Genomic DNA, 144,179 nt, shown 5'->3' on the forward strand with positions numbered 1-144,179 from the left:
AAAACTAACAAAAAAAAAAATTGACGCCATTCCCGCATCCACGACCACTCAGACGCTTGCAGCTGAATGCAGTGATCATAATTGATGGACAATTATGCCTGTGAAAAGACATCAGCAATCTGGCGGCGAGAAAAAAAAAAAGTGAAAATGAAGCCTGTGCATCACTTCACAATCCTGTGAAACTTTTTTGGCTGTTGGCGATAATAACGTGTTTTAATGTCAGAAATAATTTCACCACCACCAACGCATCTAATATTCTCTCTGAGTTTCTATGTTCCCTTACAAAAATTAGCCATGGTTTTAACACGCATAAAACCAAAATTCATTGTTCTTGTAGCCATGGTAATCACAAATTAACCATGGTTTTGTTACTTCAAAAAATAATTTACAAAGAAGTATAAAGATAATAATTGTTTGGGTTATAAAAACAGGTGTGCAATTAATGACAGAATTTTCATTTTTGGCTGAACTAACAGCTTTGCCATCACAGGAATAAATGACATTTTAAAATATTTTTAAATATATGATTTAAAATTCCAGTAGTATTTCACAATATTACCGTTTTACTGTATTTGCAAATAAATGCAGCCTTGGTGAGCATAAGACACTTAATTTAAAGTACCTATAATATAACAAATAAGTTCAAAATAATGAAATTTGTTCCCCTCCAAGAACCATATAGCCAAATAATGAATGCTAGCACACAGACAAATATAAGGAATAAGAAGTGGATTCTTTGCTGAACCTAAGGCATTTCTAAGAGCCATTAAAGAAGCTTTATTTGTAGGAGTGCTGCCCTGAAATGTACTCCACTTGGTGATCTTCTCCATTTTCTCTTCTCTTCTCTTCTCTTTTTTTTAATCAGATACAGAGATGCAGAGTGAGCTGGAACGAGATGGAGAACATACCCATAATTACAAGTGAGGTTCATTTGAGTGCAGTATGCATTTACAGTATATGTATATCACTCTGTAGATGGGATTACCCTTATAGCCCTGCATCCAATTAGATAAACTGCCTTTAATAATTCAACCTAACCTACCGTTCCAGAATAATGAGTGAGATAATGCTGCAGTATCTCAGACACAGATGTAATTTATTGCTGAGAGAGCAGCATTTATGGAGAATGCGATTTTCTACAGGCATAATGAGAGTTCGGGAGTTCACCGCAAATGTTGTGGACTTGATTCCGTTGGATGTGCAAAATGTTGCCATGAGCTTCGTAAGTGCATTTAGATTAGATTGTTTTTAAAATTGGTTTATTGCAATAAGGTAATTGCTCAGATGTATCTGGATGATAAAAATAACTTTTTTTCCCCTTGCTATTATTATTCTGTTGGAGAGAACTTTTATGATCATGATTGTTATCGAAGTAAATTGCCCTGCCCATAAGGTCTTGCACAAAATATTTTGGCTTGAGAAAGGAAACAATAATGGCTAGTTTGGTAGTGATACAGTAGTGAGGGAGCATTTTGTGGTCCTTCGTATCGGTTTAATATCAGCAAAGCTTTTTTCATTCTCTTTTATTCACTCTTTTTCCCTTTCATGTCTTTTCATCTCTTCCTCTCGCTTTCCATGTCCTTGACTGTCTAGCTCCTCCTGTAAACAGCACAGGAATCACATCTTGGCATTCCTGAAACAACACTGGATTTGGTTTTACAACCCAATTAAAGTCAAGCTGTAAATCAGTGGGGCAGTAGAGCCCCCCACCCCCACCCCATCCTTTCGCTTAGCACCTTCAGCGGAATTTAGTATCCCTGAAGGCTGTGAACCAATATCAGGACAGCTTATAAAAGCAACAGGACTGAGAACAGAGGCAGAGACAGGGCGTTTACAGGGCAGCCAAGGATGCCACCCTTGAGGTTCCTAAATCACAAAGCTGTGATGGCTAGCAAGTGACTGCATGGCTCTCGTCCATGGAGACTAGAGCTCTTTCAGTCTTCAGCACTAAATCCTGGATGAGTCTGTGTGCTTTTAGCTTCATCTAGAAACTTTATAAGCAACATCAGAAGTAGAGGTCATTTTAAATATTACTGTGTGATAATTCCCTTCTGGATGAATACTATAAAAAGTATGTGGTTAAACTGCAATGAGTTCACTGCAATTACTTTTTTTCTTTTGTTTTTTATTTCTTGCAGAAATAAGCTTTCCGTAGTTTGCACGTTTTGAATTACTTGTGGCGCTGAGTCTTTTTTTAAAATCTCAGAATAATTTAATTTGCAACTTATATTTTTCTTTTTTAAGAAATTACCTGCAAAACCTGGACAGGAATCTCTATCAGTCTCGCCATGTGGGATTCGGCAGGCACGAATACTCATGTAGCTTACTCATGTACAGTTTCCTCCAGCACACATCCGCTGCTAGATTAAACCATCTCGCTGCGTGGTGGTTGTTTTTTAAACAACATCCGTTGCTAAGACAGTAATTGCCTGCTGTAATAAATCAAAGCCAATACAGGCGATTGTCATTTTTCATTAGCGCGACAACAGGTCAGTGCGGGCTCTCAACTATTAGTCAGAAATTTCCTCTAATGGCATATCAATAACTCTGTGACACCTAACACACTGACTCACTGCATGATCTAAATTCTCTTTTCATTTATGAAAGCCAGAATGAGCCTCATTTCATTTTAAGAAGAGGCGTGATGTGCATTAAAGCATTTGAAATGAAAATCTCACCCTGGCACTCACTTAATTGCTTAGTTTATATAACAGAAACAGAGGGAATTTAAAATAGCTTGAGGTCTATTTGGGCACACTGTCTTTTATACAAAAAGACAGCACATTCAACTGAAATTTGCTTATTTTCTTGTGGCCATTAATCTTTTACTTGTCATACACACACTCATATGCACAAACACTCATTATGAATACGCATCTGGCAATATGCTGTTCGTGACAAATGCGAGGAACACCTTGGATAGACAGTACGACAAAGTCAATTTGCCTCTAAGAGACATTTGAGAGAAATTAGGCCAATGCAGTCATTCTGCCCTGAGTGTTTGTCTTCAGACCCCAATGAATGAAACCTCACAGCACTTTTTGTTCTGAGTCTTTGTCATATCATTAGAAGCCTTACAGATGGAGTAATGAGGAAAGGCAGCCCTTCAGTCCAGTTCACAATGCCAAGAATCTGCTTTTAGCTTTGGCGAATGATGTGCACAGGCCTAAGATATCAAATCAGGTCTATGTTGTTGCTTAGTTAGGCGTTTTGCAGTAAATGGCGTGACTGGTAGTGATTAACATGCTATAATTATGCACTGGGAGGCTGCTAAACATCACATATGATGCCATTCGCTATAGAAAGTACTTTTGTTTTTGTGTTATACCTTCATCTTGAAATACTTTTTACGTGAGTTGCATTCTGGCATTTGCTTGTCTTAATGTAACTCTTGATTTAATGTCTTTAGCAGATTTTTGAGCCGAGTATGGCCATCAGGTCTTACACGTAAAGCTCTGAGATTGGCAAATTTGATGACTGTTATTTCTGACTTAAGTGGACACCGATTGATTGAGGTCTCTTGGGAACGGGAAGAATAACATTGTTTTTTGCACGCCATGGCTTAGGCCTCAATCAAGCAACAATTTGCTCTTGGCACACCAGGTGAGCTGATTTTACAGACAAATAATGATGACTGTGATTAGGACCGAAGTTGAATTTAAAGCAGTCTGTCTCCATGACCTCTTGGTCTGAATATGACTCCACAATCCTCAAGCTGGAGGTCTGAAGCGCTCCTCTCTGTCCGTAGCTCTGCAGCAGAGAGATCTCTACACCTGGGTGCTGCGTGCTTGTGACATGTTGACGCAGCTGTGGTTTCGGCGGAGAGTTTTAGATGGCAGGCACACCACAGTGAACTTGCACCTGTGGGATTGTGGATAGATGTACAGTCTGAGTTCAGAGCCTTTGACAGCTGGTCCATTCTCTACTATATTAGATTCCTAGTTACAATGTCAAAAGCTGTTGTTGTCAAATGCCAGGGTTTGTACTCATATAGCACTTTTGACCAATGATTACACTAAAACCAATTTATGTGCTAGATTTGAAAAAAAAGAAAGAAAAGAAAACCTTAATTATACTTTTCTCTGTTCGTACTTTGTGCACAATTAAAGTGATTTAGTTATTGAGTAACACAGAACATAGTATGGTACGGTTTTAATATAAATCAAATCTTAATCAGCTGGATTTGTTGCATAATGCTGATTACCAAAAACAAAAGTTTCTACTTGAACTAACAATGAAAAATTTGTTAATCTTAGTTAATGTTAGTTTTAACATTTACTAATGCATTATTAAAATCAAAAGTTCTTTCTGTTAATATTATTTAATGGACCTGAGCTGGCATTAACTAATGAACAAGTGCATTTTTATTAACTAATGTTAACAAAGACTAATAAATATTTGTGTATAAATAACTTGTGTATATTTTGTTTAAGTTTTTACTGTTGTTTTAGGGCTTATTAAAGTATTTGAACATTAAAGGATTGGCCTCATTCACTTCCGTTATAAGAGTCTTACTGTAACACCCCCCCCCCCCCCCCCCCTCAAAAAAAGTTAAAATTGTTGGCTTTTGTTTAAACATTAAGACAAATAAACAATATAGAACTTAAAGTCTGTGTAAAATCAATATTAAATGTGTGTTCTGAGTTTATCACACCACAAACAAATGTGTTATTAACCACTTAGCCAAATTTGAATGCTAAAAAACTCTCTATAGCTCTGTACTATGATGTCACACACCGATCGATCTGCGCAGTGCTGTTTCAAGTCAAACACACGTCTTAGTGTTAGGGGAGGGGCCATGCTCAGTGACTCCTGAGCACAAAAATGGTGAAAAACTGTTTAACTCCTAACTTAAGTACTACATAGTTCACAGTCTTTGTAACATGTTTCCGCAATGTATTTCTAACATATATAATGTGTTTAGAAACAATTCTCAGAATTGACTTTACACAGGCTTTAAAGACAACCAGAACAAAACTTAAAAACAAAACAAAATAAAACAATATAATCTTTTAAAAGACAGGAACATATGGAAACTTAATCATTAACAACACAAATGCTATATTAAAGCTCAATAAAAGCTTAGCTTGTACTGAACCCAGAATATTCCTTAAAAGAGATAGAGAGAATAAAAGTGATACAAAGGGATCGTTCAGAACTAAAAATGAGCATCAACAAGTGCTCGGTGATTCAAAGGCACATCTCCCCTGCAAAACCTATTAAATAACGTTTTTCTGATCTCAGAACAGTAAAAAATAAACGGTAGAGGACGGGAGGTCAGCCCTGAACCCAACAAGAACAACGCTGATAATGCAGGAACATAAATCACCGGAGCTTTCTGCAGGCTCTCTCATTCAACACATATGCCTCTAGTCAGTGAGGCCTCCTGGGACATCATGATTCGTTCCTCAGCTGTGGCCCCTTACCTGCTGGGTGGCGAGGCTCTTTAGTAAATCGTGTTGGGGCGATGAGTCATTAGTGGGGGCTTTTCCTCTGTTGTCAGCATTATGGGATATTAAACATAGCTACTGCCCTCGGTGGGCGGAAATGCTGGGCACAACACTTTACATTCGCCTGTCGTTATAGGCTGTAATGACCATGGAGTTTTATGGTGCGGTGATATGAGGCAGTCAAGGCAGTAATGCTGGTAGTTTGATGTGGGCAAGAATGCTGAGATATAAAGTGTTTTCCAGATATTGCGAATAAAACTGAGAAGGTTATTTTACTATAACTGGGGGAAATACATACACACACACACACACACACACAAGCATATATACTGTATATACGTGTGTGTGTGTACGTGTGTGTGTACACTCACCTAAAGGATTATTAGGAACACCATACTAATACTGTGTTTGACCCCCTTTCGCCTTCAGAACTGCCTTAATTCTACGTGGCATTGATTCAACAAGGTGCTGAAAGCATTCTTTAGAAATGTTGGCCCATATTGATAGGATAGCATCTTGCAGTTGATGGAGATTTGTGGGTTGCACATCCAGGGCACGAAGCTCCCGTTCCACCACATCCCAAAGATGCTCTATTGGGTTGAGATCTGGTGACTGTGGGGGCCATTTTAGTACAGTGAACTCATTGTCATGTTCAAGAAACCAATTTGAAATGATTCGAGCTTTGTGACATGGTGCATTATCCTGCTGGAAGTAGCCATCAGAGGATGGGTACATGGTGGTCATAAAGGGATGGTCATGGTCAGAAACAATGCTCAGGTAGGCCGTGGCATTTAAACGATGCCCAATTGGCACTAAGGGGCCTAAAGTGTGCCAAGAAAACATCCCCCACACCATTACACCACCACCACCAGCCTGCACAGTGGTAACAAGGCATGATGGATCCATGTTCTCATTCTGTTTACGCCAAATTCTGACTCTACCATCTGAATGTCTCAACAGAAATCGAGACTCATCAGACCAGGCAACATTTTTCCAGTCTTCAACCATCCAATTTTGGTGAGCTCGTGCAAATTGTAGCCTCTTTTTCCTATTTGTAGTGGAGATGAGTGGTACCCGGTGGGGTCTTCTGCTGTTGTAGCCCATCCGCCTCAAGGTTGTGCGTGTTGTGGCTTCACAAATGCTTTGCTGCATACCTCGGTTGTAACGAGTGGTTATTTCAGTCAAAGTTGCTCTTCTATCAGCTTGAATCAGTCGGCCCATTCTCCTCTGACCTCTAGCATCAACAAGGCATTTTCGCCCACAGGACTGGATGTTTTTCCCTTTTCACACCATTCTTTGTAAACCCTAGAAATGGTTGTGCGTGAAAATCCCAGTAACTGAGCAGATTGTGAAATACTCAGACCGGCCCGTCTGGCACCAACAACCATGCCACGCTCAAAATTGCTTAAATCACCTTTCTTTCCCATTCTGACATTCAGTTTGGAGTTCAGGAGATTGTCACCCCTAAATGCATTGAAGCAACTGCCATGCGATTGGTTGATTAGATAATTGCATTAATGAGAAATTGAATAGGTGTTTCTAATAATCCTTTAGGTGAGTGTATCTGCAATATATACATATATATGTGTTAATGAGTGAGTCATTCAGTCATTCATTCAACCGTTCAAATTATTTATTCAAACAGTTGATTCATTCAGAAGCAATGCATATGACTGACTTTATGAATGAGTCACTGAATCATTGGCTCACTTGATTAATTTAAAATGTGGATTCATCCAATAATGAAACACTGCTGTGTTGCTCTGTGATGCACAACAGCTCAGCTGTGGCTTTGTTTGGAACAATATTCATTGGTGAAATTGAACATGGACAGACAAAGAAAAACAGCACTCTTGCTTGTGAGATATTGCTAAATATACAACAAAAACCCATACAAGGGCATTTTTTTGCCCTCATATCTTGAATAGGCTAATAGGAGAGAGAAAGTGTCACCCTTTATTGTAAAAAATAGGGATGCCATCTGTTAGCAGGCCTCCTCTATGACATGGCATTGTGTTTACAGCAATACAGAACAAAAGCGTTTATGCACTCGTCAATAATGCAAATCTGGGGTCAAGGAGTAATTGGCCTCTAATAAACCAGATGACTATCTCTTATTCCCCTCTGAGGATTAAACAAGCATTTTGGTTTAAACCGCAGACTTTATAGCACAGCTGTGCCACGTCAATCTAGAAATGCTTCTGGTTAAATTACGTAAGTTTGAGAAGCCTTTCCGATGTTTATAAAATGTAAAAATATAAATTGTGCATGAAATATCTGCCCTGGAGTAAGAATTACATATTATGTGCTCTTTGCTCGTTTTGTTTTATTGCTGTTATTTTTGATGACATGGCAAATTCCATCCACCTCAAACTTAGTTAACTCATATTGTGACAGCCTTCCCAGGACAACAGGAGGAAATTAAACAAAACACCAGTAAAAGACTATGTGCTGTATTTTTAGGCAGTGCCATTTCTGTTTGGACAAAACAGAATTCTTTCTCTCTGAACTTTACCACAGATGCCAGTCTGAAGCACAGCAGGGAGGTCAGATACAAAACAGTGTGGTAACAATGTGCTTTTTTCTATAATATGTGTTTTGGTGTAAACAGAGACTAATTTTACTGCAAAGTAAAAGGTACGGTGACCGCACTTTAAATACTATACTCAAGTGTCTGTTTATAATAACCAACAGCTTTTTTCAACCGTTAAAGGATGGTATGAAAACAATGGTCTCTTGGTATAAACTAAATCCGTAATCCATTGCGGTATGCATATGCGAGACAGAGAGTGAATTTGTTTAACAGTAGAAAAGAACAATCACAAATGAGATTGTAGTAGATTGTATTACAGAGAGACGTTTGCTGATGTTTCCTGATTCTCAGATTTTCCTTCTGAGGAAATAAACAGTAATTTGTGCCAGTATAATTTAATATTTTTCATATATGTATGTGCTTTTGTCATTTTGTTTTTGGATTTTTTTTTATTTCTTTTTTTTAGCTACTATAAATACAATTTTTATTTCAGTTTTAGCAATTTGAGTACATTATAATTTATAAAGTAACAAATTTATAATTTATAGGGTAAAGTAACAAATGTATAACAATTTAATAGCTGTACACACAAAAAAATGGTATAGGATTTACTTTGTGAAATTTCTAGCAATTTCTGAGTGAAATAGTTTCACAGAAATGGCAACACACTGAATTAAATATTAATTTATTTGACGGAAACAGTACAAAATTGCTTAAAATGTTAAATATATTTAATAGTCTTCATGGTTTATTGACAGCTCAGATTTATAGATTTATTTATCCATCTTCAAAATTATACTCTTAGAAAATTGTATTTTAACTATATCTGAGATAAAGTTGATATTTTCAAACAGATGCTTTTTGAAATGATCATTTAGAAATCTCATACGCTATAACTGAGCAATACGATTTTCAAAAACTATATTTTTTAAGGTAAGTAGTAAGTGTGTTTTAGTGACAGGCATTAACACCGTCCAGCACTACAGTTAACTGTTCTTCTTCCTGGAGGTAAATGCAAATACCCACTGGGGACATCTTAAACCCCCCTCTGTTGCTGGGACGTTTGCCAGCACTATCACACACAAAAGCCAGAGCTGTCCTCCTTGACCATGCCAACCTCTTTAACGCATCTTCCCAAGGACACATCTTCAAAAACACAAAAACAACGTGATTTTCCCTTCCTCTCTGAATTTGTCTTTGTGCATCTCCCATTCTCTCTTTATCTCCTCTGGTATTGTGCTCCTCGAAGGCAGCGAATGAAGATTAATGTGTTTGCTTTAATTAATATGCGCTAGCTGATTAGGAACAGGGAGGTACAGTCTTGTTCGTGGGCTGGGGTTTTGAGGGAAGATGAGGGACGTGTGTGTGTGTGTTATAGAGGCAGACAGGTGGTGTTGATGGGGATGCCTGATTCAGTGTGCACCTTATTTGCATACACTTGCAGACAACCATCTGTGCTAATAGCCTCTGAGATGTCTCTATTAGGCTCTAAGCCACGTGTCAGTGCCAGGAGAAACGCACCCATGTTGTGCCAGTGTTGAACCGGCACCGGAGTCGTTGTAGGTTCCATCTGATGCCATCTATTGATTGGTGGAGCTACGAGGAAGAAAATCAGAAGTAGGGCAGTGGAACTTTAAATCAAATCTCAAACCTATGGCTGAATCCCTGTTTGCAAGTTTATACTTAGTATGCAAGGTATGATGGTAAAGTTCATTCGTCTAAGTGCTTTTAAGTTTTTGAAAAATACCAAATAGTGTGCCATCCAGGCTTTTGAATTTAAATTTTTTTCAATAAATTAGTGCCTGTTTAATTTCTGTACTATGCTGTTCACGGTACCAGAAATTGGACTCTCATTGGATTCATTTTTATTTTATACGTTTATTTTACGTGAGTTAATGTGAATGCAATTTTTATTCTTTGCCTAATATATATTTATATATATATATATATTTTTTTTTTTGCGCAATTAATCATTTTAGGAAAAAACAAAAACAAAATTATATGTAACAAAATGAAAACAAATGTGTAAAAATAGCAAATTACATATATTTGTTGTATATTAATTCATAATTTAATAATTTATACCTTTATGTATGTACAGTGTGTGTGTGTGTATATATATATATATATATATATATATATATATATAATGTAAAATTAGATATTATACTCAAAGTTAACATTTAATTAAATTACATTTATGAAAATGTTAATGATTACAAAGGGGGTTAACATATGAATATTTCTTGTATTGATATTTACTATTTCTTGTTACGCTTCTAAATCTGTACAGTATTTAACCTCGACGATTTCAGTAAAAGTAAAAAGAGGTGCTAAAGTATGATTTTGTGGTGGCTGTGCTTTGAAATTAAATTATTATAATCATAATTCAAGCTGAAGGATTTTGAAAGTCTGACAGTAATTAGTGTTACTGTAAAGTTAACCCTGCCTGCTTTAAATGTTTGAAAATGATTAACAGTTGAAAACATTTGTTGGAAAATTAGAAAAGTAATAACAAATGTATCAGTTACATTACTTTAATAAAGTAGTTTAAACATTTACTTATTACTTTTTAAAAAGGATAACTTGTAATCTGTAACCTATTACATTCCAAAGTAACCTTTCCAGCACTGTATATATACTGTATATGTAGATCAGGGAATCACTTCCACTTTATACTAACTTTGATGGATATTATGCAAATTGGAATATTTCTCATTTTAGAATTCAATTGTTTTTTTTTCATAGTTGTGTTGGACTAGACAGGAAGCCTCTGGCAGACCTCAAATAGGCCCTTATTCTTTGTTTCGGGCTAAACATGGAATAAATAGCAGTTTCACCACAAAGTCCTTTGTTTCAGTTCATCAGACAGTAATTAAATAACGTTCATCTTCAGAGCTCATAGTATGCATGTCCGTTTTGGTCAAATACATTTCACAACAACGCAGTCAGGCCAAGTGGAAATTCTCCAAGCCACACCAAACTCCAGCAAATGATTCTTATATTTTACACAAAAATATATTTTACAAGCAATTTCTCAGTCATCAACAGTGACATGCTGACGGCTTATGTGAACCCATTCAAAGGTTGCATCTGAGTGTTTGCGTTCCCAGCTGTGCACTGACAGGCATTTTTCACCTGAGTAAAATCATAGAAATTGTCCAATTAGGTCCAATTATCAACCTGTAAAAATAGAATAAACTATGAATAAACACCCAAATAAATAATGAATCCTGCTGCAGGAAATGAAGGTTATTAGCTGTAATGATGTTTTGAACACACCAGGAGTCCATCCATGAATGACACGGAGAAGTGTTGTTTTGAAAAAAAAAAAAAAAAAAAAAACTTAGTCAGATGTTCTGGGATGGAGATTAAACTCTAGAAGGACACTCAAAGACATTTGAGTTCTGTAAAAACTTTGTAGAGATTCTCTTAAAGGAACAGTTCACACAAAATAAAAAATATATAAATTCTCTAGAGCAAAGGTGATATTTTGAAAATTGTAAGTGTTTACACGCTCTCTGACACTCATCGTCTGGTCTACGGTTCACCATGCTGAACAGTCACCAGACTCACTTGCTGCTAACCTGTGTTATACTTACCTTGTTGTTTCTGCAGACACTCTCCAGCGATTCCTCTTCGACGACTCTAGTTCTCCCGTGATCCACGACTCCTGTGAAAGAGACCGTGTTCAGTTCCTAGTTCATGCACTGCATCGGGTCATTACTCAAGTCACTCACCTGCTTGGTTCACCAGTCATCTGCATCATTGTTAACAAACATTCAGAATTGCATCTAACCTGCTTCTCCTGCCTTGTTTGTGACAGCCAACAGTTGTCTCATTTGTTTGCTTTTGTTTCTCCTATTGAAATTTAGGAGAAACATCTGAACTAAAACTTGATACATTAAAGAAACGTGCGCTGTGAAAGGGCAATCTCTGAGAAATAGTATATTGCAGCAAAGATATATCAGTTTTATGACTACACTCTTAAGGTTTCCAAAAGTTTTTTTGTTTTTTTTTCTCCAGTGTTGCCATAGAGCCATTTCTGGTTCCCTAGAACCTTTCAGTCAGCAGTTCCTAAAATAATCATCTTATTAGTATGATGGGCATTTTAATAATCTGAAAAGCCTTTTTCCACAATAAAAAACCTTTTGTCTAATGGAAAGTTTTAATGGATGTTTTGGAACCATCATTGACAATAATGGACCTTTATTTTTAAGAGTGTACTTGCGACATTCAGCATATCTCGGTTCATCTAAAACAGATATGATGCATGACCTTAAGGAATGTCTCAGTGACTCTCATTTTGTCAAAACAGCACTCACATTGTTTGATATTCCTCATTCACAGTATCGTTCATGCTTATATTCCACAAGATTACATCAGGTTTTCTGCAGATGGACAATACTCCACCCATATCAGACTGATAAACATATAACCATACAGTGCACAATGAACAACATATTGCGTTGAAAACAGAAATGGGTGAGTTAAGCCATTGTATCTCATTAGCCAAAATATAGATGGGTAGAGAAATGTACATGAGGGACGTCTGCCAATTTCAGTCTTTGCGCTTGCTCTCAGATTTCCATCAGCTTTGTGAAAAACTACTTTTCTGCTGGAGCAACATTAGTGTTTTAATACTTTGGAAATCGAGAAGGAATCTGCAATTGGGCCTAATCCTGAACCCTGGGGAGCACCTTAACGATGACTCGTAACTTTTGTGAGAAGACGACTGGAGGGCCGCATAAAACTGCCAGTCCTTCTGAGATCAGCATTAAATGTGGCATTGAGAGTATCTGTGACCGTGTCCGCCAATCTAATGGGTCACGGGGAAGAAAGTTTTAAGGGACGGACACAACATGACTGACTCATTGTTTTGAAAGCGTTTCTGGGAAAGTTAAGTTGATTAAGAATTTGAAACACTCTACTTTGAACTTGGCCAGTCCTGTGATTGGTAACACTGTGTCCGAAGAGAATATGGAAGCTAGTATTTGTTATGCTAAATTTGAATCTTATCAGATCATCATATGAAATTCATTGCGAAAATATTTATTCAAATATTCAAATATTTCATTTTCATTTCTCACTGTTACATTAAGGAAACTGGGGATTTAGTGTGTTTGTGGTGAGTGATATATACCTGTGGACCACCAAATGATAATCACTAGAACAGTGTTATTGTAATATTATTTACATGCTATTATAGTTTGTATTAATATTTTGAATTAACTTTTGTTTTAATCTCTATGCTTTTCATTTTAATTCAGTTTAATTTGTCAATTTGTTATGTGCTTTTGTTTTGAAGTTACTAATGTGATATCATTCCTCTCAGTCCCATTTTATTTCAAACAACTGAAGCTTAAAGTGTCACATTTAAATGAGTGACTGTGATTAAATAAGTCTTGGGTGGTAATGCTGCTTTGTATTTGGTCATTTTGTGATTTCATGGCGTTACGGTACAATGATAGAGAATAGAGAAGCTATCAAGTGCCCAGTGGAAAGCATGGGTCATATTCACAACGGCAGAGTGTTCTGGATCGTTTATGGCTGCAAATGCAACTCTGGGATCATTATCAGTGACTGAAAAAAATGTCAAATGATCCAATCAATCTCTCTCTCTCGTTCCAGCAAAACAGTTTGAATGCAATCAGTGCTGTAACTCAAACTTCAGCACAAGATTTTTAGCCCCCTTATTTGCTTGATTTGATTTATTCAAAAGCATAGCATAATTCCTTTATAGTGAATCAAGTTTGAAAATAAATGAGAGGCCAGTGGCATTATGCAAATAAGACTGCAAGATGTTAAATATTTTTTAAAAGAACAAACAACAGTCAATTTCCCGCCAGATGATAATTAAGATTCACCAAACCTCAAAATGAGGGTTGTTTATATTATTAGGTCTTTCTTGATGATTTCTCTCCCTTTTCTCTTCCTTCTTTCCATAATTTTTGGAAGTATCCCTCTTCTTTCCTTCTCTCTTTGTCTTCCACTTTCATTTACAGAGGGGACAGAATGAAAAATGATGGTCAGACCCAGAGAGGACACAGGAGAGACAGTCAGCTAAAACCAATTTCCTGTCCAAATCTGTCTGTCAGTTACAGTCAGCTGAAGGGCAAGTCGACAATAAATCATTAACATTAAACAGACAAGTGGCACTCTGATTAATCCTTTCATCTTCTTCACTGAGAATGAAAAGCACCAACAAAGCCATTCAGTCTTCTCCAAATTGCAAAGAAGAATTTCAAGAAGATTCAGCGATATACTGTAAATGAATGCATGTTGTGTAAATATAGGAAGGTAACGTATACTACGCGCAATAAAAGTGGAATATATACTGTTGCATAACATGCTGAGATTGATTGAGTAAAGGCACCAAATGTTACAGATGTAGGACTCAGACTGCGTGACGTAGAGAAAACATGTATTTATTGGCAGACTTTGAGCAATAGGGAGTAGAACAGGCAAGTGGTGATTCTTGGGAGATCTGGAGGAACGTTAACTTAGATATCTTTTCTTTACAGGAGACAAGGAACAGGAGCTGGACACACATCTCATCCATACGGTAGACGAGGACGGAACTTGGGAGCAGACAGACTAGGGATCGCTGGAAGACACACTCGGGATGAACCAGCAGGTAAGTAGACAAGGCGGTACGTATCAGGCATAGAGATTGTGATAGCAATGGTAGTCCTCGTCACATGCCCGATTAACATAGTAAGGTAGTAACCAGACCGGACACTGGAGTGCTGTGAGGTGTGTGTATTTGTAGCCGTGTTGATGAGTGAAAGGATGACGTGCAGGTGTGCTCAATCAAAGGCTAGGTGAAACCAGGTGCGTGCGTGCTTCGTCACTGGTGGAGAACAGACAGATCCGTGACACCAAACCTACTGTATATTCTTTGAAATGAGAACTTGAAATCAGATATTTTTAATTTCTACTGAACATAAATTTAACCTAGCATAAAAAGTGGCTAGTGTTGTCTTTCTCTCACCCTTACAGTGATTTTGGCCTGTCCCACCATAAAGGTCATGAATTTATCAATAACAATGATGCACAATATGTTTTATTTTATTTTATTAATTATTTTTATTACAGTGATACAACAATATAATTTAATTTTAACAAAATAGTTATATTTGAACTTTTTTCATGACCAAAAACATGACTGTATCCCACTGTTAGTGCGCAATATACATATTTTATTTTACGATACAACAAAATAATTTTAATTATTATTTTTTTCAAGACCAAAACCATGATTGTATCCCACCTTCAGTGTGCAATATTTTATTTATTTATTTATTTATTTATTAATACAGTGATACAATATACTTTTAATTATTAACTTGTTTCATGACCAAAAACATGACTGTATCCCACCAATTTGAGATCTGTACTATTCTGTTTATGCGTGTGTTTGAATGAGAAACTTCAGAAGCACTTGAATTCCTTTGTCCATTCCCTATCCTCTGAGGTCTATAATGAGAGTGAATAAACACGGCTTTATCGCCAGGGAGGATTTAAACAGACAAGCACGGGAGGAGAGCTTAACGGTTTCAAGGACAAGAGGTGTTTAATTTTTCAGTTGATAATCATCCACCCATTTAGCATATGTCACACAGCGCGCTAATCATCAATCACCTTTTAATGAACTGCACCGCATTTCCTGCACTGTTCAATCGTCGTTTGTTTCAGAAAGCTTCCTTTATAATGGCCATCTCTTTATTGTTTTGTGAATCATTTAATTAGAGTGTGTCTGTATATGTGCATGCGTATATGTTTGTGCATTGTGATTGTTCGCATGCAAGCCCAAGGAGAACAGGCTTACCAAGTCTTGAGATTAATTAGACTTTGTGGTCTCCCGATGTCCTCCAAGAGGACATCTTCTATCTCTATAGCTCTGTTTACCAAAGAAGAATAAATAATTTGCTTTCACAAAAAAAAAGAGGGCTTATTGTTTCTCTCTCACCTAGACCACACACTAGAGCAAAAACAATTATGCATGATTTAATAATTACAAAGAGAGAGATGGGGGGGGGGGGGGATTCCTTCTTGTCTTCATTCCTTTACCCATGTGCTGACATTTTTCTCTGGCCAAAGGTCAGATAGTAATAAAAAAATGTCTGCTGACCTTCTGATGTGTCCAAAGAACCGTATGGCACCATAGTAATCGTATCCACTTTATGGCATCCAGACACAAAGAGGAGCAACAAAGGCTTTTAAAAACCGAAATGCCCCTCCTCTCCACGCCAACCCATATGGCGCTCTTCTATTTTATTTGCCTGCTCACTTCTTGATATATGAGCGGTATTAAACATGACACCTGTGCTGAATGAGTAGTCATCCATGGTGATGTTTAACCAAAGTTTAACCACTTTAATTTCTATTTAATTTCATTTTAATTTCAGTTTATTCCCTATGTTGTTGTTTATAGCAGATGTGAGGCTGAGATTATCTTGAGGTTCAAGTCCACCCAAGCAGAACAATATCTGCACATTAGCCACATCTTTCAGTCCAACCTAAACTCTGACCATCCAGCAACAATTATTAATGAAAACAAAGAAGAACAACGACCCTCGGGAGGTGCTCTTCTGAAATAGGAAGATAAAATTGTGTAATTTTATAGTGAGATGAGTGTTTTTAGGTTTTTCTAAATGTATTAATATTCTGTATTGTTTAGGAAACAATACAGAGTTTTTAAATACATATTTTTGTTCCTATGCAGGTCTTGTGAGACCCTCAACCACCTGATTCCACTTTGGTATGGACCACCCACTATACTCAAGTCGACCATCCTGCATATTTTTTTTTCCCCATTGAATATCCTGTTTTACTGGTAAATACTGAAGTAAAATTCATTGCAAATGCTGTTTCAAAATGAAGAATTGGCCAATTTGCTCAGAATGGTCTCTGTTGGTTTGGTGATCTAACTGGAGAACCAGCAAACCTATTTTGCTAAACAGCAAACTCTTTCTAGTGAAGCTGTTTGACCATGATAGTGATGCTGGTTTAGATAGTTAGATAGTAAAGCATCCTGGTGAGGAAATATCACCACTATACCAGCGTCCAAACCCACAACATATACAAGTTTTTCTTAATATATTTTTTTTTTTTTTGTAACTCTATTTTTATGTTTGGGGTCAGTAAGAGATATATATATATGTGTGTGTTTACCAAGGCTGCATTTATTTGAATTCAGTGTGTATATATTTGTATTATATGCTGATTTGGTGCTCCACAAACATTTCTTATCAATGTTGAAAACATTTTCTTAAAGGTATAGTTCACCCAAAAATGAAAATTTGATGTTTATCCAAGATGTAGGTGACTTTATTTCTTCAGTAGAACACAAACAAAGATTTTTAACTCAACCCGTTCCAGTCTCTCAGCCATATAATGGCAGTCAATGGGACCTATGGCTTTGAGAGACAAATATGTAATAATGTTTTAATCTCTGATCCACCGCAATGTCCAACTGTCCTAAGCGTGTTCACAGCATCCGGCGCGTGACGCATCAACGTGCTCTGGCATAGTAGACACATGCACTTACTGATTTTGAGCGGTTGTTTACAGTATATATATTGTTAAATCTACATTAATATTTAGCTTTTTCTATGTAAAAATAGTTCATACAGTATGTTCATCTTCAAAAAAATGACATAACATGTAGCAGAGATGGTATTGATTCTGACAGTGGTTGAGGCGCCCTCTTTGAACCAGAGACTGATGTAAGAAGCAGTGAATCTCCTGTGGAGTATCTGACAGAGGTCTTCCCTGAGGCCTCTCTTGGATTTCCATGGGAACTCTAGCTGTCAGAACCCTAAATTTGAAGTGCCTCGGTGCCACAGATGAGTTTCTCACATGCTGCTGTCAACAGAAATCCACCCTCATTCTCCACAATATCTCTACCATAGCCCTAACAAACTAGATCTTCCTCTGATATCGGCTTAATGCCTTGAAAATAAAATTCACTCTTGTCACACAAGGCACTCTTTTTTTTTGAACACCCAAAGCTCTCTGCCAGATGCTTGCAGTCTCTGGTTTCATTGTAAAGAGTCGCAACATAAGGAGAGAATCACCTCAATGTACACCTTCAGCCATGGCAATGCCACTGGGAATGACCACTCTTCCACAATGAGCTTGATAGTGCTCAAAGGAAGCTATTGTTTTCTACTCTTCAGACAAGACGTTCCATTGCATGATGCATTGTGTCAGGATGCGTTGAAATGGGGCATGCCGCTTTAGGGTTTGCTTAGGCACCGTGCCATGTTCTCAGTCTGCATTTTAAAAAGCAGTGCACGCTATCGATGTTATTCATTCATTCTCCCATCCTCTTGAAAAGCTTTTAAGGGGAAGGAAGCCAGTTTGGAAGACAGCCTGCCCGCACAATACTTGGAGGATTCCAGCTCGTCTTTGGAGGAAGGGTTCAGGGGCCGGCGTGGAGGGCTTCCTCTATGATTTGCAACCACAGCAATGTAAGGTTCTCTATTTCCTTTTCACCAGCACCACGTTAACCTTTTAATTAGCTCTGTGATTGGACCGTGGTAGATTCACTTGGATCAATGTAAAGAAGGGGCCCAATTGTGGTTATACAGACTATTAGATAGGCTTAGGTAATTAGAAGAGTAATATAAAGTATTTTGTCAATACTTGGACAATCAATCTGATTTAATCAATCTGATTTTCTAACTGCATATATTGTAAAAAATGCACACAGCATGTTTACATTTCGATCAGCAGTTGGAGGAATTGGAAAATGCAGCCTCGGGTGCGGCTTTTTCCGTCACTTTGAGTCTGTGAGTACGTCTCCAGGAATGACTGATACCATCACTCAGGATAAAAGCAAAAAATACAAACTTTGGTAGCGTGAGAACAGCATTCCTGGAGCTGGACAAATCAAACCTTGTGCAGCAGTCAGGAGCTGAATCAGAGGCATGAGACACACACAAAACTGCTCTGACTCTGTCTTGCTTGGAGTTCTGTCCCCTGGGACAAGAGAGAGAATGATTGGAGAATGATTTCCCATACACACCAGTGATGTGTGTCCATGTGGACCACACAGACAGCTAAAAGCTTGGTTGGTTCAAGGGCCCCTTGCTAATATGGTAATATTCTTATTTCAGTGTAGATCAATGACTTTGTAGCATAGGTGTAGATTTGGGGGAAACAGGTTTATAGCAATATGTTTTCAACATTTTCTGTTATTAAACGCAAAATCCATCCACAAAAAAATAGTTAAGAGTTAGCAGGATTTTTTAAATCATTGAAAGAGATCCTTGATGTTCACCAAGGCTGCATTTATTTGACCAAAAGACAGTAAAACAGCAATATTACGAAATATTATTACAATTTACAGTTTTCTATTTTAATATATTTTAAATAACAATTTATTTCTGTGATGCAAAGCTGAATTTTCAGCAGCCAGTACCCAGTGTCACATTATATTCAGAAATCACTTTAAAGGGATAGTTCACCCAGAAATGTCCCTTTGATATGCTGATTTGGTGCTCCAGAAACATTTATCATTATTATACAATAAATGCTGAAAACACTTGTGCTGCTTAATATTTTGGTGAAAACAGATTTTTTTTTCCAAGCATTTTTTGACAAATAAAAAAAAACTGCATTTATTTGATATACAATTTTTAAAATAACATTACAAATGTCTTTGCTGCCACTTTTGATCCGTTTCATGCAAGGTTTTTTCATGTTACCACCACCACTGCTTCAGAACATTTCACATTTCACCCTCACAGAGAATGATTGCATTACATTATTCAGACAATTACAATACAGCATGGCTAGGACAGGTGTCTACCGGGCCCAGCTGCCAGCCGTTTGTAATTTAAGGGTCACAGCATGTTTCCATTTCTGTTTAAATCAAATTAACCCAACATCTATTTATAGCAGCCTTTATGAACATGTTGGTGGATCCAAGAACCTAGTTGGTAGAGAAAAAGTCTCTGTCAAAAATTGTCTCATTTATTTCTATTTCTATCTCTCCTTAAGAACTTTAAGAGACGCATCTGAGATGAAGTCGATACTTAAATGAAACATAACTGGGAGCTCCATTACGTCTCCTGAGCAATGAAAGAGCTGCCTTTGAGTGATAAAATGTTCCTCTGGGAAGGTCTAAGATGGAAAATAAGAAGTATGATTGTAGATGGCATGCAGATTAAGACAGAAAAAGAATGAAAGATGCTAATGTTGACCTCAATCCTCAAGACTACTACCGATGCCAGAATGTGTTATATCACTTCAAAGACTTATGCAGAAGTGCTTTATCCAACAATTATCCCTCTCATTCAATGTCTATCTTTTGGTGTCATCATTGTTATTCCAGTGCAGTCTTGGAATGCAATGGTTTTTGTGGATTAACGATTTTACTACTGATCAGAATCTGCCAGAAACATCTGGACCAGTGTAGTAAAGCTGCCTCGATGGCAAATGGCTTTTGAGGATATGAAACAATATTTTGACTCTTCACATCATACTGTTTTATTTGACCCTGAAGTACTTAGTTTGAGCATGTAAATGCCTTCGAAATGCTCCTCCTTAACAGAAGATAATGATTATTCCAACCAGAATGAGGTAGTTTACGGCCAGGGGCCTTATAAGTAAGGGCACCTATTCATTCAAATAGCCGAGCTCTTACACCTTCTGTGTTCACACATTTTCTTCAGGCTTGTTTAATATTCTTAAGTTGTAGATAAACACTTGGCATAAGGAAGCTTTTCAATTCACTTGAGAAAGTAGCACCTAATTCCGAGCAAACAGACAGAACAGTTCTCCCCGGTTGAGTTTCAAATGTTGACCTTTGACCTCTCGCTTTCTCTAACCTACAAGTAAACGTGTAGCCACACATGGGCTGTTTGACTACTGAGAATAGCAAGTTTTCTGACAGCTTGTGTTTATTATAACAATTGCTGGAATTCAGCCTAATGAAGGTTTTTATTATCTATAAATAAGGTCAACTGGAGCCAAAGCGCAATGAGTGGAGCGTTTAAGAGAAAGGACAACCAGCAGATGATTGACAAGAGCTGCTGGCAGTTCTGACTGTTGTTCTAACGTCTTAAAGTGACGGTAAGATGACGATGTTCTTTCACAGTTTACTTGTAGATTATCACAGAGTGTGATTGTGAATAGATTTTTAACAGTTTGCTTGATTCATCAACTGTTGTCCATATGTTTGCATGACACATTGTTTGGAAATTTATGTCAACATGAATAGTGCTTTAAGCATTAGAAAATTGTCCCAATCAACCGAATACACAGACATGGAGACAGGAGTTGTGTATATATTTACAGTATATGACAAGATTAGGTCCAAAATCAGAAAATCTGACTTTTAAAGTCTATTTCAAATGTGAAAATGGACAACATTTTAGAAATTAGACAATTTTTCAACAAAGAAATAAAATCAATAAGAAATATCTGAAATTTTATACAAATATTATGTAGATATTACATAGATACACACACACATATACAGTATATATATATATATATATATATATATATATACATATATATATATATACAATTATTTATTTCAAAAATTTTAAAACTGAAAAAAGTTAATTACATCAAGTTTTTAACATCAAATAAAAATGCATGCATGCATACATATAATAATATATGTTTTACTTTGCACTCAATAAAATGTTATATTAAAACACTCACATATATATATACAGAATGAATATAAAACTATATAAACATAAATATGTTATACTTTTTTATGCTAATAAACAATATAGAAACAATATGTCTCTAAAACACAACGATACCTAAAATTAGGGATTCACAACATTTCCTACACGTTTTTATAATGTCATATTTGGGTAAACAAATCTTGCCCACCTTGTCATGCAAACATATGGGCGACAGACGTACATCACATTAGAGCTTAATATAATGGGTAGCTGTTGCCAAGTCTTTATAGAGGCATTGACTCCAGAGTCTTTTCTAGATAGATGAAATCTGGTCCACAGCATTTTCCATTCTTCAAAGAGACTGTAGCAACACCAGCTTCAGTCCTCTAGTCATGAACTCCAGGGAGTAACCATGCTGCCACACTGATGTCCATTATATTTGAAGAGAGAGATAGTTAGCACATGGGAGAAACGGAAAGGGAGAGTGAGAAGGCAACAATGAGCCATAAAGGCTGATTTCAGCCACCTGTGCTCTTGTGCTCAGCTCATTCTTTCTGTGTGACACACTGTGCGCAGATAATTTCGCTTATGCAAATGTTTTTTGTTCAAAGAAAATTATTGGGCACGCTTCAGAGAAATGAGCTGAAGAACAAAACGAAGGAGAAAAGAATGTAGAGAAGTTTAAATGAGAAAAAGTTGGATGAATTATTAAAGTCTTTTGCATATCCACCTTTTCCCCATTATGCCGAACCGATGGCCTGGTAATTAAAGTCATGCACTGATGGGATTGGTGCGTTCTGTGCCACCGTGCTCCTTTATTGCACTTTGTCATTTTGGCACATTTGAGACAGGAAGGGGGTTGTGAAAGGAGACTGGAAAACTGAGCATAGGTCTAACGGAATCGAGGGCAGTAAATAACGTAGACCACCAACACTGGTGTGTTTCTTGATAAATGAGAATTGTTCTACTCTTAGTTCATGTAGAACACACACACCTTGTCTGTGATGACAATTTAGGCATTTCAGGCAATTGTTTTTTTTTTTATCTTTGGAAAGTTGATATTACAGGATAGAGGGATGTTTGCTTTGTGGTTTGATATTGTTATAAGATATAGTGGCCCAACCAGTCTAAACGAGATTAAGCAGCATTAAAATCTTTTCCATGCAAGTTTTTGTCCAACCTGCCTCGACTGCAGTAACTAGGCTACTAGGTTTCCATTTCTGCATCTTTATTCTGTGTTGCCCCATCCCTCCCTCCATTCTCCATAAAATATATTCTGACTGGTTGTGATTTTTCATCATGCAGAATTTTCACTTTCAGACAAATTACTGTCTTGAATCTTTTCACATCACACCTGACTTATCCTAGAGTAATAACATCCGAAGCGGGTGACTTATCCATGGAGAACATGCTCCTTGATGAAGATCGTTTGTTGAACCTAGAGCAACACTATCCATAATCCTAAACAAAAAAATCTGAAAAGGTGATCAATAAAAATGTTTCAAGCCCTCAACTCTAAAATCTGATTGTTTGGACTGTTATTCTAAGTTAAACACGTACTGCATGGTTAAATCATGTTATTTCAATCTAGTGTCATTATAAAAAGTTCCAGTTAAACATGTAGGCCATAACAAGAGATGTTAGCCAGAAAGGTCTATTTAATATGCCTGCAAACCATCAGTGTAAGACACCACGTCTTTAATGTATCACAGCTGCTGGGAATCAGTCCTCACACACGACAGACAGTGACCTTGGTGTCTCATTAGTACGTTCGTTTAGTGTGTGCGATGATTAACAGTCCTGCTGGGGCCTTCCTGTCCATTGTGTTCAGCAGCCAAACTGCCTGAAGGATCTTACAAACACCAGGGACAGTGAGATGAACCGTCCCAATGTGACATTAACACACCTGCAAATATTAAAATAATTTACACAAAAAGGACAATTCTGCCATTATTCACAAAACCTTCATGCCATTCCAAACCTGTATGATTTTATTTCTTCTTTGGAACACAAAAAGTCAGATTTTGTAAAGTGAATTTCGGCCTTGTTAGTGACTTTGGAAAGACGATATTATTCACCACATGACTTGTGCTGGTTTCAATCTGGCACACAGACCTGAAACATCTGCTTGTTTTTTTATATTGAAATTCTTAAGCGAAAAAAGAATTTGCACAACATCTACACAATTGAGTTGAAGTTCACATCCCAAATCAATATAAAGTACTTCAGATGCCCGACTGTGGAAGATATACAGTTACAGAGATGAAAACAGATGTCTTCGTCAGCCAGACTGAGATAAGAATTTGTTTCTTGTCTGTTTTTATTGATAGGAAATTCGAAAATTGCCTTATGTTTTTAAAACAGCAATAAATGTCAGAGAGGTTTGGAGTTGCGTTTGAGTGCTTTTCAATGTGCTTACCATCCCTGTAACTTCATTCATGACTAGCAGCATATTTTTTTCCTGTCTACTATATGTATATGTATAATATTTTATTTCTGTTTCCATTCACATGTCTGTCACTCTATGTGTCCTAGGCTCAACAACAGGTCATTTCCCAGGACGAGGCACAGGAGGAAGTCGCTTTCTTGTAAAATAAAAATAATTATTTTAAATCAAATTTCACAGTTTTCTGAAGCAGAGCTGCAAGGAAGCGTGCTCAGTGCTTTGAAAGGCAGCTCTGCTTCAAAAGGGAGGGAGAACGAGAGCTATATTGAAAAGAGTAAGTGGGAGAAATGTACTTTTATCTCCGCACAGGAATATGATGCGGCCCATTTTGCAAATTGACTTCGAAGGCCACAGTTCTGCAGTATTTCTGCAGCCACCCGCCCCTCACTTTGAGAAATATACAGCTGAAGTCCGGTTCTGCAAGGATGCTTCGTGATTTACGATGTAGAGGGATGGGTTCCCATCTGGGACTCCAGCCACTGCCGGACAGGAGATTTACGGGTACAATGACACCACTGATTACTTTCGGACGCCGAGGAGAAATGGACACAGTTTGTTTTTCACCCCTTTCCATCTTTAAAGCCTGGACTGAGCATGGGCCTAGATCTGAGTCTGTGCCCCTGAGCAGCGGCACCGGGGTTTGCTTATGGACACACACAGGCTAACTTGGACGAGCCCAAGTCGATAAATAACATATGCAGACTGATGGGAAACCCATACTGTATCTCCATCGACGAGAAATGCAGAGACATTGTCATGACCCCAGAAACCACACTTGCTCTAGGAGCCGTTCGACTCCATCCCTCTCGTTTTGACAAATTTGTGAGTCTTCCTGTGTGTTCTGAGGAGGCCAAACCGTGGACATCCAGAGTTCAGCTAAACCCAATACAGTCTGAAAACAACTGCTAAGGTTCGACTGACCTCATGCTGGACTAAATGGCTTGATAGCTTTGTAAATATGGCTTCCGGCAACTGAATTCCCTTCTTTTTCATTTACCAACAACAAGAACCCCAAATCCATTAAGAAAGAAAATGCAAAATGAAAGACAACGCTGCCTAACACTCTAACGCAGTCAATAAATCAGACAGAAACCTTAAATGCGGACTGGATTGAAGTCATTTTTCTTCACGTTGAAATTCTCAAGACATTTTCAGTTTCATGCACGGCACAGAAACCTTACTAAAGACATTTGTGTAATATAAGCAGAGAGGAACTCTTTTGATGATCGAGACAGGTCTGTGTTCCACCCAGCCCTATGCAAACAATGTGCCTGCCTATCTGTCTGCTTGCCATGTGTCCTCAAAGGGACATGAAGTGTCTCATATACATTTGACACAAAGAACGGGTTATGTGACATAAGCCAGGTGGACTCAGTAGGACCCGACATTGTGGTTTCTCAAAGACCACACATTTGCTTGATCGCTCCACCCAGGGCCTGCTTGCTGGCAACTCAGTTTCATCGGTCTTCTCACAAGTTTGGGTGAAAAGCTTTGTAAGATTGATGATCCATGGCCAATTACTGGCTTAGCCCTTGAGTCTCACAAAGAAAGCATGAGCTCGGACGTAAACACATAGCACAAAGACGTAGGGGCTGGAAATACATGTGGCTCCACAATATGTAAGTGTTTCCCTAAAATATGACTGGAATGTTCATCACTCTTAAATAAAATCAAAGTATTATTCAAAGAACGTATAGAAAAACTTTAAATATGAACAATATTTTGATGTGAGAGTAAGTGAAGGTTTCAATATCTATACCAATCAAGCCAATTTCACTCATTTCACACAGTGTTTAAAATAAATTAATATCTTTATTCACCAAGAATGCATTAAATTGATTAAAAGTGGCTGTAAAGACGTATAATATTACAAACCATTTCTGTTTCATATACATGTAGGTATTATGATTTTCATTAAAGAATCCTTGGAAACAAAGTATCACGATTTTCACAAAAATATTAAGCAGCACAACTATTAAATGATTTGTGAAGGATCATGTGACACTGAAGACTGGAGTAATGGCTTCTGAAAACTCACGTCATTTATTATAAATTATAATAACATTTCATAATATTTCAGTTGTTACTGTATTTTTGATCAAGCAATTGTGTAGCCTTTAAAAAAACTTATGAACAGTGTGTGTCTTATTTTGGATCTTAAAAGTTTTGGGTACTTTGACATTCAAAATAAAAAATAAAATAAAAATAATCCATACAAATTTGGATTGATATGAAGGTGAGTAAATGATGGCAAATTAAATTTTTAGATGAACTATCCCTTTAACACGCCCCTGTTTTTATCCATAGATGAGACTTCAGGACTATCTCTTAAAATAATCTCATTCCACAGCCTGATCCTGGTATGAAGAAAGGAGGGGCCGGCGCATCTGACGCCTTATGGTTGACGAGCACCAGGGCGCCAGGCGAAAGCTTGTTAGACAAACTCTGACAACAAGACGCTGCCCTTGAAAATCAATTATAAACACAGGAGCTTCCCTGCATCTGTTTCTGCTCGCAATTTTGTGGGGCTGTCTGTCTTGGATTTCGGTTTTATCCTCCCTCACTTTGGTCAGCTTCCACGGCAGTTCAAACGGCCATCCCTGAAGGATTAGTGCAAGTTTTTAAACCCACAGGGACAGAGTGTGTAAATCATGAATGGGTGAGCAAGAGTGATGACAGGTCATGGGACCTGGTGCTTATTGGGATGAGCAGTTTATGGGAGCAGTTGGGATGTTTTGCATTGCATCTGCTTTGCCTGGTCTCCTGTTCCCAACAAGTAAACAATCATAAAAAATAACTTTGACTGATTAAAAAGGGGTGCAGACAAGTTTGCGCAGAGAAGTTATGGTTTCCCAATCTTTAAGGGTCCTCTAATGGCCCTTTAGGGCTCGGCTTACACTACCTGGGGCCCGGGGTTACTCACAATTGTTTTAACATGCCACCATTCCATTGCACCAACAAATGCCAAGTCCTGTGCTGATTAACAAAAAAGTTTAGTTCAAAGCTACATAATTGAAAATTTTAAGTAACCCAGGGAGGGTCTACCTAATTTCTATCTACAGTAATTGTTCACAAATCTTTCAAACCCCAATGACTATTTTTGCGAGTTATTAAGTCAGAATTTTTAGATATAAACTCGCAATGCTGACTTTTTTCTCTCATAATTGCTAGTTTATATCTCACAATTTTGACTTTATAAGATGCAATTGTGAATTAAGTCAGAATTGTGCGATGTAAACAGGCAATTCTGAGAACATATCAGTACCCCCCCCCCCCCCCTCAAAATTGGACTTTATAACTCACAATTCTGACTTTATTTCTCACAATTTTGTTTATATCCCGCAATTATGAGAAAAAAGTCACTATATATCGCAATTCTGACTTTATTTCTCAGAATTGTGAGTTAATATCTCTCAATTCTGACTTTATAACTTGCAATTGCAAGTTTATATCTCACAATTGTGAGAAAAAAGTCAGAATTGTGAGATAAAAAGTCAGTTACCTTTTTTATTTTTCTTATTGTGTAATGGGCTTCCATACATTTTAGAGTGTATTTGAACTCAGAAGAACATAGAAAATACACCTCATGCAAATCTCTCTTTCTTTCTTTCTTTCTTTCTTTCTTTCTTTCTTTCTTTCTTTCTTTCTTTCTTTCTTTCTTTCAGGGGGGTGGGGTATTGTTTTTGCCATTCTAATTGATGCTGTGCGTTAGCAAATAGTTGTAGGCAATAGGCATATATATTTGCTCCAGCATAAACACAAATTGCTTTCATAAATAAAATCTTGAACACTATTGTACATCGTATCATATATCTCTTCCATCAGTGCGTGACCCCAACAGACACCCTTCAGTATATTTCAGTCACAGTCCCTTTGTTCGTGTGTCTTCTTTTCTCTCTCCTTGGCCTGAAAGAATGCTTACAGTCTATCTCAAGATGCTACATTCTGACATGATGAAAGACCACCACAGTGGATGAGACCTCTGTCTGTGGGCTCTGAAAAGCGCCGTGTGTTAAGCAGATCCACCCAATCAGGCTGCATTGTTCTGAAGCCCTCCAGGCCATCTGCCTCTCAGGTTGGTCAAAGCTGAAGACCTTGTGCTGAGCAGGATGTGGAGGCATGTCTAGCATTATGACCTCCCTATATCTATAGTCTTTACCCTATGGAGCATCTAATTCAATTATCATACACCTCTATATGACAATAGTCATTGTAGATGTCTGTTCTGAAGGCTGAGGGAAGCACTTAGAAGTAGTCTAGAAGAACAAAGAGTGTGAGCATTCTTGATTAGCATCCTTGGTTACAAATGGCACATGAGGACACAATGAGAACCATTACCACATGTTTACCATATTGTCTTTGTGAAGGCAATTCAGTCAACTCGATTTTGATTGTATAAAGTGAATAATATCAGTTTTTACAGTCTCTTCTTATAAATGATGAATATTTCTTGCTGATAATTACAAGTGTCCAATCAGATTTGTCACTATGGACATCTATTATAATAAACAAACAATTTCCTGAGCTTATTTTCTCATCCTCATTTTTCCATTCAATGCATTGTCAACAAGCACGCAAATGATGTTATTCTTGGGGAATCAGATTACATGAATTGCTGCAAATCGTGGAGCAAAACAACAATGAATCCGACTGAATGACACTGATTTTTTTTTTGTATTTCATCAGGAAAGGTCAAACAACTTTAGCACAGAGATACTTATCTGACATTTTTTTTTAAGTTTTATTATTATTATTTCCTTTATAATAAAAAAGCCTGAAAAGCTTGTGTATAATTATTTAACTCCAATAATAATTAATCATTATTATGAACTAATATCTTACTACAGTGTGTAAGACCAGTCCTGACTTTTTTTGTGTGTTATATTTAATATATAATAAAATATAAAATATATTATTATTATTACATATTTATTTATTAAACGTTTTTATTCTAAACAACCATAAAATCAGCAGGACATTTTGTCTGTTATTTAGTTATGATTTACTTGGCAGCCAATCCATAGTGAAATCTAATTATTCCAAAATCTGCCAATAACTACAAATTAAACATCAAATTGTTTCTTGGGTATGATTATGTCATATTGTGCAACTTTTTAGGGCACTCGTTTAAGCATATTAGGTCAATATATGTATTGTATTGTATGTACACACATGCAAAACTTTATATGATTACAATTAAAACAAACAAAAACTACATGTACACACAAATCAGCTGCACTATTGTAAAGTGCTGCAGGCTCATTTATTATTTTCTTGTAGTGGGATTTCAAGTGAGACAAAACCTACCAGCACAATAGCATGCACCTCGAATCAAACCACTCTCAAAAAAGTTCACAGGGTCAAAGCTGCAATCCCTTCTTGTTGCACAACTCCTGTCTGTGGGAGCTGAATAGAGCTCATGATCTGTGGCTGTTAGAACGTACCGCTGGGCATTGCTGACATTCATCAGCGCTGCATCTGGATAGGGGGGTGAGATTAGATCATGCAATCTGCTAGGAGAGGATGGGAGGGCAGGCCAGGAAGTGCTGTAATGAATGAGATGAATCAGGGAAATGGGTTTGGATGGCGGGTTTCAACCATCAGGCCTTTAATACTGGAGGAAAATATTCAAGATCATCAAGAAATGTCTGAGTGTATTTACTGATAAAATGGAAATTGATCTTATTAGGAGATCTTTAACAGACAACAGTATTTCTGTTGCTCTTACAAACAGGCTGAATCATCATACGGGGTTATCAGATGTTGCAAACTACTGTATCGGTATTAGGAAATTACGAATCACATACAAGACATGCAATAAGATAGAAGACCATTGCAGGTCTTGGTAGCCCATCCATAATATATTATTGTATTTTTAGATTTTAATAGCCACACATTTGTACATAAAGTAATGTTTCCTTCATTTTCAAGTTATTTGAGTAGTCTTGACTAAAATAAAGTGTGCATCATAACTTAATCATAATTATAAAGGAATCTATTGAATCAGAAAAGGCCACAGCTGCAGGCAAATAACTAATAATTCTCATACTGTTGTAATTCACACGGCTAACACATATTTATATATATCTTTCATTCATTAGCTTTATTTTTTATCATTAAAAACACTTAAGATAGTTTTCTAGGATTGCCACAGTACTTGTAATTTAATGCTCACATTGTACTTTGCTTCGCGCGCGTGCACGTGCCTTCCAGCAGGACACACGTGACAGGAAACACTACTCTTCACAGCGAGGTCAAGATGGCGCGCTGCAGCATGTGAAGGAGACTCAGCGGCAGCCGGTCGTTCGCTTGAGGAACATGTACAAAACACCATGTAGTAGACTGACGGGAGTCTGGAAATGCCTTCCACGTGATGGTATTAATAACTATATCATGTTAATGAGGCATATGTGAGCTTTCGCTCGTTCCGAGGTGGTATTTTGGCATTTTGCTAACCGGTTAGCCTAGCCGCCGAAGCGCTACTGCAGCAGCATGACCTTAAAATAACATCACAGTTTACACGACATGACCATATTTTAAAAGAAATCCCCGTAACTACATGCACTGACGTAGACATAGAAGTATTTTCTGCTCTGCTTTGTGCATATTGCTTGATACAAATCATTTGAGTTACATTGCCCATTGTATAATCATGTAGTCTTATGTCTGTAAATCTATCTATCTATGAGACTGTCCTGCAAATATTGTTTATATTATAAAAACTGCTGTATTGTGTCCTCGTGAGTGTTGCAGGTGTCAGTTTTGATATGATGCTATGTGTTATTTGGCTTGACATCACTGTGAAGTTGTCAAATATCTAGTAAATTGAGTCGAGATGACATAGTGATACACTCCGACAACCACTGAGTTGATAAAGATTAAGCATTTCTTATGCAACTGGTATTTCTAATAGGAAAGTTTCACATTCATAATTTTTTTTTTCTCGCTTTAAAAAAATACTCCAAACTTTGTTTCTATACACAAATATAAAGGTAAAAATTAAGATATGAACAGGTAGGACATTTTCGTGTATAGTGGCACCCCTGCTGTATTTCTTACCTTTGAATTAATATTTCTCATTGTGTTTTTGTTGTTGTTGACAGCATTAATTAAAATGAATGTCAGTATGAATTAATGTCTTGTCTTGTTGAAGGTTTGGTTGGTGTCAGCGTGCAGCAGAAGCTCATTACAAATGTGGCTAGGAGTCATATGAGTGCCAGGAGTCTGATTCAGCTCTGCAGGAAAAATCAAGCAGAATGGATCACGTTCCAGCATCTCTGCTTTCTGAAGAGACAGGTATAGGTATAGCCTTTGTGGATGCATAACCAGTAATACACTGACCAAGGCAATCCAGCTCTAAAATGATCTATTTATAGACATTATTGATATTATGTAGCATTTTTTTGAGACAACTCTCTTATAATACTTTTGCAGGGGAATACTATTTCTATGTAATATTATTTTACTCAATTATTCGTTAAATTACTGCAAATTACATTATGCATATTCAAATTCTGTGCATCTTCCCATTTTAGCATAATTAACTGATTAAATTGAAATCCATCAAATGTCATAGCCATATTTCTTCCCTCTTCCCACAGTATGTGAAGAGCAGCAGCGGTCTCTGCCAGAGAGCGAGACCTAAGCAGGATCCTGTTGCCTCTGTGCTGGACGATCGAGATGATTCTGTGGTCAGTCAGGTTCAGCAGATCCCAGCCTTAAAGCCTGAACCAGGTACTGTGGTGCTGCCATGTGACCCGGTTGAACCAGAAGCGGTTAGGGCAGCCCGCTTGGAGGCCCGGCAATGGAAGGAGTTGAAGGTTGAATACAGTGATTTACCAGGGATTTACGCACGGCTCTCCAAACTTAAATTAACAGGTATGATATGTATTTTGTATAAATCAAAGTCATATTGCAGTATAAGATACATACTTTTAATTGAGCAATATGTAGTTACTTATGCAGTAATCAAAGCTAAACTGCTGATCATGAAGTTCATGGAAAGTTAAATGTGATGCTTAAAAAAAAAGCACTGACATAGGCTGTGCAATTTCCAAAATAATAATATTTTATGTGATAAGCATTCCACTTATTTGTTCTGCATAATTAACTTGCATAATATGCTGGAAATTATACTTCTGACAACTTTTAGTGAAATGATAGCAGAACATTTATTGATGTCTAATAACCTGATGACATCTAGCTAACATTCTTCTGACTCTTCTTAGATTGAGTCTTAAATTTAATAGCATTTTTTTATCACTTTTACTTTTGTTCATTATTTTTAATTTACTTCTGTCATTATATTTTTGCTGAAACTGCAGTTCCTGTTTTAACTAAATCAATAAGCTATTTGGTAACTTTGCTCTTTCTTTTTGTCCATAGCTCTTGTGGTTACTACGGCAGCTGCTGGCTATGCCATGGCTCCAGTGCCCTTTGACCCCGTCACTTTTTTGTTGGCTTCAGTTGGAACGGGTCTCTCTTCCTGTACAGCCAATTCCATCAATCAGGTCAGTCACCCCATGCACATTCATAAAATAACTGCACACTCAGCAGACCGTGACTGGACCAAACACATTATATGATGCCAAGTGATCTGACGTCCAGCTGGAACAAACTAGCAAGTGTTAGATCACTTCATTGCCTGCACATTTGTGCATGTGTATATTAAAAGCTGTACATGTCTGATGTTGTGTACCTCTAGATCTTTGTGTAGATGTAGTTTTCTTTTGTATTGCAGAATTAATTTTAGGATAATCGTTTCCCTGCTTCAGAATGATAAAGCACATTTACCTCCAAATTCTTATAACGTTTCTGTTACTGTCTCGCTTATTTTTTAATGATGATTAATTTCAGCATTATTTTATTTTATTTTTTCTATTACAGTAACAAAAACAATTAATTAAAACAAAAAAGTTAATAATTTTATTTATTTCAAAAATATTACTTTTATACATTGTAGTATTAATATTTTAAATAATACAATTAATTAACTTTAATTAATTAAATAAGTGAGACAGTTACTGAAACGTTATAGTAATAAGAATTTGGAGGTAAAATGTGCTTTATCATCCTGAACATTTGCTGCTGCTTATAGTCTAATTCTGAAAATAGTCTAATTCAGTCTAATACTGAATTTTATGGAACTGGAGTGAGTACTGTGTACAATTATTATTTTTTGGTTGTTGTCTAGATATTTCACTAGCAATGGCCTTTATTTTCACACTAATACAAATGTACTTGCATTGTAGCTTTTACCGTGGTTTGATTGCAAAAGTAGACATCTGACATCTAAAAAATGTGATGACCAGAGTTTGGCTAGATGTGTTGATGCAAGCCCAGGGCAGACCACACAAATCCAGTTGTAGATGGTTAGAAATGTATTACCCGCTAGTTTTGGTACTTAACCTCGACTCTGCACAAGCATTCCAGTCAGAGTAATTGCCTACTTGGCGGTCTGTTGATTTTTCCTATTGTTTTGCTTGTGTACAGCTAAATGGATGAAGTCTCATTGCAGCGTTGGCTTGACTTCAGTGAGTCCTGCAATGCCCAGCAGAGTTTCATTGTGTTACACAAACACGGGACACAAGCACTCGATATGGGCTCTCACAGTGCACTTTGTCGTTAGTTTAGAGAGAAAGAAAAGAAATCAGCGCTTAAGTGAGCCAATTGTAGAATCTTTTACATTCCACTCCTGCTGTGTGTCTAAAAAATACAATAGGCCAGATTAGCTGTGCCGCTCTGATGTTTTTCAGATTAAAGAATTTGCCAGGCTAGAATGAGAAGAAACAGAGAGCGGTTGCATACGCTGTGTTTTGCTCCATCCGTAATGAGCTTTCTGCTCCAAACAGAGTATGTTCTGTACAGTAATGCTCTTCGTGACTCATTAGCCAGATTGAAGACTGTTTCATCAACTCATTTTAACGCCTGTGGCTTCTTGACCAATACCCAGGCGTGGCCTGGAATTTGTTGAAGGTCACAGTGACACCACTGGGCCGAGCCCAACCCTGGCTGAGTTCACCCGATTACCTGTTTTTAGCAGGAAGGTTTGTACACTTGGACCTTTTTCTTTTTTAGTGACGTCTCTGTAGTGCACTTACTCGTTGCATTGTTCTCTTTTCCCGACCTTGTGTCACATGCTGGTGGACTTTCTTACCTGAAGCTTAGATGGTGCAGAAACGTACAAGCAAATATTTGCTTCTCAGATTGGGCATAAATGCCTTCAACGATTCAGGTTATCTCATAGGCCACTTCATGATTGATTGCTAACCTTTTTCTGTGATATTCCTACATGGCATAGGTGTGTGTTTGGCTTACATGTTTGACTAGATTTTATCCACTGCTACCTGATTTATTTGATCATAAGTACAATAAAGTATTGAACTATTATAACAGTTTAAAATAACTATTTTCTGTTTTAATGTTAAAATGTAATTTGTACCTGCGATGGAAAAAAAAAAGTTTATTTTTTTGTTTTGTTTTTTTAGCATTTTAATTTTGAGTGTCACATGATCCTTCAGATATTGTTTTAATATACTGATTTGGTGCTCAAGAAACATTTATTATTATACATTTGGAAACATGTACTGTTTAGTATTTTTGTGGAAACTTTTTTTTCAGGATACTTTGAATAGAAAGTTCAAAAGAATAGCATTTATTTGAAAAAAAAAAATATATATATATCTAATATATATGCATAAAATGAAATATATAAAACAATATATTTTGATGATTAAAAGGTGTCAGAATGCTGTTGAATGACAGACTGTGCACCTTTGAATTGATACTAAATTAGTAATTCATCCAGTAGATGAGTTAAAAACTTGGGGGAAAAACTTGGATAGGCATGAAAGGTTTAAAGAAATCTTACTGCGAAGAAGCCAACTCATTCTCCAAGTCATTTTTGAAGTTATAGAAATGTAGAAAAGGTTGATTAGCTGTAATTGACATCTTTGCGCAAGTTAAAATCAGGGCTCACCTGGTCTTTAAGTGTGTTTAACACTGAAATGGATACAAGGTCTAAGAGTCTGAGGTAGCGGTCAAACGCGGCGCGAGTGAAGGCGGACAGATGGATGCTCTGTAAATTTGTTGTGTTTGATGTGCCGTCTTTGAAGTTCTAATTGAGCAGGAACTGTGAGGAGGGATGGAGTTCTTCAAACAGGTTCATCAATCACGTGTGCTTTTATATGCCCAAAAAGCATGTTGAAACACAGATATCAGATGGTAGTTTTATTATTTAAGTGGAACTTGGATATTTCTAATGCATACTTAGGTTTACTTTGCTCTGTATTGTCTAGAAGGCCTTGTGACTTCTGCAAGTGTTTCTGAAGGTTCAGTCTGAGACTAATAGGCTTTCTGTGGCTTCAGAGGACATTTAATCCATAGACTGTGGAGCTGGCTTTCTTGTGGCAAGTGATTGGCATTTGCACGGAGTCTTCACTCCACACGTTACAGAGCCTGTGTCTGGCCTCTCTGTCTTGCCTCCTACTCAGAGTTGTAGCTTGGCTTCGCGTGGCGGATGTGAACACATTTAACTGCAGCCTTAGTAGTGTGTCATAGTAGCCAGAAGGGGTGTGTGGTATGACCAAAATCATATGTAATATGATTGTAACACATATACACTCACCTAAAGGATTATTAGGAACACCATACTAATACTGTGTTTGACCCCCTTTCGCCTTCAGAACTGCCTTAATTCTACGTGGCATTGATTCAACAAGGTGCTGAGAGCATTCTTTAGAAATGTTGGCCCATATTGATAGGATAGCATCTTTCAGTTGATGGAGATTTGTGGGATGCACATCCAGGGCACGAAGCTCCCGTTCCACCACATCCCAAAGATGCTCTATTTGGTTGAGATCTGGTGACTGTGGGGGGCATTTTAGTACAAGGAACTCATTGTCATGTTCAAGAAACCAATTTGAAATGATTTGACCTTTGTGACATGGTGCATTATCCTGCTGGAAGTAGCCATCAGAGGATGGGTACATGGTGGTCATAAAGGGATGGACATGGTCAGAAACAATGCGCAGGTAGGCCGTGGCATTTAAACGATGCCCAATTGGCACTAAGGGGCCTAAAGTGTGCCAAGAAAACATCCCCCACACCATTACACCACCACCACCAGCCTGCACAGTGGTAACAAGGCATGATGGATCCATGTTCTCATTCTGTTTACGCCAAATTCTGACTCTACCATCTGAATGTCTCAACAGAAATCGAGACTCATCAGACCAGGCAACATTTTTCCAGTCTTCAACCGTCCAATTTTGGTGAGCTCGTGCAAATTGTAGCCTCTTTTTCCTATTTGTAGTGGAGATGAGTGGTACCCGGTGGGGTTTTCTGCTGTTGTAGCCCATCCGCCTCAAGGTTGTGCGTGTTGTGGCTTCACAAATGCTTTGCTGCATACCTCGGTTGTAACGAGTGGTTATTTCAGTCAAATTTGCACTTCTATCAGCTTGAATCAGTCGGCCCATTCTCCTCTGACCTCTAGCATCAACAAGGCATTTTCGCCCACAGGACTGCCGCATACTGGATGTTTTTGCCTTTTCACACCATTCTTTGTAAACCCTAGAAATGGTTGTGCGTGAAAATCCCAGTAACTGAGCAGATTGTGAAATACTCAGACCGGCCCGTCTGGCACCAACAACCATGCCACGCTCAAAATTGCTTAAATCACCTTTCTTTCCCATTCTGACATTCAGTTTGGAGTTCAGGAGATTGTCTTGACCAGGACCACACCCCTAAATGCATTGAAGCAACTGCCATGTGATTGGTTGATTAGATAATTGCATTAATGAGAAATTGAACAGGTGTTCCTAATAATCCTTTAGGTGAGTGTATATATATGTATATATATATATGTATATGTATGTGTATATGTATATATATGTGTATATATATGTATATATATGTGTATATATGTGTATATATATGTATATATATGTGTATATATATATATATATATGTGTATATTTATATATATATGTATATATATATATATATATATATATATATATATATATATATATATGTGTTTTTTTGCTGGATTTTCAAAGCATTGTTGCTAAAAATAGACACACAAGGTAATTTTGGATTATTAGGTGAATTTAATTAGAATTATTTTCTCTTTTTTGGAACACGGACATATTATATTATATTATAACAGAACAAAGTTAAAAGCATTTGATCATTTTATCTATTATATATTATTATTTTGTATGTGTATATTGTTACATTAACACAAAGTTAAAAATGAGAGACACTATACTGTAAAAAATCATTAAATTTTCTTTCTTGTCTTGTTTGTGATTAATCCCACTTTGTATTTTCTTAAAATTTACTCAACATTATTATATTTTACTTAATGTTTTATTGTTAATCTTTGGTTTAAAGATATTTAAAGTTGTCTGGTCTACGTGTTATGGGTCAAATATATTGATGGTTTAGCAACGCTTTTACCAACTGACACATTTATACAGTCATACTTACGGTGGCCGAGAAGTGCAAAACAAATCACAATTCAGAAAACACAATGACAAATCCGAAAACCATACATACTGGCCAAAAATCATATGCAAAAAATCCTGTAAATCAGATCGACACCAAAATCATGAGTTTTAATCTAAAAGGCAACATTGCTTTGACAGGGCTGCGCACACGCGAGCAGGACAGATACTAGGCTATTCATTCATACAACTTGTTAATTCGTTTCTCCGACATATTAATTTGTGGCCACTGTCCAGGTTTCAATAATTTGTTCCCTAGAAAACCCATGAATTTAAATGCGGGAGCAATTTAAGACATAGTAACGGATTCTTAATTCATGGCCACAAAATTTTTCATTTCCCCCCACGTTTACCACAGTAAGAGATGCGATTAAAACAACAATAAAATAAACCTGCAAATCTAGAGGGTGAGACAGTGAGGATTTGGGAAAATAAACAATAAATAAATTACATTCATGACCATCCGGCAAAACAGAACACAAAGCTGCGTATGGCTTGGTTTAAATGTATGCGCTCGAGCGGCATGAATCCAAAAGCATGGTCGCGATGTAACATTTGCCTGCTAACCAATTATTTCTCTTATTAACAAAGTTTTGTACCTCACTTGTGTCATAATACTCGCATTAAAATTGCAACGCCGGTGGTTTTGGAAACGGATCACTGACCGCACGTCACAGCCCCGTGCGCCGTACTTGCGTTTGGGATCGTTTTATTTTAAATCCCGATAATGTCAATTGCAAACATTGCAACGATATTTTAAAATAAAACCACGAGCACCATGAAACCATTTAAAAAGGCGCATTCAGCGGTCTCCGTGACAGAATATGAAACAGCCCACAAAGTATAATGATCCCGTGCGCAACTACGGTGCTCTCTCTTCATTTTATCAAATGATCATAATCACATCCATTCATTTTACGATCCTGCTACTAGCCTTTTACTCAGACAAAAAACCCTTTCATTCGGGTGAGGAAGCTGGCGTTTTGACTGGCATTTGCACATCCTCAAGGGCACATATGCTACTGCAATAGATGCATTTTGCAGTATTAAGGTTAACGATTAATCGATTAATTGACGATCGATTGTGGAAAATTGACATCCCTAATTGGATGTAAATTACGCTGGGTACCTGATGGCAGATTTGTTTACGCTGTGCAAATACAGTGCGTCAGAATAACAGAGATATTGTATACAGTCTGTCTTTTTGTACCTGAAGCCTCAAGCGCTTTTTGAAGTCTAAGAGCTCTGTATGCATGCAGAAACTGTGACGTGATTGTCATCGTATCCGCTAGCAGCTTGTACAAAGACAAATTCCTGGTGCGTATACCCTTCTGACACAGTTCTGCGTTACACATGGCTAATGAAAGCCGTTCTGATTGTATTGCGTTTATTCTAAGTGCCATCTATGTGATGAACGCTGTTCGTTCTTCGTGAAGAGCAGCTTTGTTTTTGTTGTTTTCTTAGTAAAACCGAGCAGCTGGTAGAACTGCGCCACAAATCAAGTGCCATGTGGTCATTGTAGAAACTCTCTGATCTCATTCTTCTTGTCCTGACTCATCTTGTGTAATGTGACAGGTCTTGGGCACACCCATACCTGGCGGTAACTGATCTCCGCTCTTAACTCATCCTTTGGGTTTTTATAACTCCAGAGAGGAAAATAAAAGAAGAATGACGTCCTTAGATGTGGTGCCAGTTTTTTTTTCTCCCGTTATAAAACATCCCTGCCACCCCCGTGCGGTTTGCCATGATCAAAGATGATCCTTTTTAAACTTGTAGAGTCCACTAAACATACAACAAACAAATCAAAGTAAAGGTGGATCCCTTTAAGCTCTGCTGCCTGCGGATTGAACAACAGACACCAAGCAGTTGATTTTTGGCATCTCAGGAGCCAGTCTAGTTCGTCTCCGTTTGTGTTTCCTTGTGACTGTGATGAGATTTACTTTGAGATGAGAATGATAGGCCTGGGATTCAGTGGCTGTAGCTTTTAGCCTTTGGTTCCTTGGAGTATTTCCTGAAGTCACATTGCAATTTTGTGGTTTCTTATTTCAGTGTAACCTTGTTTGGAAACTGTCAGGAATGCTGTAAAAACCCAGAATCCCCTAACAATGGCCAGCCAAAGTTGATACTGCATTCCGCCAAGGGACAACATGTTCAGTTGTATCTCTATATGTCACATACAGTTACGTCTTTTGTGATTTTGGGTTTGGATCTTTCAACGCATTTACATTTTTAAAGTTACAGTGATTTCTGCACCACTAGTGGCACTAAACAGAATTGCAGTAATAATTGGGTTTTATATGTTTCCTGAAGAAAATGTAGAAGTGTTTCTCCAGTGGATGGACAGACAGGTAGACAGTTCCTTATAATTACCTTAATTCTACCGTTCTAAATTTTGGGGTTGGTAAATACATTTTTAAAAGAAGTCTTTTATATACTCACCAAGGCTGCATTTATTTAATAAAAAAATATAGTAAAATAGTAATATTGTGAAATACCACATTTTTTTTAAATAACGGTTTTCTATTTGTTTATATCGATTTTTTTTTTTTTGTCACATTATCCTTCAGAAATAATTCTAAAATGCTAATTTACTGGTCAGGAAGCATTTCTTATTGTTATCAATGTTGAAAACTATGATATTTTTTTGTTTATTTTCAGGGCCATCTTTGATGAGTAGAATTTTTTTAATCTTTTGTAAATGGAAATCTTTTGTGAAGTTTGGATGTCTTGTAAAATTATGTCTGAACTGTCACTTTTGATAAATTTAATGCTTATTTGCTGAATAAAAATAAAGTATTAATTACTTAAGAAATAAAAAACTTACTAATCCCAAACATGTGAACAGTTGTGTATGACAAACTTTCATTTGAAATGCAGTCTAGGTGTTTTAATCCGGCAATTGAACATATGAATTTATTGTTGCTAGCACCAGTTTTGTACTGTTTGATATACTGAAATGCAGTCATGCCTTCCCCACACGGCATTGGCTGTTTCAGTGTCGCTGTATTGACTGATCAAACTGGTGTTCCAGAAGTTTCATACTTCACCTTTTAAACAATGCTGCTTCACGCAATCCACATTTTATAATGAATACATTAATGTCTTAATCTGCCGATGTGATGATGTAGCTTTGAGGTCAGCCTAGATAGAGCTTCATGGGCGTTCTGTTGATTGCTATGAAAACTTTACTCTGAATTCCGCTTAATTTGATAATTGAGTCCAAAGTGGCTTTTTTTTCAAGTTAAAGGTTAGAAATCAGCAGTCGGGTGAAGGGGCCACAGCAAAGAAAATACTTCTTGTGCAGCCTCTTGACAACAAGGACATTTTTCCCACTGCCTTTTTTGTGAGGTGTCAACTCAGTGTTGTTTTTGTAAATCCTGTCCTGGTATTTCAGGGGTGGTTTTGTGTCATATCTCCTGTTGGGATAGACGGGTGTGAGTGTGCGGTGGGTCGTCAGAGGATGGCAAGCGTCTGACAAGCCGAAGCAAAACACACCTAGTTCCTTGACCCCGTCTCTATGCCTCACCTCACTTTTGTTGCCTGTCTTTTTTATTACATGTTTTTGTCAACTAGTGGGTGGGTTGTCTGAGAGACTAGTCAACTAGACAGTGTTAAGAAACCTTTTATTAAAGACTATCACTTTTCTTAAAGACTATTTATGTGACATTCTAATTATGTTATTATTGCCATTTTTATATCATTTTTTTATATTACTATTATTTTTAGGGTGCATGTTTATTAGTTGAGATTTAATTCTTACCCAAAATATCTAAGTATATACGGAGACCAAAAGAAGAAAGATGAAACGTGTCAGGATGGTTAAGAATCATTCTCACACTGTACATTTAATGATTGTTAATGATCTCATCTCTTTCTTGAACAAGTTTAAGATCTAAGAAGAATAAAACCTGAGTATAATTATACTTGATTATTTAATCTTCTTAATAGCCCTATCCCATCTCCGTAGATTATATGTTGCTTTGGACCTTTTTGCAGTGACGTTAATTATCTCTAAAACATTTAAACATGTTCATCGTTAATTCTGGAGTTTCCATGTTGAAATGATCTCGGAAATTCATATAACATGATCTAAACCTTCAGGAGGTTCTGCACCTTCTTCATATGAGGAGCTCTCGAGAGATATTCAGATGCAAATTTAAAAGCGTGACTTCGAGAAGCAGCATATCAAATCACCCTTTGAAGTAATTTATGGCTCTGGAAAACATTAATTCCTGTTTTATTCTGCGTTTGATCAGGGTTGTACAAGTGCTCAGCGTCTTTGTTTCTGCTTCCAGTAATAATGTTAATTGTAATAGTTCTCTGATTGTGTTTTTGTACCTATTCAGACCGATTCGCTGTTCTCTAATGAGGCATGCTATGACATTTTAATGCCTAATCTATAAAGAAAAACGTCCTAATGTCGTCAGATCAACAAGAACAGGACTCATCACATGGAAGCCAAGTAATCCCATCTCCATATCTGACAGCACAGAATGTTTTTCCACATAGGGTTTCCTGTAGATACGGGAACTGAAGGCCTCCGCTATCCCACGAGGCTTCTTGTTCTGACTGCAGGCAGCTTGCTCTTAATCTTGTGTGACATAGACAGAAGAGTGATTGTCGCCTGCTTGTAGTTTCCATGCATTTTTAAAATCCATATTTGCATGCATAGGGTGGCTGCTTCAGAAGCAATGTACTGTAACCGAGTGAGAGCGAGAGAGAAAATTGGAGGGAAATATTGGAACATAAAACTTGAGAGGAATGAGCAGCTTTGTTTATGTTTTGATGACTATCATTAAAATCTTACATTGATGTAGTCTCAAAATTGTTTTGCATATTGCAATTACCCTCTCAGAAACACATCTTATATATCAGTGTGGATTTTGGTTGCCAGTGAACTCTTGCATATATATGTGTGTGTGTGTGCGTGCGTATATGCATTTTATTTCTGTGAAGGCAAAGCTGAATTTTCAGCTGCCATTTCTCCAGTCTTCAGAAATCATTCTGAGATGTTAATTTAGTGCTCAAGTAACATTTCTTCTTATCAATGTTGAAAACAGTTGTTTAATATTTGCTGCTTAATATTTTTGTGAGAATCGTAGCACACTATTTCAGGATTCTTGGATGAATAGAAAGCTCAGAAGAACAGCATTGTTTTGAAATAGCGAACTTTTGCAGTTTTATAAATGTATTTACTGTCACTTTTGATCAATGTAATGCACCCTTGCTTAAAAAATTAAATAAAATACTGACCGACCGTAAACTTTTGGATCATAGTGTATATATTTGTTATACATAAATGTCTGTAGTTATATTATATTTATTTAATACCAACTACAGTTCACTTCTAGTTGAAGTCTAATCTCATATTAGCTGACAGCATCTTTTGAATCTTAATTTGGGCCACATATCTAAAGTTTTGAGTTGTAATTCCTCCCTCTCTGGACCCATCGGTTAAAGCTCTGGCATTCTTGACAGCTCTTTCTGTCCCTCAGGACCTGTGTTACCATCGTTCTTCACATTAGGGGTCCCACGCTGCTGTGTACAACCTCTGGAGGAGCCTTAAGTTGTAACCAGATGCCCCTAAGACATCGCTCCAGCCCGTCTCGTTTTGAAGCACCCCATCTTGCAGTTTTATCTGTTGCCCCATGATATGCAGTGACAGATGATACATTTTCAAACGGGTTGCAAATTCCACCAGCATGACGACATTGTGGTCTGTAGTTTTACTGCTATTGCATCCTCAAAGCAAGACCGGCTGGCACTTGAGCAGCTCTTTAAAGACGTCCCGTTCAGTTCCTTTTAATGTTTTTGACATTTTGGAGTCAATGCTGTTAAGTTTGCCCAAAAAGTGCCCGTGGTGTTCTCTTAAGGGTTCATGCTGTACTTCTATATCAGTTATTTATGAATCTTTTATTCCTGTCAGTAATCACATTAGTTCCACTGTACAATGTGACCAGCTCCTTGAAAGTGCATTCTTGCCATCACGACGAATGAACGCTCGAAGCGAGGCCACCTTTTTCGGAGGTGAAAACGTGTCTGAGGAAGGAATTAACTCCAAGGTGATCCCTCCATTTAATAGATGCTTAAATTGAGAGCCTGTTTAACACTCCTTCCTTAACAATAGGGATGAATCGCCTCCGCTTTCATTTCTGCCGTAAGCTTTGAATCCGTTGGGGAGGGTGGTGTGAAAAGACAGACTCTTAATCAGTGGGCGATCTCTGATCAGATGGCACGGTGGCACACAGGCTGTTCAATGGCCTATTTCACGGTGTTCAGGATAAGAATGAATATTTAAACAGAGGCTGCTGTTTAATAGTTAATTTTCCCCGGTCTCTGCGATCCGCAGGTTGTCAATCTATGTCAAACTCTTCACTATGGCTCCATATGATCACGTGCTTGAGCTGCGGTATTGTTCTAGTAAATGTCAGCCACAAAACAAGGTTTTGTCACAGGAAATTTGATACTGTAATTTATTCACCAGTTAGGTTGGGTTTCATTTTTTTTTGCATATTGAAATTAGAGAAGCATATTAGGGATATTCCATCACTTTCTGGGAACCAAGCTGTTTATGGCAAAGTCTACTGCAATTTGAGGAAGATTATGAAGGTTGCACATAATTTCATTCTGGGAAGAAACACTCATTAGGGTGTATCAATATTACAGTTCTCTCCAAAAAGCTGATGTTCAGTTTCATGATATTTCCAATATTGCAAGTCAGTACCAGTAATATAATTTTTTTTTAATATTGATTCATAGTTTAATAGTATTAATTTAATTATTAATTGTTTATATATATATATATATTAATAAATATTATATATAATTTAAAATAAATAAAAGATTTAATTAAAATTGAACCACTGTAAATAAGAATAACAAGAATAACTTTTCTCTCCCCAGGAAGCAGCACATGAATAAAATAACATGTAATGTTACAGATCACGCCCTTGGCAATATTGGCATTGCACGTCATGCACAGGGCTTGAAAATGGAAAAAAAAGTCAATTGGTTCACACTGAGCAGAATCAATATTTTAACCTTTCCTTTCCTGCGTTCCTTTGTATTATTACCGTTCCGAAACCGGTTAGAGTAGAAAGAATAACGGTTAATACCGTTATTTTTAAAATAGTTTTTGCCTATATCAATAATAATAATAAAGTGCAGTGTTTTCTTTACACAAAAAGAGAAAGAAAAAAAAAAACAGAAAGAGATGGTATCTTAACCTGCTGTGCTTAGTCACAGCCAATACAGCATCATCTTTTCTAGATTTTTTAATTTCTAAATGTAGGCTACTAAACAAAAGAAAAATACATATTAATGCTTTAAAGACATTAAAGTATTTTAAGATATTTAAAAATGTTTGCTGCAAATAAAAAAAAAAACGCTACTTGTATAAAATTGCGGCCTGAATCCAAATGTTTCCATATTCTCGACGTATACTAAAATATTATTTATCGGCTTTTACTTTCATCGATGTAAAACATCATCCTTCACATCGGCAATAACAGCAGTGAGGCGGTGGTCACGCTGAACACAACAGATTGGACAACGGAGCACTGTAACTTTTTACACGTTCCTTTAACTGTATTTTATTTTGATAATGAACTGGCTGCAATGTTGCAAAAATATGTGTCTTTGTGCATGTGAGGCGCCAGCGCGATATGGTCATACCAACACTGGTTGGTTATACAGATGCAAGACATCATTCAAAACTGTCAAGCTATTGCAAAACAAATAAAACTATAAAATAAAACTGTAAAGCTTTTGCAAAATAAAGAAAACTACTTTCTGCCGTTTCGTTTTCCTTTCCGAGAACGTTGGAATGCGTCACAATGAACCGTAGGCCTAACTCAGCATATTTTTTTTTTCTTTTGTTTGGTTAATCTGTCAATGATTGACGTGAAATATATTTAGTGTATAGGCATATATATTCCTTTTTATGTAAGCCTATACTTTTATTGTGTTTTCTCCATTCACAGAAGCGCCGCATGTGCGTAAGATCTGTTGATTCCATCTTACACTGTCGTTGGATAAACTCTTAACGCCGGTGTTCTGACGATTTGTGCTATCCTGTCAGATTTTGCTACCTCCCATTAAAACAGATGGTAGCAGAATTCATTGCCATTGCGACTAGAGTTCACAGCTGAGCGCGGGCGGGCATTTCACTCGCTGGATGTCAGCATCACATTTGCATAGTCTGTACTACTTAAATTCCTGATTAGTTGACAGCAAATTTCAAATATTAAATGGAACCATAAAATTAGGGATGCATTACTTATTACATTATTATTCAGGATGGTATCGTTGCATCCCTAGATAAAATAACGTTATTAACCGGTTAATGGCCATTTCAAATTTTAGATTCTGTTCGGAACTATAAAATTAGATTTTTCGTTCCTCGAACCGGTTCAGAGCCCTGGTCATGCGTACTGCTGCCTGTTTATTGTGGCTTGATGAAAGTGCTTTTCGGGTTAGGAGTTGCTCAAAGGTCTTGCAGAAGCCAAATGAATGCCATGTCACAGCGATACGATTTTGGTGAGGCTTTCATAATCACACATTTCTTTATGGGACAGGGTAATCTGCTCTACCAGTGTCAGTTTTGATATCCCTTGACCTCATTTAAAGTCAAAAGTCGTGGTGACGCCAAAGAATTATCCTCTACATTGGGCTACATTATATTTATTCAGACTTTCAAGCATGTGTAGGTTTGCTGGTGCTCTTGTGGTTTGTCTTTTCTCGTGGTCCTCGTGGTTTAGGCATTCACCCATGTGAGACTTGTTTGCATGTCTGTGAGGCTTCATTGACTTTACCTGTGAGGATGTGGAGTCAAAACCAGACGGGATCTTGACAAAGGAAGGACAAAAAACCTTCCCCAGGTGATTCACTCCTTCAGTTGGAGCCGTACATCGTCGGCGCGTTTGATCAAAGGGGTTTTCACACTGTGCTGGCACCCTCGCACGCGAGATGTCTCACCCCGCTCTCATCACTTCATCATCCTTTATTTACCACAATCCTCTCCGAAGAGTACACATCAACACAAGAGAAGAGCTTAGCATGCGGTTCATGTTCATGTTAGCTGAGGTTACAGGTCTAGACATGGGCCTGCTGATATTGCATGGTCTTTGTTGACCAATTAATCAGCATTTAGTGGATTTCAGTACATTTTTGGGGAAACTCCCACGCAAAGCAGTCTCTGGCTGACTAGGATTGCCACAAATGCGGAGGCAGATCTGATTTCTTGGGCAACTTTGTCCATTAGGATCATACACTTCTTCATACTAAGGAGAGCTTTGGCCGTCTTAGATCAACCAGAATATTGTTATGCACTTTTGAGGTTAAAGTTCATGAATGCTGTATGTCATAATTAGGGTTGCAAAGGGGTGGAAAATTTCCAGAAACTTTCCAAAATTAACTGGAAATTTTCCAACATTTTGCAACCCTAGTCATAATTACATTTCAAGGTTGGAATAAACTACACAATTTCTGAACAAATCTGTAAAACTGTAGGCATCATACGCTTGCCGACTTTGTAAATGGCTACAGAGAAAAACTCTGTCTGTATAATGCAAAAACCATTGAGGATCACACACTATCAGACTTTGAAGCTTTTCTGAATGCAACAAACACAAATATGTTTGATATGCTTTTGTTGGAATTATATTCTGATGCTGAAATACATTGACTCAGACGGTCCAAAATCTGCAGACTGGCTCTGACTTTCGGCAATTGACTCTTCCAGACTGTAAATTGGGGGGAAAATGTGGTGCAAAAGTCATGTAGTGTATTCCAGTCTTTAGTATAAAAGATTGCATCAAGTAAGAAATCATACAACCATCAAATCGCTCTGCGTCTCATGCTAAAGTAGTTGTTTACTGGTTCACAAGTTTTGGATGTTGAAAACCATTGAAAACCCATCTGTGCCTGTATATGAACACTTTTTCGTGTCCTGCAAGAAGAGCAGGTATTAGACACGTCCAAATGAGCTGCTGCTGTTTTTGGGATTTCCATTTGGTGCCAATGTTCTTTCTTAGAACAAAATGATTTGAAAAATTAGGCGTTTCATTTGTAGCCTATATGCTGGTCCGAGTACCTAAACAACACTGTAATTTAAAGTAATAGTGGGCAGCGAAAAAATAGGAGGAAATTGAAATTAAGGGTAGTGACGTCTGTCATTTGAGGAATAATGTGTTATTTTGCCAGCCATTTTTTTGTTTACCTCACAAGAGCATTTATATGATTTCATAATGCTAGTGTTGAGTAGTGGTGTGAGAGGTTTATTCATTAAAAACATTTATCAATTAAGAAATGCCAGCCCATTTCAAAGGTCTTGGTTTGTCCAATGTTAGCTGCTTAAAACTAGGTGTTTACTAAGTCTACTTGTCTTTGCTTCCGAATGAAGGTAGCAGCCAACAGCGATAGAAACACTTTGTTTAGTACTGAGATGCGTAACTAATTTACAAAAGCAGCCCTGTTAGCACCATACTCACAAGCTTGTTGAATGCTGATTTTTAACTTGCAAGAGTTGGTTGCCAATGCCACAAAATCGTATGTATGACTAGGCATCTTATATTATATAAGTTATATTGTTGAGATTCTCTCCATTAGCAAAACCTGGGAACGATATGAACAGAACAGCTTTTATTTTTCTATTTCCATAGGTAAACATATCTTTCAGATGTTGTGGAACGGCAGCGTGCCAAATTGAACTTTGTGCAATATTTGTCTTGCTTTATAATAACTTGCGCATCCTGGATCAGTGCTTTTAAGAGCTGTTTTGTGATGAGCAATTTAAAATGGTTCTGTTCTTGAAGTCCAATGTGGCACCCAACTTGCATTTAGTAATAATTGCACACTTTGTTGTCAATTACAGTTGCTGGTTTGTTATTTTGCATGCTTTGGCAAAAGCAAGCTTTTTGACTAATAGTAGCTCTCAACATAAAGGAGTAGCTGTTCCTGCTAATCATCTTGACCACATTGAAATATCCAGCATTTTAAAGGCTGTGTATCCATTTAACCGATTTTAAGAGTTTATAAATGCACATTCTTGGGGTTTGAATTGATCAAAAGCCACCTGTATGATTCAGTCTCCCTCATCAGCTTGACATCCGCACTTGTTCAAGTTCACTTTGATTTTTGTGCAGTTGATTTGTTGACATCTAGTGTGTTATCATGAAACCGTGTCACGTTTGCCTGACTTGAGTGGTATAATTGTTGATTATTGTCTCTGTAAGAGGTTTAAAAGGTGTGGTAGTGAGTTTTTTTAGCGGAAGAAGCCATTGGCAGACTGTGTTTTTAGTGCATGACTCACCTGCGGGCCTGTATTTGTGGTGATACTTTGTGACTCCAGACAAGCTGAGTCAGTGTCTGTTTTACACATGCCATTCTAAACCATTATTAGCTAAGGGAAAATGCTTTTTAATAGAAGAATGCAGTATATGTCCCATTCAGTGTACACACTAGGGATGCAACAATACAGTTAGCCTACGGTTCAATACATACCTCGGTTTTTTAACACGGTTTTCGGTTCGGTTCGGTTCTGATGGCTTGACACATAAGTGTTTTTTTTGTTATTCTATGCTTAGGCAATAGGAACAGTAAGAGGTTAAGGAGAAAAAAAAAAAAACGATTTATTGCAATGCTCCTTTATTTTACTTAAAAGCCAAGAACAGTAGCCTACACTAGTTCCTAGTGTATTGTATAATAAATAAAAAATTAACACTGAAATCTTAGAGCTGCTGGTAGCCCATGTACAACTGAGGAACACATAAATTTGTTGTTTCTTTTGCTCAAATAGCGTTATAAAAAGCTTATTTCTCAGGCTAGATCAGCCAGTGCGCATGCGCAGTCCTGAGCGCGAGTCTCAGAGCGCTGACTGTTTCTATAGCAACCGGGACTTCTAACGGCAGCTGCAGTGACGCGCTGACTTTACTGATTAACGATTGGTTCTTTCATTCAGAAGGCGGGGCTTCTTGCGATTGAGCGGCCATATTGAGCGTTGCATTTTTCCCCATTTAAAACAATACGAGTGACATGTCTTAGGTATTCTATAGTCTTTGATTATACTCAACGGCAAAACCGAAATGTCTCCACATCGCGGATTTGAAAGACGCCGGCGCTTCCTCGTACTGTTGCCTCACTTCACCGCCGCTCGCCATGTTAAAGTGTGGAATGATGGTTAAGCGCCCCCTAACTTTAGAGCATATGATTGAATATTCACTCGCGGGAAGGAGTTTCCTCATCTCAGCTCGTAGACTTACAGGCACACACAAACAGTCAATTCGGAGAGAAATAAAACGCACATAAATTATTTAAACGTAAAACCGAAAAAACCGCAATTCACAAGCGCGTATTGAACCGTGGATGTCGTACCGAACGGTTCAATATTATATTGAGAATTGTGGCATCCCTAGTACACACAGATATCAAGGTATTAACTACTCAGCTTGACCATCTTAAAAGATATGTACTCATTGTTATTAAAGAGATTATTAGACTGCTGAGTTTTAAAGTCTGAAGTCTTGAATATGTTCAAATGTCATATTTAAAATGTCAAATTGTCAATCGTTTAATGTGTGATGTCACTATCAAAAATACTATTTTAACTAAAAATATAATTTGTGCATGTGCTAATTCCTTCCTGTGATCTTTGCATGTGTCTTCACGAAGCTACTTTAGGATTAAAGCATGACAGTGAGCAGGATCGACTTCATCTTACTCTGTTTGGTGGCCGTTTTTTCCAGCTACATATCAAATGTAGATGTATTCACCCTCTTTAGTGTGATACTTTGACTGTTGCATTTTCAGTGTCCTGTGTTTTTCATTTGAAGTTAACACTGTTCTTGTATTTATCATCTTTTTGCTTCTTATTCACAGATGGCACTTATGAACTTAATGTCTTTTTTTTTACCATATTTTTCTTTTTCATGTTTTATTTCTAAGAACTGTTTCTTTGAGTTTAATTCTTTGAAATCCTTACACTGCTTTCTTCTTTCCAATGCCGGGAGGCTTTAGAGTGTTTAGCCATTTCTTTTATTTGTTCGTTTTGAAGGGTTTTCTGTCTTTTATCTGTTGTTTCGCTTAATCCAGGGAACACAAAAGCACTAAACAGCCAGCTGTCGTTAGTTTCAGGAGACTGCTCTCATTACAGGCAGGTGATGAAAGCGATTTCTGTTTCTCCATCCATCTAGGGGATCGGCCGTGCTGTGCGTTTTCTTCACATCTTCTGAACCTTCCCACTGGCATTTCTTCAACATGTTCGTCATTGATTTCATGATGACACTGGTGCACTTAGGTAAAAAAAAAAGCCTGTTTGATGAATATCAGATCATTACATCAGATTACAGGAAATGCAAGTGCTACAAGGCTGGAATCATATAAGTTCAGATATCTAGTGTGCATCGACTGGCTACCCATCGGAAGAGGCAACTATGTATGAAGTCTCTTTTGAGGCCTGAGTCTGTGAGTCCTGTTCTACTTATGATTTGCTGATTGGCCATATCCTGTGTGTGGTCGAGCTTTAGAGGTTTATGAATTCCTGTCCATTAACCACTAGACCTATTAATTGAGTCCCAAAAAAATGCGTCAAAAGGAGGCTAACCTCAAAATGTGTGGGAGAGTTGAGCATTTCCGATTTGAATCCATTGTTGCTCTACATGATGTCTCGTAGCATCTGGCAGCTGTTTTTCTTTCATACGCCTAATTGACCATTGCTATTTTTTTCTTGGCTTTTAATTCGCACTATCCACTGTCCTATAACTGGTTTTGTTTCCTTTCATCGTTCCATAGCGAAGCGTCATTCTGCCGTCCTCGCTAATCTGCTTTCCCTCTGACAAGAACCATTTTGCTTTTTTTAATGGCGACAGATGGTTGACAACTTACTCAGAGGACCTGACAGCAGAGCTAACAGCCTGACATTGCTTTCGAGAAGCCTGACTAGGGGATGAGAAGAAGAGTGGAAAGGGTCTCCAGGGTCGAAGGCATGAAGCGAGAGTGGACAGAGGTTGACAAACTCTTTGCACGTAGTCAAGCTCTTCAAAACCATCTGTTAGCTTGGATGGCACTGTTCTTCAGGCATGAATAATTCAAACGCTTCTCCAGTGGTTCCTTGATGGTTTCAGAATTGGTCAGAGGAGATGAGCTCCTTTTTTCTTTTCAGTTTTTTTTATACAGGGTTAATCTGAGGCCCCCATTAAAACAAGACTTGCATCTTTAACTCAATCCATACCCCATCTGTCAGAAGCCTTCGGGCTAATAACAGGGTTAGTTTCCATGGATGCTGCTGCTTGGCACCCTGTCATATGGGTTTGAAAAACCACAATTAGTGTCTGCTTTGTAATTACCAACTTTAATGCTGGAGAGGATGGTGATCAAATCCAAGTATGTTGAGCTAGAGCCCTTCAGACAATCTTCCATGCCTAGACCTCCAGTTTCTTGGATATTTACTTGGTGCAGACCAGTTTTGACAGAATACATATGTTCTTCTCTCATTATTTGGTCTTCAATGTGTTCTTGTGTTCTTGCAATGTCTACATGCATTAAATCAGATTGGAATGGCTCAGCTGTCAAACTATCACTGCAAATTATAGTGTAACCAGAAAATGCAGTGTGCTGAGTATCTTGGATAGTTGTTATAACTTGGAAGGTTCATATGAGCATTAATCCACTTTTAGCATTTGAAATCTTTGTTTTTATTTTTTTAGTTGGATTTTAGACTAATTAGGATAGATTTTTAATATCAGATATTTTTTGGTTTTTACCATATTTTTAATACCTGGCCATCCTCATTGGATACCTTTGCTATTTATTCTTTTAGAAGTTTAAAACTCTAGTTCAGTTCTAATCAATAGAAGTTCTTGCTTGTCAATTCATTCCTTCAACTACCCTTCCTAGTGTCCTATCCAAGGCTTGCAGGCAGTGTAGGGATGCAAAAAGGAGTCCTAATTATGGAATGCAAACACCGTTTGGGGTCTCGGTGTTAACTGCAGCCTGTGGTTTCACAGAAAGATAGATGCAGTTGCAGTAGAAAAAACCCAGATCTTCTGACACGTGTCCAGACATGTCTAAGCTCTTACCGCAAACTACTGATAAAGAATAAAAAAAATAATATCAGGCAGATTAGACATTGAAAAGGGTTTCTATAGGTGAAATAGCACAAGGAATGCGTGCAAGCTTTGCGTGATATGCCTGAATATTTGTCTCGCACGTCTCACATTTGTCTATTTGTCTGCTTGCTTTATGGATCGTGTAGATGGAGAGGGTGCTGACATGAACGTTTTGATAAGAAAACCACTTTTTAAAGATGTCTATTTGGGAGGTGGCTTAATGATGAATGTTTAGCCTTATATCACATCTTTGTCCACTTATTTTGAGGTGGAATGTTAAAAGTTCAAGTAAACCGTGTTCTTCTGAAGTGAGCCAGCCTCTCGGGAAGTAAACTTAGACATCCGTTGGCAAAAATGTTTGGAGAAAGTTCATTTTTGCCACAAGATGTTGATGGCGACAAATTTAACACAATGGAATTGGGGTGGTAGGGAATGGAGTTCAACCTCAGTGAAGATATAAACTGTAGGACTGTATGTAAACACTTTGTATGTGTGCATTTTAGGGTTGTGCATTTGCACAAGACTGCTTTTCTCATGAGGTTTGTGCTGTCACACACAGCTGGAGGCACCAGATATAATCTAAACACACACTCATGCGCTCTTGCATAAACACATGCTCACTTGACGTCCTTGCAGATGCTGATATTAAACGACCCCGTTGCACAAACAGTTCATAGGCTTAATGGTAATCTGGCAATGTCAACGTTTAATTTAATTTGTAACCAATGTATTAGAGGTAAAGCAGACGTATGGCTAGCCGTCCTATCAAAGCGAAACAAGGCTTTTTGGCACATAGAGTATGTTTGCGTCCTCTGCAAAAATAATTGTGTGACTCAAATGTGTCTGTTTTGTTTGCCAGAGACTTAAACTTAGCTTTGATTACCAGGGTCATGATTAATGAGGGTTCTTAGTAGAAAGCTCTTTTCATAAACATGCCTACGCATGGCTGTTACTTTAGAGAAGTTTCTTAATTTAACATTGTGAACAAAGTACATGGTGTAACTCTCAAATCTTGCTCAAATCACTAAAATTTTTAGGCCGGTTATTATTTTTATTGTTCCATATGTGTCAGATCTTTTGAAGAAAGGCTTGTTTTGGCTTGCTTGTGAATGACTTGATTAACTTATAATCACCTAATTTTTTTTCGGTGGAGGTCTTGTTGTTTTTGTTGTAACACAAAATGCATGACCAATAATGAAACTGCTGAATTTTCAATCCATCACAGTTGTTTTACTTCGCCGCAACCAGTACTGTCAGCCATTTGGACTCTTTCTGTGTAACTTGAAGCACAGGAGGCGCTGTGGTGTGGGATCACGATGGCAAACTACAGGCTCACCTTAGTGATGATCTAGGTTATGTGAACTGACATCAGGCCAAAGATGATGAACTAGCTCGTCTTTCCCACAGGAGGTTCTCGGCTTCTCGAACCACCGGCTTAGCCTCCGTCTCCAACTCCCAACCGACCTAGACAGCGCTCATCCATCTTATGTCATCGCCATGAAATACCTTTTAATGTTGTCGTAATAACTGGAACAAACGTTGCAAAAACATCTGCAGATGGTAGTGCTGGAACCAAACCAAGATGCCTTGGAAAAAGAAGGGAGACCATGGCGCTTTTGTCTTTTCCTGGGTGTGTGTGTGTGAGTGTGTGTGTGTGTGTGTGTGTGTGTGTGTGTGTGTGTGGCTAACAAGACCAAAACACAAGTCTTTATAGTTTGGTTAAACTGATGATGCACAGATTTCCGAATGCTATTTTATCGTTACTTCTTCAGGACAGCATCCCTAAGCATTCCCAGCCTCCCTATCTTCTCTGGTGCCCGCTGGCAAAATAACTAAATACATTGATTTGCACTGAGGCAGCGTTAGTGTAGAGCAGAACATTCGTAATTGGCTGATTAGCATGTGGACGGTTTAGCACTCAACTCTGCTTTGCACGGGCCATTAATCAAGCCTGTCGCTGTGCCAGCTGACTTACTGCCAGGATCCTTGTATTGCTCCAAGCTGGAGAGGCCAAATGATCACAGCTCGGATACCAGTCTAGGATAGAAGGACCTGCATCATGGCTTTGTATGGAGATAGCAGGGAGTAGGGATGTTAAATAGTGCTCAGAATGAACCTAGACTAAATGGACTCTGTAGTATCTGAATCTAAATGGAACTCCATTTAATCAGGATACGTGCATCCAGCAACTTTTTGGTTCAGTCCTAAATTTGAAGTAATTTTTAAATGAAAATGTGTAATTTACTTTTTTTTTTAAATAAATGTTTCTTGTCTTATTCTGATTATTTATCTGTGCACACTATTCAAAAAAGGGGGATGCACAATATATCACATATAACACCATATCTGCCAGTTATTTTTTTAATGTTATTTGTATATATTGTATTGGTATGAGTCCATTTTGGAAATTGAATTTACATGTTTTTTCCCCTACTTTTAAATTTATATAACCTTTCTAGCACTCGTTAATAACACTAATAATTGAATAACTCAGACTAAGATCTCAAACTGAAAAGCTGTCCTTAAATTATAATTCTGTGACGTCTCGTGTACTAAAGTTGTGTACTGAAGCCATTGTTCAGAGTTTAGTAGTGAAGGCATTGTTCTCCTAGCTTCAGATAAATGCAAAAATATTTCTTCAGATGTGTCAGGAAGGTAAGATGCAGCTAAGTATGTGCAGCTGACTTGTCAAATAATTGTAATCACAAGTGCAGAAGAATTCTTTCTTGTGGATTGTGTACTTGCCCACCAACTTTTATTTCCCCTTCACTGATTTTCACAAAATGGGGAAATACATGTTCGTATATACATTCATAATTCATCACATTCATATATAGTCATAATTATAATTCAGTGGAGCGTGATCCAGTCGTGCACTTTTAAAGCATAACCGTAGTCCAGGCTTTTTCATATAATTGCTACATGGTGAGCATAGCAGTCTGGCAAACCTTTCTGCAGGTCTACATCGCAGGGTCCCAGCAAAACTCACGTAGCCCAAGTTGAACTTGAACCGCAGTGATTCAGAGGAACCGCTGTCACTAAAGAGGAATTTCTCTTTCATAAGTGCTTGAGATGATTCGCAGCTGATGGTTTCTGCTGCTGTTCTTTAGAAATTTGGCAGGTAATTTTGTTAAATCGATGGAGTATTACCTCTTCAACTCCTGAACTCTGGTTCTGCACCTGGACCTTGACAGCATGAGGAATTATCACTGAATCATGTACTTACAATGTGCGCAGCGCTGATTGAGAATTTGGATTATGCTTTTTGTTTGCAGAGGTGGAAGAAAAAAGTTGCTGAGTAGGTGTTTGAGCAGGTGGTATTTGCTTTTACCCATTTCTACTGATCAACGCCGATGTCTTTCTCATATACAGCAGCTGTGTTGTAAATGTCTATTTACACAGACGTGCGTTTCTCTCTGTGAGAATATTTAGCCTGAATTTTGTGCGTTTGTTTGTGTGTTTATGTAAGTGTGTGTGACCTCGGATGCACTTCTCTTCAGTAAACACTGTCAATGTTACAGTAAGTTTCTCATCAGCGCTAGTTAGTATGGTCTCATAGTCCAGGCAGCGTTTGTTTGCGGTGCCTGTCAATTTGTCCCGTCACGCTGCTGCAGTCACAGTGCTTTTCCCTGCGAGTGAACCCAGAGCCCTGTCACTGCAAGTACAGTGAACTCGGCAGTATCACTCTTGTGCTGATCTAGCAATTTTATAAATATACTGAGACTCTGTGGTGTCGATAAGAACGGAATGAGGATGAAAGTTAGAGGTTTCTTGATACACACACAAAATGTAGTGTAACTTTGCTGTATCACTTTGCTTAGCAGCAAAGACTCAATATTTTGACTATATATCCCTAGTGAATAGTTTGGACATACCTTTATGTAGACAGCAAAAACTCATATTATGAATCTGTACAAGATATGAAAACACTAAAAGGGTTTTTATGATGCTGTCTATATTGTAAATGACACTGTACTTAAATGTCCTGTTGCTCGAAGGCTTGTTTGACATTTTCATATTCGAGCAACATAATTTGGCTGGCCTATGATCACATAGTCAGAAATAATGGTTCAGACTTCATTCAGTTGACATTAGTTCACCACCCTCTGCCTTTTCCCCTCTGATTCCAACTTATTTGACCTCTCTAATGGACCTCATTGATTGGTTGCTCTCCTTGGCAGTCTATCTGCTCTATGCTGACACTGCTAATACACACTGTTATTATTTATTTAACTTTTTTCGTAGTTTTATTTACAAAATTTTAATTTGCATTCTTTTTTTTTATCTATTGCATTGCCCAAATGTATATTACTGTTCAGTAGGATTTTTTATGAAAGATATTTAATACTTTTGTAAAGGATGCATTAAATTGATCAAAAGTGAGAGTAAAGACATTTAAAATGTTACAAAAGAAATTGTCGTTTTAAATTTTCTATGCACTTGAAAAAATATTAAGCAGCACAACAGTTTTCAACATAAGAATTATGTTTCTTGTGGACCAAGTCAGCATATTAGAATGTTTTGAAAGGTCATGTGACACCGAACACTGGTGTAATAGCTGCTGAAAATTCGTCTTTGCAATCACGATTAAATACTATTTTAAAGCATATTGAACTAGAAAACCATTATTTTGAATCGTAATAATATTTCACAATATTGCTATTTTTACTATATTTTTGAACATGTAAGTGCAGCCTTGAGACTTCTTTTAAAGACATCACAAATTCTTACCAACTCCAAACGTTTGAATGTTTTTTTTTGTGTGCATGTATATAGTGTGTGTGTGCTTCTGAAGATCTAGTCATGCTGTCGTTTTCCCCCTCTCCAATATAACAATATGGAGCCTTTTCATTGTTGAATTGTTAACACATTCTGTTAAGCACAGATTCACAGAAGGAACAAAGAATCTGATTATACAGGACCTTAGATATGGAGATTTGACAGCCTGTAATCTCATGCACCTACTTGTTCATTTATACTTTCACATTCTTTCCTTTTTTTAAATGTGATCTTCACCAGCAGTTAAAGCAAAGGAAGAAGTGGCAGGGGTCTGGGGGTGTTGATATGAACCAGATGATATACCAGAGAAAAAAAGTGTGTAAAGATAGACTGTGAAATAAAACAATGCCCTAGAACTAACTGGTTCTGGCAAGCACCAAAAACATCTTGAGAACACTCAAAACCCCAGTTGCTTTTTAGTGTGGCGCTGAATACAGTTTTGTCACATTCATATTTTTGCTCCAAATCTGGTTTTCAGCCCAAGACCATATATTTACTATTGGGAGTCTTTTAATGTAAACTTTGTCCTTTTGCAGGTTAACAAGGCTTTTGAAATCTCACAGGTCTAAAATGTGCAGTTGTAGCCACGATACACTCTGGAATGGTCATGTTTAGCATCCGGCTGATACTTCAGAGACTATTCAAGCACCAGAAATTCGCTCCGGCTCTCTCTCTGCGGCGACCCTCTGACGCGCTTCCTGACCCAGGAAATAGAATTAACACCTCGGCCCTAAAACTGCAGGGGCCTCAGCTTCGGCCACATCTGTGCCCTGCCCCGTCCAGGATCTCGAGTGCAATAACACTGACGGCCGAGAGAATAAATTTGAGACTCAGCAGACCCCCTCCACTCAACTTTATACAACACACTTTGGGCTTCAACTTCCTCTGCACTGTATCAGGCTACTTTATCACTTTGGATGACATTGGTCTGAGTTTGAAAACGCTGCCAAAAATAGCTGAAACCAAATGAAAAAGCATCAATCTCCCGTGACAGCTTTTAGACACATTTGTCACAGAGTCCGTTTTTTTACCTCCTTGAGATGTTTTATTGTCCTGTCTGTTTGTTGTACGTTAGTCTAAATATGAGGTTCTTTTGTTTTTTGTCCTTATCCTCATGTAAAAGTGCATGCTGAGAAGGATCATGTAATTGATGGATGTTATCATTTGTTAGCAAATAGTACTAGCAGGGTTCTTCTTTAAACTCGAGGGGACTCCTAGAAAGGCCAAACAGACACGCACCGTCACAGATAATATGTATTTACCCCCGTTCTCCTTCGCAGTAGTATGGTCCCATTCTCCGAGGTATCTAGCAAAATATAAATGTAGTCTGTGTGAAATGTATTACCTGCCACAAGAGCATTTTTAAGCGTGGACTCTTTTCTGAAGTCAAACGGGCAATAAATTAAGAAAGGAAAAGAAAAATGGATTATCTGTTTATTAGTTATTTTATGGAGGTCATATTTTAGGAGAAACGGATCTTGAAATTCTTCAGCAGAAAAGTGAGCTATCTGTTTTCTTCATTAGGTGCATGTGCTGTCTCTCACAGACTGAATAACCGGTTCCTGGCTTTAAATGCCCCATGTGTTTGTGTTTTAGTCTCACATTGTAGATTCCCCGAGGTGAGTTTTGTGCAGACTCCCCAGCAGAAGGCCATAAAACACTTTTTTTTTTTTTTTTTTTACCTTAATCGTCCCCGATGCACCTAAGCAACCTCTGTCGTTCTGTCTCTAACACATGCATTCATATCGATCCATTTAAGGGTTTGAATTTCAAGCATTTGTTGGATATCTTCAGCAGATGTTTCAGACTCTATCTTTGATGTTTTTTGCGGAGAAAAACGTGAAAACAACCATTAGCTGTACTGATACTTATAGTATAATTGCTATTTTTGAAATACTAATAAAAAGTTAATTTAACCCATTCTGTATCAATAGCTTGGGGCAGTATTTTTTTTAAAGAAATCGTTACTTTTATTCAGCAAGGATGCATTCATTTGATCAGTAAAGACAGTTTTGTCAAGAGATTTCTATTTCAAATATTGTGATTCATTCTTTAGTGTATAATGATTCAAAACTGTGAGATTGATATTTTACTCGCCTTTTTTTTTCTTTTTGACTTCTGTATTGGACTGTGATGCGTTGCATAATTTATATTTTGAGGTCATTCTGAGTTTGAATTGTTTTCAAATATAAATAATCAAGCGTGTGTTGTCGTAATGCTACAGTACCTTTCACCATATCACAAAAATATTTCTGTGAAAAATATGACTAAAAATATTGGTTCTGTCTGTTAGAATGGAAGAATGTTTGAATTCAGAATGGAAAAGTTCTGGAATGGAAAAGAAAGGGATGTGCAGGGATATTTATCATTGTGTGGCTTTTTTTTGCTGTTAATTTACGTTGTGTATTAATTTTCATCATTCTTTCTCTCTGCAGTACTTTGAGGTGCCCTTTGACTCAAATATGAATCGTACCAAAAACAGACCTCTGGTTCGAGGACAAATCAGGTAAGAGCCTTCAAAATAGAGATGTTCCGATACCCTTTTTCCCTTCCCGATACTGATTCCGATACTTAGGCTCAGGGTTTTGAAACACATCCTAGATCTGTGTAAAGAGCCATTGGTGAATAAAATGGTTGCCTTAGCCTCATTATGTACATCGTTTACTCTCTACATTGTTCTCAAGTAGCCCGGTGTTTGTGTATAACTGAGCCTACCGGTATCAGAAACTATATGCCATTGTCTAATATCTGTAGCGCTGGCCAGCCGCTCGCGCACCTGTCCTGTGTAACCTGATCCAGGTGTGTGTAGGTGTGCCTCTCTGTTCTTCCCGTCTCACTCCACTGCTGACAAAGGATGGGTCAGGATGGTCATCTGCCAACAGTTGATCAGTGAAGTTGAGTAGTTTGTGTTTTAGCTTTGTGAGCTTTAAAGTGAAGGCATTTACAGTTACAACTTATAAGAAAGTGTGTTAGCATGCAATGCTGTTAGACTAGCATGCTAAATTCTTTCATATTAGGGTAAAAGAGCAGGAATATTACAATGATTTTCTAGGAAGTTAGCATCACCTTGGTTCCACGACAAAAACCCCAAAGGATTTTTTTCCACCAGCTTTTGTAATATTGCAAGCCGTAAACTCAGTGACCAACAAAGGTTTGATTCTTACATTTGATCATATTGATAATCTTCACAAGTGAGCGCAGCATAAATCAGTTTTGAAGCCTGAATACAATTGCCAGAAGTAACAAGCAAAATGTAGGCTATAAACAAACTACACCAGAGTCACATAACCTAGATGTCATGAAAATTAAAGGAGTAGTTCACTTCCAGAATGAAAATTTCCTGATAATTTACTCACCCTCGTGTCATCCAAAATGTTCATGTCTTTCTTTCTTCAGTCGAAATCAAATTGAGGGTTTTGAGGAAAACATTCCAGGATTTTCCTCCATATAGTGGACTTCAAAGTGCAGTTTCAGTGCAGCTTCAAAGGGTTCTACGTGATCCCAGCCGAGGAATAAAGGTCTTATCTAGTGAAACAATCGGTCATTTTCGGTCTAAAGAAAAATACAAATTGATATACTTTTTAAGCACAAATGCTCGTCTTGCGCCAGCTCGACCTCACGCATTACATAATCACGCACGTGTGATGTAGGCAGAAGCACTGATCCAGTGTTTACAAAGCGAACATGCAAAAAAGTCAAATGCCCTTTACAAAAAAAGGTAAAACAACGATTTCAGACGATTTTGAAGTTGGAGGAGAAAATGAGATGGAGTTTTTCACCCTACCCTAACTTTTTGAACCAGAAATAACCAGGCGTGACTTTTCCAAAGTGTATGCAATGCGTTAAAACGCACGTGCATCGCAGAGCTTGTGCAAGGCGAGCAATTGTGGTTTAAAAAGTATATAAATATTTATTTTTATTTTTTTAGAAAATGGCCGATCTTTTCGCTAGATAAGACCCTTATTCCTTGGCTGGGATCATGTAGAGCCATTCGAAGCTGCATTGAAACTGCAATTTGGACCTTCAACCTGTTGGCCACCACAGAAGTCCATTATATGGAGAAAATTCCTGAAATGATTTCCGCAAAAAACGTAGTCTTTACGACTGAAGAAAGAAAGACATTAACATCTTGGATGACATGGGGGTGAGGAAATTATCAGGACATTTTCATTCTGGAAGTGGACTACTCCTTTAAGCACAAAAATGCATCAGCACTCTATAAGGAATGTTGCAGACTTGGCTCAATCCTGCATTAACCACATAAGCACCATAGCGCAAAATCTGGAACACCTACACTATAGCTCTGTCTAAAATAGTTAATTTAATCAGTCAAGAAGCATTCTGTATCCATCTCTGGCATCTTTACATAGGTTTATGAGTGCAATACCATACCTAACACCACCACACATTTGACAGCCATTACTTTTTGCTAATTGGGTGTGTTAGTGGAATTTAACTGAACGGGACCCCTGCCCTCTCTCACTCCCTCGAGGGTCCCTTTACAACAACAAAAGGGGCAGATCTGTTGACGTGAGGGTATAACAAATGACCCAAGCAGTCACAGTAATCCAAACAGCCCAAACCAAACACCTGGGCTTATCCTGCTGTTGTGTGTGTATCAAACACACACTCACAAATGAAGACATCATGAGCGACGATGATCAAGAGTACATAAGTGTACATTTTCATAATGTCACTGTCAACCCAATCCGGCTCATTCTACACCCTAGTGTCCTTTTATTTTAAATTGCAAAAATTAGTAGGCCAACAGTTCAGTTTCAAACTTGTATATGCACAGTTTCAAGTACGTCAAATTTTATGTGTTTTATTTATATAGTATGCACAATTCTCCGAAGGATGTGGTCTTATAGATCAAGATTTGATTGGATCATAAGCAGCATTGTTGTTTCTGAGGCAGATTAGATTGTTTGTGTTAAGTAATCAAATATATTTGTGTAAATGTATTTAATAAATTATTTATCTTCTTAAATAATAAATTGCTGAGTATATTTATATATTTTAGACTTTTTAAATATTGAATGAATTGATTAACCTGCAACGATAAACTACACTACACAAACTACGCAAAAAGATCAGAAATGATTAAAAATTCTATTAAAAAATCTTTTAATGTTTATTTTAAAAATGTTTTTCTTCCCTGAAAGATAGGAAGTCGAGTGGAAATGCATGCGCACTTTTTTTTAAGCTGTTCCTGTGTGATCTATGTTTGCTGGCCATTGTCATGTCACGCGTTATCTTCGTTTGGAAAACGTATGGCTGTGCAATTAACTCCCTTTCAAACACACTACATTCCTCACAGCCTAAATCCCGGCTCGTTTTTTAAAACTGTTTTGGAGCAGAAGAGGTGAGCAGATAAATGGTGCTCTATTTCAAACTTCTGGAAACATCTCCCAGAGCTGCTTAATTACTGTGCGATTTAAGCTCGCAGTAGCACGGCACTAATTCAGCCGCGCTGTAGGAGGTCTGTGCAGGTGAATTAAAGAGCGGCGTTTATATGAAAGCAGACGAATGTGATTTGACAGCTATCATATGCACTCCCTTTCTGTCACTCCAACAGCTAAATTGCCTTCCTGAATGTATACCAAATGTCACCAATCCAAACGGTCAATGACAGGAGGAATTCATCAGCGTCATAACTACAAATCTTCACCTGACACCATTGCAGACACTCTAGACCTGTACACAAAAGCACAACATGCTAACATTAGACTCACCTACCAAAACGTGTCATTACACACATTAGATGTGTCCTAGCGCAACCTGTTTATGCCTGCACATGCCCTCGTGCGTCTGTCAGTATGTTATTATGCAGACTTGAGATGACATGGTCCTCTTTGATGTTTGTGTGCGTGTGACTGTCACATTCTTCTGATGTAAGCCTGAAAGCAGAGATGAGCATGAGAGCATCTCTCAGCTGTGAAACCTTTCATTCTCAAGATCGCCGTGTGGAGTTTTTGTACTTTTTTTCATGTTTATTAATCCAATGGCTTCTTCATTTGTAATTTTTGTGTGTAGTTTGGGGTTTGTGAGATTTTTGTAAGAAGAAATCTTTCTGTAAAATTTACTGTAAAAACAATAATATTGTGAAATTACAAAATTGCTGTTAAACAGTAATATTGTGAAATATTACAATTTAAAGTATATTTTAATATCTTTTAAAATATATTTTTTCATGTTTTAATATATTGCTGCTGTATGTTTTAAAATATTTTGTGGAATTGTTTGGGGGGGGATTATCAGGATTATTTAATAGAAAGTTGAAAAGAAAAGCATTTATTTGAAATAAAGGCACAGACCCTATGAAATCCATTTAGTTTTTTCCCAAATTCCATTTAATTTTTTTTTTCCAAATTCAGTTTTTTACTTTAGGGCCCTATTAAAAATGTATTATTTTTTTCTCACATTCAGGTTAATTTTTTGTTTTTTAACAAAATTCAATGTTTTCCTTTTTTTAACTTTCTGGATTCCATTTTAAATTTAATAATAAAAAGCATATCTAATTAATTGATTTTTTTTTTTTTTTTAAATGCTTAATTTATTTTATTTTTTCCACAAATGCATTATTGAATATTTTCTTGTAAATAAAGAAAGCTAATGAAAATAAAACAATTTTATTTATTTATAGTTTTGGCAAACAATCTGATGCACAACAGAGGTTTATGTTTAAAATGAAAACATGGGAGAAAATTTGTTATTATTGTTATTTATAGTAGCAGTGCTATTTTTACATTGAGACATATATGGGAATCTCTTGATACGTGGCATTTTAAGTAAATTCTATGTAACCGAATTATTTCCCACTGAGAGTCATCGTTGACATCATGACTTTGGCTTCATTTGGGATTCTTTTTGGATTCCTGGGAAAATCCGCCACATGAGACCATGACGTCAGATAGATCTGAATGATCAACTCAGAGTGCTTGTTTTAAATGGCCCATCTGATGAAAAAAAACCTTTGTAACCCTAGATAAATTCAATAATGCATAAACTTCAAAATTATTATTTAATTTTTTTGTGGTGCATTAGAATAGCCCATTTATTCATGTAGTGTAGGAAATGCCAGTGGCTTTGCTCCTAAAGTTAGTCAGCCTTATCCCTCAAACAACTCGTCTCACCCGTTGACTTATGGAACTCATATAGACTCTAAACCCCTCCACCACATACAACAGCCATAACAATGATAATAACATTAAAATGGAATCTCCTGCTGTTGGGCGGAAAATTTGCCCTCTTTTCCTCTCCGCTTTGGTCTCTGTCTCAATACTCCTCTAATTTATGGAGCAGTTAGCTGTGAATTTGAACCAGACGCCTCTGCAGGATTGCAACTGGCTGCTTTTAATAAACCTTAGAGGAAGTGGTTGTCCAATAGAGCACAGAGAATAGCGTCTGTGGCCAGGAGACGTTTAATCTATAGCGGAGACCCACAAGCCTTTGTTTTGATGTGACTCAAAGGACCACACTAAAGCTTATCTCACAAACTGATATTATGTATGCATTTTATTCCTGCTTCTCTTTTGGACAACTCTTGTGTTTTTATGCATCACAGTGTGTTGCACAGAATATCTTGGTTTGATTTATAAGTTTGTCACATTTGGTGGTGGTTTCAGATTTGTAAACCAACGTTATGTATGTGTTCTGGGCCAGTGCATGCTGGTTTGTTTTAAAGAATTAAGAATAAAACCATTTCTTTGTCTTTTGAAATAAGAGTTCAGTGTACTCTGGAAACCAAAATTATTCTGAAACTTGCTGTCATCAACATTTACAGTCGACTAGATTTGCTGTCCAAAATCCATTTTACTTTGTAATCTGCCATATTTCTAAGTGAAACAAGATATTCAACAAAACCGAGGCGTAATTTAAAACAGATCAAATTCTATTTTGCTAAAACAATGCCTAAATGTCTGTTTGGTGCTGAAAAATAAATTGACTGTATTTGACACAATGGCCTCAGTAACAGTATAAGTATGATCCCTTTAAACTGCGCATAGGAATCATGTTTTTGTTTTTCTGAATTTGTCCATCTCTGTGTTTCTCTCAGTCCGCTGCACGCCGTGTCATTCGCTCTGGCATGTGGGATCCCAGGTGTGACCCTGTTGACCCTGGGTCTAAATCCCCTGACTGGCTTCCTGGGCGCCCTGAACATCTTCCTGTACACGTGCTGCTACACTCCACTGAAACGCCTCAGCATCACCAACACCTGGGTGGGTGCTGTGGTGGGCGCCATCCCACCTGTAATGGGCTGGACAGCAGCCACCGGCTCTCTCGATCCAGGTACAAACTCCTCTTACAAGCAAATACTCGTGATTATAGTTCCTGCTGGAATGACTTTGATTAAACTTATTTACTCCTGTCCAAATAATTCACCTAAAAATGAAAGTATTTGCTCACCCTCACGTTGTTCTAAACCTATATAGTTTTTTGTTTTTCTCCTGTGGAACACAAAATGAGATGTTTTTATGAACGTTCATGTTGCTCTTTTCCCATACCTTATATACACATCCATACTGTATACAGTAACCAGCTAAAAGGACAAAAAAAAACACACACACACACACACATGAAACTGGTCAATATGACTTCTGTGCTATATTTCAGTTCTTTTGAAGCCATTTCAAAAATTTGGAGTCTATGGGTGGGTTGGAGTCTATCTAATAATTCTGTTGCACCAAACTTTAAACCTTGTTTAAAAATAAACAGGTTTACATTTAAACCATCAGTTTAAACCTGGATTTATTTTATATTTAAAATAAATGAACTTTAATCCTGTTGCTCCATAACTTTAAACTCAGATTTAAATCTCAATTAAGGATTAACTTTAAATTTACAGGTGAGGAGGTTTAAATACAATAAAATGAGAGCAGTTGGGGGTCCGGTGCCTTGCTCGAGGGTCTCACCTCAGTCGTGGTATTGAGGGTGGAGAGAGTGCTGGTTATTCATTCCCCCACCTACAATCCCTGCCGGACCTGAGAGGCCACGCATTTATTTGATCAGAATATTCAGTAAAAACCGTAATATTGTGAAATATTATTACAATTTAAAATAACTGATTTTCATTTGAATAATGTAATTTATTTCTCCAGTCTTCAGTGTCACATGATCCTTTAGAAATCTTACTAATATGCTGATTTGGTGCTCAAGAAGAATTTCTTAGTTGTGCTGCTTAATATTTTTGGTGAAACAGTGATAAAATGTTTTTCAGTATTTATTGATGAATAGAAAGTTCAAAAGAACAGCATTTATTTGAAATTGAAATCTTTTGCGACATAAATGTCTTTACTGTCACTTTCATTCAACTGAATCTGTCCTTGTTGAATGAAAGTATTACTTTTTTTCTCAAAACAGCAGGTTGTTTTCATATATTAAAATATGCTTCTTGCCTGTTTTGTAACATAAAAATGTTAAATGTAAATCACTTGATCATTTTATTGCTCTTTGGTTGGTTTTGATGGCATCTATTGTCCTCATTTGTAAGTCGCTTTGGATAAAAGCGTCTGCTAAATGACTAAATGTAAAAAAAAAATTGAAGCTGTATTTTTATCCATCCTTTGATTTTTACTATAAGGAGAAGAATAGCATTAACTTTCCTCATAAGAACAACATTTGGAAAGATGACATATTAAAAGATTCCTTTAAAGTCCACATTCATCAGACTTTTTTGACCTCTAGAGTTGTAAAGTTCTTGTCATAGCACCATATATGGCACTGTGGGCATGAATGATATTACCAATGTTATTATATACCTTACCATGTGATATCTTTTCTGTTGCCAAAGAGCTAAATGTTAGTGTTTCAAACAGGAATTTCCTATCAGGCTCACACTGATATGTGTCCTTAGTCTTAAAAGCCTTCTTTGTGATTGTTCCAGTGCTATCATGGTTTATCTCACAGTTCAAGGTTGTGCAGCCATTCCAGAGAAGTCAAACTTGATGTGCATGTTCCATATGGCACTTCTGCCTTTTACAGACCCGAGGTCCCTGTCCACTTATGAGTGTTGTAGTTACATATACACCCAGCATCCTGGTTTCTTCCTAGGATGTCTCTCGTCTAAGATCAAGTGTTTGTGGAAGACAGCAGGGGGTCTTTGGCCTGTTTTGCAAACTATTAAAAGTGCGCTGTTGTGGCAACCATGAGATCTGTTTTCACAGGAGCGAAAGACTGAAGTGTTTGTGTGGATATTTACATGTTTTTCCCCAGAGCTTCCATCTGTGTTTTATTGTAATAGTTTCAGTGCCCTTTCCTAGCATGTGTTTTCTAGGATGTGCAAACCTAAATATTGTTACCACCCCATCTAGAGTGAGGTCACAACATGAAGTGGATCAAAACAACTAGGACTTCATTCAATATTTTATTTATTTTATATTGCAGTTTATTTAGTAGAACTATCTAGCTGAGAAACTGCATCTTTAATATATTTTGTGGAAGTGCTAAAGAGGGCTGAATTTAAAGTGAATAAAGTAAAAAATATTGACGCATTTGACTTCATTAATCAACTGGAGAACTTGCCAACAATCCTCATTGTATGGGGGCCCTATGAAATCAGTTTTATTATTGCCAAATTCAGTTAAGTTTTTTTTTTTTCTAACAAATTCTGTTTTCCATTTTAATAATTTTTTTTCTGGAGTCTGTTTTAATAGTTTCCTTAAATTGTTATAATCGAAAATGATGTCTAATAAATCGAAATCATAAAATTTGAACAATTCTATAATTTATTATACTTTCATTTTTAGTTTAATGTAATTTAATATATATGTATGTGTGTGTATATATATATATATATATATATATATATATATATATATATATATATATATATATATATATATATATATATAATATTATTATTATTATTATTATTATTTATTTATTTATTTATTTATTTATTTTTTTTATTAAATCTGTCTGAATTCTGTTTTGATACATACAGTACTCAGTGGTGGTAATCAAATGAATGCATAAAACTAACTTTTTTTTAATGTAATCAAGTCAAATTCCTTTAATTCATAGGCAAACAAAGTGCTGTATAACAGTTTACAAAGTTAAATCTGTGTTGTATTTCATTAAAAATGATAATTATCTGTTTATTATTGTTAATATTACTTTTGAATAGCATATCAACCATTACTTATATTTTATGTAACGTGTAAAAGCATATCTTTAATCAACCAACCATTTATTTGAGCATGTTGTAGTGAAGACCTTTGACTATCTGTGTATCTGACCCTAGTTTTAGCTAATTATCTTTGTAATCAAATTAATGTACATTTGTACAGCTCTACATTTGATTTATTCACCCAAATTTGCCGATTTTCCTTCACATTCTATGTTATACAGTGCATTTCATTTTTATGAACAATTGATTCAATTCAATTAATTCATTCAATTTTGTGCTTATTTATTGTAATTACTTCACATAGTGACATCAAACTGAATAAAAAGCATTTCAACTGACAGAATTACATTAAGTGCATATTACCACTCAACCACACACTGATCTTATATTTGTAGACTCTGGTGTCAACGGGACTGTTTTCTCAAAGCAAGTTCAAGGACACACAAAGCATAAAAAGATGACCCGAGTGTTTGAGGTCTCTGTCATGTTACCCTGTGCGGTGTTTCCCAGAGGATTTGTGTTTTCTAAGATCACATACACAAAGGCAGTGCTGCGCCATGCTCCACTACCCCTGCTCGGGCCGCTGTTTGTGCGGTGTCACCTTTCCACTCTTCCAGCTTCTGAACGCAGGAGAATAGTGTTTGTTTCCTCCACAGCAGGATGTGAAGGAACTCGGACGTATTTTCAGTGATTGAACAGAGGTTTTCAAGTGTTCTGTCGTAATTACTTGGCACACTCTCATTTCCTGCTTGCACACAAGCACTTCCGATGGTGTTTAAATGATCTGGGAGATCTTGTCTGTTTGTTCACTTCTTCTCTTCCTCTCTCTGTCTTCTCCAGGAGCGCTCTTACTGGGAGGTTTCCTGTTCTCCTGGCAGTTTCCTCACTTTAATGCACTAAGCTGGAATCTAAGAGAGGACTATTCACGCGGCGGGTACCGAATGATGTCCGTCACCCATCCCGGCCTTTGTAAACGCGTGGCCCTCCGCCACAGCATAGGCCTGATTGGCCTATCAGCCTTGGGCCCCGTGCTGGACGTCACCACCTGGACATTCCCCTTAGTCTCTCTGCCGATTAACCTTTACATCAGCTACCTGGCTTTCAGGTTCTATCGCTTTGGCGACAGGCAGAACGCCCGGAAGCTGTTTTTCTGTAGCCTTTGGCACCTACCCATGCTGCTGCTGCTGGCCCTCACCTGCAAGAAGAGCCGCGTGCCACAGGACGAGGCAGCTGTGGCTCCCAGCACACCATCTCTGGCTCTGTAAAGCAAACTCAATCCCCTGCCATATTCCTACTGGCTACATAACTGCTATCAGCCCTAAAATGAATCATCTTGGAGCTAAAAAGACACCAAAAGTTATGTACCTTGGAGAGGGAAGTTATAACCTCTTTCCATTGTTGTAAAAGTTTCTGTCCGGGAAAAATAACAATATAAAAATCCCTGAATTCACTCAGGTAACTTGTACACAAATCAAAGCTCTGTGTGTGTAAATAGATTATATATTTATTTGACGCTGCCCCCTGTTGTCTGTAAACTCATAGACTGATTTGTGTCCGTGTGGATCATTGAAGTTAAGACAAGAAAATGTTTTGCCTAGAATTTGCAATTAACAATGCCATTACTGTGGATATTTTGGTTAGACACGATATAGGCTCGATAATGGAGAACGGTTTTTTTTAATGCACCCATCAAGTAATTTCCAAGTTTGTTCTCATCTAATTACTTGCTAATTGACATTTACCAAGTTTTCACTTTCTGAGTCTGTTAATATTTAATTTCGGCTATAAATCATTTAGTAAAGAAACCGCTGAGTCTCACTGCAGGCCCAGAAGTCTTTATTCTGCATGAAACTCCGTCCCTCTGAGTTGAGATGTTGAAAGGATGATCGTTTTGGAGAGCCCTCGGGTATTCGCTCCATCAAAGATCCTTACTAGTCAAATAAACGGTCAACTCATTTGAACTCCCCAGAACAGAATTACTGTTGATCCATTGAATGTAACAGTGCTGAATAACACTGCAGCCATTCTTTGTTTGTTACTGTTTTCCCTCTCCAAACAGCTACATTCAGCGCCTTCACGGTTTAGCCACATCTGGCCTCACTGTACCAATGATGTGTGTAAGACACAAAAACAATGAAAGTTCTTATTAAAATGCGTTGTGATCAAGCTTGTGTTTGAGTTTTGATTTGAAATCTTGGAAATACAAAAGAATATCACAATGTACTTCTATGCTTCCAGTAGAAATGCATTTTCTTTAATTTTCTTCATTTCATTATTTAACTGATCATTTTTAATTTATGGGAAAGCTGCTATGCAATATATGAATAGAATATAAAGTTTAAAATAACAGCATTTACTCAAAATAATAAAAAAATAATACATAATCGACATTGCTGAATAAAAGTGTGAATTTCTTTCAAAAAAAGACCCAAACCCATCTCTCTCACTCTCTCCTGCAGGGTAGATCGCTTACAAATTATAGTCCATTGATGATACAAATGACATGACGAAAAGCGTAAATGTGTTAAATGTTACATTACAGCAGGCTTTGCAAAACTGTATATAAGTGCTAGGTTCATTTAGAACTGAAATAAAAAAAAAAGATTTTTTTTTGAAAAAGGAATCAAATTATGAATAATTTACTGCTATTGTAAATAATCATGTAGTCCATAAAAAGTAATATAATCTGATTATCAGCCTTTTAAAATTTAATAAACCCCAATTACGAGTACTTTACTTTTGGAATTTGATTATATAACCCAGATTACATGTACTACACAGTTATTTATTGCATAAAGTATGTTTGTATGTGTATAATATTTTCCATATCAATAATATTTGTGTTGTAAATTTGTGTGGCAGGTAGTTTACCATGCAGTGGTTGAGTTGCATCAGACAAGTAACCTACACTGCATCTCCAGACAGGCCTGGAAATAATGTCTGCCTGCTCTGGACACATTTGGCTACGATATCAGCTCATATAATCTCCTAAGTATCGACCTCTGCACCTGTCCGGCTACAACACTTGATACCACTCCGCTGTTTCCTTCCCAGTTGTCCTCTATGGTTCCACTTCTCTCAGCACCTCCATTAGATGCCCACATAAACTGTATGCTGAGCTTTAGTCAGGGCGGCAGGGCGAGGCATTCCTCCCCTCGTAAACATCTGCTCTGGATGCAGCCAGTGCCTTTCACATCAGAGAGGCAGTGAAGGGATGGAGGGGGAGAAACAGAGAGCGAAACAGCTGTTCCCAACATGTCAATAGATTAAATAGCAGTTCCAGCCCTCCTGGGGTCCGTCGACTCTCCCACCATGATTTTACAGCTTCCGCTCTATAAGGATTTCGTGGTGGACAACCTGTGTGGGACAAAGCGCGCAGGCCTTCCAGTGCACGAGCATTGGATGGGACGTCCTGCACTCTTTTATAGGGTATTGCTATGGTAATATGCATCAGTTTACAAGTGCTGCGTGTAGAAATTGCTTGTTTTTTTTCCTTTAAGTTCCTTTTTCCCTCCTTTATCAGGTCAGGCTTGACGAATGCATCATAAATGGAGTAATCCTCTTCTCAGGAAAAATATTGTTTGACTCTGAGTGTCACGGAGCGAGTTTCTCACAGTGCGTTCTTTCATTATGAGCTGTGAACCCTGAGGAGGTGAGCACATTTCCCATAATGATCTTTGGCTCTCTGTGGTTTTTCTCATCCAGCTTGGATTCTCATTACAGTTTTAACAGCCTCCCAGACCTTCATTTGTTACAACAGCAACAGGTGGATTTCTCCTCTCTTTTCATTTACAGGCAACACAATGCTTTGAAATCTTACACTGAAATGCAGGATGATTTCATTTTTGGTTGTTAAAGCAAATGTTTACTTGGTTTAGTTTATAAACGAAACCGATTACAATTAAGAATAAATCTTTCTGAACTCTTCACGCTGAGTGACAGCTATAAACAGTATTTTTCTAAAATGCTCTTTAACTGCTGTTTAAGCATGTTAGGCAGGATGACAAACAATTTTGGCAGACGTCGGGCAGCAGTGCATCAAGTATTCCTGGCACGGAGTGTGTAAGGAAAACAGTATAGCAAAAGGCTTTTGAAACTGATTTATACCTACTCGCCACTTGCTTGAAATCAGTCATGGGGTGGACGCCTGTTTCTTGGGCAGAGTATTCCCTAAACTTCTTTAAACTCGCACAGATATATTTGGCTTAGGGGAACCCGCACAGTGACATCAATCTCAGAAATGTGGTCTAGTTCATACGTTATAGTGGTGGAAGGCGACAGAAGAGTCTAAGGTCTGTGCCAGAGTCAATAATGATGTAAAAATAATATATTGTAAAACGTCCTGTACTCTTTTTGAAAATGTTGCTTTTCTTTCATAATTCAGTATGCTTTGGAGGGAACTTAGACATTTTGTGATTTGTTTCATCTGATATACATTTATGCACATTTAGGCAGAAACTTTTACCCAGCGACTTATAATACATTCAGGGGAGGCATTTTGTAATTAGTTCTATGCATGACCTTGGTGATTCTAGCAACATGCTCTACTGTACATGACTTTTTGGAGACATAAAATCAACCATAAAAATTCTGTCTGTTTAGTATTTTGTTGGCACTTACTTTCATGGTAAATCACTATTCAGAAAAGATCCTTTTTTTTCTGACCCAAATATATACAACTGAAGATATTGACAGTTGTATATATTTCTTTACTACTTCTAAATGAATTATTGTCCACCCAGGACCTAAATCATAAATTAGACTTTGCTTGATTCAAACAGATGTTTCGAATTCAAACTAAATGTTAAATATTGACTCAGTTTGCAGAAGTGTGTAGTTCATACAGTTACTAACGCTTTTTATAAACGTTAATGAACAACGCTATAATTATTGTACTATTTAATGCTTAAAAATATTTTTTCCCTCCTCTTTCTCTCTCTCGCTCTGTATATATAGTTTGTCAAGTGTAAAGTGCAGGCTTCCCGAAGTCATGTAAAACCTGAAAATATCAGGACAATCTGAAATTTCGAGGCCCGTATTTTTTATAAGCTAATTATTAGTTTCTATTCATGTTCGAAATACATATAGTTAATAAATATAAACATATAAATAAGCTAGAAATGTTATACAATGTCTTTATCCAGTAATGAAGAACAACTGAGAAAAAGTAGGATAATGGAAAATCATTGGCCAGAGGGTGTGTGCTGCATCTAAAGCTCTTCTTCACGTTTTAGGCGGTGTAAATAATAAGCAGCATGTTTAAGCGCCACTTCTTTTGTTTTTCAAAACTGCACAAAAATAAAAATCCGTCAGCAACATGACTGAAAAATATCTACTGCAGCGAATCACAACTTTCAGAATTAAATGCGGTTTTGAAGTTTATTTTATTGCACCTCTTAAATTAATATTTACAAAAATACAATGTAAATAGTCTACCTAATAAATTGGAGAAATAATATGATGATAAAAATAATTTGATAGTTTAATGAGGTTGTGATTTAAAACTTTCATAAAAAACTTGATGGATCAAGAACTAGATTTCATATAGACTTTTTAAAACTATTTTGAGACTTTTTAAACATCTGGTAAATGTGTTGATATTTAGTTTTACTTGCATTAGTTGACTTTATGCAGATGAAGATTTATCGTCACAAACTTCTAACAGATTAATGCGATTAAATATCAGATTTTCTTGTGTAGTTTGTTATTAGATACGTATCTCAGACGTATTAGTATATTTCAGACTTCTGAGCTAAATAAACATAGAACTAAAAAAATAAAATAATTATCAACATTGTTCGTATTACGTTTCCTTAATCCACAAGTATAGTCTATTTAATTACTATTTAAAACTGATTTAGTTTAGACTATTAAAATTTAAGTATAAATGCGCCCTGTATGCAAAGATTTATTAAATAAATATACTAGGCTTAGTTTGTAGGAGAACTTTTCTGAAATCCTGATTCCTTTCTAAACCGTTGAACCGCGTAAAATTTGTAACACTTTGGAAACTCCCAAAAAACTGGAATAAAGGGATTCCGGTCTAATGTTTCTCTATCCAATAAGAGCGTTTAATCGGCTCTGCGACCAAGTGTCTTGTCTAAAATCCCCGCCTATATTGCTCTCTGATTGGCAGGCGTGTTTGAGAAGCCCCGCCTTTATTCAAATGAACGCTCAGCGGTTGGCTGGCCCTGCTGTCAATCACACGCATCAGCGCTTTATAAGGTCTGCTCTCTCAGAAGCGCTCAGACACTCGAGGATGCGGCCGGGAGCAGCTTCAAGTGCACCGGTCGGTCTCGATAGTTTTCTCGGTTCCTCCCGCAGATATGAGCGAGAACAGCTGACTAAACTCGCATTCCTAGATGTCCCGTTCACTTTGTTTCACGTCTGAGGATTTTATTGTGGACTCCAATGGCTTTTAAAGACTCCTGAGGAGGGATTCGACCTGGACCTGGACAGAACTATACGTACCTGTCAATATGTCCAGCTGGAGTGTGATGGTCTGCATGCACAGGGCTTATGGAATATAGCCTGTTCTGTCACCATTTGTACGCACTCTCTGTCAGTCCCGTGAAGAAGAAACTCGGGCTCCTCTTCATCATGCTGCTCCTCTGGGTCTACATGCTGTACTCCTGCGTGGGCTACTGTGCCACTATGCCACCAAGTTTAGTTGTGGACAATAGTAATAACAACCGAGCGAAGGAGACGGATTTCCTCGGTAAATATGCCGAGGCAGAGAGTGGCCGGCCGGACCTGATGATGTCCAAGCTCCTGTCCAGACCGCAGAGCTCGTGGACGGACGTAGAGTCAGATTATGACGAGCCCGCGGTCAGGAGAGCTCCCAGAGACTTCTCTAAAGATGAAGCGGACCGAGCTGAGGAGTGGGACGACGGCAGGAGAGTTTCTTCGCTGTCAAGTTTCTCCAACGGCTCGGGCAGTAAGAAGATGCCTCAGGCGATCATCATCGGCGTGAAGAAGGGCGGGACGCGCGCGTTGCTGGAGTTTCTGCGCGTGCATCCAGATATCCGCGCGGTCGGAGCCGAGCCGCACTTCTTCGACCGTAACTATGACAACGGACTGGACTGGTACAGGTAAGAATATTAATAATAAATACTCCAACTCTCCAGTCGCTTATATTGTGCTAAAGTGAAGTAGATCATAACAAATACACTTCCAAAATAGCTTTTGGTAATTTTTATTAATATGTAGGCTATTATTTACTGAATTTTAATTTAATGTTTTGTTTGTTTGATCCTCAGAAGTGTGTGTGTTAACAATGTGTTGGCATTTTCTTTTCAACCAGACTTGAGCTGTAAATTTAATCCCGAATAAAATTTAATTTGAGTTTAATTGCCACATTTACGCAGTAATTCGTATGGATTAACTAATAACTTCGTTGTCCTTTTACGACCACTTTGAGTTTAATTAGTTACTAAAGAAAATTATTAAAAAAAAAATATAAATAAAGTTGTAAAATCGCAAATTTAAACTTGAATTGAACGAATGCAACTTGTTTAATATTTCTATAAAATAAGAAATAGCCTTACGATATATTCAAAATGAGAGAAAACGGAGAATATAAAGTAGCTACACGGCTTTTGAATTCATAAGGCAACTCTTTTTTTTTAAATTCATAATTTATCTGAGCTCTAATAGGCTTGTTTGTTTGTCTGCTGCGTATTTCTTATTAATAAGCAACGTGAACCAAATTAACACTATTTTATAGGCACCTTTCAACTTTTTTTTTTTTCAAGAGCGAACCTTGTCTTCCTTCATGCATTGGCTTTTTTTTTTTGTTTTATCTGTCATTCATTATGTAATTTTACCCTTTGGCTCGATCTCAAACCTTTCTAGGCAATCAAATGTAATTATTATGATGATATCTGTATGGTTGCAGTAGCGCGCGAGGCAGTTTTCAGATTCCAGTTTAAACATTTACTTTGGTTCCGCTCTTCCTGCTACTGTGGATCTATTAGACTCGGGGCTGACGTGTTGAACACGGTCCTTAAAATATGCATTAATTCAGGCGGATATTATTCAAATAAACACAATAGGTCGGTAATAATATTTTTTTTTGTGATTGTTATATATGTAGAGAGGTGACGCATGGTCTCTGTTGGACACACTGATCATTGCAGGTTAACGGACCTCTGCTTTTGCCATCACTTTTATAACTTTTAAAACACAAGTTCTGCATTTTGTTTTTATTTATTTTTTGGCCCAAGACCTCAGTTTTACTCTACATTTTTTTAAAATACGGATGCAACATGATTAGAGCAAATAATAAATAACTGTAAATATTTAAAATTGGAAAGGTAGTACTTTGCATTGCCCTATATGACCAAAAAAAAAATAAAAAATGTAGAAATGACAGAAATTATTAACTGTACTATAAAGTTGGATGACAATGATGAGAGCATTTCAATGGTGTGACTGACCTTAATTTTCGGTGTCTGAAATAAGAGAAATAGCCTAAATGGAAAATAAAAATCCTACATGAAAGTAATTTGACATAATGGGGGCAATAAAATTAGTAGCTTGTGAATTGTACCAGACATGTTTATAATAAATTTAGCTCAGTGCAGCTGTGTTTTTTCTTTTTATGTTGTTTTTACAACCCGTTAAATTCCATGTTAAACTTTTCGGCTTGTATTTGAAATTCTATATAGTTATGCATATGCTGTTTGTCTTTTGGACATTACTAATTGGCCTGTTTCATTTTATCTGAGGTGCCAGAACACATTATGAGAGCTCATAAATTGATTAGTCTACACTCTCTGTAAGAATTCCAGACATTTGTTTCAAATCAACTTTAATTGTAGATTTAGGATTTTTTAGTTAGGCTATACAGGCCTGTGTTGCAGTTATTTAAATGTGATGACATTTTGTTTAACTATTTGTTAACATTATTAATGTTTTACTGTAAAATGTAATGAAATATATTGTATAGCTTGCATAAGATGAAGCTGAAAAGAGAAAGGGGGATTTATTGCCCCCGAGTCTGTCTCTGCTTACCCCAGACACAGAGCGGAAAGAAACACTCAATAAGTTGATAAAACAGTACTGGACTGCACGCCTGTCTCTCTAAACGGATTTGCAAAGGTTTGAGGGGGTGAAAGCCCAGTGCTTTTAAATATATGCAACATTTCAGGGCCCCTATAACAAAAAACAGGACGGGTGAAAGAATGGGCGTTGTAGTGAATGCTCGGTAGTCCAACTTAGATGAAAAGGGAATTATATTCATGCAAGTTTAGAGGAAAAAATATTTATTTGATTAATTATTTAAATGCCGGGCCTCACTTCAGTCTAATGCAAATGTAGGCTGATCCAGCAAAATCAGTCAAGATTGTCCCAAAATTGTTCCGATTCTTACATTAATTGATCACATATGCTATCTTTTAAAACGCGTATTAAGAGAAAATAAAGTGGTCAGAAGTTTTGATTGTAACTTTAATTATTTCTATTACATTTGTACCATAAAGTGAGTCGAAACAAATTATTTTTGCCAAAAGATCACCAGGGTAGGTTTTTTTTTTAATTAATTTTTTTTTTTTTTTCTGTAAAAAGTGAAGTTGTCTGGTCAGTGGATGTGGGATGTAAAACCAGGGTTTTCCTCTAAAATGCTTTTTTTATTAAATTTTTTCCCTTCTAAAAATGTTCTAAATGAAGAGCAGATCCTTTACCAAGTTACATAGTTGATTGAAAGTAACTCTGTCGAGTAAACAACCGATAAATTACATGTAAAAATCCAGAAGATGAAAACACTGGGCGTTGAAGGGTATAATGCTTGTTTTCCACTCTTATGAGAAAGTTTTCTGTCTCAAGTTTTACAGGATTCACATGCCATTGCAGCTGATTTGAGTTGGATATTCGATGCCACAGAGAAATTCTATATCTGGCCATTCTAACGCTGTTTGGGTTGAAGATACGGGGCACAAACAAATGCAGACTTGTGGTTTTTTTTTTCACTTTTACTCTGACTTTTCGCTCTCTTTTCTGTTTCCAACGTCTCTGTGTGACCTGGTCTAAAACAGAATTGCAAGCGTGTGTGCAGACAGATGGAGCGCTTGAGGTGAACTCACTGCTGATATGACCGTTTGGTCCCGTCTTGTCTTTTTAAAGTAAAATGGCCAAAATATATATATTTTTTTAAATTGTCCCTCTCACAGGACTGAACAGGACTCTCAATTTGAGTTTTAAGAGTGTCCCATATTCAGTGAAGTAATTTGCTGTGTAATGGAAAAGAGTTCACAGTGCAGAAACCATGCATTTTTAAATAATCCCAGTGCATGGAAAGCATGCAAGTCATTTTTAATAAGCTGTTTTACTGTGGATGTGTTAACTCTGTTTATCAGAATGTTGTGATTGACCTTTCTGTGCTACAGAGAGCTAGAGAAAGAGACATGGCAGATGAGCTTTTGTTCCTCGGGACTGGTTAGACCTGTTATATTGTAAGTCTGGTGTATGATTCATAGACATTCAAACATTATCTGCAGGCACTTCACATTTTATGATCTTCTCCCAAGAATGTCTAGTCAGTGTAAAGTTTGTAACAACTGCCAGTTTATTTGTAAGAGATATTACAGTGAATAGCTTAAGTCGTAGTGGACTGAATTGTTCAGTAATAACTTTGGCAATTCCCCTTTTGCAGTTTTCAGTTTCAACTACTTTTCTGATTTTTGAGACCATGCAAAATCTCTGCTGGTTTTGCTGCTTTTTTGCGGAGACTGATGATTTAATAAGCAGTTGCGTTGGATTCCCAAAATTCCCACCCACCCAAACAGACAGGGTCCCAGCTGGAACGGCAAACGTTGTGGGGGCCCTGGTGCTGTGTTTGACTTAATATTACATAATTTTCAAATCTACCAGAGCAGTTTTTAGTCGTCGACTCCTACACAATGCAGTTCTTTAGTGTGCAATCCCCGAGTCCATCCTGAGATTAAGGGTGTGTTTTCTGAATAGCAGCCATTAAACAACACGGTCCGTAACTGCAGGCCAACAAAAGGACAAGAGGAGCATTGTTCCATAAGAGGGAAATGCTCCGCAGAAAATCCCGTTCCGCTATCAGACCAGGGAACGCTCTTGGAAGCATGTCACTTGAAAGTTCTGAAGTGCTTGGAGGGCCGTGACCCCCTGCCACCTTGTCCAGATGAGCACTTCCATCCATGGAATGGCTAGTTCTGGATGGATGCCTCTGCTTTTGTACCCACACTCCATGGGGTGTTCACGCTACCATGTAGGTGACTCATACGGACGCTTTGGCCAGTGACCCCCTCCTTCCTGCTTGCACAAAGCAGGGGCCACCTTGTCTAAGTGGTACCGGGTGAGATCAAACCGAAGTTTGTCTGTGCCTATGGGGTGTTTTGGTAAACAGTGAGCTGTAGTTGACTGCAAGGGTTGGGTACTGACACAGATTTTGATTTGCAAGCTCTCAATATGATTAGATTCTGATTCATTTGGGCATATTTTGTCGTCTTTTTGTCTATTTTACTTGCATATGAAAAAGTTTATCTAATGTTGTAAATTATACAGGGAAGCTACTAATTTGGTACATTACAAAAATATTAATTTGAAAATGAACATCAGAGCATATATTATATTATATTGCTTTATTTTTAGTATATTTGATTTAAATATTTAATCACTGAAACAATAACTGATTTGGTGACAGCTCTGATGGATTCAGGGCATTCAGTGAAGGATTCATCAGAGTCAGTTCTCTACAATGGTTGCTCTGTATGAAGAGTCATTTGTTTGTGAATCAGAGTACACTGTTATTATTTTTTTTTTTTAATGTTATTGCATGCAGCCCGTGAGAAATACTCTAGAAAAATGTTTTCTTGCTACACTGACATAAATTACAAGATTATTCTAAGGAATTAGGAATCAACATCAAAAATGAAGTTTGTGTTTATTGAAAAATCAGTTTTTACCTACCACTTTGTTGCAGTGTAAGTGTGCGGTATGATGGTTGGTGACTTTTGTAGAAGAAACGTACACCCCCCGTACTCACACAGATAAGCACAAAGTAATGACTCAAGCCAGTTTAGACTCTCTGGGACTACATGTATTGATTCGTTTACGCTGTGGCGGGTTGGGTTAAAGGTCTTTGTGGCTCGGGTTATCTGTGAATCAGTTGAGCAACGTTGCCTCTGTAAAGAACATCTGCACTGCAGGTGAGACCCGATCAAGCCCTCATCCTGCCTGAACACACTCAATTGGTTGTTAGACTCCAAAACTGATGGGAATTAAATGCAAATATGTTGTGTGTATGTGTGTCTATAATATATAATAATATTTTTATTTAATAATTTATTATTAATATTGGTTCATTATTATTATTTTATTTACTTTCTTTGCCTGCAGTCACTTTGGTAATTACCGTAATTTGAATCTATAAACTGATCCCAGGTCAGGATTAAGGAGCAGCATCCATGAAAGCGGTTCGGTCTCATAGTAGAATAGACTTCCTCCACTCAGCTGGATCTGAACCTTGACCGGTCATCCATTCAGCAGTCAGCAGGTTGACATCCTCTATTGAGAGCCTGAGCAGAGCTGACTGAGGACATTCAAAGGACTGCCTCCAAATGATGCTTTAGTGTTGGCAAAACTGCTCAGCATCCTTTAGACCAAAGGATTATTCTGCTTTTGTGTTCAACCTCAGCTCTGTTTCTGCTTTCTCCTCTAGGGGAACTCATCTCTTACTCTTCTGAGAAGTGAAACACTTTTGTTTTTGCTATTTCTGTCCATCTTACCTTCTCTTCCATCTCTTCTTTGTGTTTCTGCTAAACCTCACATTGACTCCCTCTCGTACGTGTCTTCTCTTCTTGTATCTCATATTAGAGTCGGGCCCCACATCGAGCTCTAGTTCCCCCATCAGAGGCGGGGCTGTTGTAGGCCTCATTGCCCACATAAGGCCACCCCCAACCGGGCACATTGGTCAGAGAGAGAAAGTGGGCCCCTACTTGAGCTGGCATGGATTTACCAGTGGGGTAGACCAAGCAGGGAGGGTCTTAGTCTAGAGAAAGGGGCTTTCATTCACCAATTTACCACCGGCTAATTGTGAAAGGGATGGCCTGGGGAGAGGCGGACAGTAGAGGCCCACTGTGGTGGTCTGCCATTGAGAAACTACAGTCTCCTCCAGAGAAAAGCAAAATAACATGGCCGCCCTCAGCAGGAACCTCCTACTGGAGGATAAAATAAAGGCAGACAGGAACTTGATGTCAAACGCTCGTGTTTCTTACCCTCCTACTGGAATATTGTCTCTCATACACGCATTCAAACATCCAACATATGCAAACAATGACAAACAGGAGATGAGGGATTGTTTATAACTGATCGTTCAACTTTTGTCTTCCTAGTATTGAGAAATCCTTTACGTATACCCTCTCCGGTTGATTGGACAGTTTCAAACAAGAGAAATATGCTAGATAAAACCCTTCCCCTTCCAAATTTTATTTGATTTCAGTGGCCTGTTGTGTACGGACCCTCCCTCTGAGCTTGCAGTGAATCGGGCTCTTTTCAAACGAGGCGATAATTTGGATGTCGGATGTCAGAATAATGCTTTCTTTCTTCAACAAGTAAATGCTCATTCATTGTAGCTAAATAAACAGCATGTACAGGAGCCTGGGGGCTTCAGCACAAGGTCCGGTAATTGTTGGCCCATGTCTCATACCAGGTCTGTCTCCTCCCAAGTGTGTGATCATCAGAGCTCATTTTCTGAAATTGTGACGCCCTAAGGAGGATTATTAGCAGAAGCAGTGAGAAGAAACTTCAAGTGAAGCTATATAACCGCTGACTGCAGATGATTTTTTAGAGGCACAATGTTTGTGTGTGTGTGTCTGTCTGTCTATCTGGGAAGAAAGTGAAAATCAGAGGATCAGGGAGAAGTAGAGACCCCCTGAGGTTTCCATTAACCTCAGCGAGAAAAGAGCAGACAATTAAAGGAGCACACACACACTCTGCTGATGTGCCCAGAGGAGCACAGCATGAGCTGAGATCCAGGGCAACAAAGCCAGTGTCTCTCTGTAGCCCAGGAACTGCCACCACTTTTGTCCTCACACTTTCTCTTTTTAGCTTTTTGCATTGTTTTCTTTCACTCTTGCTCTTGTAGGAAAAGAACCAGCTATTAGAAAAAAGTAAAAACATATGACAAGTCTGTATGTCATCTTTTTTATAGTGAGTATTACTTTTCTACATTGTCAGTAATGACGAGGTGGCGATGGCGCAGTGGATAAGACACATGCCTTTGGTGTGAGAGACCCGGGTTCGAATCCACTGTGAGACACCAATGTGTCCCTGAGCAAGACACTTAACCCCTAGTTGCTCCAGAGGCGTGCGACCTCTGACATATATAGCAATTGTAAGTCGCTTTGGATAAAAGCGTCAGCTAAATGTATAAAAATGTAAATGTAAAAATGTAATGAACTGATTTACTCTGTTACTTTCTACTTCATAGAGTCTCTGGCTATATTATTGTATTGCATTATATTGCATTTAATGATGCACAATAAATGGATACCGTATTGTTTATCTGCCACTATTTTTGATTTATATGTAATGCATGCTCATTTTCCCTATTTTTTTTCCCTATTTTTAAGTTTAGATTACCTTCATCAAAGTTAATCCTAAAAAAATATTTTAACATATAATAACACATTTAATACACTCAAATCATTTACATATAGATTCATTTATGTTATTATTTACAATACATTTAATAACACTTAAAGCTTTTGCAAATTTCAAAATACATTATAATGCTGTGATGCCTTTATTTTGTTCGTTTTAGAATGCAATTTTAAAATGGACCTTTTTTTAGTTAGTCATAACATGAAATAAGTACAATTATACATATCAGTCAGAATTTAAATATCAGAGCATCCTTAATTGCATGAATACTCCGTAGTACTGTATGTTTTTACATCAACAACCAATCGGAATATCATTAGCTGAAGTCATATCAGGATCAGGAATGAAAACACTTGAAAACAAACCAAACTAGCAAGTTATTAGTTAACTGCTTTTTCTTGGTTTTTCTCAAATGTCTCTTCAAATCTGCATTATGTGGTCGAATGGCTTGTCCTCTTGGCACCAAGACTTCAGATCTTGTTTCTTGTGAGACCGTAAGGCCTTCTGGAACACAGACTGCAGAGAGAAAGGAAAGCAAAAACATTTGTCATCAACATGCCTGCTGAAATAGCAACCCCTGAAATCAAATTACACCTGTGACTTACGCACTCGGCTGATTACTTTCAGCAGAAGCGTTTGACAGTGATCTCTTTGTGTTTCACGCCAGTTATATTGTCTTCAACTGGCGCTGAGATACCAAAGCGGACTCTAGCTAGGCTATCGGCCAAAAAAACGTTCGTGAAGTTGCCTTAGGAGAGAGCTGTATGCTTCTGTTAGTCTTGTCTTAAACGTGCAGTTTAATTGTCATCTCTGGAGCTATCACCACATAATTTAGCTAATAATGGGTTAGCAATGAAGAATACTAGTCTTGAGGAATTTGTAAACCATTAACCCACAGCGTCAAAGTAATGCAGCTGTGCTGTAAGCCTCTGATGTAACCGGTTGACAGACTTGGAGGAAATTCCCAGCTCTTTAAAGCTCACCTGTCTTCAAAAGCTCCTCAGCTGGAGCAGATTGTGTGCCAAGCAAAACAGGATTTAAAAGGTGCATGCATGTGTGTTCTTGTGTTTGAGTGTGATGGCTTTGAAAAGTGAAAACTTGAATTGGATTGTAATCTTGGAAGTCTCCTTGCCAATTTTGCAACAATCTAATGAGGTATTCTACTGTCTGATGAGATGATCGTTTTGACAAGCCAACAGAACATTTTTACTTCCCAGCGTCAATCATATTGAGTCACTGAAACATTTAAATTTGTGTTCATCAGTTGTATGTATATATAAATGATGTATATGTAAATAGTATACATTGTATGTGGAAAAAATACAAGGCAACCTTTAGACTCAAGGCAAATCTGAACACTGTTTGGCTTTGCTAATAGCCTTAGTAAACAAGTTAAAAGCTCATCAAGTCTAGTTGCACTAAACACCGCTAGAGACTCGTTGTGTCACTCAGTGGGAATGTAAATGAAGTGTGGGACTGAGTCCGTTAACACCCTCTACAAACACCCAAAGTAAACAAGCTTATCACTGCGGATTAGCAAGAGCAAGAAAAACACTGGGGTACTGGCTTGATCACTACTAATAACTCAAGTAGATTCAATGGGAAGGCTATTGTTTGTTGAATTACTGCGAGTGAACATGGGGCAGTCAATACTGAATATAGGATACGTAATTATATGCATTAGGTGATTTGTTATAATGAAGTCTATTTTTTTTAAATAGAGTTGAGTTCAACAAACTAACTCATTTTTATTTTATTTTATTTACCTTTTCAGGATTTCCATTTACCACCTAAACATTTGCAGATACCCCAAATAAAACTGAATTTTGGTTACTATCAGCATAAATAATTTCTTCTTGATAATAAAATAGCTTGCAATTGTCAAGGACAAGCAATAATGATTTCAAATGCCTACTGGATTAAATATGACCCAGATTTATTTTAAGCATTTTTGGGCAAACTTCAAAACATAGTTCTAGTATTTTTGTTCTAGTATGTTCTAAATTCATACTTTAATAAAATATTTTGTCTTTTATCAATGCAAAGTCATTTATGTACAAAATAATGATTTACGCTGATTTTGTCCAAATCCTCACTTTTTACAGGGCATTGTATGCTTTTGTATGCTTTTTTAGGTATGACCCTAATATCGCAGAAACACCTCTCCAATAGAATCAAAGTTGCCAGTACAAACGGCTCTTCAGTACATGCTACAGCACTGTAAAGTGCATGCCTGAGTGAGAGAAAAGTGCACTTTATTACCCTGTCTCATCCCTCCATCTTTTATTCAGAGCTGATGGCAGCCTCTTCTTGCGCAGCCTTGTCGCTAACACACAGTTATTCCACTCAGCTGGCTCGACCGTAGGGCCGTAACTCAATGTGCACTTCGGACAGCAGAAAACACACCCCACTCTTGTTTTAAAGAGATTTTGGTAGGTGTTGAATGGCAGCAAATAAAGCTCAAACAGAGACTGGGCAGATTGCAACGTACAGAGCCTGAGGTCTTAGTGATTTATGCATGTTCTGCCCTTCTCAGAGGCTGCTGTGGTTTCGAATGAGTTTGAGAGCGAGAGAAAGAAAGAAAATGGGCCTGAAATTGTGGTTGGCACAAGTCAAGCCTAGACCTCAGTATGATTGCTGAGTAGATACCCTCTCTCACAATACTCACTTTATGTCCAATGTCTTTATATATACAGCACTACAGGGAGACCTAAATATATTTTTTTGCCCTTGACACCCTAAAGCAGACCAGTCTTCATCCCAAAACCAAAGCCCCCTGCTCTGAGAGAGAAAATATACAGATTAAACAACTCAATGTTTATCTTTAGTGTTGAGGGGCCAACCGTTCACAGTTTCATGCAGATGTTTTTAGCCCTTAAGACACAGATAAAGTAGTTTTCAGAAAGTCTGAGTCTGGCTGCTTGCTCAGCCATAATAATTGAATGAGAAACTAGATCAGCATATAACCCTCTTTAGAGACGACTCTAAAGTGTGTGTCTATTCTCGGAGAAAGGCAGGTCAGAAGTGTCTGCAATCCTCCCCGTTCTTTCATTATTTATCGATTAGAGCAGTCGTTCCACGTGAGAGAGGCTTTCTCCGTCTGTCGGATACAGATCCAGTGACGAGATCCGTCAGCGAGAATGTCAGAAACTGATGCTTAGACACACCAACACCTTAGACGGGCCCGACGGAGACGGCCGTTTACACCTCTTTATGATCACGTCAGGGTTACATGGCAAAGATCAGAGGCTGAGGAGAAACCCGAGGAAGAGCTAGACATGGAACGAAAAAGGTTAGGCGAGGAAAAGGTAAAATAATAACCGTTTGATGCTGGGATATTCATAAAACACACTCATGCGTGTGCTATCTACAGTATTGGCTTCAGCTTTGCAGGTTAAGAGGAGATCTCTGGCAATTCTCACTCAGGAAACCAACTGTCAGGAGGCTCTAAGTGGCTGTGAACCTCTCAAAATACAGCGGTAACTTAAAGCTGCTGCACACAAGCTCATCCTGGCTCTGTCGCTCGCTATTTTTCTCTTTCTTTTCTCCCCTCGCCACCCCATTACCATTCTCCCGGTGCTTGTGCTATAAAATCCAGCTTTGCTCCATAGATTTACGGCTGCAGTTTTGCTCTGCGGTTAAATATAATGTCAAGGCTCCAGACTCCGCGGGGTGTATTTTAAAACTACAGCCTCGCTCAGGTCTCTATGATGACAAAGAGCAGAAAATATTGTCTGTATGGAGAAGCCTGGGAGGTGCCTGGATTTACCAGATGTAGTCACGTGGCCTCCGTCGAAGACAGAATCTATATTTCCCGGCAGGCTTTCCAGACAAGGTAAAGTGGTCACTTGAAGTCAACCTTCAAACTAGAACTTTAAGAAGGTCAAAAACACAATTTAGTCATAAAATGATTCAGCCCAGAGAGAGACAGTCGCTTATCAGCTCACTCTCACCCGTTCATGAAGTGGCAGCGGGCTTTCTCCTGAACAAGCCCTCTGTTTCTTTTCTAGTTTTAGCCATCGTCTGTTCATGCATGAATGTCACGTCTGTTTTTTTTTTTTCCATCCTCCACTTCTGATAGTCTAAAGTGCTAGGGGTAAGAGTGGCAGCCTCTGGTAGGGTGAAGTGTCACTCAAACGCTCTGATCCTCGTGACACCAGTAGTCTGGGGTTAGAAAACTGTAATCAATAGTCTGATTATGAAACGGAGGCTAAAGTGTGTGAACCACTAGTTGCAGATGCAGAGAACCTTTTTTTCATTTACTCACCCATATGAGGTTTCAAATCTTTTGACCACAAATTAAAATTTGTTATTTTTATTTTATAAATTTGATTATCGTATGATTTTATTTAACAGATTTTAAGCATATATGTATACAATTTACTCATTAGGGAGAATTAATGATGACAACATACATTTTTGAGTGAAATAACCCTTAATGATTATGACGCACTTTCACTCTCATGCACAGGCAAGCTCTCAGACTACCATTCTGGCACAAGGACTGCCATTTCACATCACTGTAACTGCTTTGTGTCTTTCTGTTCTTTATCTTTCTAGCGTACCAAGCCCAAGCAACTGAGCTGTTAAACTCATTGGCAATTAATTTAAGTTTATTTGACTGCTGAGACTTTATTGCACTGCAGCTTACTCAAACAGCTCTTCAACTTGCCGCTACTGCAGTAGCGGTGAGTTCTTATGCTTAGGAGATGTCTATCAAAGACACACACACACACACACACACACACACACACACACACACACACACAGGTGCTCCAAAGCTGTGTCTGTTTTGACTTGCTCTTCAGAACCAAAGTGCAGGTACATCTGTGTTTCTCTGATCCCTCCAAGACTTTAAAGTGGTAGATATAAAACATGCTTCTAGTCCCAATCAGTTTTGTGTACACAAAAGAAAAAAAAAATACACAGCAAACAAACAAAAGCGCTGGCCTGAATATAACCGTAACAATGCTAGAGTTGAAAGACAGATATACTATAATCCTTGTCACTTGAAAGCAACGAGATCATAGATGAAGCAAGCTTGGGGGCATTTTGGGAGGCTACTGTCTATCTTAAGCAAAACCGGCTCTTCTTAACAAACCAAATACGACAGAAAACAAAAACATTGTTATAAAAACTCCCTTCTGTGTCTTTTGTTCTCTCTTGTGCTTTCGTCTGTCATTTTTTCCCTTTGTCGATTTATCTCTACTGGATAGAAAGCCTTTCATCATGCCCCTCAGGGTCATTCTGAACCTATATTGGAGAAAAAAAAAAACTTTCTGATGTTCTCTACAGCTTAAACAAGATGCACTAAAACGCAGAACCAAAGTTGATCCAGAACAGCTATGACTAATAGGTCATGGGCAGAATTGTACTTGGAATGAATTACGACAGAAAACCCAAGAGGCGAGAGCAATCTTTGACCTTGCCTCATCATTTGAGAGGAGTGACGCTTTTTATCAGTAGAATCATTTTGAGCACTCATATCCACTTTCTAATCCCCATTTTAATAATTAATATGCAGCGTATCTTTACCTGCTCCAGTGGCAGCATGCACCCGTTTGCCGGAGAGGCACTTGAGGCACACGTTCGGCTCAAGAGCTCTCCACAGCCTCCTCTTGCCCAGCCCTGAGAGAGCTGGAGAAGTGCTTTCTACTCGTCCTTCAATGGTCACCCTCCCCCTTTCCTCTCTGGCCTCTCCACGGCCCTTGCTCTTTCAGATCATTGAAGGACAATGCTCGGTTTTCAAAGAAAAGAGGGGAAAAAAGAGGGCCCCGGTGTCAAAGCTTTGCCTATTTGCTGACGGAATGTCTAAAAAGAAGCACCTCATAAATCAAAACAGGCAAGAAAGGCTATTGTTCTTCCGAGAGCTTGCCTACTTGTCTTCCTCAACCCCTTTCCTCCCTCCCTCCCTTTTCTTTTGCCCTCTGCCAAAGTAAAAGAAGTGAGGTGAGAGGATCGTTGGAGGCTTTTAAGTTTTTTTTTGTGTCTTGTAACTTTTTCTTCTCCCGCTTTTCTTGGTCCAAACCCAAGTTTGTTTCCACCTCCCTCACCCTGCCCCCAATAGCATTAATAGCAGCAACTGTTTAACATTGCAGCTTGGTAGTTTTGTCACTTTGCGTCATCAGCAAGGTTCACATCAGCAAGTAAGTCTATGATCCATCCATCCATGTTTTATTTTTATTTATTTAACCAGAAGAGACTCTCTGAGATTAAAAATCTATTTCGCAGGAGTGTCCTGGCCAAAATGGGCAGCAATACATCAGTTTCATCACAAAATATTACAACACAAACAGATTAGAGACACTTAAAACAATTACATACCGTTGAGTCAATTTCCATTTGCCGAATTTCTTGTTTTAAAATGATCCAAAGACAGCTAATTTTGTAATTTCAGTTTCGATTGCAGAAGATTCCAGTCGAGTATAACAATTTTGTGATCGAAGGAAGTATTTCTTCTGTGTATTCTAAGACAGCAGAGATATGAGGGCAACATCCCCAAAATGGCTTTATACATAATTAAATACCAGTGCATTTTTCTTCTGATAAGCAAAGACCAACTTACTCTGTTATACAATATACAGTGAGTTGAGGGTTTACAATTTAATATAAATTTTAAATCACCATGATAAACGGCATCTAAAGAAGAAAGAAGATATGATGGTGCGAACTGATGCACTACATCACCATAGTCAAGCACGGGTAGAAAAGTAGTAGTAACCAGTTTCTTTTGTACATTGAATGAAAAACAAAACTTGTTCCTAAAAATAAAACCCAAGCTTAATTTTCAATTTTTTCTTCAGTTGAGTAATGTCAGAGCTAAAAGATAGGACATCGTCAACAATAATGCAATAATAATATTTGTACTCTTTTACTAATTCGATCACGATACCTTGTAGGGTCTGAAGAAAGGATCAATTATCAATTATTTTTTTTTTAAGCCTGAGAACAACATATACTTGGTTTTATCAACATTCAGAAAAAGTTTTAGATTGTAAATCCGTGATTGGATGACATCAAAGGCTGACTGGAGCTTATAAAGGGCTTGTTGTCCAGAAGAAGCACTACAATACATGACAGAGTCATCTGCATAGAAATGAAAGTTGGCATCCTGAATGTCGTAATCAAGACTGTTTATATAAATGGTAAATAAAAGGGGACCCAGCACAGATCCTTGTGGAACACCTTTGGCAATCAGCAATGAATCAGAAAGTTTACCCTCAGCTTGTACACTGAGTTCTTCCACTTAAATAGTTTTTAGACCAGGGAATAACATCACTTGATAAACCAACACTCTTCATTCTATGCAGCAATATTTCATGATCCACTGTGTCAAAAGCCTTTGATAAGTCTATAAAAAGAGAAGCACAGAAATCACCATTATCAATCGAGCCCACAATATAATTTAGAACTTTTGATACAGCTGTTGTAGTACTGTGTTTTTTACGAAACCCAGATTGATTAATGGACAGCACTTTGTTTGCAATCAAATAACATGTCAACTGTTCACTGATAAAGCTTTCTAAGATCTTTGATAAAACACAGAGCTTTGAATTTGGTCTGTAATTATCTAATATAGTATAATCTCCCCCCTTTTAATAGAGGAACAACAAAAGCTGATTTCCGGAATGACACCGGTATTTAATTATTCCTTCCATCCATTCAACTCTCCATCTTTTTATTAGCAATTTTAATCCTTTATATACAGGGATCTATGTGTGTGTGTCTGTTTCTTTACTCCCCAGCACAGTAGGTGTGGGTGGTTCATTTAACAGTAAAAACCAGCATTATCTCTTCACCTCATTAACACCACACATGCACACATACAGCTCCTTTGCTTCTATTGTGCAATAATTAGTTAATAAACTTTTTTTCTAAAACCACACACTAAGAGGCTAAATATTAGTAAGCGAACCCTTTTATATTTCTTCCAGACTAGAGATAAACAGTTAAACCAGGCAGATGAGGGTGCGAGGGTGCACACAAAAAGTCACTAACATAATCTGTTTTCATTTCACAGAGATTGAGGTTTTTTTTTTCCCCTTGTGTTTTTTTCGCTCAAACCCTCACTCCAGTGTTCTGACAGAGCAGTAATCAAACTGATATTATCATAATTAGATCTGTGGCCAGCTCTTTAGAGAAGCCATGTAACCACACAAATCTGCCAACAGTTTTCCATCAAATAAATCAACACGTTACCTCCTGCAGCCTTAGGCTGTTCTCGCTTTCTGAATCCAGCACTGCCTGATTTTCAGTTGCAAAATGGGGATTTTTTCACGCATAGTTTCAGCTGTGTGATCTTGAAAAATCCTTTAGCGCAGAGAGTTAGTGCTTTGCAGTTGCTGTACAGCAAAAAAACAGCAGAATGCAGCAAAAATCTACAGCAGAAAAAAAAAGTCTACAGCAGCACCTGGTATATAGTTTTAAAATTGATGTCCTCATTGAAACACTCTCCATAGGTTTTGTTTATGATAACACCTCTCTCTGCTCTGGTGCTGAGGGGCTCTCACCTCTAACTAGTGAACACCAGTGGTAAAAATAGTCAGGCTTTTACTGAAGACTGTTTGGAGAGATGGAATAAACTGTGATCCACTTAAGTGTGTGTGATATCCTTCAACAAATTGTTTGCAGACTCTTGAATTGCTCGTAGCTTCGTTTCCACAGGGTGTAAATACGCAAAAGCAGGATTACACCAGACGCTGACAGCGCACTTCACAATGCGGCAGTAAATTAGCCCTGGTGCTAACAACAAAGCTCGATACTCCACAGACAACAGGCTAACAAGAGCTTTATCTGTTTGCCCACTGATACCCCAAGGAGGCTCATTCTGGATCTGTTGATTGAGTGTGGCTGAAATTCACACTTTGTTATCTTTACTTATCTCCATCCCTTAAATTTGGTGTTCTGTTATTTTCTTTGGTTTATTTCTCATTACATATCATCTTCTATGCCTTGAAATTTTCAGTCAGCAGAAGCTAAACTTTCATCAGATGTGTTTCCGCACTTTTTAACACGTCAAAGTTTCTGAGCGTGTGTGCCAATGAAATAGGATCCATACCCCCATGTGTCCATCAAAGTCCTCTGTTATCACCTCTTCCACTATAATCCACTCTTCCTGATTGGACGGGGTTGTGAAACCCAAGCCTGTTTGGCATTAACATGCATGTTCACTTTTCATTTAAAAAATGTCCCTTGATTGCGGTCCTGCACGTACCCTATCCATTTCACCCTGTAACTGCCTTAAAAGCAGATCACTGTCTTTAAACAAGGCTGAACAACTTTCATATGGAATGCACATGTTTTGAAGGCCTTTGCTAAGTGTGGTCATTTGTCGACCTCTTTAAAGTATAAGTCATTGTTTAGATCTGGGTGGTGAGTAGCATAAGACCGTTGTTGAGGTCATACTTTGGAACACTATTGGAATCAGATTCAGAATCAGATATATATGTGGATATTAAAATAAATAAATATACATATGTTTCAACATTGATTCCTGAATATTGGGCCTTCTAAAACAAACTCTACAATAATAGACTTAAATAACAGTGATTATAATACTAATAGCCAATATTCAGTATTCATAATGCATATTATGTTTTTATATAGTAGTCTATATGACTCATAAAAATGCAATATTGGTTGATCTGGGCATGATTTTTAGGGAAAGCCCTTAGTATTAAGTAGCTGCCATGCCGTTTAATATGGTTTATGCGTCTGTGACGTTTGAATGCATGTTTTGTTTAGCAACCGATGCTAATCACATTTGACCCAGAATCATGGCCTTGAATCGGCTCATTGATTGAGGAGCGCCACATGCTCCATCTGTTTGATTGCGTTATGCAAAGTTTTGTTTTCATTAGACCTCCGTCTTAACCCCCTTTCCTTTCTCTCTTTCTTTCTCCATAGGGACCTAATGCCTAAAACCCTGGAGGGCCAGATCACCATGGAGAAAACCCCAAGCTACTTTGTGACCCGCGAGGCTCCGGCCCGGATCCACGCCATGTCCCGCGACACCAAGCTGATCGTGGTGGTCCGGGACCCCGTCACTCGAGCCATCTCTGACTACACGCAGACACTGTCCAAGAAGCCTGACATTCCTACTTTTGAGAGCCTGACGTTCAAAAACAGGACTACAGGGTTGATCGACACCTCGTGGAGCGCCATTCAGATCGGCATCTACGCCAAACACCTGGACAACTGGCTGCAGTACTTCCCCATGAGCCAGATCCTGTTCGTGAGCGGAGAGCGGCTGATCAGCGACCCGGCCGGAGAGCTGGGCCGCGTGCAGGACTTCTTGGGGCTCAAGAGGATCATCACAGACAAACACTTCTACTTCAACCAGACCAAGGGCTTCCCTTGTCTCAAAAAGGCAGAGGGCAGCAGCAAGCCCCATTGCCTGGGTAAAACCAAAGGGCGGACCCATCCAAACATTGACCCTGAGGTTGTGCAGAGACTTAGAGACTTCTACAGGCCTTTCAACATGAAGTTCTACCAGATGACTGGGCATAACTTTGGTTGGGATTAACAGTGAATGGAGGACTCGTTGTTTTCTTTCTTTTTCTGTGTATTTTAAATGGCAAAAAGACATTGAGATGATTGCTATATATATGTAAAATGTACAGAAATCTATTTTATAATAATTTATTTTTAATTTCTAAGCAATTAATTCACTAAGCTGCCTAACCATACTGTACATAATGTCCGGCCCAACTCTAGTCTCACCACCGACATTCCACGATTTTGATTTGCTGTGCAATTTTCCATTCACAATTAATTTAATGGTGCTTCCGAATTCGCAAATGGTTTGACAAACAAAAACAGTTTGTTACGGGTATTGTGCATTTACAAACCAACACCGACTTTATTCAGTTCTGCTTGTCCAGTGACGTGTATCTTTGCGAATGGACTATATTTCATTCTCTGACCGCATTTCGTGTTTCATTACACTCCATATTGGCCTGAGTCCTACTACGTTCGGCTGATAAGCAAGAGAGCTGATCCGATGTGTCCCTTTACTCAATAACATGACGATCAATAGCCCTAATTGCTACTTACAGTGTCACTTATGTTTAGAGTTGACCGCTGGCCTTTCCTGTAATAATGGACCAATCCGTCGATGGCTAAATAGTATCTTGGACAACAGCAAGGCAGCATGACGACATTATGCTAATCGTGTAACATATCTGAACTGATCGATTAGCTTTTCTCCTGCCTCAGAAACGGCCTGCTGTCCTGTCTGAAAGGTTCAAAGGTCACGATAGGATTGAAAGGAACTGGATTTGTTTAAAATACAAGAGCCAAATGATGACATATAAGCCTCATAGATGGCAGGCCCCTATCTTTACGAAGAAGCTTTACTCCTACTAGAATATAAAACCCTTAACGTGAAGAGTAGCGTTTCTCCTTCATCCCATCAAAACACGTTTTCCGCCACATCTCAGTTCTCCTCTTCTTGCCAAATTTTAACAAGCTTGCATTGAGATGCCTCATTGTTCATCTTTTTCTCATGCAAGCCTTCATGTGCTTTTGTTTGTCTTTCTACTTGAAAGCGCGGAGAAACAGTCGGTTGCCCTTTATCTGTGAAATTCATCCCGTGACCGCTGAGATGGCGGCTGTCTCGAAGGCAAGATGAATGACTGGGCTTCGTGCAGCTCTGGTTACTGTTCACTCGGAGCACCTGATTCAGGATCAGCTCACAAGGTGTAGGGTTTGAAGGGTGCATGGAGCCAACATGTCACTTTTTACGCCAACATCAGGCTGAGATGCTCTTCCTGGAGCAGAATTGAAGGGGTGAGGTCACAGGAAGGTTTTAAGGCAGAATATAGCATTACGAATGTACTGAAACTTTGCCTTTTTCACCCCTATTTAATATACTGGAAAATGAAATGCAGAGGGAAATGTTTGTCTAATTGTTTATTTTTGGATGGATGCATTTAACAAAAACAAAACAAAATGAAAGAGTTCTGTATCAGCTCACTGATTTTTGTTTTGTTTTACTACATGCTGTGCCTCGAACCAGTCCTGTGCTATTCTAAGCCAACTTCCTTTCATTTAGAGAGGAGATTGTAATATTTATCAGCTGTGAGGACACAGCCATACGATTCATGTTGGCCTTCGAGTCTGAATTAAGGGAAATTTCCCAGGGCATTTTTCCTACTTTATTCAATTCAGCAAGTAATCAAATGTTCTGAGGAGGCAAAAGAGAAACAATGTGAACTGTAATCAAATCATCAAAGCTTGTTTCTTGCATTCACATTGCATTTTAAAAGCAAATCAGTTGGATGATGGCAGTGAAATCGGGTCAAGCAAATTGTCATCAAATGCTCGCCCATAGGGCCTCCTGTGATTTTTGAGTTCAGTGCAATTGAGTTTTTTTGGTCCAGAAACAACCGTCCCAGGATGTCAAAGTATTGCTCAGGCATTTTCTGGGTAAAGTTTGTCCCTCACAGATTACATGTGAACTGCATATGAATTCTGATCTGTCAAAAGTTGGTACGAGCAAAGTTTCATATCTTTGCTCACGGTCAGTGTGTGCTGATGCATCTGTTTAATGGTTGAGTTTTATTCAACCTCATAGAGATATCCAGATGTTAGAAATGTTTGTCTTACTCTGAGTATAACACAAATACATAGACTAGAAATTATCTTTATGTACAAATGATGAGGAAGACATGTAAACCAAGTATTTTGTGGTATCAAAAATTAATTTTACACCATCAAAGTGAAAAATGGAACAGATGTTTCTAGATAATTAAATACTGAACATTCATACTTTTGCTTTGTATGAAGAATAAAATAAAATATATATTTTACCAAACTACTTGACTCTGTCTCTGATCACAATCAATGTGCCTTCTTGTAGCATAAGACATGATAGATAAACAATTATTGACTATTGAATTCTATATGAAAAGGTGTTTCTGAAATAATAAATTTTTGTATAATTCTAAAGAAATTAATTTAGAATCAGTTTAGTTCTCCCATTAAAGCATTCATTTAGATTGATGTAAAATAAAGAAACTGTAAGACCATCAGTGAGAGAATATAAAGAAATAAAAATCGACATTGTAAGCAAATCACCATGTGTACATTTCAGTAGCCTGTTTGGACTTTTATTATTTATTAAACCTATACAAGTATGCCTATTACATGTAGTTTTCTTGAAGTTAAGGAAGCTCACCATATTTGAACATGACACTTTTGTTCTCCCCTCCAACCATACCATATACAGGATAAGTAAAAAAGTGAAAAAATATGTAAATATAAGCTAGATTCCGATCCAGTCATCACTGAAAATAGTTAGAACATGGTCTGAAAGTGAAAGGAAGGAATTTATGTTCACAACTCTGGTAAGACATGATTTATTTAGCTATAAAGCTGAAGATTCATTTGGCCTGCCATTTGTAGCGTTTTGTGTATATTAACTGTTTAATGGCTTGTTTTGGGATTCATTTTATTGTTTGACTTTATTTTTTCGCTGTTGCTGCCAACAAATCGTACGCATTTATTTAATGGCAGATTTAGGCTATGACAGCTATTGATCATGCTGTCACAAACAGTCAAGCTGTGCTTCAGTGAACTCTACCTTTTTTTTCACAGCAATAACTGGGGTTTTAGAATAGTTGTCTTGTAACCAAGACTTTAGGGGTTTTCTCTAAGGTAGCTATACGGCAATATGTAAATACCCAACTGACATGATACAAACAGTTCAAGAAGCTCAGGAAGTTGCCAGGCTGTAGCACTTGAAATGACCAATGATTCTCTTTGTAGTTTCTTTTCAAATGATTCAGAGAAGGATTTGTGCAGCATCTAGATCGGCACCTAATACACCTTCTTTCTCCATATTGCCTCATATAGAGGAGACAGTCAGTGGATACAGTCCTGCAGCCCACCCACTGACCCTCTAATGAAAGGACATCTCTGTCCATGTACCTGTGGTGAGATCCACCAAACACACTAGTGTGCTTATTGCTGGTCAGAGCCACCAGGCTGGCTATCAAACAAGACTGCAGTTCTTCTTTTTTGGGCAGTGCAATCTCTGGGGACAGGTGATTTGCACCTGGGTTAGAAAGTGTGGTGGAGCAGCATCTGCCATGGACACTAAAACCTTACAAAGCCCTATATGGGTCACCTGAGGATGAATGAGGGAACTTTTGTGTTCTGCTGGTTGTGCAGGTTGCTTCAAACTACTTTATTTCCCAAAAAGGTTTTTTCTGGAAGTTTGTGTGTGCCATATAGGCAGATTGAAAAGTTTTAAAGTAGGAAACTTTGTTGCATTTATATTACTGGCCAGCATTACAGAAAATGTAATTTTTGGTCCCACTTTATATTAGGTAGCCTTAACTACTATGTACTTACATTAAAATTAATAATTTGATACAATGCACTTATTGTGTACATACATGTTTTTACATTGTACTTATATATTTAAAAATACCTATATGTAATTACATCTGTAATTAATTTTTGTAATTACATTTATAATTACACTGTTGACCCATCCCTTACACCTTAACCCACCCTTAAACCTACCCATACCACCAAACCTGTCACTAACCTTAACCATATCCCACCTCAATAGCAGCAAAAGTGTTTTTGAAATACAATATGACCACAATAAGTACATTGAACTTATTTTTTGATGTAAGTACATAGTAGTTAAGGCCACCTAATATAAAGTGTGACCTAATTTTTTAATTAATCAGCATTTATTTGTTCAAGAACACAACAAAACTATCACATTCAGACAGTTCTGGGAACTTATCACATAGCTGCTTTGATGCATTTATTAAGTACATTTGTTTTCATGCATATTCCTGTGTTTGTAGTGAATGCAATATCCACCTCATGCAAGCTTTTTTTTGATTCCGTGATCTTGATTCCATTTTTTTTTTGGATATCTCAAAAATTGCATAAAAATATGTGGAGAGAAACCTACATTATGACACCTAAATGCTAGTATCAAATTTTTTAATAATTAAAAAAAAAAATTTAATGTTTGATTGTCTTAAGATTGTTTATAGACCTTTTTTGCATTTTATCAAATACTACTCTATTTCTATAGTGACCATTCGCACTGTCGTCAGTGTTTCCAGCTCTTTTTTTCCACTCTAAGGGCCGGCTGACATTCTGTAGGGTTGACATGTACTGAAAACACAGCTGGCCCTGGAGACCCCCTATGGGGCTGAGGTGTTACTCGATCTTAGAGATCCTTGGCTGGAATAGAGCAAAGCTGAGCCTTGGGTGACTCCATCCTCTGGAGAGCAAAGCATCCTAGGGAACCGAGACGAGGGCAAGAGCCATATGCTCTGCTGTAAACAACAGGGAGTCTGTGGCCCACACGGCAACACTTCCATGTTGTTTGTGTGCAACTACCACAATTATAATTTAATCCCAAAACCACCAGTCAACCACATATTGTTTCAGTAATTGCTGGTTGGAAGGATTTAGAAGATTTAACTCAAATCAGTCCTGCTGGAACTTGTCATGTATTTAGCTAATTAACATACTCTGTTAGAGATAGCTGAAAATGACGCCATGAGGGAACTAACTTGGCCTCGTGAAGAGCGAGACTTGTCTCAGTTTTCCATTGTTCTACATCTTGCCATAATTGTTTTCCTTTCATCAAGATAACAGTCAACACCGGCATGTCTGAGACTGGATAATTGCTCACCACAAGCTGAAGTGTAGACTTCATTCCGGTTAGTCTGTTTGCACCATTCCGACTTTACTGGCCTCCATCCAAAAACTCATTCTGTTGGCATGACCCATACTGATAAATGATGAACCTAATTAGGCAGTTTACAGGTGAATGGCATGTCTCTTCCTTAAAGACACGAGGGCTCGGAGCCAGGACACCTTCAGAGGAAGTGTTTATGCTGCTGCTGTTAAGCTGTGGTCACTGAATGATATCCAGTAATTGCTTTTTCCGAGTGAAAATTCCACTACTATACAAGTTTGTGTTTGCATTCAGGGAGCAAAGGATCTATCCATTCTGTGTGACATACAACACCCTCACAGGTGTTTCCTTCAGTTTGGCTTTCTCAGAGTGTGTGTTACTCCATTTAATATGCTTGCGTGCTTCCTTTCAGTTGATAAAATCTACACTAGGCCCTTTTGCCAACCAGATTAAATATATTCCATCACTTATTTGTATAAAAATATAAAATGTCGATCGTAATCCATGTATATGTGGCTATTGAGGACCATTTGGCCAACAGACTGACATGAAAAACCTCTGCAGGATCTCACTGAGGTTTAAGATGGGGTAACTATTGCAGGCAGCAGCATGCTGGATCATGCAGCTGTCTTTTATATGGTGGTGTTGGTTTTAGTGTAGACATAGAAGAGGAAATGTAAATAAATTGTACAATCAGGCCAGGAACAAGAACAAGAGAAGGAAGGCACCAGGCCCAGATGGTGTGAGACCAGCCTGCTTGAAAACCTGTTCTGACCAGCTGGCCCCCATCTTCACACTGATTATCAACAGATCACTGGAGTTGTGTGAAATCCCTTCCTGCTTCAAACACTCCACCATCATCCCTGTTCCAAAGAAACCCAAGATAACAGGACTTACTGACTACAGACCTGTGGCTCTAACGTCTGTCGTCATGAAGTCATTTGAAAAACTGGTTCTGGCTTATTTAAAAAAAGAGCATCAATGGACCCTTACTGGACCCCCTGCAGTTTGCTTACCGAGCAAACAGGTCCGTGGATGATGCAGTCAACATGGGACTGCATTACATCCTGCAACACCTGGACAAATCAGGGACTTATGTGAGGATCCTGTTTGTGGTCTTTAGTTTGGCCTTCAACACCATCATCCCTACACTCCTCCAGACCAAACTAATCCAGCTCTCTGTCCCTAGCTCTATCTGTCAGTGGATCACCAACTTTCTGACAGATAGGCAACTAGTGAGACTGGGGAAATTCATGTTAAATAGCTGCTCCATCAACACTGGTGCTCCTCAGGGCTGTGTTCTCTCCCCACTGCTCTTCTCTCTGTACACCAACGACTGCACCTCTAAAGACCCCTCTGTCAAGCTCCTTAAGTTTGCAAACGACAGCACACTCATTGGCCTCATCCAGGACAGTGACGAGTCTGCCTACAGACAGGAGGTTAAAGAGCTGGCTGTCTGGTGCAGTCTAAACAACCTAGAGCTCAACACGCTAAAAACAGTGGAGATGATCGTGGACTTCAGGAGAAACCCCCCTGCACTCCCCCCCACTCATCAACAGCACTGTGACTGCAGTGGAGACATTCAAGTTCCTGGGATCCATAATTTCTAAGGACCTGACTAGGGACACTCACATCAACTCCATTATTAAAAAAAAAGCCCAACAAAGGTTGTACTTCTTTCGCCAGCTGAGGAAGTTTAACCTGCCACAGGAGCTGCTGAAACAGTTCTACTCAGCCGTCATTGAGTCTGTCCTGTGCACATCAATAACTGTCTGGTTTGGCTCAGGTAGAAAATCAGGGATCAAAAGAGTACAGAGAACGGTTTGGACTGCTGAACGGATTATCAGTGCCCCCCTACCCACCCTCCAAGAACTGTATACATCCAGAGTAAGGAAAAGGGCTCAGAAAATCACTCTGGATCTCTCACATCCAAGTCATCCCCTTTTTGAACTTTTGCCATCTGGCCAGCGCTACAGAGCCACATTTACCAGGACAGCCAGGCACAAGAACAGTTTCTTCCCCCAGGCAATTCAACTTATAAACAGTTAAACACCCCCCCCCCCCCCCACCCCATTATGCAATAACAATGTGCAATAACCTTATATTTATTTGCTACCACCTCCTTCCTTGTACATCCCTGCTTCTCCTTCTATTCTACACCATTCTATCATCTATTGCACAGCTGTATATACAATCATTTATGCTTCAATTTTTTAAAATTATTATTTTTTTTTGTTTATTTATATTTATATATGTGTATTTTTTATTCTCATCTTATTCTTATTGTCTGTGTGTCGTTGTTGTCTGTGTGAACTGGAAGCTTATGACACTAAAACAAATTCCTTGTATGCGCAAGCATACTTGGCAATAAAAGCTCTTTCTGATTCTGATTCTACAAAGAAAAAAGAGTATTTGGAAAAAAGAGGGGTTGGATGGAGGTGAGTGGTTTTTAATAGAGACGTGTTGAATTTTATGGGCGCTGTAGATACACCTGTCCTTGTCTGCAGCTTTGTAGCTTAGAACTTTGTACTAATATACTAGTAATGTTTACATTATATTTGAACTGTGGACAGTATGTGAATCTTCTATGTCCATTGAATACCTAGAAGACCTACTAAATTTTCCAAAATATGCAGCATTCTAGATAGCATTCAGGATAGAAAACTGTCCTACTATGCAATGTGCTTAACTAGCATACTTCAACTCCAACCACAGTTTTCTTTAAGTTTTCAAAATTATTGTTACAAATGTTGTCAGCTGAACCTGTACTAAACCTAGAGCATTCCTGTAAGACTTTCTGCCGCAAAAAAGTAAAACATTTAATTTCAAAGATGATAATTTGACGCCACTAACATAAGCTCATATGACAACAATCAAATATACTACAGAAGCATTTATCATAATGTAGTAGTGCTTAACTACCGTTAAAAACACAGAAGTAAACAGTATACGGTGTTAACTGTGCTGTATTCAGTTAGTAATAATACAGTATTTCATAGCTGGAGAGATTCTGTTTGTGTGCATGCATGTATGATTATATAATTATCTTATTAGATTGTGATAGCAAAAATAAGTACGTCAAATGCAAGTTTAAATTTGTGTCCTACTAGCGAACATCAATAGCAACGAGTGGCGTGGCGTCATAACAAAAGACAACTGATGAAGATACGAAACGACCAGCTGTGCTCGTGCTCATGCTCGTGTGTGTTTTGATTGCTTTTGGACCCCCCGTGGAAACACTTAAATGTGGTCAGACACACTGACTGACGTCCATCAATAATTCAGAGAGCAGGAACATTTTGGTTGTGTGTGCGCATGGCAGTGGTACAATTGACTCATGTCCCTGCAGGAAGTCTCTCTCGCACAGACCAATGGAGTCTAATTTGCTCTCTGATGAGACTCTAGTCATTCTCAAAGGCCGGAGGCTCAGCAAAGCCCTAATGAGCGGATCGAGCGGACTGTGTGCTTCACATTTGTGTGAGTGTGTGGTTGTGCGTTTAATGGTAAAAACATTCATAGGTATTAGACAGTCTATCGAGCATGTTATCGGCTGCTGATGCATTTCCGTCTGTGCATGTGTGATAGGCAAGGAAACCCTCCGGTTCCATTAGTTCATTGTCCATTATTGGTTTCTGTTTTCAATAGTTCTCATTCTTGGTGATGGTATCACACTATCAACATTAAGATGTGATTGACCTTAACAGTTTTTGAAGAAAATGTAATTGGCCTTTACCATTGCAAAATCCATCCATCCATCCATCCATCCATTTTTCTTTGTCCTGTTCAAATTATATGGTTTTAAAAAATAGCTAAGGAAATGCTACAAAAATAGTGATAAAACGATTCACCTGTATTAATATAGTAGAAAATCTAATCATGAAATCTGAATAACAGTGTTTAGCATGCATGTTTGGTTTACATTCATAGCATAAATGCTAAAGAAATAATGGTTGTGAACTATCATTCATCTCTCTCCTTTATGTTCACTCTCATATGACTCTTTTTGCATTTTAATGCAGAACATCCCCCAATCCTTTGTAGGATAGAAACAAATGTGGTGTACAGTTTCACCATGTGATTTTTACTGCAATGATTTTCAGTTCACTTTATTTTTCTTCCTCTTATATCTATAACATCAATAGATGGTTGAGAGTGTGAATGCCTCTCACAGTTTTAAGGTCATTGCATTAGTGTAATAAATTTATTCATATATTCTTGTGCCCACAGCGCCGGTCACCCCCTTTTAACAAGCTACCGACATCGGACTTCAGGGATTGCCAGATGAGAAGTTTCACTGCTGCAAATGGGGTCCAAAAACCAGTGTGTCCGTATGTGTTATTGGGTATGTCTGGATGTGTGTGTGTGTGTGTGTCTCCAAACGCCCCTCATCCAGGGACCATGGCATAGCTGTGTGCCATTTCAGGACAGAATGAAGTCGATGTATTACCTCCAGCCATTTAACATCTGCATCTCCCACCTGGCCTTTATTGACCGAATCACCTAAAGCAATAAGGGTACAGTTGCTGATGTTTACAGGCCGGGTGAGATTGTGTATTCAGTCATGTGTAGGTGTGTGAATATTACAGAAATGACATGTCATCACTCAACCAAAACCAGTTCAGGCATGCATCATTACATATATGCCATAACTATAGCACACGGCCAAAGTCACTTTAGATATGCATGGACATTTATGATAAGAGTCTATGCGGGCAGGCTTCCATTCATGCAAAAAATTGTACATTTTTTAATCCTCCTAGCATAAATACCGTGGCTAGAATACAAAAAGATTGCATGCTATTTAGAACGGAAATGTATTGAATTTATTAACTGACAAAATAAAATTTTGTTCTGGCTGTGTCAAGCAGTTCTGGTGCAGTATTGGGATTTTTATTTGGGCTAATGGGATATTTCTATATATTTTCTATATTCATGTCATAAATTAATTAATTAATTAATTAATTTTCAATTATAATCATGATCAAAAGTTTGGAATAATTATGATTAATATATACACTCACCTAAAGGATAATTAGGAACACCTGTTCAATTTCTCATTAATGAAATTATCTAATCAACCAATCGCATGGCAGTTGCTTCAATGCATTTAGGGGTGTGGTCCTGGTCAAGACAATCTCCTGAACTCCAAACTGAATGTCAGAATGGGAAAGAAAGGTGATTTAAGCAATTTTGAGCGTGGCATGGTTGTTGGTGCCAGACGGGCCGGTCTGAGTATTTCACAATCTGCTCAGTTACTAGGATTTTCACGCACAACCATTTCTAGGGTTTACAAAGAATGGTGTGAAAAGGGAAAAACATCCAGTATGCGGCAGTCCTGTGGGCGAAAATGCCTTGTTGATGCTAGAGGTCAGAGGAGAATGGGCCGACTGATTCAAGCTGATAGAAGAGCAACTTTGACTGAAATAACCACTCGTTACAACCGAGGTATGCAGCAAAGCATTTGTGAAGCCACAACACGCACAACCTTGAGGCGGATGGGCTACAACAGCAGAAGACCCCACCGGGTACCACTCATCTCCACTACAAATAGGAAAAAGAGGCTACAATTTGCACGAGCTCACCAAAATTGGACGGTTGAAGACTGGAAAAATGTTGCCTGGTCTGATGAGTCTCGATTTTTGTTGAGACATTCAGATGGTAGAGTCAGAATTTGGCGTAAACAGAATGAGAACATGGATCCATCATGCCTTGTTACCACTGTGCAGGCTGGTGGTGGTGGTGTAATGGTGTGGGGGATGTTTTCTTGGCACACTTCAGGCCCCTTAGTGCCAATTGGGCATCGTTTAAATGCCACGGCCTACCTGAGCATTGTTTCTGACCATGTCCATCCCTTTATGACCACCATGTACCCATCCTCTGATGGCTACTTCCAGCAGGATAATGCACCATGTCACAAAGCTCGAATCATTTCAAATGGGTTTCTTGAACATGACAATGAGTTGAACCAGATGAACCAGACAGTTATTGAAGTGCAGAGGATGGATTCAATAATGGCGGAGTAGAACTGTTTCAGCAGCTCCTGTGGCAGGCTGAACTTCCTCAACTGGCAAAGAAAGTACAGCCTCTGCTGGGCCTTTTTGTCAATAGAGTCAATGTGAATGTCCCACTTCAGGTCCTGAGAGATGGTGCTGCCCAGGAATCTGAATGACTCCACTGCAGTCACAGTGCTGTTCATGATGGTGAGTGGGGGGAGAGGCAAACTGCAGGGGGTCCAGTAAGGGTTCAGAGATGTCCTTCAGATAAGCCAAAACCAGTTTTTCAAACGACTTCATGACCACAGAGGTTAGAGCCACAGGTCTGTAGTCGTTAAGTCCTGTAATCTTGGTTTCGTTGGGACTGGGATGATGGTGGAGCGTTTGAAGCATGAGGGGACTTAGTTTATCGGAATAATTCCTCTTTGGCACTCTGATCTCCTTTTCCAGTGTGTATTTGGCCTGTTTATACAAGAATCTGTCCCCATTCCTGTAAGCATCTTTTTTGGCCTGACGGAGATATATATATACGTACATGCATATATACACATACACACACACACACACACACACACACACACACACACACACACACACACACATATACATACATTTACTTGATAAGTAGTAATATTTTGAGGTATTATTACAATTTAAAATAACTGGTTTCTGTTTAAATATATGGCTTTACATTCACATTTGATTAATTTAATGTCCTTGCTGAATAAATGTATTATTTTATTATTATATTATTTCATTGACCACAATTTTTTGAATGCTAGTATAGCCTATCATGGTTTGCACAAAAATATGAAGCTATACAACTGTTTTTAACATTGGTAATAGTAAGAAATGTTTCTTGAGCATCAAATCTGCATATTAGAATAATTTCTGAAGGTTTTTCTTTCGAAAACATTAAAAACGTTTTATTTTATTTTGTAATTTCACAGAAATGGATAGTGGGAAATGAGATGGAGTGCATCTCTGAGACAGGAACTGACTGCCCCATGAGAACAGTGTTTCTCAAAGCAAGTAAGTGTTGATATTTGCTAAATAGTGATAGAATATTTTTAATTAATCAAACAAATGTGAAGAATACAAACTGGCAGTAATTTTTGACCTTTTTGAATCAAAGATGCCAGAACACCATTCTGGACAATTCAAGCTCAGTTTAACAGTTTAACTTGCTGTCCTTGCTACAGTTCAGAATATGAGTGACTTGCAATGATCTGGAAAGTTATTTACTGCTTGACAAGCCATCAACATGAAAAGATTCTTTTGTGAAAAAGTGTTAAAGTGGCTCTTAAAGAGTTCATGAGGCTTTGAGATGGCAAGATGTAGAGAAAGACCTGATGGGTGATTTGTAGAAGAGTGTGGAGAGGCTCTGGGTGGCCTCATCCCTCATGTTGTGTGACTCACTGAGGGATTAGTCTCTCCAGGAACCATGCTCTTTGTGTATGTGCACCGACAGCTGGAATCATACTGCAAACCACCATCAGACACTAACGCAGGGAGTTAGTAAACACTATGCATCATTTAGCATAGATGCTGCTTAGTTCCTGTTAGTGACTGTGTTTACATACACAGATTTCATATGCACCACACAAAATATAAGACCATGCCTGTGCTCCCCTTAAAGTCAGCATGACACAAATTTTGTAATGAGGTGCACATATAAATCATTTATAATAAACATTGCTGTATTAAAAATATGAATCGTCAATTTTTGATTTTATACTGACTATATCACTGTAATTTAAAGGGATAGCTCACCCAAAAATGTCACTCTTCAGTTACAAACTTGTAAGAGCTTCATCAAAAATGGAAGTTTATTTATTGTGAACTGTTAAAGTGATAGTTCAACCTAAAAATGAAAAATCTGTCATCATTTACTCACCTCAATTTGTTCCAAACCTGTATGAGCTTCTTTCTTCTGTTGAGCATAAAAGAAGATATTTTGAAGAATGTAACATTTTTTTTTAGCATGAAAATAGTCAGATTTAGAGGTTTACATGGCAGTTATTCTTCTAAATTGTTTAAGATCACCTTTTCGATCACATAGACATTTCAGTCGAATCAAGCTAAATCAGATCACTTTTTTTTTTAACTGGATGCTATTCCTTTTTCATGGAAGTCTGTATTTTAACAGATTTGTGACTAGTGTGTAGACTAGCATTTCTCACGTAGAGTGTGTAAAATTGCTTACTTAGTTTTTTTGGGGCTCACATTCTCATCATAACCCGAGGTGGTTTCCTAAACAGGTGAAGTGACGAGGCTGTGACAGTAGATGCACTAAATCAAGGCTCATAAAGGACATCTTAGGTGTAGACCTGACATGCTTTTACACCTTCCATTTTAAATACGAAAACAGATGATCAATGGATTCTCTCAAAAGAGGAGGCCACAGAGAGAGAGGTTAGTTTTCTTCTGTGTTGCGGAGTGCAATATAAACCTGCATAAAATGTGGCCTATAAAACCAGCCATAAGAAAAAATGCTTGACCATGCATACTTATAAATCTGTCGGTAGGGTTCAGCAAAATGGACTCACAGGCTTCAGGGCTTCAGGGAAACGGTACGGGGGTAACAAACTGCTCAAAAACACCCTCAAAAACTTGTTCTTTACCCAACTGGGTTCAAAGGAGAGAAATATGACTTTATAAACTTGTTTTAGCTTAAAAGCCCTCACATTTTAAATTGCATATAAATGAAATATGAAATTGTTCATGAAAATAACCTTGTACAGAAGTTAAAAAGGGCTCTGTTCCAAACAAACACTTTGTATGACTTTTCCAGTTGTTATAATTAAGGCATAAAGAGTTATTTATATAAATTTAAGAGATTTACTCACAAAAAAATAAAAAAAATAAATCTTATTGATTCATTATTTTAGTGTTTAGCATAACTTTAACATTTCTCAGGATTTTTCCATAACTCTTTAAGATTTCATTAATTTCCATGACGTTAAAGTCTTAAATTCTCCTTTTAAATTCCCTGATATTTCCAGAATTTCCTGGATACTCACTAGTATTTGAGCTATCCACTCAGATTTTCTCGATTCTCTAGTGTCTGCAGTAATCATGTCTTGGTTTTTCCAATTAAGTTGCAGTGGAGTGGGTGGGCTAATGATGGACAGAACTGATGATGAGGAAGGTAGATGAGGGTTTGTGATGTAATTAGAAATTCTCGTTGTAAGTTATCTATTGGTTGATCTCCATTGCTCCTCTGTGCCATGATTCAGGAGCTTGAAGAGTGAAATTACAAAAGCGGCAAATTGTAGGCCTTGTCTTTCTCCCACACAATCTTTTCCACTGAGATAACGGGAGAAACATTAATGTTGCTACGCTAATATTGGCATCACTCCAGAGAATAATGTCAGATGATTAGCACTGAAAACTTAGTGGCCTGTCTCTAAGAATGCTGGAGTAGCTAGCCACTTTTAACGTTTATTTAATTTTATTTTAAAATGTGTTTTATTGATCAAATTTATTTATTGTTTTTGAACCAAAAAGCTAATTCACCAAAATTAATTTAAAAATAGTTTTCTGTTTGCTTGGTTTTGAGCTGTTGCAACATGGCCAAAGTTGGAATCATTTCTACAAAAATGGCATAAGAATTTATAGCTACGTGCGGTACTGAAAAATCACATTATTGTAATTTTGGTCCCACTTTATATTAGGTGGCTATTATGTACTTACATTTAAATTAATCATTTGATACAATGCACTTATTGTGTACATACATGTTTTTACATTGTACTTATATTTTTAAAAAATATAAGTACATAAATATAAATAGTAATTAATTTATGTAATTACATTTATAATTACATTGTTGACTCATCCCTTACACCTTAACCCACCCTTAAACCTACCCATACCACCAAACCTGTCCCTAACCTTACCTGTTTCCTACCTCAATAGCAGCAGAAGTGTTTTGCAATACAATATGACCACAATAAGTATATTGTACTTATTTTTTGATGTAAGTACATAGTAGTTAAGGCCACCTAAAATAAAGTGTGACCCTACTTTTAGTTAGTTGCTTCATAGCACTGGTCTCCATAAGTACATTTTCTCTTGTAATCAATGTCTTTTGAAGAAAGGGAATGTATAAAGAGTGAAAATTGAGATTTGGTTTTCAGAAAGACACTGAAAATGAGTTTAATGAAAAAGCAGTGGGGTTTGTCTGGGTTTGATTTAGAGCTTCATATTAAAAGCAAAAATGAGCTGCACTTCTATCATAAAACTGATCTCCATGTAAGTGCTCAGTTGGAGCCATTTTCAGTATGATAAATTATGTATTTATTATTTGTCAAGAGACAGTGGCAAGGGGGGAGATCTCTCTGCTCTTGGGTTTAGGGAAATTAACAATGAACATGTTCTGTCTTTCCGTGAAAAAAGAAAAGATTAAGACAAAGAAGATATATGGCTGTTACAGGTACGATCCCTTCCAGTAAACCTGAAGAATCAACTCTTTGATCCATTGGAAATTTATAGAGCCTAAACCTACCATGTTTTTTTCCTCTCTCTCTCTCTCTCTCTCTCTCTCTTATTTGGTGAGCTGGAGAACAGGAAGCAGATGTCTTCATGACAGAAAAAAGCAAAACCGAATGATTCTGGTTAGCACAGCAGACTGGTGCCACATAACAATTTGGCTAGATCTTGATGATCTGATATGTTGCTCTGATAGACTAACACATGCTAAAGCTGCTCAGAGATAAACACACTTCTACGCCTGAGGAAATCAGAGACAGCAGCAGAAATAAAAACATCCTACAGTGCAGTTACATAAACACATGAACAGTGACTGATAGGGTAGTACTTTTTATGACTAGTGGAAAGCTTCCATTCAGTTATCTTAATTGAGAAATTAAACATTTGAATATTCAGTATATATTTTGGGTATTGTGTATAATTGTTTGTGTTAAAGGGATAGTTCAACCCAAAATTTTAATTCTGTCATCAATTATTCACCCCCATGTTGTTCCAAACCTGTATGAGTTTATTTTTTGTGTTTTATAGAATACAGCTAACCAAACAGCTGCTGGTCCCTATTGACTTACATATATAAGAAAGTAGCAGAATGCAGCGTGCCTGATCAAGAGAAACTGAACAAACCCAGATGTGTTTCAGTGACCTGGTTGATTCGCCTCAGGGCTCAAGGCCTTGTCCATCATCAGCACAGAGAGAAGTGTAAGGTGTGCAAGTGGGTGTGTGTGTTTCTGACAGAGAGAGTGAGAGGAGAATATTAAACCGTAAAGCAGACTGTTGTGTGTGGAGTGAGAGAAAAGTGTACAGTGGAGATGTGAAAAGATGGAGAAAGAGCCTCTCTCTTAACCATGAAAATTTCATGATGCTAAATCTAGACAGACTTTTAGTGTCGGCCAGGATTACAGCACAGCGCTGAGCACACATGAATAATTGAGCCTGGAGTCTCTGAATCTCTAAATATGTGGATGCAAAAGACATGCAGAAGATCAACACAAAGGAACAAAGACATGAAAATCAAGCATGAAATACAGTAATTAAACACACAATACTTATTTATTCTTTTACAACCCGAATTCCAGAAATGTTGGGAAGTTTTTTTAAATTTGAATAAAACTAAAACTATAAGACTTTCAAATCACATGCGTCGATATTTTATTCACAATAGAACATAGAGAACACAACAAATGTTTAAACAGATAAATTTTACACTTGTATCCACTAAATGAGCTCATTTCAAATTTGATGCCTGCTACAGGTCTCAAAATAGTTGGTATATACACCATGGTATATTTACCATGGTGTAGCATCTCCTCTTCTGGACATCTGGGCATCGAGGTTATGAGTTTCTGGAGTTTTGGTGTTGGATGTTGGTCCCATTCTTGCCTGATATAGGTTTCCAGCTGCTGAAGAGTTCCTGGTCATCTTTGACGTATTTTTCGTTTAATGATGCACCAAATGTTCTCTATAGGTGAAAGATCTGGACTGCAGGCAGGCGAATTCAGCACCTGGACTCTTCTACTACGAAGACATGCTGTTGTAATAGCTGCAGTATGTGGTTTTGCATTGTCCTTCTGAAATACACGTCATCTGGAGGGGAGCATATGTTGCTCTAAAACTTTTATATACCTTTCAGCATTCATAGTGCCTTCCAAAACATGCAAGCTGCCCATACCGTATGCACTTATGCACCCCCATACCATCAGCGATGCTGGCTTTTGAACTGAACACTGATGACACACTGGAAGGTTTGCCTCCTCTTTAGATCGGAGGACATGGCGTCCGTGATTTCCAACAAGAATGTAAAATTTGGATTTGTCTGACCATAGAATACTTTTCCACTTAGAAACAGTCCATTTTAAATGAGCCTTGGCCCACAGGACACGACGGCGCTTCTGGAACATGTTCACATATGGCTTCCTTTTTGCATGATAGAGAGTTTTAGCTGGCATCTGCAGATGGCACGCATATTGTGTTTACCAACAGTGGTTTCTGGAAGTATTCCTGGGCCCATTTAGTAATGTCAATGACAGAATCTTGCCGATGAGTGATGCAGTATCATCTGAGGGCCCGAACAAAGGTCTTTGGCCTTGTCCCTTACGCAAGATTTCTCTGAAACTCTTGATGATGCTATGCACTGTTGATGATGAGATTTGCAAAGCCTTTGCAATTTGGCGTTGAGGAACATTGTTTTTAAAGTACTCCACAAATTTCTTTCACAGATTGGAGAGCCTCTGCCCATCTTTACTTCTGAGAGACTCTGCCTCTCTAAGACATCCCTTTTATAGCTAATCATGTTACAGACCTGATGTCAATTAGTTGCAAGATGTTCTCCCAGCTGAATCTTTTCAACATTTCTTGCTTTTTCAGCCCTTTGTTACCCCCGTGCCAACTTTTTTGAGACCTGTAGTAGGCATCCAATTTGAAATGAGCTCATTTAGTGGATAAAAGTGTAAAATGTATCTGTTTAAACATTTGTTATGTTCTATTGTGAATAAAATAGTGGCTCATGTAATTTGAAAGTCTTTTAGTTTTCATTTTATTCAAATTTAAAAAACGTTCCAACATTTCCGAAATTCGGGTTGTAAAAGGATAGTTCATAAAAAGGAATATTGTCATAATGTCTTTTGAAATTTGTATGACATTTTGTTGTTTAGGAGTTATTTATAGCAGCTATTAAGCCACTCTTTTCCATGCAGGGAAAGTGAATGGTGACCATGGCTGTCAAGTGAGATTTTCAAGGCAAAATGTAAATTTTCATTTCTCAAAGGAAAAAAAGGTTTAGAAGATGAGAGCTGTATGGACAACTTTCCTGATGGTGCTTTGCTTTAATGGTGTTAATGTTAATGGTGGTCTTTAATTTCAGTCTTGACCATCCAATTTCATTGCAATCTAAAAGAGCAAAAACCAATCTTTTTTAGTTTTATTTGTAGTTTCTGTTTTGAAAAGAAGGGCACTGGGTTACATTCTCTCCATGCTGGCAGACTGAAGGACCCTCTAACAGTGTAACAACATAACAGGTGGCTGAATTAAATCACTGCTAATGACTTTAACAGCTAAGCTAATATTTAACATACCACAAACATTACCTCAACCCTGGGCCACCTCGATGAACAAGGTGAAACTCTCTCTCTCACACACACACACACTCCTGCTTTCAGAAACGTGAGGGGTGTTGACCCAGCCATAGCTGTCATTTAAGGTTTAGAATTCCACTGGCCTTCCCAGCCCCCCTCAGCTATTGGCCAGCGCTGTCCAGCGATCGGTCTGGACCCCAGCAGTGTGTGACAACAGGTGCAGAGACGCCAACTTTCTCTCTCCTCTCACACAGTCCTCTCTTCCATGTTTTTCAAAGACATTCTTGTCATGTTTCAACTCCCACTGGCCTTGGAGATAATTTTGTCTTCTCTGGATTCACGAGAAGAAGTCAGGGAGGATGGGATAGCAACAAACTGGGCAGTTTGTTTTGTTAAAATGTTAGAATTTTCCACATTCATTATCTGAAGACCTTGGTATAAAAAAATTATGTGAGTCAAGCATGCAGGGTTGTGGTACTCCTGTACACTATGTAAGATAATAGGTCATTTCAGATTTGAGTTCATTTCTTGGTCATTTCTGGTCCTATATCTGCTATCCTTGAAAAGCCCCCCAAAAGTATTTATATTCATTGATTGAAAAAAAAAGTGAGTGGTGCAAATGCAAGTCATAGCCACAATTTTACAATTATACTCTTTATTTGTTTATTTATTTATTTTTAAATTGATCTTTGCTATATAAATTACTGAATAAAAATATATAAAATATTTTACTAAAAAATTAAAATATATAAATATATTAATACAAATATATATTTTTTCATTTTCCAGTCCACATCTCTAAATACATGTAAAACAAGATATATATCTATTTTAAGATGCAACATTATATATATGATATTACTTCATCAAAATTTGTATTTTTAATATAATTGTATTTTGTCTTATTGTACTTGCAGCTTTTCATGTTTTTTTTTTTAACACATTAAAATATTCCAGAACAATAATACAAAATACACTCATTATAAAGAGGCATCCTCTGAAAACAGGTGTTGATGTTGTATGCAGTGTAAAATATACTAAAATGATAATAATGCTTTTTTAATTTTTTTTTATTTGTGGGTGATTTATATGCAGTCACAGAGGGTTAATGGGTTAATAATGATTTTTTTTTACATGTTTCTATGTGGTGGCTAGAGAATTCTTAGAGCTGAAGGGCGTTCTGCAAGGCTGCATATTGGTTGAGCCAAAGTTGCCAATATGTTGGGCAGATTGCAACAGTAAAAGTGATGGTTGTCTTAATAAGCACCACTAAAATTAATTCTTAAGAGTTAGTTTTTGTTCATTTTAAGACTCCTTACAAAAGTTCATATAGTTTAGAATTATAATGCAGACCCAGTCACAGCATGAGCACACATGTCTGTGGTCCTCACCATCTGTTCATGTGATTTTACTCATTTCCAACTGATTGTGAAGGGAGCTAGTTGTCTTATTGTGTCTTCTTTTCATCTCCTTTTGATTTCCATGAGACTTAATTTCACAGCCGTATGAAACTCATTTGAGACCTTTTGTTTTCCAGAGCCCCTTAAGACGGAGGAGGCATTTATGACAAAACTCGGGCCTTCTCCCCAGCGATGGGGCCATCTGAGGTCAGATGGTTTTCATTTGTGATATGTGCTCGTGTGAGCAGGAGGGCGTGTTTTCCGCTGTGCTTATTTGCATGTAATTGCCTTTTTTCCATTTGTTGTAAAACGCATGAAATTTGCTCTGTGAATTCTCAGATTGTTATATGTTATAGCGTGACACTATGACAGGGGAAATCATGTTCTCTGTCTCATAAATGACCCGCTCACATGGAAATCAATTATTCCATTAATGCAAACCGAATCACCATTCTAATCTAGTGTGATATGCTTGATGTCCACAGTTACAAAGTACTGCACATCTAGGGACTTTAGTCTGCAGCCTTCATAGCTAGCAACCTTCTAAGGCAGGATCTTACCGAAAATATATTCCAATACAGTTCACAGTTAGAATGTTTGTTTCCAATCTACAAATGTATTAAAAATAATTAAAATACATTAGTAGACAAAATATATTGGATAAAATAATAATTTTAGCCAAACTAGTAAACATGTCTTCATTGTGAGGCAGCTCACTAGATTTGGGAAGAGATCTTCTTCATCTAATAACACATGCCATTCATTTACTTCAGTAATTCAATGAAAAATGGAATGTTCAGAATTGAAAATAAATTCTAATGCAATTTAGGAACTGAGAGTACTTAGATAAAGTTTAAATTTAAAATTATAAAACGTATTCGATTCTAAGAGGATTCTTGTTTGGTCCCATTAGAACTGGTTCCAAAAAAACTCCAATAACATTTCCTTAGGGTCACATTCAGTCTTATATTTGGACATACAGTATTTTTTATTTTATTTTTTTCAGTTTAAAAATACATTTTCCAATTGAGTTGAGACAGGTGAGGCAGGTTGAATAAACATTGCGGAGAAGTTTTCAGTCTGTCTTGGGTCTGTCTAGTTGCTCACTATCTCTGGAGTCCTGCCGGGTTTATTGGTGTTAACTGATCAATTCCCAACAGGAGCCCTGCTGTTTGTGAGACGCAGTCTGTTCTCTGCATGGTCTAACGCAAAGACACTCTCACTCTCTTTACAGGCTCGCTGACACTCTTATGCTCAATCACCCACTTGCAAACACGTGCGGACTCGTTACACATGTTGTTGCTGCACGGCTTACCCAATAGCTGATATGACTGCCCATCCTGACCTCAAGGGGCAGTGAAACTCATGCCCTGCGTGCCCCATCAGGCCCCGAACAGCTTGAAGGGTAAATGACTGATCAATAGATTATTTATAATTTGCATATAAGACAAAAACAATGCCAAAAGAAGGGGCGTGTGTGGAGAATGCCTGCATTTACATAATCATTCTTCAGGAGCTCAAGGGGTCCGAACGGCCTGTCATCATCACACATGACAGCTTCTGTTTGGATGTATAGCGCTATTGTATAGGAATCACCTTGACACGTTTGGGTCACATGATACAAACCATCCATCTGCAGAACATGCATTGTTCATGTGGAGAACTGGTTTAATAATCCATATCCTCTTTCTCCAATTTGGCATCCCTCCAGAATGTGTTTTCCCACTGGAAGTTAATTCTTTGACTGGAAGGCAGGTTTTGAGATCTTTTCTGTTGAGATTCGTTGGGATTGTTTACTGAAGTCATATTAACCACATGCAGTTGGACAGAAGAAGTTTGTAGCGGAACTGATTAGACAACCAACTGTTGATCTTTGGCCAGAAACCGCTGCAGTCAATAATTCATTAAAATCCCAAACCTCTGATCAGAAACAGTGATTGAATATGATGCATATGATGTCCATTTGTGTATACACAGTGTGTGTGTGTGTGAGAGAGTATATATATAGAAAAGATACATCATGAGAGACAAGTGTCAGATTAAAAGAGCTACCAACCACAATATTTTAAATACTTATGTTTGTTGTAAGTTTTTTTGAGCTGGTTCTATATGTTTTCTAGTTTTAGGACTTAAAAGAGAAAAATTGCACTGTTAATCAGATAAATTTTGTGTGTTTTTAGGCATGACACATTAAATGCATTAATAATATTCACAATAACCTGTAGGGATGTTGTGAAGCAAGATAATGATGATAATTTACTCTTAAGCTCAATTATTTCTGTGTCGTGGTACTCTTGTGAATGTGTAGTGGAGATTGACACAGAAGAGAAGAATAGTTGAATGAAGTCAGTTTTGTTTTCTTTGCGCACAAAAAGTATCCTTGTAGCTTTATAAAATTAACTATGGACTACACATGGACTATTTTAACAATGTCCTTACTATGTTTCTGGGCCCGGGAACGTTTCAGTTGCATTGCTTTCTATGGAGGGTCAGAAAGCTCTCAGATTTCATCTAAAATATCTTAATTTGTGTTCCAAAGATTAACGAAGGATTTACAGGTTTGGAACGACACCAAGGAGAGTAATTAATGACAGAATAAAAATGTTTGAGTGAACTATCCCTTTTACTTTTATATTGTGTTTTATAGCAGCTCTTCCAAACAGATTTATTTGCAGTGTATTGCTTACATTTTCTAAAAACATTAAAAGTACAGCAAAATAAATAAGCACAAGCCTAAAATTGAGCAAAATATGACAGAATAAGTGTTCATGCCCTGAGGTAACTCATTACAGTGGCTGTGATGACTGTGTTTCATCTAAAACACCATATGCTGAATATGTTTCCCACTTCAGCAGCTCACAGCCCTGCCTGGGTGGCGTGAACTCCGTGAAGAGCTCTCCAGAGAGAAACCGAGAGGACGGCTTGATGCCACTCTTCTGACACTCTGGGAAAACTGCCTACTGGATAGATGAGGAGAAGAAAGATGGACCCGGCTTATGAAAGTTAGTGTTGATTCTGATGATTTATTTTTATTTTATTATTACTTTTTTAATTGACTAGTTTATTGGACCAATTTTTACAATAAAAAGGGGAGGGGGGGGGGGGATCTTAACTTGTTTGAAGGAGATTTCACATTGATGCATTATTTTACAATAGCATTAATTGTGGTTATGATGGCTTACTGGGCTCAGTAAAATGAACACAATTGACCATTTTTATTCCTTCTTCCTGTGCATACCCTTACACCCAGATTCAACATAACAAGTGTAAATCATGAAGCCCAGCCCCTGCAGTTCTGCTATGAGAGCATGATGCTGTTCGGAGCGTGGGAGGGCCGTGACTTTGGGCTGTCAGGGGACTAAACCCGGCTAATTACAGAAGCTGCCCTGGCATCAGGGTATAGTAGTCAACCACTGCAGGGGTCACGCAGCATCAGTCATGTCCCAGTCACACAAAGCTCTGCCTCCTCCAGAGGACCGAACAATGGGCTCTCAACGGCCTCTCAACAGCCTCAAAACTGACCACCAGAGCAGACAGAAGTCAGAGGTCAGCATCTCCTGGCGGACACTGGTCAGCAAAGAGCAAGCGGAAGGGGGTTGTGGGATGTATAAGCATAAAAGAAGGTATAAGAAGGTATAAGAATTTTTTTTTTTTAATATGTAAGATAGAAGTCATTGTCCAAAAGAAGAATAAAGATATTAGCTAACCTTTGTGCTGTGCTGAAAATTTCACAAACCTAATGTGGTGTACCCGGTCCAAAATCACTGGCCTTTAAAAATTGCTTGTAAATCTGTTATTATGCTATATCTTTTTGTTAACTTATTTTCTTTCAGTTAGTGCAGTTTTTGTAATTTTTTTGTCTGTCTCATTGATCCGAGCTTATGCACCATAAGAATTATTTGTGGATAACTTTGGCAATGCTTACTCAAAAATACAAAACGTGCTAATTTGAATAAAAAAAAAGTTGATAAAAAGATTGAATCCAATATTTGGTAATAATACAGAGTAGCAATACATTTATGAGCCATTTGTGGAGGCCAGGTATTTTTTATTGGAAAGACCACAAGTGTAACAATGTGGGTGTCCCAAAAAAGTACACAAACAATCACATTTTTGGGGAGGAGTTGATATTCCATGTGTGAGAAAAGTCAGTAAATTTTGGTCCAATATAATAATATAAACTTGCATTTTGCGGGGAAAAATTGTCTCTGGGGTCAAATTAACCAGAACACAACATGAAGGTTAAATAATGTCTTCGAATGTCTTAAATGTTTGGTATTTTTCTTGAGCTGGCATTTCAGATTCTCAGCAGAAGTGATAGAAAGGCATGAACTCTGGGAAAGGCCAGAATATTTTGGCTGAGAAATTATGTAATCCGCTTAATCGCAGAGCTAACATTTGGTTCTCAGCACTTGTCATTATTTAATACGCCTGCAGGAACCAACAGACCATGTACTGAAAGCATCAGCTGAATTTGAGACATGCATCCTTTAAATTAATGTTTATTTGGATTTTAATGGCTGAAAGTCTTTTTTTGAATACACAAAGGTTCATTTTTCTCTCCTAGTGCTAAAGATGATGGAAAAAACAAGTCTCATGAAGTGTCATGCTTTAATTCAAGTTCATCCCTCCATTCTTAGTGCCTTCCTCGGTAATGTCTTAAACAACTGCCCGGTTTCTGTCTCATGGGTTAAATTTTCCCCCTTCGTCATTCTGGTCTCGGTTCGAAACAGCAGCACCAGCTGGCTGGGCTCTACGGTTTTTACTGAACCTCTACTGTACATCTTCCTCACTACTAAACGGTGTCCCAGAATCACTTCCTCAATCGAATCCACACATTGCTATTGGCATACTTCTGCTCTCACCGTAGTTCCTCTTTCAGTTGTTTGCCATGTTTCATTCATTCCCTGTGCTCCAGTGATGGATGGTTCACTGATGCCCATGAATGTACGCATCCCATGAAAACGGCATGGAGACCTTTTCTGGAATGCCGGATGTATGGACGTTCTGTTCTAATAGTTATCCATGATTAATACTGCCATAAATGTCTGTATAATATGATATATTGAAATTTGCAGTGATATAGCCAAAGCTTCCAAGCCCAAGGCTTCTTTCCACTGTTCTTTATGTTTCAATTCTGGAATATTTCACATAACGAGGTTAGTTTTCATTGCAAACCTATGCATATAGTTTCAAACTGCCTGGAATTATCAGCATGGCAGGAGGTTTTCCCTTTGTGTCGATTATTAAATCTAGACCTAAGATTAAATAATTTACATGAAATCAATAAATAATTATTATTAACACAATTTAGGGATATTGAGTTAATCTATACCAGTGGTTCTTAAGTAGTGAGTTGTGACATCAAAATTGTTGACGTCAAAATCCTTTGTGGAAATTCAAGATACTTTTTTATAAAATTATTTTGCATATAATTTGGCCTTAACTGGCTTTATTGTTTGGCCAGCAGTTCATTGCAATGACATGAAAGGGACTCCAGGGTTTCCACTCCATATCAATATATTTTTTTTTTCTGTTTTTTTTTTTTTCAATTATCACAGATTCCTTAAAAAATATTAAGCAGCACAACTGTTGTCAGTATTAAGAAATATTACAGGTCAGCATATTATAATGATTTCTAAAGGATTGTGTGACGCTAAGACTGCTTTAGTCTTTGGTATCAGATAAAAAAACATTTGAAAATATATTAAAATAGAACATTTTATATTAAATTGTAATTTTATTAATTATAGTTATTTTAATGTGTAAGTTATTTTAAATTGCAATAATAGTGTATGTTAGATTTTTAGGACGTTTATAGCTTTTTACACAATAAACATTTGAGAACCACTTATCTGGACGTTTGGGCTATTGGATGTGTAATTCGATCAGTGAAGCTGTCACCCCTTTGTATATTTACTATAATATCCGATTCTGTGCATTATGCTTTAAATTCAGATTGTTTGATAAATCTCTGACATTTTACACAAACGCTTTAAATCTAATGTTGCTTTCATTACCTCCACATCGACTCTGCATTAAGGCAATTCTTCGCTGTGCCGATACGCACTTGCAAGTGCACTCCATCCTTCATGTTAAATAAGTCTTGTCAACACAAAGATTTTTTTCTGTGGTTTCATGCTCGCAGATGCTCAATATTGCTGAATCTGGAGTGGAATCCCTGGAGTCCCTTTCATGTCTGAAAGAGCAGCACACAAAATGTACACTCATCCTACTAGGATTTTCCATTCCTCCACATGGGACGTCTAAACACCGCCGTGCAAGCCTCAGATTCACTATAAATATCATAGATCTTTAATTCTAGTATTGTTTGGTTTATGATCACATTACTGTCAGTAGACTCACAGGCCACTTCATTTAGATGTTTTGACATCACTTAAGCTTTTCCATTTTGTACGCGTTTTTTCCATTTGGTTCGGAAGAGAGGGCTGTAGTGAATTATGTTTGTTTTATTCAATCTCCATTTTTCTCCCAGTATGAAGATTGTGCTAAAATAACTTCCTTTAGTTATGTTTTACAATGCTTTGTATTTACTTTACGCCAGATTGTGGCGCTAAACTGAACATGTGTTCACAAATATATGCACGTTTAATACACAGAGCATGTCTTCCCTGGATTTGTCAAAACCATAGCCTACACCCCGTCCGTGAATCCCATTTCTTTCTTTTTCTCTAATCTCCCGTACATTTGTTTGGAGCGTTTGGTAAATCGGTTTCAGTTGGCTAATACAATCCATACTGTTGCTCTCGATGCTTCAGGCCTTTTGAAATAAGATTAGTGGACTTCACATATGGTTGTTGATCCTCCGGATTTAAAGAGCAGTTAAAATATTTCCCTTTAATGTGTCTCCATATCCGGCTTGATAAGAGCTTAATACCCGAAGACATTAAATACATGCCTTGTATTTAACGTCTTTGGGGCTTATAAGCTTCAGTGAACAGCAAAACACATGAGTGTAGACAATAATGATACAAAAGCCTTAACAGCATGGAGAATGGCCACACAATCACTTACCCTCCCTTTTTTCATTTACAGAAGGACAAATAAGCAAGTTGTTGCCTGGCTGTAGCCATGTCTTCATGTCTATTGGAATCTTCTACCAAAGTCCCTTTAAGGCAAGTCAGCTCACTCAGCAACCATCTTTGCAACAATCTCGGGCAGCTATTTTATGTAAGCAGGAGTCAAGTATAGCTCTTATCTATTAGCGCAGGGACAAATTGAAATGTCCAAAATTGTTTGCAAAATTATGTTTCAATTGTATATTCCAAATCAGCATTAAAATATTGAATAACATCAAGAATTTGGTCCAGCTTGTGCATTTTCTAGAGTAAAAAATGGTAATGTTTGTTCCAAAAAGCTGAATGGCTTCTTAATGAGACTTCACTTACATTTCTACAGCAGCCATATTGAGCATTATTTCTCATTTTTGAGAGTGCATGTGATATTAACTCCTGTTCTGACTGGCCAAACATTTCTTAAGAATCTGTCATTTAATGTAGAAATTAAACATATGTTTTTGGCATTGTTAATGCAAAGCCCATCAGAGGGCTCTTTCTTTTCAGTGCCGGCAGTTTATGAAACTGGACTCTTATGCCTTGCTTTTAAGGGATAGCTCACCAAAAAATTTAAATACTGTCATTAATTACTCACCCTCATGTCATTCCAAACCCATAAGACCTTCATTCAGCTTTGCATATTAAGATATATTTGATGAGATCTGAGAGCTTTCTGACCCTGCATAGACAGCAACGCAACTTCCACGTTCAAGGCCCAGAAAGGTGATAAGGGCATTGATAAAATAGTCCACATGACATCAGTGGTTCAACTGTAATGTTATGAAGTTATTAAAATACATTTTGTGCGCAAAGAAAATGAAAATGATGACTTTATTCAACAATTTCTTCTCATACATGCCAGTCTTCGATGCACGTTCACAACAGTACCACAATGAATGAGTGTGTATTCGTCTTGTAAACAAGTATCCGGGTTCTACATCAGAGCTCCAATAATAAAGTTGTTCACAAAATGTATTCTCGTAGCTTAATAACATTAAGTTTGAACCACTGATACCACATGGACTATTTTAACCATGTCCTTACTACCTGTCTGGGCCTTGAATGTGGTTGTTGCATTTGCTGTCTATGGAAGATCAGAAAGCTCTCGTATTTCATCAACAATATCTTAATTTGTGTTCCGAAGATGAACAAAGGCCTTATTGTTTGGAACGACATGAGAGTGAGTAATTCATGACAGAATTTTCTTTTTTGGGGGGTGAACTATCCCTTTATCACTGTAAAACTCATTTTTAAACCATTATTTGTGCAAATAATTCACAATGTACATATTACACTTTTAATGTGACTTTCAAAAGTGTAACTTTAAAGTGCATTAAAATGTAAACACTACAAAGTCCAATACAAATAACACACAAATCAATAAAAAAATGAGTCAAGTAGATGTTTCTCCACAAAGAAAATGCCACTCTGCTCTTTGGGATGTAGGACATGAGCAGGACAGAGCCCATCACTTGTCTCATAACTTCTCCCAAAAATCCAAAGCAATTGGCACAGTTTGTAAATGTTCAGAAAATCTTGCCTGAGTAAGTATATACTTGTGTGGCCAGTATGTGCCAGTGATCCATATACACGGAAAGTGGGACAAGCTTTTAGTTTCTATTTTTTTTGTTTGGAAATATTGGTTTCTTATTTTTTCCTCTTTTTAATTTCCCACAGCGAGGGTCAACTTTCAACAAGTGGTTTCTTGTCAAGAGCAACCATGACACAAACAAGGCATGAGACATTTCAGGCAAGAGAGTCACATCTGAGCTGAAAATCTGGGAGGCTGTTGACAAGAGAGCTGGTGATGACAAGGAGAACTTCCTGGCCACAGGCGATCACTTCCCCTATCATAGGCGTTCTACAGACAGAATAGGTTAGACCAATATTACATCAAAAACATATACAAAGACAAAAACATATTCATGAAAACACTAAAAAAGGCATATACTAAAATAAAAACTCAAAATAAACTGGCAATCATGCATTAAAAAGCCTGGCGAATTGATTTGGGTACAGAACCCAAACCCGCAGATTTAGACACATAGTAGCCATATGAACATTCACATTGAGAGTGAAGGGAAAGAGAGACTGGTTACAGTCTAAAAGAATGAACAGACACTGATGGACAAAACAGATGGAACCATACTTCCCCTCCTTTAGTCTCTAACACATGCACACCCAACCATCCACATCACACAACATCCACACATGGTTGTATTTTCACATGAGCATTGCCAAAAGAGCTGGTTCCTTCGGAAGGAAGTAAACCATCTTCTTTTGCTCGAGGCATGACTTTGATAGTTCCGAAATCCAGCCACTTATGTTGTCTTGATATCTTTCAGCAAATACCAATTCACTCATCTGTTTTTCTACATGTGGCTGTGATGGTTTGGTTTAGAAAACTGGCTCTTCAGATTTCAACGTGTGCCCCCGATGTTTCAACACGTTTGTTGAACTGACCGAAATAAAATGGTGTAAATTGCATGCTGATATGCACTGAAAAGGTTCTCTGATTACGCACATACATAAATTTGTTCTTAGCTTGAAATGTTAATGAATCCACATTGGAGAGTGCATGCCTGCAGATAGTAATTAGCATAATACACACCCAAACCATCTCCATATGAGGAGTTTCTACTCAAGCTCACTTGTACAGGTGCACTTTTTTTATTCCTGTGTTTTTATGCACAACATTTTCAAATACGTGTAGTTACAATATACATAAAATTATAATTAATAACATGAATAAATAATAATGTATAAGAAAGTTCATTATTAGAAATGTGCAATATGTATCTATATATAATGTATAATTATGTAATGTATAATATAATGTATAAATGTAATTAGTAAACAAAAAAATAAAATAAAAAAAAATATATATATATACGTGGGTAGCCAACCTCAAAAAATCATCATGCTTTGCTTTTTCCTTGTAGAAAATCACATAAGAACGTCCAAACTCATTTTCAATCCGCAACCTCTCAAGCGTTGAGCTGATGTGTATATATATATACTTTTTTAAAATTAAATTGAGTCAGTTTTTTTGCACATGCTTTCATGATCTTTTTAAAATATGCATTATGTATCTATATATAATGTATAATATATATAAAATAGTAATACATGACATATATTATAATATTGTCTATATGTATTTATTATAATTAAATATAGAAAAACATCATACATATTCTTTTTTTTAAAATTTAGAAATAAATAGAAAATGTACTGAATCATGATTGTAATATAATATATAATATTTGACAACTTTTTAAAATAAATTGTGTGTTTTAATTTTTAAATCAAGAAAATAAAAATTTACAAGCTTCAAACTTATTAATGAATCATGAGTCAAATACGTGTGTACGCATGGATAGTGAATGACACCCATTGTTGCTAATTACCCTTCGGAACCTCTTTCCTGTCCCCCTTAGAGCAATTTCCCAGCTTGCCTCTGAAGTTCATGGCCTCTTGTCATCTGTGCTCAGTGTTATCTAATATCAAGCAGTAGGGCTTTAAAATCCTTCTGAGTGGGCCAATGTACTTCAGATTAAATTCTGTCCTGTCTGTTGTCTGGAGTTTTTTCCAAACATTGCTTGGGCACGTAAGTAGCATTAGCCTCTCCACTGTCACCCCTCAATAAGACAGATAAGACTCACTGGGAGGGTGACAGCAATGGATGCACAAGGATGGGCTCCACATGTGTCAGTTTCCACCCTTATCCTTCCTGAGACATACTGGCTCTTGCTTGGCTATATTTACCCTCTGTCCTCCAGTAACAGCCTAAACTAAGGGTCCGCTGTCGGTTTCTTGGCATCCACACAAGAGCAACTACAGCAATGGCCTCCTTTAAGCTACAAGGTGCGACTGAGCTTAATGCACAGGCTGTCACCGAGTCCTATCTAAAGAGCTTTTAACAGTTCATAAAAAAGAAAGAAATCTGTTTAGAACACAAAGTTATTTTCCAGTAGCCATAGTTATCTCCATGTGAAGTCCATAATATACAGTATGTTTATTTTTTTTCTCAAAATGTGACACACTTGCTCAACCCTTGTGTATTTGGGGTCTGAATTACCCAAAAGGCTATACTCCAAAAGGATTCATAACATTAAAGAGTATACGGTTGATAATTCCAAATCTTGGAAGAACTAATTATAAACAAAAATGATCTTTGATACCAAATACCATATAACAGGAACAGTCTATTTTGTGATATTGATGTTGTCCATGCTAAATGTACATTTTGTGTGATTTCACAGTGAAAGGAAACACAAGTGCCGGACAGCCAGGGGATATGGGTGGGACCTGTCAATCATCATCAAAAGTGAGGGGCGGTACTAGGAATGTGGGGAAATTCCACACTTCCTCGCAAATGAATGTAATGTGAGTTTTTAAATGACATCAAACTAAATTGCAGTTTAAATTCATTTAAAATCTCTCTCATTCTCTTTTGCTGTAACTGAGATCATGACAGCATTGAAGTACATAAAGTGACCCAAATGTTCATCAGCTCAACGCTTGAGAGGTTGCGGATTGGAAATGAGTTTGGACGTTCTTATGTGATTTTCTACACAAGGAAAAAGCAAAGCATGATGAATGTTTGACGTTGGCTATCCACATTTTCAATTCATTTCATTTGGAACTCCAGAAACCCAAATCTGGCACATTAGGAACGCACTGAACAAGACAAATGTCCTGGTAACGAAACATCTGTTAAATTTTCAATAACCAGTGAATCACACCAATAGTGCATCACCAGTTATTGGCTCATCCGCTGGGAATTTCCTACCTTCCAATGAAAATGGCACACTGATTTAAATGAATGGAAAAGTACTCATCTGTACCTTCCTCTCTCTCTCGCTCTCTCTCTCTCTCTCTTTACCAGCATGCCTTTTATTTGTGAAGAAGCCAAAAAGTGTAGTTCACTTGCCAAGAGGAAGTTTAGGGCTGATTGCGACCATGATTAAAGTGTTTGTTTCTTACTGTGCTGAATAAATCCATTTTGCATGCTTTGCGAGTAAATACATAAATAAAGATCCGTTCACAGGTTCCAAACTGAATAAAAAATGTAGTAAATGTAAATATAAAGCGTGCCTGGAATCCATGTGTTTCTTTGTTTTGTGTTAATTGCTCATTACTGCAGGATTGTTATTCGAGGCATAATTAAGACCTGCTTAATAATGCAGTCAATTGATTGATGAACTCATTCATGTTCTGTCGATAGAGCCAGCACACTGGTGTGAGAGAGAGAACGAGAACAAGAGAAAGTCAAATATCCTTTAACCAACTGCATCCCATCAATGTCCATCAGTCGGTCCAGTCTTTTGAAATGTACTTTTCTCTTGATTATAAACTCATTCTTCTCGGTTTTCAGTGATGAAACATGAAAGTCCTGACTAAATGTGGTTTCAAATATTTAGTATGTTTTTAAAGAAATATTTAATCCAGAAATGAATATTCCGTCATTATTCACTTCCAAATGTAACTCATATGACTTTCTATCTTCAGTAGAACACAAAAGGTGAATTTTTGAAGAATGTTCCTTACCAGTAATGAAAGTAAATGAGACTGTATAAAAATCATACAAAAGCACTATAAAAGTGGTTCACTCTTTTATAAATAATAGGGAATAACATAAATGTAAGATGTTAAATCTCCTTGCTGTAAGTTTCTTTTGTGAACAATTCATTCAGTCAGATCTTTTCATTGAATTGTCTTATGTGATGCATTTGGCAAAACCAGTCTGAATAATTCAAACTCATGATCTGATTCGTGAGTTCTCAAGTAAATTTCAGTCCTTTCATCACATAAAGCTTTCTTATGGTATCAGAAGACATAAATATAGCACACAAGTCTACTTTGATGTTTTTGCATCCTTTTTGAAGCTTGAAAGCTCCAGCCCCCATTCATTGTAATTGCATGGAGAGCAACCAATATATTATTCAAAAGTATCTGTTTTTATTACACATGCACAAAAAAGCAAGAAAGTCATACGGGTTTGGAATGACATGAGGGTAAATGAGCAAATGATGACTATTTTCACTCTCGGGTGAACTATTTCTTTAACTGGTCAGGGAGGTAAATCTAAGAGATTTTTTTTTTCTGTGGAAGGACTACGCAGTGGGACTCTGAGAGTATCAATCAAGGCTGTCACTGACTCCTGCTGCCTCTCGCTTCAGTTACCGCAGTCACATCTGCACAAAATTCAGCGTGAAATTGTATGGCTCCTACCCCACCAGGGCCATCTGCCTCCTTACAGTCCTGATCTACCTCTACCCCCTTCAGAGTCCTCAGCCATGAGCTCCGGTCATACCGTTCCTAGAGGTGTTCCACTTGATGTGTTAAACCATTTGTCCTTTCTATCCTCTGAATGTGTCTTCTAGAAAGCTCATACTATCACCTACAGTATGGTATATGTCATCTGTAACTTCAAAACAAATATATGTAGATTCTCAGAGGAGAATGTTATTGCTCAGAGGTTTCTCTTTTATGAGCATGAGACTTAATGGACTTCTCAAGTTTTATTTACGTATACACTTTTAGATATTTTCCTTAAAATTTCCTTAGATATATTTGAGGTCATAAGGTCAAATTTCTTTACAAAGTGAATCCATTTGATCTCTCCATTTAATGTCTAGGAGAAACAATTGAAATTTTAAGGGAATCTGATTTATGATTTTCTTTTCTATTGATATTCCTCTTTTCTGCCCTGCATTCTTCTTTAGCTTGCGGAGACATCTTCTTTTTCATATCTTCAATTCAGTATTTTTGTGCTTATGATATTTTCATGTATTTTTGGCTAGACTTTCTACTTTTTCATTGTACTTTCCATTCTCCGAGTGTCAGCGTTATAGCGATACCCTCTGGGACTCGAAGAAGGTAGTCTAATTACCCCACCTAAGCAAAGCTTAAGAACACAAAATGGACCTGATTACTTTGCCGTGCAAGTCTCTAAAGTCATCGAATTGTATTATGCTGCCAGTTAATTTACAAATGCTAGTCACCCAAACTCAATTCACAGTCTGTGAGAATGTAGCCTTAACTTGTGGCCATTTCAAAAAGATCAATACATCTAACATTAGCTCGGAAACCCGTTAGGTGGTCGAATGGATAGCAGCTGACTGTGCAGTTTTAAAGCTCCTGATAGACTGAAGTAATGAAATGATGGATTGAAATGCACTCAAATTACAGTATCACCTTTAAGAAGCTCACCAATATGGCCTGGACTCACTAGCGGTTAGTTAGGGGGTAATCAGACTTATCAGATTAAAATTCAAATCTATCTATCTGTCATTTAATGTAATTGATTTAAGGCTTATGCAGCCAGTTTGCTCTCAAAATGGCCAGAAATGCTATATACTCAACACATGAGATATAACAGTTAAGAAGGAAAAGAAGCTAAAAGAAAGTAAATAGATTCACTTTAGGTTGACTTTAAAAGTCAAAAAGTTACATTTAAGTTTACGACCTTTTCACCATGTCAACAAATCAGCTCAAATTCTTGCAGTTGCAAAAAATACACAAAGCAACGACAGAGTCCAAGAAAGAGAGAGAGTCTTTATTAAACAATCTTCTTTTCATGTCAAATCTGATTGTAGCGTTCTTGACATTTCACACCACCTATATGCCCCGTGGGACTCAGGAAAGGTAATCTAGTGTAGTTGAAGGCAGATTGAGAGACAGGCTAGCCTGCTACACTGGCATTCCCCATGGCTATGTGGATATCAGATTCCCTCCTTTATGCTTCCAGAGTGTTATGAGGATTTTCACTCAGTTTCCTTAACGGGTTTAGATGTTTTTATTAATCATTTCTTAAATTGTTTGAGTTTGAGCAGGAAAGGGGGGTTCTCTAAGGCGCTCGTTCTCAATCTCAGTTAGCGAGAGAACAGGTTATTTTGACTGCCAGAGCCGGAGGCTAACACACTGGACATATTTTGATGTTTTGGACATTGAAAAGACCTCCACCTTCCGTTCTACTGTAATATTATGCCTTCCTAAGTGTTTATATAGCATTAAAACTCTAAAGGTTGTTAGATTGTTAGAGACGATTAGCTTGAAATGCTGTCGTGGAGGGTGAAGCATATCAAACAAAAGACCTTTGTAGATTGTAAAAATTCTCAATTTGAGATATATCAGCCTATTTTTTTGTAGATATATGTTAACAGTGCAAAAAGTAAAGCCCTTCAGGTTTCTTTGAAGATTTTCTGAACCTTAGACCCAAAATATTCTTTCATGGCATCAAGTTTGACTTCATTTAAGAGACTATTTTCCTGTGTGAATGAACAGGCTTTATTATTTCATTTTTCTCAGGACTGCATTTGACTGTCATTCTCATTACATTTTGACACTTTTAAAAGTGTAGTTCACGCTGTGCTTATCTGCTTAAAAACTTCTAAAACTCTGTGATTTGATTTTTCAGGCAATACTCACAGTCCAAGTGCATCTCATTCCTTTCAAATGAGGGGAGACAACATAAACACAGCAGGCAAAGAAGAATGAAATTATCCTGCTGAAATGTCACTGGATAAATTCACATCTAAACTGAAAGTTCCTCACTGAAAGGGCGCCATGGCCTTCATCACACAATGGCATCTTCTCCAGTTTTCCAGTGGCTGCACTGAACAAATGTGTGCTGCCTTTGGTGAGCACATCATAAAAATGCAGAGGAATGCCAATGGAAGAGCTTGGGTTTCCCCAATTTCTTTGACTTGAAAACACCAAACCATAAAAATATCCCAGTACCTCCGGTGCTTTGAAATTCAATACGAGAACTTCAGTTTAAATAGCCTGACATGCCTTAAGCTGTAGCAAATAAACAACAACAAAATTGTAATTGCAACCAAGCCAGAAAATGGCATGAATTTGTCTTGGCGTCCAATTTTTGATGTATGTGCAGTGGACTGGTAGTTTGTCACTCTAAACCCAGCTCTGGGAATTGACATGCTAAAAGCAACTGTTTGTGGCCCAGAGAAGTGGAAATAATTTCCTATAAAACAAACTATTTAGCAGTGGCATGTAATTGACCAAACCAGATATTTCTGTAGCAGTACAATACTTACTCAAACCAGCCTGCCCTAGTGAAAAAGTAGTACACTTAAGTCCAATTTATTTGTACGTACTTTAGTATAACTAAATATATTTGTGGCAGACTATAAATTGGTATACTTAAAGTCTGCTAAATTGGAACAACTAATTTTGTACTAAATGCATTTTAGTTGTGCAAAAGCAGTGCTGAAGTTCAACTAAATTTGTAATAAATATACTTGTTTTTGCTAAAGTGGAACTAAATATCCACTCTTTTATTTAATTTTTGAAATGCAGGATTCATCCAGCATAAACTTCAAATGTATTTTGGTGACATTACAATTGCAATTCAAACACACTGTAAGAGTTCTGAACATACATTAATATTATCCTAATAACAAACTGAGGTCATACTACCAATTATGGTTGCATTTACAGTCAAGTAGTGACTTAAGAGATTAGTTCCATCAAAAATTTAAATTTAATTTACTCACTCGCATACTGTTCCAAATTCATGGTTTTCCTTCTGTGGAAAACGGAAAGATACATTTTGAATAATTTACTGGTCAAATGGGGACTGGAGCTTTGAATTAGTGAGTCGAACATGAGAACAGAATGGTTCTGTTTTGTAAATGAATCAATCTGGGTTTGTGAACTGAATGGACTGATTCATCAAAAAATACTCTGTTCTTTTGTGAATCAGCTAAATAGAGTTAATATATGTGTACATTAATAGAACTTCAATATCAGTCTGTTCCTCGCACAAAATATCAGATGGCTTCATAAAATTGTGTGCAATTCCTTGTCTACTTTTATAACACTTTGATGGTGCTCTTATGCATTTTGAAGTCCCATATTTGGGTATATTTCCACATTCACTTCTGTAATATTGAAAAGAGTGGCCAGTATATGCTTAAAAAATTCATGTTTTAGCACAGTTCATTTTGTTTTTTTAAATTAGTGTCATTCTATAAAAGTGTTGACAGATACATTTATCATTAATATAAGCAGACAGCCTCAAAACCATTAGAGAATTCTCCAGATGATAAACAGTGGATGTGGGTCATGTGTGTGTTTGTGTGTGTGTTTATGAATGCAATTAAGCACGTTTCTGTGAATGTGCTATCTTATAAAGTGCATTAATGTGAATTGTGCATGCTTACAGTGGCCACACACACTCACATACACTGCTAAGGGAATAGTAGAGCCTATTAAAATGCATTCATAATGCAGATCCTAAGGAAACTCTCAGCGATGATTAGCTGACTAAGTGTTTTGTGAAACTCACACTGTGGCCATGCCCTGAGGTGAGCTATCATTTAGAAGAGTTAATGAAGCTTTTCATACCTAATTAGCCTTTGGCAATATGGGAATTATACAAGAAGAAGTTTATTAGCACATGAAGCTGAAGGATTAGAGAAACTAAAAAGCAGATCTGTTAACACAGATGTTTGAGTTTGATTTGATTTGTTTTGCTGTTCAATATTGATTATTTATATTTATCTGGCTGTCATTATAGGGTTTCTTTGAGAGCTTTAAATGTGTTTAAGTGTAAGTGCCAGTGTTGGGGAAAGTTACTTTGAAAAGTAATACATTACAGGATTGCATTACTTAGCTACTTTTTATGGAAAGTAATGCATTGCGTTACTTTTGTGTTATTTTTTGTCTCTAGCGGTGGGCTTGCTTATTTGTTTTTTTTTAATAACAAGCCAACAAGTTTATTTTTTGGCAACTGTAAAGGACCTTTCACAACAAAAGTGTAATGAAAAAGCCTCAAGCTGGAGGAAGTGCTTCTGCACCTCAACATGTGAACAGGAGAGGTGTCAGTGAATAAATGGGAAAACAAAGTAACTTGCATTACTTAACTTAATTTACTTGTCATAAATGTAAAAGTAATGCATTACTTTATTAGTTACTTGAAAAAAAAATATCTGATTACTTTGCAATATATAACCTCAAACACTGGTAAACTCAAGTATGCAGTCCAGCAGATTGAGCCATGGTGCTCATGTGAGTTACAAAAGTTTGAGCCAAGTGCATGTCACTTCCTGTCACATTATTTTTCTGTTCCCTGTTTGTACTTTTATCTAATTATTTGTGTGATACTTGCGCCTCCAGGTTTCTGTGATATTGTAATCCCCGTATCACACATTACCCACCAGGTGAAACTGTAAGGTAACTGAAGAAATTTTGTGCCATTCGTGTCCATAGCAAAACATTTAGGATAAGGGATTTCGAAATTATATTTCCAGTGTCTAACTAAATTAATGTTTTTGATATTTTAACCCATGTTTGCTATTACATAGTGAAAAATGACCTTGAGTGAGACTCACACTGTAATCTGGAGAAGGTTCCAGACTCCTAGAGGCCTCCGGAGAAACTCCCACCCAATGCAAAGCCACCTGCCTGGCCTTGTGTCAGCCAGAGAACCAGTAGAAGTCAGATAAGGCTGTCTCACTCTCTTTCTCTCTCCTCATGCCAGATTTCCAGCAGCAACGAGGCTTATCGGGAAGATAAGGCCAGCAGGAAATAGTGGCCTCAGGATGGAGAGTGTGGATGGAGTACATAATTTGTTCAGAGAGAACGAGAGGTAGAAATCAAGTTATTTTCTTCAGAATTAACATTGTAGAGCTAGATTTGGAGAGAGAGAAGGGAGGGGAGTGAAACTTTATGTGAGTGGTTCTGTTTATGAGAGTCCTAAACATTGATTAATCACTCCTCGTCTCTAAAAAGCACTTCATATCCGTTCCCTTGAAATTGCTTTCTGTCTAAAAGTGTCAGCCAACATGCATAAAGTAATAATCTTGCTGTCTGGTAACATAAATCTGTATGATTTACAGTGATGTCTCACCAAAAGTCATGGTGTGGTACTATTTTAGGTGTAAAGCAAGAAGTTCTGTTCCCAAGAGATGTCTGATTGACATTTCTTCATATTAGTCACTATCAAAAGGTCAACATCACTTTAACAAGCATTGCTTTCCTCCAGTCAGAGAAAAAGACAAGTGCAGAGGATGAGGAGTGAGGAAGAAAAAGACAAAGGCACAGAAAAAGAAAAAACACATCTGTATCATATTTTTAAATTTAATTTGTATGACATTTTTCAAGCTTTGCGGTCTTCACAGGGACATTTGTGCCTCACAATAGAGACAAAATCGTTCAGACAGCCTTAAAGTCTTCTTTATCACGACCACTCTCTTTTATAACAAGAAAAAGAGCGTTTTATACTATAAAACGGGCACAAACCAAAAATATTCCTGCTTTCAGCAGTCTAACACTGTGGTCTCAAGACTTCAGATCCAAACCACAATTTAATCTCTACATCTCAGTGGAATGATGTAATCTCAACCGGCAGAGCTTTTCCTTCTTCTCTCCTCACCCGTTCACTTTACATTCATCTCTCTCTTGTTTGGGTTAGAGAGCTCTGAGTCGGTGCTCCCTATGTAGTTTTTCCTCAGATTAGTGTGAGTGCTTCGCTTCAAAAAGATATAGATTGTAGATGTAATGACGTTTGGCTTTTTCCCCCGGAGCTCTCTGAGGGCTTGATAATGTTTGTGTTTGTGCTATGAGGGCAATGTGGGTTTTAACAGGGCTCAGAATGGCGATAGAAAATGAGATGCTTGGTTTGAAAACACTCATGTGTTTGTGTGAGGAGCGTCTAGTGGAAATTCCTGCTCCTTGCACGTTTTCCTGAGGCAGTGTGGCCTGCTACCTATCAGCTTAATAAAGAAAATGCAAGGACAATTTCCCTATTCTTTGCCTCATTTGCACCAGGCTGTGCACATCTGCACAACCTCCGTCATATTCTTATCTTAATATTGTCAATTTTTTCTCCCAAGGCCCATTAAATTCTGAAAACGGTTGTAAATAAAGTTCTAGATGTTGAAAAATGTTACTGATCACTGGACCACAGCACTAAGTCATGTCATCACGCACTATATTTTTATGTCATATTCCAAATGTACCATGATAAAAAACACTGGGTTTTATTCATGCAAATCGACTATCGTAACTGTCCAGTTGCTGCAACTTGACACCGGTAATAACTCGCAACAAACGACACAGTATAACATTACTCTTCTTTAAACCGATTTATTCTGCTATCCCGTTCATCCATCTCCGATCTGTGACCAATGAGGGAGGATGTGGACAGACCCGCCGTCTGTCTTGCTGTCTGTCTTTGATATTAGGCTGCTTTTATGAATGCCTGTTTGTGAGCGGGAAGAATCATAAATGGAATGATAGGAAAAGGAATGGATGACCAGACAATGTCAAGGGCATGAGTATCTTTTGAGTTATGCTTCCTCATGCGCATGAGACTAGGTGCTCGTACACAATGGTTCATTTCAGAATCTCATACTCTTTACACTAACATTAAATTCTTGCCATTCCAGATTCTCCCGAGGGCCACGTTCGTCTGGGATGCTCGCTGATGGGATCTTCACACCTGCTGGACTGCTGTATCTTCTCCGGTAAGGAATTCTGTGCTGATTTTGATTCATTTTAGCCAGCTGATGGATATTGATAGGGGCGTCATCGCTCTTCTCTGTGTGTTGTCAATCTAAATGAGATGGAAAATGAGAGTTAAAAGTGATCCAGAATTCTTAGGCATGATAAATATAAATGACAATATCCTTCAGGGATTTTTTGAATAGGACTTTAATCTGTTGAAGAATCCAGCCAAAAATGATACGATATTCAATTTCAGAGGACTAGTTACTCGTTTGTCATTTAGATGATCCTTTTATCTAAAGTAATTTATAATACACTTCATCTAGGTTCAGTTTCTTTGAAACATTCCATTTGGTTTCCCAGAAAGATTGTTAATGGCCTGTGAAATCAAAACGGAGGTTTTATTGATGAGAAATTTAGGCCATGAACTTTACCTTTGAGAACTTCTACATGTTAGCACTCTCCTAAAAGTTGATTAACTTTTAGCAAATAGACTTTTATATATCAATTTGCACTGCATGAAATAATGCAATTTATTCTTAATGATTTTTTAGTCTAATTTTCCAGTTAAAATCCTTACAACAAGACAAATTTAATGTGAGTGCATTTTCAGTTGTTTTAAGTCAAAACAAGTTAAAAACAAATGAGACAAAAACACACAGTGAAAAAAAAAAACTCTATATGCAGTATTGCTTTTCAAGTAAATGTATCTTTCTTTCACTGAAAAACTCATTAGAAACTTATTGAGAAGTTATTTTTTTCAATGTATGTCATATGCATATTCGACTGCGGTCTATCATGAATATCTGCTTTTCTGCATTTTGCATGCTGTGTAGCAGAGATATTCGCAAAGCCACTGTCTGTGGTGCATTATTAGCTGTTGTGAATGCTCTCTACCTGTTTCTGAGCAAAACATTCAGGTCCTCAAAACACCTACTGCGACCCTTTAATGACAAACAGGTCATTGCAATTTGTGTGAAATAGACCATTACATTTTGAGCTCCTTCCGGTCAGTTGGTACAATGTCAAATAAATGAATTAGTAGCAGACTGCATTTCCTGTTAAGTAACTTTGATGTTATTTGACGTGAAGCCGACATACGTGATCACACGCACACATACGCTCTCTCCTCACCATAGTACTTCAAAGCGTGTTGGGAGAGAGTTTAATAGAGACAGATTATGGGGAGTCAACACTCATGGCCATTTGCAGTGCTGATGGTTCACAGACTTCATATTTTAAACCATCTCAGCTAATTTACAGAGCAGAGCACATCAGACGGCTCTCTTTGGTGTGGGGTGCACTCATTTGGGCCGAGTGTGTGCGTTCACATGCGTTTAGGATGGGCTTGTTGAGCAAAGCCAAAGATGGATGCTCTCAAAGACAGCATCTTAATCTTCAAAGTAATTCCAAAATGTTCTTTTCTCCGTTTCTTTCTAATGGAGGAAAATTGGGTGGAAATCAAGAAAAGAATCGGTTGTCATGTCTTTCTGGTAGGTTCATTTGAGTGAAGTTCAACATGAAGATGGATGCAACCAATATGTATAGTCTTTTAATTCAGCAACGATACGGTAAATTGATCGGAAAATACTTTTAAAGTGGTGACGATTTTTACACTGTTAAAATAAATTCTATTGCAAACTATTCTTTTGAATTTTCTATTCATCAAAAAATCCAGATTTTTTTCTTACCAGATCAGCATATTAAAATGATTTCTGAAGGACTGTGTGAGACTGAAGTATTTAATGGCCATCATAGGAATAAATGACATTTTAATGTATATTTAAAGGGGTTTTATATCACCATATTACTCTTTTTACTGTAATTTTTATCAAACAAATATTAATAGTCACACAAGAAACTAAAACATTTCTATTTGACTTTGTGTCTTGTTGTTTAAAGCTTATACTATGTTTTAAGAATAAAACAACTTGCTGGTTGGATGGATATGTTTGTATGACATTTTAAGAAAATATAAGCATGAATAGATTTCAAATAAGACTTTGATTATCATCCTATAATTTATTTCAGCACTCAGTTTCTTACACTCTGTCCACAGATCAAGGCGGTTAGTGCTTTGACAGTGCAATTACTTTGTGTCTTTGAGGGCCAGATGTAATCTGAATATTTCATTAAATCGGCCACCACTGTGAGAGAATGATAAGAAAATAAAACAAATCTTTGGACTTCTTGGGGTTCTTATAAAGGTAATGAACATTAACGATAACAGACTCATTAGAACGGACCACCTCAGAACCATTAAGTACTGCTATGATCATCTGAATGTTGAAAAAAAGGGTTTTGATGTATGATTTTGTACAGATTGTACTCTATTATCACTTAGATTATCAGAAGAACGAAGGAGGCGGCAGACTAACCCACAATGGTCCATTTCATGGACCAAGACTTCATGTCTGCATCAACACACAAAAGTCATTAAAACGAGTCAGTGACTATTCTTCTTGTTTTAGTTTTCATACTCCACCCTCCAAATTTAATGGCGAGAGAACACAAAGTTTGGAAACAGAATCACCAGTCAATTCCAAAAGTGGAATGTGGAACTCTTTCCCGTGTTTCGTGGAATTGTCAGGCTGGCATGAACCGCACTGCTCTCAGCGGGTTATATCTGCCCCATCGTAACTCTTGTCGTGAGCTTGACATGAAGCAGCTCACTGTTTCTTTTTGTGGTTTGTAAATAGATGAAGTAGTTTTTCCTAATGAATTTTAGTTTGGGGAAAATATGAGATTTAAAGCATGATATGCAAGTGCATTTCAGAGTATATTTAAGACTTTGCTTAAGCATGGCTGTGTTGTATGACCATGTTAAACTATGCAGAACGACTGATATGAATATTTTATTTTATAAGTTCACATATATAGTCTATAAAAGCAATGGAAAAGAATAAACATATCTGGCTTTCCGTCCCCAAGGTCTCAAATACGAGACGCCACATAAGCTTCATCTCCGGAACAAACTATGGAAATTAAAGTTGGAGATGCCAGAAGAACTGCTGAAAGGAGTGAGTTATGCATTTTATTTATATACCCTCAGAAATTTGATTGGTTGGATTTTAAGAACGTGCTACTACTGAACTTTCCTTTAGAGCTCTAATATATGACACGTATGCACATATTGTAATTAAGAAAATAAAACCCCTTCGGCATGATGTTTACAATATTCCGATGCATGTCAAGATAGGTCAATAATTCCAGTGAGTCACCGCACTTATAGTAGTACCAGAGTGATGGCTGGGTTTGAGTAATAGCGATCGGAGGAAATAGGCTGTGAAACATATGTTTGTGGGCGATTATGGGGGCTGGGGTGGGCCTGACTGATGTGGTGTGACTTCATCAACGCTTGATGGACCCTTCTGACCCCACCCATCACTCTTGAAGTCTTCCGGTCTCCTCCCTCTTCCTACTTTACGAATCCGAAGAACATTAATCTGCTCGTATTTATGTTCAGCAAAGTAGCGCTGGGCTGTCTGTAAGACTTTTTTTGTGTGCAATGAGTAGGTTTGCCCTACCATTGAGATCAATTTTAATTCTGAAGACTAGATCCAAAAAAGGAGCAAAATTGAAAAATGATTAATGTTTTATAGCTTTAGGAGAATGAAGAAGAGTTAGCTGACAGAAGAAGCATTTCTTGGTTGTTTGTCATCTTTGATGAATAAGATGACGTTGCCCAATTTTAGGTCTGAGTATGCTGTGTATGAAAGTACAGATTTGGGTTGCTGTCGCTGTATACTCACTACCATAAAAAATAAATATAAATATATATATATACACACAAAGCCTTTCTATTCTTCAAATAAACTCTGTTCTTTTGAAATTTCTGTTCATCAAAGAATACTGAAAAAAACTGAAGGTTGGAGCAATGGCTGCTAAATATTCAGCTTTTCCATCACATAAATATATTCCATCAAATAGAAAAACATTACTTTGAATTGTAAAAATATTTCACAAAATGACAGTTTTTACTCTATTTTTTTTTTCAAATAAAGGCAGCATTGATTAGTATAAGAGACTTCTTTCCCAAACTCCCCAACAGTTGTGTACATGCAGATATTTTCATCAGTCAAAACCAATTGACCTATTTGAGTTGGATTATTTGGGACGTTTAATATCAGATTGTCAAATAGCTGAAAAGCATTGTGCTATAACACTGTTACACTGTTTAATAGCAGGCATAAATAAAATAATTCTTATTGGGATTGAGAGTTGTTACAAACTCCATTATTGTAAAGTTTAATTTACATGAGAATTGGGATAACGTTTACATCCAAATGATAGAGTAGAATATAAATCCCGAAGCATAGCTGCAAACTGTGTAAATCCTCTCGATTTAGTTACATTTACTGAAAAAGATGTTGTGTGTCATTTTGCATAGAAAGTATGTTATTTTGCTTCAAAGAAGCCTATATTGTATAAAAAAATATTGATGAATAGGTTACAGTGAATTTCCACTGAATTTAAACATATAAAATGAACAGCAAAGCACATGCAATGTGAAACACACCTTAGGCTGAATATAAACAGTGTTTTGTTTTTGATCCTTAGCCAAATTCATAATATCTTCTGCATATTGAACTTTTAAATACTCTATATGATCATCATTCAAACATGACAAACACCTCTGTCATGCTGGCAGAAGCAGACTTGCATACGCCAGAGGCTCTGGTATGAGAAATGTTCCCTCTGTTATTCTGCGTGTGAGATTGATTGGGGTTTCCGATGAATCCGTTGATTGGTTGGAAGAGTTCAGAGCTCAGCTGGTGGAGTCCACGGGTACTCTCGCAGTCTGTTCTTTCCACCGACTCTGTTCTTTTATTTATAGCGATGCTTTGATGATAAAGATAAATGTTAATCCAAACAAGAAGTAAAAATAGAAATGTTGATTTTCCTAGGAAAAAGATTGAATCCTCTGGCATTATGACAAATGGTTGCATCTGAGTCAAATTAGAGGGTTTTGCATATATCAAAATGGTGACATGTAAATGCTATATCACTATTTAAATGATCTATTTTTGTGATATAATCTATTTCTGGAAAACCTGCCCCAATGTGGCACATAAAACCAAAATGTACTGTGGTTGGTTGGTTTACATGTCAATCAGACTGTCTCTTCCTTTCCAGTCGTACAGTTTTTGACCAGAATAAGCTGTTTTGATTAATCAAACCTTACAGTATGTGATTTAGTTAAAAGTACAGCTACCAGAGACTGGTAAGTGTGTGTGTGTCCAACTAGGGCATGGAGGCACTAGAGCATCAGAAGGCCACTCACACCCCAGCGTTCAGCCTCTCTCCTTTAGGAGAGCTTTGATTAATGAGCTCTCATGCTTTAATGAAAGCATGTGAAGAGGGGGAAGGATTTCATCGTGACGCAAAGCTGGCAGGAGTCAGACTTGGGGGTCGGGCCTCCCTTCAGGATCAAACATTATTGTCTCTTTTTCGCTCTAGCAGTCGTTCTGCTCATATTTCTCCAAGTCTGACCTGCAGTTACTCATTACCTCTTTTTGAAGTGCCTTTTTTAATGGCTGCTGTTGTCCTTGGATCTCCTCGTTCCCATCAACGTCTCTGGATTTAGGCAAATACATCTATCTTCTGTATTGCGGCCTGCTGAAATACAAACACCAATGAGAGCCAAGTGGAAAAGTTGAGCTTTGAGCATCGGAGGTCAATTTGGGGGGTCTTCTGTTCCTTCTTTTATGTATTTTTAGACATGTTTCTATGCAAGTAGCACTGTAAACCCTTCAGCACATCATGCATTTGATTGTGAAGGATGTAATGCCACTTTGTACTCCATGGCACCTGTTTGTGTGTGTGTGTGTGTGTGTGTGCGTGTGCGTTGATAGGAGGCCCATCATGAGAGAAATGGAAAAATGAGAAAGAGAGAGTGCATGGTTTGGCTCCATTCTCTTTATCTGAATGTTCTGCTGAAATTTTACTAATGGTCCAGCAGCATCAGCTCTGTAAATACTAGTCAGTCGCACATTGTGCAAAGAGTGTAATCTGTATATATAGCATTGAACTGTACCGCATTGAAATGCCACCCAGAATGTTTTAGCGACACTCTGACAACTGATTTCAACACCATAGCATTGGAGAGTTTTGCACTTGCAAGCACCATTCACTTTTTCTTCAGAAAATATGTAGAAATGTTAATGAAAATAAACCCTTCCAATGGCTGCACCACTTTAAAACAAATTTATTACAAGGCATCAGGGTTGTAAGTTCAATTTGAATAAGTTACTAAATTGCAAAGAAATATAGCATTTCCCGTCCATCCATACGTCTGTCCGTCCAATTTTCTAGCTATCCATCTGTCTGTCATTCTCTCTTTCAATCTGTTGTTCAGTCTGTTATTCTGTCTATCCATTGTTCTATTTATTGTTCTATTGCTCTCTCCACTGTTCTATATATCCATCATTCTATCTATCATTGTCCTTCTCTCTGTCCAATAGGCCTATAAAACTTAGTGTTTTTTGATTTTTTCTTCTTCTTTTTTTTTTTTTTTTACTTTCATACCTTTCTCGAGCCAAAACTCCAGGTTTGTCTTTAAAAACTTTGTTTTTCTAGTTAAAAAATCAAAATGAAACAAATTTAATTAATTTAACATCTGCTTCATTGCATTCAAATTTGAATTGCAGTTCTGCATCCTATTTGCTACCTCAATTCATATTCATGAATTGAATATGCAAGTCATTCTGAGCCCTTTCACAGATTGTACTGCACTGGAAAGCAAACTGAAATCTTTTATATATATATATTTGTTTTGGGCAAATGCTTCAATGATGTCTAGAAAACCTAAAGTAGAGCTCTCTAGTGGATGTACAGATAATAGATTGATGGGGAAAAGAGAACAAGCTGTAACTGTGGTTAGAGATGTATTTTCAAGGAGAGCAAGAGAGAACGCGAGGAAAATAGTTGGAGAAAGATGAACGTTTTGATGGGCACTGTATCAGAGATGAGGTGGGTGGTGTAATTGGTACAGCTTGTGAGTTTTGGCACGCATTGACCCATCGCTGGGCATGAGAGGGGCAGCATATGGCCCGCTTAGCAAGGGCTTGGCCCACCTTTACGCAACCGACTCCCTCTGTCGCATCCCCAAAGACATGCAGGCGTGTGCTGGATGCCAAAAACCACAGGCTTAGTACTGATGCCAAATCCTTTACAGCAAACCAAGCCAATGGTTAAGTTAAGAGACGGTCCAAGACTAAGTGTCTTTCATCTTCAAAGTTAGCCCTTAAGGATAGATTGATACTGTAACAGTCTTGTGGTAGCCAGACTTCACACAAAATGGGAAAGTGGCCTCGATTTTTAGGTAAAGTAAAAGTGATACTCTTCACTTGCACATTTAAATAAGTGTATATGATGTAAAATTTGTTTGGTATAATACTTTTTCTTCAGAACAGTAATATCACAGGCGTTCTGTTTTTTGTTTTTTTTCTCATGATCTTCTTGCAAAAACCTCTTGTGATACCTCATTTTAGTCCAGACCACCAGAATAGTTTTCTAGTCAATGTGAAACCAGTTGTTTTCTTGAGTCATCTTTCTAGCTTAATTAATTTATATTATTATTATTAAGTTATTTTATTTTTGCATATTATTTTTATTATTATTATTATTACTAAATTAATTTTATATTGCTCTTCTTAATATTGTAGTTTATTACTTTTTTGTTATTGTTAATGAAATGGGAACGCCCAAATTCAAAGAGCCCAAACCATTGGGGAATATTTGGTTCTGGTGTGCCATCACGTCTGGTCCTTACGTCACTATTTTGGCTCAAATAGTTTCTGTCTGGGCAAACCATGGCTGCTTCCTGTTCAAATGCACTAGTTAGAAAAGGCATGTAATTTACATAGTGAGTAACAAAGGCCCTTTATAATTCTTTAAAGTTTTAACACTTTTTGCTTCTTGTCTTTTACATTCACCATATGTTTTTATACATTATTAAGATGTATCAGAACATACATGAGTTAATTACGCTACTCTTTAATTTTCTCTCATTTTTTTCTTTGCATCCAAATCACTGTTAACACTCCACTCTCTTGTGTAGCAGCCAGTTGTTATCTACAGAACTGTAATTAAACTGAGGCTCCTCAGAGCTTCATTTGAAGAGGAGATGCTTCACGTTAATTACGCATTCTCTCCTGCCTCAGTCACGGCAGCTGAGGAGCATCTACAAGCGTTCCGCTCGCTTGATCCGGGTTCTGTCTCAGCGGAACCACAACAAGGAGAACGCTGCTCTGTAGAAGCGGATGGCTTCTAATCCATGTTCAGTAAAGCTGAAGGTGTTATCAGATATCAAATGGCACGCAGGATTAGCCATAAACGTGCATTAACAAAAATGTTATTGTTGGATCCCAGCTGGGTCCAAGCCAGTGCAGCAACCTGGGAGGCCAGTCTGTGTGAATGCAGATGTTACGGGACTTATAAAGCAGAGTGGATGAGAATGAATGAATGAATGATGTAACACTAACTACGAAGCTGCCACTACCTATGCTGCCATTTCTTTCTTTCTTTCTTTCTTTCTTTCTTTCTTTCTTTCTTTCTTTCTTTCTTTCTTTCTTTCTTTCTTTCTTTCTTTCTTTCTTTCTTTCTTTCTTTTCTTGGACCTCTCAAAGGTGGGAAAATATGTATTTATGAATGTACAGTAAATATTTATATTACAAAGTATATATATATTTTATTACAAGGTATCATTAGTATATTTATTTATTTATTTTGTTTTTTTAGACTACTATTTACTATTTTTAATATAATTTTGTTTTTAAATATTTTTGCTAAATATTATATTATTATATTTAGTATATCAGTAAATCTGGTAAGCTAGAATGCACAATAAGTATATTATTGTTACTATTTAATATATTTATTTTTATTATATAATATTTGCTATTTTTATATATATATTTGTTTACTTTTTAAATATTTATTTTTTGTTTACTGTTTTAATATTATATTATTTATGTTTATATACAGCACAATATTTATAATTGTTTTAATTATTATTGCTTTTAATATTTACTACTTTTGTTTACGTTTTAAAATATAGTATGCATTTACTTTTTTAATATATATATATTTTTTTACTGTTTAAAATAGTTTGTTTAATTTTTAATATTATATTACTTATTTTATTTAGTATATCAGTAAACCTGGTACAATAGAATGCACAAGGTTTTAAATACATCACAATATTTGTTATTTTTTAAGTATTATTACTTTTATTTACTTTTTTATATTTATTTATTTACATATACTTTTTTACATCTATTTACTATTTACAATATTGTTTGTTGATTTACTATTTTTAATATGTTTTTTTTTTTTTTCATTTTTCGGTAGCACTTTGTTTTGATTTTCCACTTTAGACATTCTACTAACAGTAAGTAACTTTGCAACTACAAGTCAACTAGCAGTCATTAGAGTAGTAGTAGACTGTCTGCTCAATATCTTCTAACACTTTATTTTGATGGGTCCACAACATACAACATAGGTCTACTGACTATGAGAAACTTTGCAAGTATATGTCAATGTATTATACTAACCCTAAACCTACCCTAACAGTCTACTCTGAGAAGTAGTTGACATGTAGTTAAACAGTTACTTGATGTTACTAAAAAGTTACTAAATGTCCAAAGTGGACAATCAAATGTAACCCATTTTTAAATATTTATTTTGTTATTTTATTTAGTGTATGAGCAAATCTGCTACAATGGAATGCACAAGGTTTTACTG

At 37.5% G+C, this 144,179-nt stretch overlaps 2 protein-coding genes across 2 annotated transcripts; both read left to right on the plus strand.

The window, feature by feature from the left end:
• The first annotated feature begins 30,331 nt into the window (after positions 1-30,331).
• LOC306858040 (protoheme IX farnesyltransferase, mitochondrial-like) lies at positions 30,332-70,774 on the plus strand. The gene is made up of 7 exons (XM_079398400.1): positions 30,332-30,463; positions 31,241-31,383; positions 31,689-31,965; positions 32,473-32,597; positions 59,914-59,984; positions 65,538-65,770; positions 69,450-70,774. Exons 1-7 carry the CDS (start codon positions 30,406-30,408, stop codon positions 69,872-69,874), a joined length of 1,332 nt encoding a protein of 443 aa, XP_079254526.1. The 5' UTR covers positions 30,332-30,405; the 3' UTR covers positions 69,875-70,774.
• Positions 70,775-74,856: 4,082 nt separating this feature from the next.
• On the plus strand, positions 74,857-96,053 carry LOC306858041 (heparan sulfate glucosamine 3-O-sulfotransferase 3B1-like). Its single transcript, XM_079398401.1, has 2 exons — positions 74,857-75,700; positions 93,147-96,053. The coding sequence occupies exons 1-2, from the start codon at positions 75,129-75,131 to the stop codon at positions 93,763-93,765; spliced, it is 1,191 nt and encodes a 396-aa protein (XP_079254527.1). The 5' UTR covers positions 74,857-75,128; the 3' UTR covers positions 93,766-96,053.
• Positions 96,054-144,179: the final 48,126 nt, after the last annotated feature.

The sequence above is a fragment of the Barbus barbus genome, assembly GCF_936440315.1.
Source record: "Barbus barbus genome assembly, chromosome: 38".
NCBI lineage: Eukaryota > Metazoa > Chordata > Actinopteri > Cypriniformes > Cyprinidae > Barbus > Barbus barbus.

Excerpts from the sequence above, each read along its gene's own strand:
- LOC306858041 (XM_079398401.1), top strand. The coding sequence starts at position 75,129 with ATGGAATATAGCCTGTTCTGTCACCATTTGTACGCACTCTCTGTCAGT. Across the intron at positions 75,701-93,146 it reads AACGGACTGGACTGGTACAG|GGACCTAATGCCTAAAACCC; the intron begins GTAAGAATATTA and ends CTTTCTCCATAG.
- LOC306858040 (XM_079398400.1), top strand. The coding sequence starts at position 30,406 with ATGTACAAAACACCATGTAGTAGACTGACGGGAGTCTGGAAATGCCTT. Across the intron at positions 31,966-32,472 it reads CTCCAAACTTAAATTAACAG|CTCTTGTGGTTACTACGGCA; the intron begins GTATGATATGTA and ends TTTTGTCCATAG. Across the intron at positions 65,771-69,449 it reads CACCGGCTCTCTCGATCCAG|GAGCGCTCTTACTGGGAGGT; the intron begins GTACAAACTCCT and ends TGTCTTCTCCAG.